The 132283-nt window shown below is 37.9% G+C and overlaps 1 protein-coding gene and 1 pseudogene across 3 annotated transcripts; one reads left to right on the forward strand and one right to left on the reverse strand.

Moving 5' to 3' along the window:
- Positions 1 to 427: 427 nt before the first annotated feature.
- smarca2 (SWI/SNF related BAF chromatin remodeling complex subunit ATPase 2) lies at positions 428 to 63429 on the reverse strand. 3 transcript variants are annotated; one of them, XM_028456806.1, is made up of 34 exons: positions 63302 to 63429; positions 61683 to 61946; positions 61367 to 61499; positions 59646 to 60023; positions 59153 to 59254; positions 57897 to 58149; positions 56588 to 56714; positions 56277 to 56450; positions 55993 to 56166; positions 53951 to 54121; positions 52038 to 52088; positions 51580 to 51710; positions 47332 to 47389; positions 47081 to 47172; positions 46666 to 46813; positions 41583 to 41746; positions 40697 to 40763; positions 40514 to 40624; positions 39881 to 40123; positions 39576 to 39689; positions 38438 to 38542; positions 30642 to 30728; positions 29470 to 29516; positions 27135 to 27301; positions 23732 to 23895; positions 23401 to 23628; positions 22939 to 23016; positions 19868 to 20086; positions 18651 to 18874; positions 14829 to 14934; positions 13731 to 13832; positions 10609 to 10753; positions 9079 to 9212; positions 2196 to 2231 (listed from the first exon to the last, which is right to left on the reverse strand). In XM_028456806.1, the coding sequence occupies exons 2-34, from the start codon at positions 61914 to 61916 to the stop codon at positions 2196 to 2198; spliced, it is 4767 nt and encodes a 1588-aa protein (XP_028312607.1). In that variant the 5' UTR covers positions 61917 to 61946; positions 63302 to 63429. The 3 variants fall into 3 exon arrangements, with proteins under 3 accessions (XP_028312605.1, XP_028312607.1, XP_028312606.1); XM_028456805.1 differs by having other exon boundaries at positions 61683 to 61949; positions 63302 to 63419; XM_028456804.1 differs by lacking the exon at positions 63302 to 63429 and having other exon boundaries at positions 428 to 2231; positions 61683 to 61916.
- On the forward strand, positions 2478 to 2595 carry LOC114470477 (uncharacterized; annotated as a pseudogene).
- Positions 63430 to 132283: the final 68854 nt, after the last annotated feature.

Here is a 132283-nt window from a genome sequence, read left to right on the forward strand (position 1 = left end):
TCATATTAACTGATTCATTCTTAGAGTGCTGCAAAATCACAGAAATTCTCCACCATTGATATACTGTATGCACAGCCTACATGCCTTTTTATTGACTTAATTCTCTAGATAATTAGTTCATTGAGGCTGGATAGCTATACATATTTATCTCAGAAGTTATTTGCACAAAACGCAAAGAGAGAAAAAAGTCAAATAGAAAAAGAAAGTCCTGCAAAGTATTATTGAGCACAGATATAATCTAATTGATAAATTTATAAGTTTTTCATCATAGAAAATAAAATCTAACCTGATGCTTGGGGGACTTTAGAAAAGATTACCATGACAACACACTGACCGACCACAGTCAAGCTTACTCTCCAGTCCTCGTTCACCCCTCGACACAGTTTGATTTTTAAATGCAACAAAAGGTGAAAAATGAAACTTTTTTTTGTGCGAAAAAAAATCTGTGATTTTTATTCGTCCAGGGCTATGAGATACAACCACAAAGACACTGACTGTGCAAAGAAAGCAAAGATTAAGTCACACTTCTGAAAAAGGTCGGCAAAAGCACATATTACACAAAACGAAAAATGATATGTCCGTAAAAAGCAGTCTTTGCACCGAAAAAGGCTCATGCATGAAATAACATTTGAACAAAGCAATTCATGGGACACTAACAGCTCACTCCAAACTGAATAGATGAAACATTAAAGTGAAACTAATGTTTTTTTAAAAAACAAACTTTTCTTCTTCTGTTGTTTACCAGCTATACCAACCCATATGTTCAGATGCTACTATTCCTACCATCGTTTCTCTGATAAAACATTAGTTTTAGTACATGACGAAGCCAGTACAACAAAGATCACACACATTTTTTTTTTTTTTCAAAGCATGAAAGGAGAGATTACATAAAGCACACCAAAAATAGCATTACAAAAATACCAGCTGGATATATTTTTCAGGAAAAAAAAACATTTTAAAAAAACAAAGCAGTGAACATTTCATTGTGTTCTGCTATCGACTGTTTTGTACTAGTTTTTCTTGTGACATGCACGTCAAACCATGTTTTCTGTTTCGGGATATTGAACAAATATATGCTTCACACTGTGATTCAGAGCAACGCATCTGATAATATTTCGTAGACACTTGCTCACATTAATCATCCATGGACAGATGCAAATATGGCAAAACAAAGCTCAAAGCATACATTTTGTTTTAGGCTTTCTAAAACAAACCAAAAGAATAATAAAAAAAAGGAAATATAATTACTGCATAAGCATTGCATGTAATGCAATTCAACTTTAGTATCGAATAATAATCCTGGCTTTAATCCCATGCAAATACGTATATGTGTTGTGTGGTTTATGTGTGTAGATTATTTTGGAAACAGTTTTGGTGAGTCAAAATTACGTGCAATAATGGGATTCACTTTTAGTTCTAATGCACTTTCAAATACAAATTTAGGTAAATATTCCCCTCACACAAAAAGAAAGTCCCTCCACCCCCCCAAAAAAAAAAAAAAGACGTGAGCTGATCTGCTACTAATGAGTTTTTTAACTTAACTGTAGTAATTAAAATAAAGTTCTGCTCTTTTAGATTAAGGTTCATTACTTCATTCATTGGAAGCTTTAGTTTGACTGCACTAAACAACAAGTCAATCTTCTAGTTTATATTGTTTTTAAATTTCATAAAATGAATAGTGTGAACACATTTGAACATTCCACAGAAGTAAAAACAAGTGCGGTGACTATTTGATTAGACAGATGCTGCTGATGGGCGCGGTTTCGCTACACCTCGTACTGTTAAACATGTGGCACTGCAAGAAATGAACATTTGCTTCTACCCATTGTTGACACTCTTTAGTTATATACATGTGTTGTTGTTTTGAGGTCACATTTAAAATGTTGATATTTCAATTAGTGCAAGCAAACGAGTACAAATACAGCAAAAACTAATCTATAACCAAAGTATCTGCTCCAATCAGAATTCTGTGTGCTGTTGTTTAAAGCACAAAGGTAAAAAATATACTACAAAAATTCATAAAAACAGCTGATTGCTATTGCTGTAGTTTGTTGATTATTAGTAATACATTAGAAAGCTTGTGGGGGAAACGGAACGATGCACAGAAGATGAATGAAGTGAAATTGAGCTCCACAACAAGCAATGGGTAAAAGTCTGTGTGATAAACGATGTTCTGGTCATTGGTCTCCTCTTCCTCATTCATCATCACTTTTGCTCTTGTCTGAGTCGTCCTGAAGAGAGAGGGAGAATGTTAGGAATGCACAACAGAAGAAGAACTCACAGATGTCACTGTGAACCACACAGATTATTCTTCAAGTCAGTGATAATGTTCTGATAGGAGCAGGTCTGAGGCTCTTCCCCTGTGATCTCTGCCGTAATGTTTGCAGCCCATTTTAGAGAGAGTGCAGGTTTTAAAGAAGAAAATAGTGGGGTCGGACTGAGTGAGAAAAAAACTTCTCTCTGATGATCAGAAACACATCAGTGGCCATAACAGCCTGTCATTGCCCGATCCCGTTAGATCTCGGAAGCTAAGCAGGTCTGGGCCTGGTTAGTAGTTGGATGGGAGACCACTGAGAATTCCAGGTGCCACGGTGGGGTGGCAGTCACCCAGTGGTATCTGTCATTGTACCCTTGGGCAAGGCACTTCACCTACATTGCCTAGTATGAATGTAGTGTGTGAGTGAGTGTTGGTGGTGGTCGGAGGGGCCGATGGCGCACTATGGCAGCCTCGCTTCCGTCAGTCTGCCCCAGGGCAGCTGTGGCTACAATAGTAGTTTACCACCACTAAGTGTGGAGTGAAAGAATAATGCCTTAATTCTGTAAAGCGACTTTGAGTGTCTATGATAAAGCGCTATATAAAACTGATGCATTATTATTATTATTATTATTATCAGCTGACAGGCTCAACCTTTCCTTCAACTCTGAGTGTGACAGCACGGGCAAGGAAAGCGTTTCAGCAAATACTAGCGGTGGGACGATACAATGAGTTCACGATACGATACGATAGACCAGACCAGGGTTGGGATCAATGAAACACTTCAGTTACAATTACGTTTTCAATTACAAATAAATTAGATTACAGTCACAGCATTTTTTCAAAGTACAATTCAACTCCAGTTATTTTTGTATCCTCAGAAAGTTCATTACAATTACAAAGCCAAAAATAATAATAATGATGATAATGGGGCCCTCGGATCAGATACAATCACATTTTTGTGCCCCCCCCCCCCCCACTGTGATAGTGTTGCCCATCCCTGCAATAGACGATAATGGGCTCATATTAGAGCCTGATATATAACAACGAACTGAAATATAACATGATCCGAATTGTTAAAAATATTTTTAAATAAAACCCAAAATGTAATAACTGGTAAATAATGTAACAAAAGTGCTGACCCCAAAATGTTAAAACAGGTCAATAATGTAACAAGATGTTGAGCCAAAAACAATATAAAATAATATTATTACATCATAGAGAGAGTCAATAATTTATGATTGACTGGGCTTTTTGCTTCAATGTAGAGAGCAGTAGCATACACAAATATGTATGTGTAAATATATACACAATATATATGAGGTAAAATGTTTTAACCTTTTGGGCTCAGCATCTTGACCAGTTGCAAGATTTTGGGTTTTATTACTTTAAACAATTCAGGTCTTTTTACATTTCAGGTCATTGTTACATATCGGACTCGAACAGCTCGCAATAATACGTTATTTTAAGGAAAATAAGAAAATACCCCCAAAATTGCCGTTGGAAAAATAATAAAACTGTGATTTGACTTTAACTCTTAACATACTTACTTTATTATTTTTCAACTCACTGAGAGTTAAAAAAAAAAGAAAAAAAGTAGTAGATCGAAACCACTCGTACCCTCTACGATACCTCTTGTGACGTTTTAACATCACCATATCTTTAGTAAAGAGGAAGCAGAGTTTTTAAAATATAGTCAATACTTGAAGAAGAAACGTTGGCAACGAGGCTGGTTTCCAGTTCCAAACAATAGACGCTGAAATCTTTTGGCTAAACCAGGCATCCACATTTCCAGGCAGTGCACCGTTTGCTACTGAGCTGCAAAGGAAAAATCAACACTTGTGCCAAACGGCGAGAATGGTTGAAGTTCAAGATCAATTTCATTTAAATTTACTGAAAAAAGTTGAGTTAGTTTGTTGAAGGTGAAAGCTGTAAATAAAAAAAGACAGCCTGAAGGGAAAAACAAAATTAGTTACTTTTTTCTGTGAATACTGAAATTCTTTAATAAAACAAATTTTTTTATTAGAAATAATCAATGTTTTTGACTTCTCCTTGGCTCGCTTATTGACCGTAATGTCTACCTAAAATGTGAACTACAAACTCTCCAACTTTATCTAGTAAACAAAAACTTTTAAGCTGATGTTATCAAACTAAGTGATGTGTTCCTTCACCAGTTCTGGGAGCCTTTCTATCAATGTAAGGATGATTTAGGAGCTCAGAATTAAAAGTGGCTTTTCAGCATTTCACTCACATCCTGCACAGCTGCATAAATTGAAGCGGCCACTATTTATAAGATCAGAGACAGCCGTCACGCTCCGAGACATCCAGGAGTACTCATCTACTCACCGCTCAATGACACAGCTCTCAATCATGCTTCTCAGTGCCTGGGCTCTGATGTGATCTCAATAAAGATCTCTGAGGATTCATGCAAAAAAATAACAAAAAAACTGCATGGCAAACTGTCATGTCCCCTTCATGAACTACAGGAAAGGCTGAGAATCTGATCCTTTTTTTTGTTACAGCTGGGACAAAATCCTCAACATTCCTCTTTAATCTCTCTTTCGACAAGCAAAGCACAGCCTCCTTTTTTACCACGCTGCCAAAGATTTTCCCACACAGGCCAAGAAGGGTCACACTCAGATTGGAGGCGCAGTCTCTCGTCTTCTTTTCTGAGAGATAACAGACATCAGAGTGAGTCTGTCCGCAACCTCTTGTCAGACTTGTCAGCAGCTACAGCCTCAAGTATGAATACGCTTTGGAGTTGCTAGCTGCTGGTCAGTCATAGTTTGCAGTCTTTGAAAAAGTGCTTATTTTCTCTGCTTCACATTAGCATCCTTTCACTGCTATTTGTTTCCTGCCCTCATCCTGTCAGAAAATATTAAAGTATGTAACGTAATGAAACTATCAGGAACCTGATAACGATATCGTAGGTTTTCAACCGCCTTGGTGACTCAAATCTCAAATAAGTAAAGAGAACTCCGCTGGTTTGTTGAGCAGCCCTCCAAGTTCCTTTGATTAGCCAGAGCAGCCACCCACTAACTACAGCAGCGAGTAACTGCAATCACACAGTCCCTGCACCTGCTATGTGTGGAGTGAACCATGAATGGATGCTGAACAATGAAATCCATGAGGAGCTGACATCAGCTGGTGTGACAGCGTGATCACAGCGTATTGAAGCCTGGGGCTAGTGTGTGGAGCTTAGACCGTGTTTAAACCTGCCAATGGATCTTATATATGTCACAGTAAACACACAGCATGGCAGAGCTGTCAGTGAAGGCCAGGTGTGACTTAAATATGTATAGCAGAGATTGACAACTGATTGCCTGTAGGGGGGCACCAACAGAAGTCATTGGTCACATATACAAAAAAAAAAAAAGACCCATAAAATGACATTCAAAATACATAGAATGACAATAAAAATAAGAATTGACTCCAAAACACACACAAGGACAACAAAAACACAACATGCCAACAAAGAATGGCTCCAAAAATATTGAAAGCGACAGCAAAAATACACAAAATGACTGTAAAATACACAGAAACAATAGAAAATAACGAATGACTCCAAAAACACACACAAGGACAACAAAAACACACAACATGCCACACAAACCTATCCCAAAAATATTCAAAGTGACAGCAAAAAAAAAAAAAAAAACACGCAAAATGACTTTAAAATACAGACAACAGAAACAGGAGCCCAAAACCACACAATGCGCTAACACAAAACGACCCCAAAAATGTACAAAGTGACTGAAAATACATACACAACAGAAAATAAAAAAATGACTCCAAAAACACACACAAGGAAAACAAAAACACACAACATGCCAACACAAAACTACTCCTTAAATGTACCAAGCGACAACAAAAATTACTCAAAAAAAATATAAAAACAACAGAAATGCACAAAATGTCAAAAGAACACTACAATAGACTCCAAAAAATATAATAATAAAAAAAACAACAAAAGCACACAAAATGATGTAAAAACATATACAACATAATTCCAAAAACAAAAGTGACAACAAAATGATTTGTTCTTTTCTGAATAAATGCTCACATAGGTCAGTATATTAAATGCTTACATGAAGTTGATTCATTTCATTTTTGTGGCCCTCACTGTGAGAAAAGTTGGCGTTCTTTGATCTACGTCATACATAACAGATAACCAAAGCATCACATGTCAAAGAACTGTTGGAAAACTCTTTGCTTATAGTAGAAAAAACACAACTACATCTGACCTCTTCAATCATAACGGAGGTAGACTTACTGGTGTTTTTATGTTTGGTTCATGTTGCACAATTCAAACTTGCAAGGAATCATCAGCTACTGTTTTTCTTGGAACAGGAAATAAACTTCAAAGTCACCAACATTTTTGGGAAAAATCAGTAAAATGTATGCATGATATACGCATTATAAAAACAACATTTGACCTAGGTCCCAATTATATTACCAACCTCCCACATTAACAAGAAAAGTAACAGGAGGTTTTCAGAGGGTACAGATCCTCTGACCTCTTGAATCACTTGAATGAGCTCTTGGATTTTGGCCAAAAACTCCTGGGAAGCTTCACAAGCATTTTTCCTCATTTGTGGATCTTGGCAACTTCAGCAGCAGCTCTCAACATTTCCACATGGATTGGAGAAGACTTGGCCACTAACAGAACTGATAAATGTTAAACTATTCATGTTTTCTTCTGTGCAACAATAATAAATATTTTTACATGATTTTTGTATGCTGATTTCATAAGTGAATCCCTTTGAGATACATAATCTTGAACTAAAATAATAAAGATTGATTGTTAGGTGCTTGCTGAAACGGGTGTTTACATATTGAGCTATGGTGTCAGATGCATTCGATCCCATTGAGTTTTATGGTGAATAAAACATGCGAAAGCCTAAGAAATATAGAGACTTTTTGGTTGCTTAGTGTGAAAAATCCATGACGGATCATGGTGTTATAAGGAGGGACGGATGCTGGGGAGCTGAAATATCAGAGGGGTAGCTGCAGGCATTAATCCTTGGTCTTAGACATTAGGGAATCAGAAATATCATCAAAAGAGTGTTTTTCAATGACAAAAACTCCTCCAGGGGTGTGGCTTAGATGGCAATATACTTAACAAGGAACAAGGTTTTATTTATTTGTTTAACAGATTTTGACAGAATTCTAAACAAAGAACGATCTTACTTCTGGATCACTTCTAGAAAGAAAAAATCCCATAAATTTTGACTGAGTAATGTCTGGTTGCTTAATCAATTAGCCCACCAAGTAGCATCCCGATCCGTAATGTGCATTTCATCTCCATTTCAGAAAAATAAATGGGGCTGCCCATGCATTTGAACACACTGTATTGTTATTAATGGTAAGAGAAAATTCTTCCAAGCCTTTAAAGTGTAAATAATCATAGTACCATGATCAGGATCATTGATCAAGATAAATGCCAATATCTGACAAAGAGCAGATATATGAGCTGGGTTTAGACCGTCGTGAGACAGGTTAGTTTTACCCTACTGATGATGTGTTGTTGCAATAGTAATCCTGCGCTCTCTGGATGTTTTTGTTACATATGAGTTAATTTGCATTGACATTCTCTTAATGCCCCCCTGTTGTTTGCTGCTCTCATTTTACACTAATTTGAATATAATATACACAGCATCACAATGATCCCAGACCAAATGCAATAGTTTAATCAGATGATAAACCCGATGAGTTCATAATTTTTGAAGTTTGGGTTCTGTAAGAGTTTACAACAGTAAGGGATGTAGAACTGTGATTTAATGTAGATATCAGGGTTTGGGTCATTTACATTTTTCAGTTAAAATTACATTTTCAATTATACATATTAAATTACAATTCAATTATGATTACAGTGACAAGCATTTTTCCCAATTACAATTATCTTTTATCCTCAGAAAGTCAATTACAAGTACATTCTCAATTATTTAAGTTCAACTACAATTAATCTGATTCTGAAATAAATAACCTAATAAAAGTTGACCTTCCTCTTGTGTTAGCTTCCTGTTAGCATCTCTTATGATAGCGGGTCCTAAATCAGCTGTAAAATATACTAAAAACAAATTTCTATCATCTAATTTCTTTCCAATCTATTGGTTACCTTGTTAGGCTTCCTAATCAATGAAAATATAGGTTTTTAATATTTTTGGTGTGGGTGTCTGAGCCTTTTATGTGTCAGTATAATGTTTTTTAAATGGTAAAATGTGGGAAAGCTTGATTTGGAATACTTTTTAATCATTATATATTAATTGTAATTGTATTATAATGATATATCCCCAGTTTTGCGTTAAATAATAGCTGACAATTTTTATAGAATTTTCATTGCAATTACAATTACAAGGTCAAATATCTAAAGTCAATTACAACTCAATTATGATTACAACAGCAACACATTTTTAAAATTACAATTACAATCATAATCACACCACAATTTTAATTAATTATCAATTACACAATTACAATTATAAATAACCCCAACCCTGGTAGGTGGTATGTTGTTTTTTAAAACCGTATTTAGGCCTAACTAAATTATTCCACTGCTTTCCCAACTTAAGACAAAACACAAACTCAGATACTGACGAGGAAATATCTCGATTCATCATTTTCCTCTTATAAAGAGCAAGCGGTAGATGGGGGCGTTCGATTATAAAATGTTTATGCTAATAGGACATGGCTGACTTTTTAAAATACTTACTCTGTTTTGCAGATGAGCGAACATCCATTATCATGACATTATTTTTTATTTGATGCTTATGATGACACATTTGTCCATATTAGCAATAGTAGAAGACATCAGAATGACTCACGTTGTCGTCCTGGTCATCATCGGTGTCGTCGTCGCTGACCACAGGCTTAGCCTTGCCTCGGCTTTGTCTCTTCTTGCCTTTGCTGTGACCCCGGGCCTCCCTGCTCAGTTTAATCTTCACCCGCACAGACTTGGCTGTTAAAAAAACACAAGTAGGAAATGAGACAAAGCAGAAAACAATCAGTGAATGCTCATACTTTAATGTTTTAACCTTAAATGTTTTACTACAGCTCATCTCACCATTCGTGCAAAAGGAGCTGTCAGATATGTGACAGGCTGTAATAATAATAAGGATTAAATACAGTAAATGTATACATTTAGACTGAGGCTGCAGCCAATTATTGTTTGATAATCTTATCCTTGAATGTGCCTGGCTTTTCTCTATCTCCTCTGGATTCCTTCAACAGTCTGAAAACACAAATGTTGGGTTATTCCAGCCTCTGAATTAGCTTATATAGCTTGTATGACGGATTAAATGTTAATTTTTTCTTGCAGTAAACAGTGCCTCAGATTTTCTATTGTTCCATGGTCAAACAACGATTTCACCTCCTAAAACAAAAATGGCAATTTCTTGACACACATGCATGTATTGGAATAATATCACATCATATTCTAACGGGTGGTTGAATCATAGCTATGAATTCATTCAATTTATGCTTTGAATGTGTAGCAAAAAAACAGAAATGTTAAATCTCACACAAAATGCCAGACATTACCTCCTTTCTTTATATTCTGTTTTTGCATATTATCCATATTCTGTATTTATAAATTATTTCAACCTTGTTTGCTGCATTTTTAATGCTGCTGGAAATTTAATTTCCCTGAGGCAGCCTTCTTAAGGGATCAATAAAGTTCTAGAAATGGCAACATGACACAGACTAAACTCTCACCCACATGTTTTGGGCCAATATCACTTTCCAAAATATTTTTCCACATTAAATGGGTGGCTAAATGTCTAGCCGGTGTTGCAAATACGCTACATAATCTTGCTTTTCATTTGAACTAGATGTTCTTTTTGCACATCTGATGAATAGAATTACAAGATTAATAAATATGCTTTAGTTACGGTGTTACCACAGTTAAATTATTTCTCCAAAACACTTCTCTTATAATGGATTTTGAATATCTGCAGACATGTAATACTTTTCAAGTTTTCATCGAAACTATTCCATTGGTTCACACTTTTTTGTGTGATACATTGACTTTTCATTGATATAGTTAACTCAATTACCTGTATTAAGCATGTTTAAGGATGATTTTGAGAAGTTTAACAGGGAGTAATCAGTAATGACATCTAATTATGGAAAACCGATGAAACAAAAAAAGAAGCAGAAATGGGTAAACTGAAACAGAAATGATGCAGGAATGGAAACAGAAAATTAGAATCTCATTGTAATATGTATTTGCTATTGTTAGTGACACCGTTAGCTTAGCTGAGGTTAGCTTACTCTACTCACAGTTGGGTGAATGCAAAGGTAAAACCCAAGAAGCGGTTTAATATTACACCTTTTAAGCATTTCTAATGTCGTACCTTCGGCCTCGGATTCATCGTCGTCATCATCATCGTCGTCATCATCATCATCTTCATCACTCTCATCCTCACTTTCTTCATCATTGGCAATCTTCTGTCTGGCACTCTTGAAAACTGACTGGAGCACAATTGAGTCCTCGTAAATCTGTGCGGAAAAAGTAAAAAATGTCAATGTTCTGTTGATCCACCTTTTACTGATGCAGTTAATACCAAGTACAGAATACAAACCTATTGGCCCAGGTCACATCTTCCATACACTAACTTAGGAGCTTTGATCCATATTGTTTTGCAATATTAAAGTAATACGTGCCAAAGAGGGAGAAAACAAGTGCAGTAATAAAATACAACACAAGTGATTCCATTTGGTCCTCAAATGATTGTAATCATTAGACAGCATTATTACACAATGCTGTCGCTGCTAGAAATTCATCATGAAAAAAGGAAAAAAGGCTCTCCACAATGGTGCTTCTCACATATTGTTAAAGGGGAAAACGGCTTCAGTAGGTAATATAAATTGTCAGATGACAATTAGTTATGGACAATTTTGTTGTGGTTCCAGTTACATTGTTTATCTTAACATACAATAAAAACAAAGCTGTTTTTATTTTTCTTGCTAATCAATTGCTCTTTGTTTTGGCTATGCTCCTAATCCAAAGCAGAGATTACACTGGAGTTGCATCACTGGAAAAAGTACAAGCACCACTGAGCTAGGAGATAGGACACTTTTTAAATGAGAGGTAAAATGAAGTCCAAACATCTGCAAAATTGATTAAAACATGAAGTGTTCAAGTTTGATAACCAAAGCTCATGTCCAGCCTGTGCTAGACGAATCTAAACTGGGTGTCGTCATAGAGAAGGCCAGATAACAAGATACTTTTTATAAGTGTGTACCACACTAGGGCATTACCAACATAAACACATTTATTTTTTAATATTCTGGGCACTTTTTTTTCTTTTCAACAACAGCAATGCTTGATCCTTGTCAGACTCTGATATAGACATAGTCTGTGGTGTCAGTGTTTACTAAATAGAATGAGTGGCAGGCGGTGGAAGATAATGTAGTCTAAGACAGTTTGTTCATGTTCACAGCCTGAGAGGACGGGGTGAAGCAAACATGGCAAACGTGCCAAGGCTTCTGGAAGAGCCAAGTGTATGAATATAAAGCTTTGCAGAAGCTGCAGAAAAGTATGTAAATTCACTGTACAAGACTGGTGTACAATGTGTTGTTGTTTATGTGGGTCTGTTTAGTAAAGTGACTCTAGAGAAACTGTAAGTAATTCCTCATAAAAAAAAAAATAAAAAAAAAGGTAGATAAAGTATGCAGAGTAAAAAAACAACAACACAAATCCACCTTCAGAAACTCCAAAAATATACTGGAAACTTGTGATTTAAAGGTTTGATTTGAATTAGTGATGTCTGATATTATATGCATGTTATCAGCATCAGCTTTAAAATTACGTTTCAGACATCGGCCATTCCTCAGATACATTTAACGGATAAAATAACAGGCTTTGCGCCCTTAATCAACCCACAGACGTCATATACGTAGATGCCTCATCGCCTGTGCAGAGGTGTGATTAAGCGCTGCCATTTTGTGTGTGTGATGAGCAGACTGCAGGAGTGATTGAAAATCAAAGGCAGTAATAAGCACTCAACAATCTCAGAATTATTCACTAAATTTACAGATTTTCCCAAACGGATACATTTTTTTCCTCATATATAGCTCTGACACAGAATGCTTAGATGTTGTAAAAATGACATGATGATTAACACTCAAATACAAAAATAGTAATTAAAAAAATAATTAAAGTAGGATAGGCCGCAAGTATCTTTAAGGAGCATAAAGCAAGATCAAGAAAAAAAGACTCCATAGTGATACGATATTTCGGATAAAAAGCTCATCTTTTTCTTCTTTAATGTTAACATTTCATGTAAAAGAGACTTCTTATTTCCTACCAGTAAACATCCCAAGTCTTAGCGTTTACGACACTCAGCGCTTGCTGGGCAGCAGGAGCTGAGTGTGGGCTTTTCATCACTTTTATGGAAAACATTGTCTTCACCTCAGCAGTCCCAGTGAGTCATCTCTCACATGTTGCTCAAGGGAAAGTTAAACTCACTCTACTACCTTCAGTGAATATTACACATGTTGATATTACATAATCAGCTTTCATCATGTCTTGAACACTTTTTAAAAAATAACACAGAAGGAAAACTTAATCCTCGCTGACTCCTGATTAGTCCCTCTGAAATCAGCATCATTCTGCAAGCAAGATTAAGGAAGTGATCCACAATATTGGATTTTTTAGCCAATATCCAATATGCAGATATTTTGCAGCTCATTTGGAAGATAACTGATGTCGATACCGATATTTTTCCCCTCACCCCTAATTGCAACGATCCTCTAGTTTCTGTTGCGGAATTAACATTTGGAAGTAGTTTTAACTCTTTATCATGTTGGCCCACTGACATGAGATGAAGCTGAAAATGATCATTGCTTGTGCAAAATAAGAAATAAACCTTAATTTACTTTATTATGTAAAACATGTCATATTCGTTCATGACTATTGTTTTTAAACTAAACAAAGAAGACACTAGCGGGCTATGCTACTAAAAACAGTTACTACCCACTTACCTACTTAAATGTGTGGTAAATATAGCATTTTTATAAGATCCAAGCTTTCTGTGTCAGAGCTATATTTGAGGAAATATTTATATGTACATATATGATGTCAATGGATTAATCAAGGAAGGAAGCCAGTATATCCAACCGATATACCGGCAGGATGGCTAATATCAGATAACTAATTTTAAAGCTGATATCAATAACGGGCCAATAATATCGTGCATCACTATGAGAAACAGGCTAAGATTTATGTTTGAAGGGGATTTGGCGTTTATTTCCCAAAAACCTGTGCTGTGCATTTTTACTTTTATCACATAAACTTTGTTGTTTTTTTTCTTTATTTATAATCACATTTTCAGTAACATTTGAAACAGTAGTCATTTTAAAAAAAAGTCCCTAAATGTATAAAAATAAATCTGAAGCTTTTGCTCTGCTTTGATATAATGCCTTCATCGCACAGGGCCACACACAAAAACAAAGTTGAATGACAGGTACAGACCTGAGAACCTTCCAAGTTAAAGGTCTGAGCGTTCTGACAGAGGAGCATCACATCCTTTTCCAAGTCGCCGACGCTTCTGTACTTGTGGTTTCTCACACGTTCCTGTTGACAAACAGCAGCACCAAGTCCAATTATAACCAACACGATTTAACCCCCCCCCCCCAAAAAAAACCTCACCAGATTCATACAATTCACGTAAATGACCTATTTTAAGTTAAAAATAGCAAATTTTGCCGAAAGGTGACTGATTTGCATGTATGTATTATTGACGTTTTGACTGACGTGCAACTAAAGGGCTCAGTAATTAGCAATTTGTAAAATCTAAAAATGTCTGGTATTTGTGTTAGCTGAGGGAGAACAGTCACTTCTTTCTGCTATCATAATTGCTTCTATCAGAAGTGTTCAAAGCAGAGGGGGATTGAAACACATCCACTAAAGGTTTTAGGTTAGCTATCAAAAGGATAACCCTGACAGCCATCTGCGAGTTTGGCAAACAGATGATATTTTAAAGATTATGTCATCCCAATAAAACACTTTAAAGGGCATTCTTTGAGTTTCAAGTTTTGTAAATGGGAATTTTGGATCAAATGTTAAAACAAATTCTGTTTCATCAAGATCGCTGCACAATGAAACATTACCCCTTCTTTTATACAAAGCAATGCAAATGTTACAAGCTCAAGGTTTTACATATTAATTCTTACATATTAAACATTAAGTAATGTTTCAGAGAGCTTCCTTTTTTTTTTGTTAGATTAAGACCCCGTCCACACAAAACCAAATATTCTTTAAAACTTTTCTTCTTGCTCAGAAACTTAGTCTTTCCACGTGTACTTGTTGATTCAAGTCTGGTAAACACAATAACAGGTACAGAAATATTGCAATCAATGACAAGCAAGTACATAAAGTGCTTGTTTCAATCAGACAACATTCACAAATTCAGAACAAAATATACCATTTGTCTCGATCGTTAGCAAGGCAACATTGTACCACTATACAACTTGAATATCTGACAACTAAATTGGTAATCAAGCAGCTAAATAAGACCCTGTCTGACAGTCTCAGGCAAATAAAACGCATCATGCTCTGGGAGCGACGTACCTTGATTTTTTTGAAGTCCACAGGTTTTCTGATCAGCTCATAATATTCTGGAAGTTCCTTCCTGGATGGAAGCTGCACAAAAACTTCACTCAGCTGTCTTCCAGACCTGGAATAATCACATTTAGACATCACAGGTCAAGCTATACTTTAAGTGAGCTACTGAATAGATAGATGTATTATCCTGTAATTTAAAGGATTTTCTGTAAGCCTTTCATTTTCCTCAACCAAAATGTGAAAATGTATGTTTTAGCTTAAAATATATATATATATATATATATATATATTTAGGAAAATCCAAACCTTGTATGTGATGCGAGTATGTTAATTACACATTCCGGACCGTAATGCATACCATAGCAAAATAAAAAAAAATGGCGACATAAAATTCAAAGGTGCACAAAATGAAATCAATTAAAATGGTTTCATAAAAATCACAGGGCACAATGTAATTTGACCGTCCTGCTTCTTTAAACGGTCCATGTTAAGCTAAATCATCTTTCCTGTGCTTTAAACATCATAAAAGTGCTATATGGGCTTCATACACATGCCCAAAGTGTTTTTTTCATTGATTCACTCAATCGTTAGTTAGAGGGTGATCAGCATCCTTTGCGCAATGCTATGTCTATATTTTCTACAGTCTATGTATGTATCGACAAATGCCACGCCCCCGCGCTCTGTCTCCTGTTTATAAAGCAGCATGAGCTCGGCTATGGAGTGGGTGGAAGGAGGGCTGTCCTCTTGCCCCACGTCACCATGCGGGGAGGAGGAAGTCAGTGTCCCGTCTATAGACACGCCCACTCATGAATATGCATAATTAAGCCGCAAATCAGCCTGTTTGTGTAAAATTGCTCAGAAAGTGACTTTTCAGAAGCTAAAACTCTGGAAAACAGGTGAGTTTGGGAAAATAAACCTTAAATACTATGTTTTTAGAGTTCTTAGAACAAATGGAGATGGATGAAAAATAGCATGACATGGTACCTTTAATAGCGAACTTTTGCAATCACTTTTTTTTCATCAACAAAGATCTGTAAGACATTTGTTACTCTTCATTGGCATTTTTTTAATATCATATCGTGAGCCCTATATTGTATTTCATATTGTTTCATGAGTTGCCTATTTTGTTGCACCCCTAGAATGCGTATATTGTACAGATAATAGAATTTTTTTCACACTTCCTCAAGAGGAGAAATCATGTCAACGTATACAAGTTCTTGTAAGCGTCTAATAGGCAGTAATCTGCTTGTCAAAAAACAAGAGCTTTTTATTGAGGGAATCACCCAGAAATAGACTGAAGACAAAAGCTGATTTTCAATTACATCAGTGAAGCATAACAGATAAACAGGGGTTCAGAGAATGTATTTAAGAAGGCTAAGTTAAACTCTGTGAAAAACATCAACGTTTTTAGAAGTAATTTGATGTGCTAAACTTGTAAACAGTAAAAAAGCACATTTGAAAGTGTATTGAATTCAAAAGCAACAGGTGAAAATAGAGCGGATTATTGTCCCTCATTGGTTCCAACACGACAAGATATTTCTGAGTGCCTGATGTCCCATTAATTAGAAACTGTAACACCCAGTTTGGAGTCTCTGCAAGTGAGGCTCTATTTCTTGAGTGTTAATGATAGCTCAGAGGTAGAAGTCCATCAGAAATTCATTGCAACTGGGGCTCTGAAGGGTTTGAAATAGGTGGTTTCTTTAAACAGCTCACAATGTTTTCCTCCTCATGCATCTGCCTATTTTGATTCTCATTTGTGCTGTGTCACTCTGAGTGTTAAGCAGTCACAGCGAACCTTTTACTATGTTGCAAAAAGATTCATGCATAAATCTAATATTGAATGGGCTGAACTTTGCCTGCTGTGCTGCTTAACAACTCTCAAGGGATAAACATTAAATCAGTTCCAGGAAGCTTGAATAAAACTTACATTTGCTGCACAAAACTTGGAGATAAGATGAGGAAAAAGCAGCTTTGACAAGAATGCTAAATCCAAGTCTACTATAGTCAAACACGTGCCACAAAAGTAACGAAGATGCCGAATGGAAAAGATTAATCAGCGAAATGGGGAAAGAATCTGACAGCTGGAAAATTAAGAAGCAGTTTCCCTGGAAAGAGTTTCATAACAGCAGACAGTCAATGCTGATTGGAGCAGTGGGAAAGCAAAAGCAGGTGTACGTCCATCGTGTTGTATTGGAACGAAGAAACTCGACTTGAGATCAACTTGTCAATTAGATAAGATAGAAAATTAGGGTGAACAGATATGCAATTTAAACCCAATCTAATTAACTTTTAACACCAAAAAACTCATCTCTAGCAGAAACAGCAGTGTGGCACATTCAAGTGAATTCACACTCGCTACAAATGATAAATGCTTGATAGCTCGGCAAGTCAATCGACAAGAGCCTCAGATGTCCTTCTTTACTTTGTCGTCTACGTTGAAAGTAAAAAAAACAAAAAAAAAAAAAAACAGGTTCCATAGAAGCACAAACCAGATTGAATTACAAATTTACAATTCATTGGCCTTAAGTCAAAAAAAAAGAGAAACTCGCAGATTTGTTTTCAAAGTTGCTCTGGAGCTTCAAGCCCTGCATTGTTTGTGCAGAGTTTGAATCCAAACCCATTTATGGTGGAATCGGTGAAGATTTTTAATAAGTCAATCTTAAGTTTTCTCTCTGAATGCGTGTATGTACTTTGTACATACCACACAATAGAAGTGGTATGATAAATAAATAACGCATTCATCCGCAGCTTGGATTATACAAAACAGACTCAAATGAGTCAGAGATGTACTCGAGACAGAGAGATCTGTGTATTGTTGTGAAAAAAGAAAGAGAGCACAGCCTGAGCAAAGTTAGATCATATTCACTATACCTGAAATAGCTAGATTAAAGCAAACCAGTTTATTATGACAGTCTAAATATGAAGAAAATGGTAATAGTCTCTCTTTACAAATAGATCTTTTTACAACAACTCACTATTTTATCTACACTTGCTCTGCCCATAGAAATAGAGGGATTTGGATTTAATCCTGAGTATTAGGATTTATAACACTACAATTTGGAGTTTGCCATTTACCAATTTAAACAAGGTTCTTAGGCTACGTTCTAGAGCTGAGTGAAAAAATCGATTGAATCAATCTTGAATTGATTTCATTGAAATTTTCCAAAATCAATTCATAGGTGCTGAAATCCATTTTTTTACCCTAACCCCTGCAGTAGTCTCACACTATAGTCTGGTGTTACCAAAGTTGACAACTGCGCCTGCTCACCGCGAGAGTTCATTCAATTCAGTGCAAACATGGCAGACAAAGATCTGTTGGGTGAGCCGCCCCAACTAAAGTCAAAAGTTTGGAACCATCTTATTAATATCAAAGTAAAATCAAAAAGATCGATACTGAATCAAACTTGAATCATGATTAATCGATTCAAAACCTTATTAATCAAAATCGAATTGATTCAAGAAATTGGCCATGATACCCAGCCCTACTATGTTCAGACTGCACGCAAATGCAACTCAAACCTGATTTATATAGATTTTTTACCCATATGTAACCTGAGTTACATATGGGTAAAAATTCCATAGTTTACAATGTGACTGCTGTCTGAACCGTTGAAACACGATAAACGCCACAATTCTGCATCCCATCTCTACCACAGAGAGTGACTGTGGTAGAGATGACTTTCAGTGGAAAAATAATAATTTTAATCTTAATTGTACTTGGAAAAAATGCTAGTAAATGTAATCATAATGTAGTAGTAATTTAACATTGATAAAAAAAAAGAAAGACAAAACAAAACATTTGGTGACATGGTGACACTTAGGACTTACCCATCTCTGTAGTTGATAACCGTGTCAACAATGGTGTTCATTTGTTTGGTGAGTTTTGGTGGGTTCGGGGACAGTTTCTCCGCTGGCGGTCGTCCACGTCTCTTCTTAACCCTTGGGCTGCCGTCTTCTCTGCTCGTTGAGCCTTTGTCCGGGCGCCTTTTGCGTTTACGCTTTTTCGACCGGATCTCCTCCTCCATTTCCTCCAAGTTTCCATTATCAATGGCCTACAGGATGTAACAGTAAAATTATTTGCATATTATAATTCTGATCTTATAAATGCTTATATATGTACAGTATATTTCTTCCTCCGTGCATGGTCAGAGCTCTGTTTACTCAGTGCTATGTTTTTCTTTCACAAAACGTGTCTTTTTCTCAAAGGAGATTGTCTTTCAGTGTCAAAAAATCTCAATGTTTTGCAGGTGTCCTAACTGGGAAAACAAATTCCCTTTCACTCTGTTATGTGATTAGCTAATGCAGCTTTCCTTTTTATCCTATAAGAAATCTGTGCTGTTACTGTGTGATTGCCACTTTTCTTCCTTTTTCCACGAGAAACCTCTTCATTTGCACCTTTTTGTTCACGCCAGAGCTCTGGAATAAACTCCTTCTGGTCCATTTTTTACTTTATTTTATCAGACATTTTGTGTGTGCTTGAAATTGCCATAACAAGGACACCAGAGGCACTGTAAATTCAACACCCAGGGTGATTTCTTAACAGACCAAGCATGATACTTTTGTTAATAAAATGAAAATCTAAGCTTAAGGTAACATAAACTTATTTCTTCTACCTCTGCCTCGTCATTCTATTTTTGACATTGTTTTTCCTACTAACACATGTTACATCATACTTGGAGTCGGCAACAAGGTCATATTAGTAATGCATGAAGTAAAACTAGTCAAGCCATTATGTGATGAAAGTCAATCATTATTACATTTTGCGTAAAAAGCGACTCAATGGCTATAAACTTAATATCACCCTCTTTCTTTAAAGTTTTATTTTAACATGTTTTCCTTTAGAAAGAGAAAAAAACTTTCTACTTTTTTGTCATTTAAAAACAAATTATCTAACATTATATTTTCCAATTGCTTCAAGTACAAAACACGAAGCTACAATGCAACTTATCAATTTACACTATCCCCCAATCAGATTTAACAGAAATTCAATCGATCTTGACTCAAGACTTCTACATTTTATGACCAGAATAAAGCAAATGATTTACCCGTAACCACTGTTTTTCAGTCAGCGCGTCACTGTAGTCCACGTCCTGACGACAGCGTGATCCGCGACCAAACAACTTCTCCTTTTCTTCTTCATATGTGAGCCGTTCCACCTCAGCATCATCCTTAATGATCCAAGACGGCAGCTCGTCCTCCTCCATCAAACGAGGCCGACGCTTTGGGTTTCCGGCGTCCTCACGGCGTCGGTCCAAGTCCATGCGCTAAAAAAACAAAAGAAATGACACAGATGCTTTTACACTATTCTCTTATAAGTTTAATCTCAACCAGGGCGGCAGCGATCACATATTACATCTCCTTCATTCCTCCATTTGCAAAAAAAAACCCATCAATTTACTTGCACTGGTGCTTTATCACCTACTGGCACACGGCTCTACACAAACTTTCTCAGTTGGTCGCACCAGCACAGAATTTGGTCGGACCCTTTTTTTTGTGAGGTGTACAGCATAGCCATGCATGCTAATGATTAGCTGACTGAACTGGCATACCGTAGTTTTGCATGAAGTAAAGATTGACAGTGATGTGATATTTGCTAAATATTTTAATGTTTTAATGTCAATATTACGTTTTTCTGCAACAAGCAGTGGCTGATGCATTTGTTTTATTTTTGTCCACGTGTGGCTAAGTTTTGGGTCAGTGTACAGTCATGGTTAAGGTCTATGGATATTGTTTTGCGAATCAGACCACAGAATATTTTGCTGTGTGTTTTTAAAGGTAAATGTACATACTTTTTGAACATGATTATCCTGCTGGGTAAAATGTCTATTTTTAAAGCTAAAACTAAATCAAATTTATGTATAAATCACTTTCAGAATAGAGTTTGTCGTCAGTATATGCTAGAAACAATTACAGCAACAAATAACAACAGAATACCTGAGCATGAAAAAAAATGGATTGTTTGCCAACTTAAGTTAAAGATATAGTTATTAGGTGTACTTTCTTACAGGTGTGCCATTTGTTATGTTATACATGATTTGGTAATTGTGTTTAATGATTTTTTGATTAGTGTTATTGATTTCATTTTTCATTCTGTTATGTTATAAATTTCCATTTTCCTTTTTTTTAATTTCTATTTATATCTTGCTTTCCTGTCACAACACTATGAATGTGTGGATGATTGTGGTTGTGATAGTGGTATGAAAGTAAGGGGGAGTGATTGGGGTGGGATAGTTGCTGGAAGCCTGCTTTGTTATTTTATTCTGTAAATACATGAAAAAACTAAATAAAAGAAAACACAAACAGTGGCTGAAATAACAAGTCATTTCTTTGATATAAGTTTAAAAGAAGATGTGACAAAAATGTTTTAAATAACAGTTACATGTATTCTGTTTTTTATTTTGCAGAAATGATAAACTTGAATTAACTTAACAGCAGCATAACCAACTGAACATCTGCATTGCTTAACTCAATGAAATTCAATTCAGAGGGTCCAGCTCTTATAGTGGGGTCTCCTAACCCTCTTCCTCTGGGAGAACCAAAGCTGAACATCTGGCCTGGCATCATAGTCCATCAGTTCTGGCCCCTCGATGCTGATTCTGGTGAGGTCCTACACAGTATCAGTGTGAAGACTGGCCCTCGCTGCGCATGTACACTCTATCACTCCGCTGTGCACATTCTTGTGGCTCTTATCTGGCTTTGTCAAGCACTAATACTGTGTTCAACAGGAGTGTTGGGACTTGGGTTGGGGTAAATTGTAATCGCGTAATTTTTAATGAATTTAAATTATGGCTTAATTGTAATTTTTATAAACTGTTTCTGTCGTAATTGTAATAAATCTGAACTGAGTTCACATAATTGACTTTGTAATTGCCATGAAAATTCTATAAAAACTGTCAATTATAATTTAAAGCTAAACTGGGGAACCATGTTAAAGTTATATGTACAGTTCTACACATTAATTATTAAAATATGTTTCATATCAAACTTTCCCACATTTTACCAATTAAAAAAAATCTATAAATCTAATGGTATACTGACACATGCTCTGATCCCCACACCAAAAATATTAAAACCTATATTTTTATTGATTAGGAAGCCTAACAGTGTAACCAATAGATAGCAAAGAAATAAGATAGATAAATATTTTTTAGTGTATTTTACAGCTGATTTAGGATCCATTATCATAAGAGATGCTAACAGAAAGCTAACACAAAACGAAAGTTCACTTTTATTAAGTTATTTATTTCAACTGTAATTGAACTTCAGTAATTAACTTACTAAAGGTTAAAAAAAATTGTCATTTATTTGTAATTGGGAAGAAATGCTGGTCACTGTATTCGTAGTTTAATAGTAATTGAACACGGGTAATTGAAAACGTACTTGTAACTGAAAAATGTAATTAACCTCAACCCTGGTTGGAACAGAAGCTAGCACACTGACAAATGTGCTACTGATTCTGACTTACTATCTGCTCATAAATGTGATTGAGACAATATTACAACATGTAAAATACTTGTAACTGACCTAATACAGACCAAAAAAAGGCCTGACAATGACAGATGTGTGTTGTGCATTGCATAAAAAAAGAATGAGGAGGAATGCAAAATGTAGAATAGACTACTTTTTTCCCCAGCAAAATAAAAATCTATATTACCACTTCTCACCCTTAATAGATTTGAAATGGAACAGAATGAACTGCACTTTAATCTTCTATTGTAAAAAATGAATTTTATTGTATTTATCTCAAGTTGATATGTTTACTTCCACTTGTGCTGTATGATTCAAAGTGGAGAGATTAGCCCACACAAAAAGAGGCTAAGTAGAAACACACTCCAACATTGGGATATGATTCACAGTAATGAACCATGAATGAAATTAAATGCCACTTCAACTGAAATAAGTTGGTTTCTATGTTTACTTATAAATCCTGTTTGTATCTTTTGTTAGTCTTTCTTTTCAACTTGTTATAATTTTCTACTTAATGCCACTTTCACAAAAGAAAATACATTTTACCTTGGGATTATTAAAGTAGATTCTGATTCTGACAGGGATTATTTTTCTATCAATTAAATCTGTCACATTCACTCTGTAGTGCGTATGCAAGTCATTTCCTTACCATGAAGAGTTGAAACTCATCTTCATTGCGAGCTATCATCTGGTTGAGCGTTTCCTCATCTGGTACCTCATCTTCCTCCTAAAATTGCAAGCAGACATCAAACAAGAGATTTGAAAAATGTGCAGAGATAGCAGGGACAACTTCTATTTTTACCACAGGACACATAAGTGGAATAGAGCATTATAAGACTTTATTAAATGCTAAATTTAAAGCTGAAATTGCATTACAAAGCTAGGTTATACTATAGATGACTATTTAAAGTGAAAACCACAATGTAGCTAACTCAAGATAGCAAGAGAGCAATCTCTGAGCAGGCAGTAATTTAATCAAAAATGATCATCCATAATTCATCTTCTGGGAAATGTATCTATTATGGGCCGTGTGTATGCATTCATTAAAGGCAGAGAAAACCCTAACTCAGTGTGTAAAGCTGTGATAGAACAAACCAGATACAGACCGTACCTCATTCTGCTCTTCGTGTTCTAAAATGGCCTGGAGGAAGACACGGCGCTCATGGCCAGAGGATTTCTGGTCAAACATGCCGGCCTGGATCACCTTTTGATCCACATTCAGTTTGTATTTGGCAGCAGCCAGAATTTTCTCCTCCACACTGTTCACCGTGCACAGACGGAGCACTCGCACCTCGTTCTGCTGACCAATGCGATGGGCCCGGTCCTGGGCCTGCAGGTCCTGAAATCAGCAGGGAAGGAACACAAATCTTATCTTCAGTTATCATATTACTTGATACTGCTTACCATTAAGAAGGAAGCCCATAATAGAGCGAGGGACGGACCTGGTGTGGGTTCCAGTCACTGTCAAAAATGACCACCGTGTCAGCAGCCTGGAGGTTGAGCCCCAGCCCGCCGGCCCTGGTACTGAGGAGGAAGATGAAGTACTGAGAACCCTCTTTGTTGAACTTTTTCAGCAGCTCGGCTCGATCCTCTGACTTAGTTGATCCTGACACATTCAAAACAAGAATGTTTAAAAAAAATATTAATTGAAGATCAATTTTAATGTATGATTTATTTACATTTTTCAAAGAGAAAAACACACAGACAGAAATCACATCAAATAATATACTGACCAAAAATTAAACAGGAAATAATAAGAGATATAAATAAGTCAGCCTAAAATTGAAACAAAAAAACAAAATTAAACTAATAATATCTTAAGATTAAAGTCATAATATTCTGCAAATAGAGTAGTCATTTTGAGAATAAAGCCGTATCTTAAAAGTCCCCCCTCCATAAGTGGTGGGAGTGGTGGCCTAGTGGTTAAGGACGCTGGGCAAGATGTTGAGCAAGTCCCTTAACCCCAAACTGCTCCCCAGGCACCGTAAAATGGCTGCCGACTGCTTCCCAGGGAATTCCTTAGAGAATGGGTTAAAATACCGAGGACAAATTCCATATATGTGGAACAACATACAGTATATGACCAATAAAGGCAAAAGCCCAATTTAATTAATTTAATTCAATTTAATAAACGACACATCCAAACCAGCCTGAAAAGTGGCTTTAAAGTCCTTAAACTGATAACACTGTGGTGATGATAGGCCAAAAGGCTCAATATTCAAAAATAACTAATCTCAATAAATGTCCCACGTTCTCCATAACGCACACAGACAAGATCATCGTTTGTATTTCCATTTTATTCTCATAAAAATACAATTTTATTCTCAAAATATTATGACTTTAATCTTAAAATATTATGACTTTCATCTCATAAAATTCTAATTTTATTAAGAAACAACTTTACTCTCATAAAATTACAATTTTTATCTCGGATTTTTACGACTTTAAACTTGTAAAACAGATTGTTTTTATTTTAATGTGGATTTAATACGCCCTTGTACATGGATATTGAGGTTTCTGCCTGCAAATTTGAACATACCGTAATATATTTTCTTGCATATGCTTTAAAGCCATTTAATAATACCAATAACTACATTCAGAATGCTTTGGAGGCATTGAGTGATTTTTATTCAGTGTTTTTGCACTTTGAAGAGATGCAGAAAAAAAAGCATTGTTGATAACATCCTCCCATTTTGACTTGTAAAAAAAAAGCTGAGCAGAATGTTGCATCAGTGCCTTTTGAAGGACATTTTGTGTGTTAAATAGTGAAGTAATAAAAATTAAAATAAGCTTTAATTTAGCAGTAAATTGGTTGAATGAGACAATAAACACATTCACTCCCCAAATCACTTGTCAATCAAAATTGCCATGACACAGTTAATGGTTCAAAAGTGATGCAGTTTGCTGCAATTGGGAAGAGGCTCTTACTGAGTGAGCGAGAAAATCAGAGTTTAGTTTTTGCCAAATCATATCATACAATCACATACATTTGCCTTGATTAAGTGACACACACTTGTCTGATTTACCTCTGAGTATTCATAATGTTAATGTGCAATTGGTGCATAACCAGCTTTTTTGGATTGAACAGAATTTTAAAGTGACTTTAAAAAAATAATAATAATAATAAAAAAACAAAAACATTGTGCTCAATTATCAGCCAGTTACATTTGTTTCCACCAGGTTTCAAAATCATCAAAATATAAATGGAACAGAACATCAGTGAGAGTTTCTCTGTTTAATTGTCAACTGTCTTAATTATTTTTTTTAAGGTGCAGAGGCATATTTTCTAAAAACCAAAAACAACTGCTAATGAGCAAAAAAAAAGGTGCATGTGATTAAAGGCTGGAGCCATAAGCAGTTGGTGTGCATTTCTTTGACGTGGCAGCATCGTGTTTTTCCAAAAACTAGGAGGCATTTAGGAAGTTATTATTTTAAGATTGCTGCTAGTGTGAAGTTCCTATCTCTAAATAGAAAGGAATAGAAGCTTTTATTGTCATTGTAAAACATGTAAAACAAAATGAAGGTGCTCTCTAAGAATGAGAAATGAGAAATGACACACAAATAAAATATTGAAAAAATAAATATATAATACTATAATAATACTCAGCACACTAAGTACACTATAAACATTACTATAACCCGCAATATAAAAATATAAACTGACCTGTTGATCAGATAAATAAATATGACACAAATAAAATTTCGATTTTTAATTGCTAAATTTGTCCAATTCCATTTAAGGGTTTACCCATTCCCGTGTCACAAATGCATCACGTTACACTTTTCCATTTCATCTTTCCCTGTTTAGATGACCTTACAGGCTATTAAACTTCAAGAAATCATACAAAGCACACAAACATGGGGTTAATAGAGTCCACTATGTTATTAAATTTACATTTTATATGATGATTTTTGAGTGTTATGCTGAAAATTGTGTTGCAAGAGCTACGTTAGCCACAATGCTAGACCCTCAGCCACAGGATTAAGGAAATAAATACCATGGAAAACATTATTTGTGAAACATTTAATTACAGCCAATTGGAGATCCTTCTGCTGCCAGGTAAAATGATAATATGATAACTAATACACTAACAGCGAAACCTGTTGTATCAGTGCTTTTTCCATTTGAATGGAGTCAAAATATACTGAGCTGCTAGTTCATCACAACTTTAGACACACACCTCAGATTAAGGTTTGCAGTCACAGGATAACTTGATTACTAATCCAACTGTAACACCTGGAGGCAGAATTGGACATATTCGTCCAATTGACACACTTTCTAGACATTCAATCACTCGTTCTCAAGGGAAAAATAGCGTGTAAATGTGTAATATTGTCTCATAAAAGACTGAGTCATGTTGGGTCATGTTTTTAATAAAGAGGGAGTGAAAAAAAAAAACGTGATCAGATTGCTTTTTCCATTTTAGAACATGAATTTAGTTTTTTCCTTCTATTTTCCGGAAAGGCCCAACAATTTTTACTCCTCCTACACACCAATAGACATATTTGGGCGTTACATATCTTACACAGTTATCAAACATACCTTACTTACCCCTGTGTAGTGGCACCTTTTACATTTGAAATCCAATACTGCGCACTCAGAAAGTATCCACACCTTTTTTCTTTTCTTTTATTTTATGCTACAGCTGTGTGAAAATGATTTATTCTGGTAAAAATTCTACATATAATACCCAATTATTAGTGTGTGCTTTGTGTGAGTAAATGTAGAATGAAAATGAATAATCATTGTCAAGCAAGAGGGACGAACCAACTCAATTGTGCCTTAGATGTTTTACACTTTATCGTCCATCGGTGAACCCTGAGATCTACGATCAATGCACTTACCATCAAGACGTAGGTACTGAAAGTTGCGGTAGCTGAAGTAGTCCTCCATGATTGTCATGAGAGTGGTCATCTGACAGAAAAGGAGCACTCTGTGACCAGTGCTATGCAGCTTGGGTAATATGCGATCCAGGAGCTCAAACTTTCCAGAAGCTCGATAGAGATCGGACCTGAATGGAGATGATGACACACAGAATGATACAGAGTGTGGTGAAAATGAAAACTGAAGCAGTCGTTATTAGGACAAAGTACGCTGGTGTTGGCCAATATTTCTCTGACTCAGACTATGATGATGGCTCATAACAGCAGCCCTGTGAGGCTTACAGTACAATCAATATTACATACAATACAACTACAGAGCAGAAAAATGAACTCAAACAGATATACAGTAACACATAAAAATCTGACCCCAAAATAAGACTGATACCCTAAAACCTGGAGAGATGTTTCATAAAGGTTTGCAAATTTCCCCCACAAAAACTGCAATAGATTCAGTATTTCTACCAGAATCTTCAGTTTTGCTAAATAAATGTCAACCTCATGCCTCCAACATTGCTTTGTTGAAAAGAGAAATGGAATGACATTTTGTGCTTTAAAAAACGTGGCAAGTCAAAGCCTCCTATGGGGCTTTTCACATGCCTGCTTAAAGTTATTTGTGCTGCACGACAATAATCAAGCACAGCAGAGATATATGGAAGCTCAAAAGAGTCATAATTAAATAAACTAGTACAGTTCCCATTGGAAGTATGTATTCATATAGTGGGAGCTTAAGTAGAGTTGTCAATTATTGCCAAATGAGTACCGTATTTTTCGGACTATAAGGTGCACCGGATTATAAGGCGCACTATCAATGAATGGGTCTGACCGGGTCTATTTTCATACATAAGGCGCACCAGACTATAAGGCGCACCGATTTGTTATTATTATTATTAAGACGCGTTAAGCGAAACAAAATAGTCAGATAAGTCAAACTTATTCAACTCATTAACAATAACTCTTAACATTGTTCAAGTTTAACACATAAAATACAGAACAATACACTCACTTTTTCAGTTCAGTATGTTGAAGCACAGTACAGGTACATATCACTCCGCGAGGCGCCTGACTACGGTAGCCCTAAAGTGCCAAAAATCCATCAAGCAGTGCAGCTTCATAGTTTACCAAAGTTGTACTACAGCATTTTGACATATTAATTTCATACATAAGGCGCACCTGATTATAAGGCGCACTGTCAATTTTTGAGAAAATTAAAGGATTTTAAGTGCGCCTTATAGTCCGAAAAATACGGTATGTGTTTGAAGGTTGGATGTACAAAGAGGTGTACATACTCTGTACTCTGTAGTGTTATAAAGGAGTATATTTGCAGGTGCAAAGTAACTACCTGCACTGTAAACATAAACCTAGCTACCTGTCCCGGTTGCCGTGTCGGACTGTGCTCCACTGACATGCACACGCCCGGGGACTGGCCGCGCGCATGCGCCCGCTCTCTCACTCAAAATAAATACATTCAAGCTAGACACATCTCACTGCACTTTTCTTGCTTTATTTTTTTATTATTATTAATACTTTTATTTATATTCCTTCCCATTTCTACCACTGTGCCAGTCAAAAAACGGCCATGACTGGTGTACAGGAAAACTAATCGATCTTAAAGGATTAAGCAGAGGTCCAACCCACTAGCTTTGATTGACAGACCAAAATCATTCTACTGAAAAACAACATTATGAAATAAAAAGGCCATTGTGGAAAAGGACATAATGAAATAATGTTTTTAATTTTCTAAAATCTTGGAAAATAAATAAAAAGTCATTATTTTAAAAAGTTTGACATTGTATGAATAATTATATATAAATATATAAATAATATATATATATATAATATAAATTTCATAATAATATTACCTTATTTAACAATTTAATGGCCATATTATATATTTGTATATTATTTATCAAAATAGTATTTATTTCTATTTATTTATTTTGACACTTTTGGGCTTCCCTATAGATACACCACGCCGTAATTGTAACAATGTGAAACTTGCATGAATGAAAAACTATTTATTCCTTTGTGATTAATTCTTATGGATTTCTTTTGAATAGACACTTAATTTAATGGTCATAAGACCACTAACTATAACAACAAAATATATTGTGTTTGCCTCTCCCATCACTAAATTCTAAAATACTCTACAAATAAATAAGAGGAGCCCATGGTATAATGAGCAAAAAACTAAAAAGGAAAAACTCCTCTTTTGTGTCACTGTGAATAGTGTTTTTAAGTAGATGGAAACAATAAAACGATACATCTATACAACTTAAATGTAACCTGTTTGACATACCCAGAGATGATTCCAGTAGAATAGCCCAAGTGCTCAGCAAATGACTCCTGTAAAAGAAAACAGTGATAGGCTTCAAACAAGTAAAGCAAACTAAATCTGCTATCATTAGATGAAGACAGTGTAGGTTTCATAGATCAATAAATTGAGAGATAATTTAAAGATTTAAAATGCTTGAAAAAAGTTAATTTTGTTCTTGCCCTTGTTAGAAAAGTTTTGTGCATTGCATTGTGGGATGTGGAATCCTGTAGACGAATGCACAGAGTGTTCTTACGTCATTATTAGTGTGATTTCTTGTGTTTGCCCTCAAAAACAATGCCAAAGTGATTTCCCAACACATTTATAGTGTTTCCATGTTTATTTTGGGGCTTACACAGAAAGATGTGAATGTGACTTAAGTTGAATGTCTCACAGTGCGGTGATATTACAGGTAATACTGGGAACAAACTGCATAATATGGTATCAAGTGAATCAATGTCCTGCTTGTCTGGCAAAGAAACACACGAAATCTGAGTAAAAATAAAGTAAAAACACTTCTATGTACCCGTCTAGAGGACTCCATAACCCACAATGCAATGCGCAAAACTTTTCCAACTATGTCAATAAACAGAATGTTTACAGTGGAGATCAAAACAAATTTTTGAGCAGCAATTTCAACCTTTTACATCTTTTATTTATTAATTTTTTTGGGGGGAGGTAATGTTCTTTAATTTATTGATCTAGGAGGCCTACTCTTTATCTGATTTTTTAAAAACGATGTCCCCTCGCAGCTTTGAGTTTCTATCCTGATCTTGGCTGTTATTTGGGCTTTCAAGCTACAACTAACACAAGAGCTTTGGACCCTGTGGCGACAGTGAGTCTTCCTCCATTCTACCTTCTGCCTGTAAATATTCTGTTTCACAAGTGTGTCTGCAAAACAAAACTGTTCTGTTAAAGTAAAAACTCTATTAACATTCAATAATTTATAGGCGAACTTTGCAACCTTCAATTTATTTATTCATTCAACTAACTTTTTTTTTTTAACATTTTCTCCATTGTGTCCATAATTTATAGGCAAACTTTGCAACCTCTCTTTTTTCCTGCCGTTATTATTTGACTACTTTTTTTTTTTTTTAAAAGCATTTTCTGAATTGTAAATAAAGTGTAAAAAGAACTCGGAGTCGAGGGCTGCTCACCTCAATGTGCTGAAACATGTATGGATGATTGCAGATCTTCTTCAGTTGCATGATGGTGTTCATCAGAGTCTTTGCTCCTCCTTTACCCTGAAATAAATCATGACATCAGAAGTATTAGAATTGAAACATTGCTCTGCGGTGAACACTAACTGTGAAGGCAGGAGCTGACTGCGAATAAGATGATGTGCAAAAAGCAACCACAGCTTTTTGTTCCTGCAGAAAACCAGCATTAGGAATAAAATATAACCGACACCACTTTTCATGAAGCTGGCTGAAACCCAAATCACAGGCTCACATTTTAGCACTGTTAACATTGACACAGCTGCTGATGGATAGTGTGATGACAAACACAGTAAACAACACTGTTCATGCTTTCACACTCATTACCCACTGTAAGTAATGGTAGCTCAAGCTTCCAATTTACATGGACAGGAAACACAATGTACACCAGGGGGTCGGACATCTACAGCTCTTTCCCCGCTGCCACATCTGTCCCTCGTTAGTCACTCTCTTTGCACAGCTCCACAAATGTGTCTATTAATTGCAACTTTCCTGAACTTTGAATTAATTACTATAAACCTCCAAGCATTAGGGATCGACCGATATGGGTTTTTTGGACCGATGCCGATTTTTTTCCCCATCAGCCTTAGCTGATGACCGATGCGGACAGCCTATTTTCTTTGGAGCTGATACTACTTTTGCTTCCTCAATTTACATTATAAAAATTGCACAACGATGATAACAATTGGTAGATGTCTCAATTTTAAGAGAAGGAACATTTATTGAAATTAACAAAAGTGAGGTAGAACGACACCAAGTAAAAAATGATTAACATGTAGTGTGCAAGGACGGGAGTCGGAGGCGGAGTGTCAAACGACGGTGCCAACGGCAGTTGTTTTAATGACATTTATAACGAGCAGCATACAACAACTGGCAGTCTCCTGTCTCCTCGGGATCCTAACACACACTGAAAAAGTAAACAGGAAATTCCCCACATGTCTCAACTGTCCCACCGGAACTCTGTAACCTTAACTTAGGTTCCGGGTGAATTATGTCAACCCACTACACAAGCCCCCCCAGAATTCACCCATAGTCAAAATCTCCGCGCCGGAAAGGGACGACGGCCCGACCACAGCGGGTGTTCGTGGCAGGGGCTGGAAGGGTGTCAGGGGTCGGGGGGGCCGCCGGACAGACCGCCGGGCTGGACGGTCGTGTTGTCGGTCGGGCAGGCGGGAGCCCAACCAGGTCGGAGGGACGAGGCGCTGGGGGGCGTCCGCGGCGTGGAGCCTGCGCCAATTCCAATGTCCGGGAAACATCCACGTGGGCAGGCTTAATCCTATCAACCGAGATAGTCTCAGGCCTACCGCCAATGTCCACGACCATGCTCTTATCCCCGTGCCGCAGGACCTTAAACGGCCCGTCGTAAGGCGGACGCAACGGTCCGCGGTGGGCGTCGTGGCGGACGAACACAAAACCTGCCGAGCGCAGATTGGTGGGCACTCGGGAAACAGGGGTGCAGTGCTGCGACGTGGGGACAGGAGCGAAAGCCCTGGCAACTTCCAGCAGGGAGGACCGCTGCCTGGCCGCCGACCGGCCGCCGACCAAGGCGTTGTGGTGTCCGGAATGAAGTCCCCAGGAACTCGCAGTACCTGGCCGTAGACGAGCTCAGCAGACGAGGACTGCAGGTCCTCCTTAGGGGCCGTCCTGAGGCCCAGCATGACCCAGGGAAGTCTGTCCACCCAGTTGCCATCCACCAGACTGGCACGCAGAGCGGTGGAACCGCTCGCACAGCCCGTTAGCCTGGGGGTGATATGCGGTGGTGCGGTGCAGCTTGACCCCTAAGTCCCTAGCAACCACATTCCAGATCTCGGAAGTAAACTGTGCACCCCGGTCCGAGGAGAGGTCTGAAGGTGTTCCAAAGCGTGCGACCCATGTGCCGATAAACGCCCGGGCCACGTCAGCAGCTGAGGTTGAGGAGAGGGGAACGGCTTCAGGCCAACGGGTCGTCCTGTCCACCATGGTGAGGAGGTAGGTGAAACCATGGGAAGGGGGGAGCGGGCCCACAAGGTCGATGTTGACGTGGTCGAACCTCCTCTCGGGGACAGTAAACGGCTCCAATGGGGCCTTGGTGTGGCGGTGCACCTTTGCACACTGACAAGCCACACATGAGTCGACCCAGGCCCGCACGTCTCTCTTCAGCCCTTTCCAGACGAACTTCTGAGCCACCAGCCTCACGGACGCCTTCCTGCCAGGATGGGACAGGCCGTGTATCGCCTCAAAGACAGCCCGCTGCCAGCCGACAGGGACCAGTGGTCTAGGCTGGCCGATGGAGAGGTCGCACCACAGCCTGACTCCTGAGTCGCCAACCGCGACCTCCTCCAGACGCAACCCAGTGTCCGAGTCTTTGAGCGACCGGATCCCAGGGTCCAAGGCTTGTTCAGCACTCATACTCGAGTAGTCGAGACCCAGCTGTACCGTGTGGATGACTGCTCTGGAGAGGCAATCGGCGACCACGTTGGACTTGCCAGCGATGTGTTGGATATCTGTGGTGTACTCGGAGATGAAAGACAGCTGACGCTGCTGGCGGGCGGACCACGGCTGAGCTACCTTGGACATGGAGAACGTGAGGGGTTTGTGGTCGACAAAAACCGTAAACTCACGGCCTTCCAGGATGGAGCGGAAATGGCGGATCGCCAGCCAGACGCCGAGTAGCTCCCTGTCGAAAGTGCTGTATTTGCGCTCCCTAGGGACCAGCTGGCGGCTGAAAAAGGCGAGCGGTTGCCAGGTGCCACCAACCCACTGCTCAAACACAGCACCAACTGCGTAGTCAGATGCGTCGGTTGTGAGGGCGACCGGGGCTCCGGGCGACGGGTGGACCAACATGGTGGCCTGGCACAGCGCAGCCTTTGTATCCTCGAAAGCTTTGGCCCTCTCGGTGGTCCAGTCGATGTCCTGGTTGGGGGCCCTACCCTTAAGGGCCTCGTAAAGTGGGCGCATGATGTGGGCCGCCTGGCGGATGAATCGGTGGTAGAATGTAACCATCCCAAGGAACTCCCGTAGCCCCCGGGCCGAATATGGGCGGGGAAAAGCGGAGACAGCTTCCACCTTCGACGGGATGGGGGTGGCCCCATTACTGCTGATGAGGTGCCCGAGAAACTGGATGGACGGTACTCCGAAGACACACTTCGCCGGGTTAATGATCAGGCCATGCTGGTTGAGCCTCGTGAAAAAGGCCCGGAGGTGCGCCGCATGCTCCTCCTCCGAGGAGCTGGCGACGAGGACATCGTCCAAGTAGACGAAGATGAAAGGCATGTCCCTAAGCGCAGAGTCCATCAGCCGCTGGAAGGACTGGGCTGCATTTTTCAGGCCGAAGGGCATCCTGAGAAACTCGAAAAGCCCGAACGGAGTCACCACTGCTGTCTTCGGGATGTCTGCAGGGTGCACCGGGACTTGGTGATAACCCCGCACCAGGTCCACTTTGGAGAACAGGTGCTTCCCTGCTAAATGTACAGAAAAGTCCTGAACATGGGGGACGGGGTAGCGGTCGGGCGTGGTGGCATCATTGAGGCGGCGGTAGTCGCCACACGGGCGCCAACCACCGTCCGGCTTAGGCACCATGTGGAGTGGCGAGGCCCACGGGCTGTCAGAACGGCGAATGATGCCAAGGCATTCCATGTTGGCGAACTCGGCCCGAGCAATTGTCAGTCTCTCCGGGTTGAGCCGTCGGGCCCTAGCATGGATGGGGGGGCCTTTGGTCTCGATGTGGTGCTCGACTCCATGTTTAGCTGTGGTGGCCGCAAAGGTGGGCTGTGTAAGGCTGGGGAACTCTCCGAGGAGTTTCTGGTACATGTCGCCCTCGGAGAGCGAACTGGAAAGACCGTCATATGTCCCCTCATCGCGGACACATGCGAAGGAGGAAAAGGTTAACGCGTCCACCAGGCGGCCATTCTTGACATCCACGAGCAGTCCGTGGGCGCACAAAAAATCTGCGCCGAGCAGGGGGAAGGAGATGTCAGCAGTGACAAAGTCCCATGTGAAATGCTGACCCCCGAAACATAAGTCCACAGTCTTTGTGCCGTACGTCCTGATGGGGGTGTCGTTGGCGGATGTTAAGGGCGGGCCGTGCATCCCTCCAGCCGCGTCGTCCACTGTAGCCGGCAGGACGCTCCTCTGGGCGCCGGTGTCACGGAGGAATCTGCGACCAGAGAGGGAGTCCTCAATGAACAGCAGCCGGTTCTTTTTGCCTGTGCTCGCGGCCACTACCGAGCGCAGGCTTTGGCGTTTCCCGTCGTGTTGAAGTTGCAAGGGGAGCGGCACCTTTTAGCCTTGGCGCCAAAACGTGCATGGAAGTAGCACAAGCCTGTGCTGGTGCGGCTGTCGGTTGTAGCGTGTCCTCCGCCAGGGGAAACGCCAGCGCTTGGGGACGTGTAGCTGCGTGTGGGGACCAGCACATCAGGGGCGAAACGCTGGGTGGCCAGGTAGAACCGGTCTTCTTCCTCCGCCAGAGCACACGGCTCCGTAATAGTCGTATTTGCGAGCGCCGTTTGGACGTGTGGCGGCATATGTCGCAGAAACAGTTCAATGAAAAGAAAATTCGGCTCTTCCCCACCCAGCAGGTTTAACATCATTTCCATGTGTTCAGAGGGCTTGCTGTCCCCTATGCCTTGAATAGCAAGCAGGCGCCGGGCTCGTTCGGATCGTGACAGTTCAAAAATCCTGAGAAGATAAGCCTTGAGGCCTGCATATTTATCCTGGGCAAGAGGGGATGTGATGAGACTTACGGCTCTGGCTGCGGTGGAGCTTCCGAGTGCTGAGACGACGTGGTAGTAGCGTGTGGCGTCATCTGCAATTCCCCGGAGGGCGAACTGAGCCTCCGCCTGTGCGAACCACGTTGCCGCAGACGTCTCCCAAAACTCAGGCAGTCTGAGGACGGCGGAATGCGCCATGTCGTTTCGCTCGGTATTCTGTTCAGACCCGGAATCTTCAGCGGGACTGACGTCGGGGTCACCAGTGTAGTGTGCAAGGACGGGAGTCGGAGGCGGAGTGTCAAACGACGGTGCCAACGGCAGTTGTTTTAATGACATTTATAACGAGCAGCATACAACAACTGGCAGTCTCCTGTCTCCTTGGGATCCTAACACACACTGAAAAAGTAAACAGGAAATTCCCACATGTCTCAACTGTCCCACCGGAACTCTGTAACCTTAACTTAGGTTCCGGGTGAATTATGTCAACCCACTACAAACAAATAATAAAAACAGGGGATGTAGAACAAGAACAAGTAAAAAATAAAATGAGACATCTCATGATATATTATGAAAGAGAACTGTTCGTCCTTGTCCTGAAAATAGCTTTGACTAAAGTTGGCCTGACTGAAGATATATTTTATATAAATACATATAATAGTATTAAACACAAAAAGAAACCATGAATAATAGTCCATTCTAACACAACCATAAACATAAATTATCAGAGGTAAATAACGTGATGTCAGATGCATTAAGCAACAAACTGTTCAAGTTTCTGTTCTAAATTGCATCAACATTAACAAGAATAAATATTCAAAAAGTAGTAAACTGCTTCTCAAAGTTAAAAACTTCTCAGCACAGCACTGAGTGAGAAGCAGAGAGAGAGGGAAAGAAACACACGCGCCAGCTGCTCGTTAACTACAAGTGCGACACAACGGAACAACCGCTAAGTTAAACAGCTAAAAGATGCCTTGAAAGTTTAAAACCTGCCGTTGGGATTGAAGAGCTTCTTTCACGCTCTGCTAGTGGTGGGAGGGGCTCTCCAGCCTCTGTCTCCAGCAACACAGAGTAGCCTGAGGCAGCCGCTCTGTTAATGAAGTGGATCGGCGAATGCAGCAGTGTACATCGGCCGATGCTGGTACACGTAAAACACGCAAAAATCGGCTGGCTGATGAATCGGTCGATCACTACTAAGTATATAGGCAGGCTCACTCCTTTTCATGCAACACCAGTGTTCCACAATTATTACGAAGTCTCCTTTATATAAAAAGCAGAGAAAATCTTTTCTGTCACTGTGTCAAAGATGTAAAAGAGCAGGGGAGTTTGTTCTGAATATTGAGCTTATTCTAAGTCAGAGTTAACCGTTTTACCAAAACACCAGTTAAGATCTGACCAGCTTCTTCAATTTCACCGAGAAATTGTCCACAATGCAAAGGATGATCTCTCTTTTCATGAAACATTACAACAACTTGACCTCTTGAGCAGTAATATTGTTTAGTTCAGTATTTCTCGAATGGAGGTACAAATGGCACTGGAGGGGGTACTTGAGAGAGTGTAAAATTAACAAATAGTTTCAGTCTTGGTCCCACCCCAGGCGTGAAATGACCAGAAATGATAAAAACTAGAAAAACTATAAATTTCAGAAAAATTAAAGTAGGTTTTTAAAATTATTTAATTATTCTTTTTTTTTTTTTTATTAAAACAACACACAATCTTAAACAACTGTATTTCTATAGTTTCACTTTGTTAAATATAAATCTAGTTCAGCTAAAATGCAGTACAAAAATATGTCTGAGCTCAAACATGATCAAAAACTAATTTTAATAAAATGTCTTTGGGGTCGCAATTCATTCTTGATATCAAAATGGGGTCACAATCCAAAAAAGGTTGGGAACTACTGCACTAAATATGGTTTATTTCTACTTATTAACAAAATGAAATTCTTTAAAATGTGTGTTATGACTTGTTCATTCCATCATTATATAGTTTTCTAAGCAAAATGTTGTCGTCAGACAAAGGGGGTACCTGGATTCAGAAAAAAGTTTGAGAACCACTGATTCAGTTAATATGTCAGTATGAAAGTTAGTGCTATGATGTGTGCATTGACAAGTACAAGAAAGCTTCAGTGATTTGTTTCCACTGAAAATTATTCTTGATTAGGAACTTAGAGATTCCTTATGAGCCTTAAAAAGACAATGAATTCCATATTTGGTGATAATATACAAATGGATGTATACACGTGCCTGTAATAAACCTGCACTGTTGGGTGCACCCAGTCTCAGCTGCTGGAGACTATCTTTTTTTTTTTACCAGATAAATATAACATCTAATGCTACATTTTTAAAATGTGGTTTTATTGTTAATTTATATTTATTCTTAACCTCAGTTTAACATTTTCAGTTGCACTTTTAAATCATGTAAAGCACACCGAATTAAACTGTTACTCGCAATGTTCACTCCTGCCATGGATGTGTTTATTAAAAGCAAGTGTATTTGTTTCGCAGCAATTAATTATTATTAACTCCTTCTTTCTGCCACAGGTTATCAAAATCGTAAATTTTCTTTAATGAAAAAAGCCTAATTTGATCATATCGTGGTTACCTCCAGAGCTGATATGTGATTTATATTGTGACGTCTGGCCAACTAACCTCAGATCACCTCTTTGAAAAATGGTCATGCCCACAAAATAAGAACCTGCCAGAAGTTGTAGGACTTGGAGGACTATTGCTGTCTAGTAGGAATTATTCAGTTAGTTTAATGGACAGGACACTAGCAACCCTCTTAGCAGCTGTTTCACCCCTCCTCCCTTGCCAGCATTTTAAATTAGAGTAACCTGAAATGACACATCAGTGATTTGCCAAACTGCATGTCCATTTCAGTTTCAAAAGAAACATACCAATGCACGAGTGGAATAAGGTTTCTTTCATGTAAAAAAAAATGCAGGATTATGAAAAACAGCAGTGGGATCTGTCACAGTGTGACAGTCTGACACATGCAGAGAACATTGCACACAGATAGTCGTGCCACAGGGGTCCTGGAGACACTTACCTTCTTGTCTTTCTCTGAGCCGTCCGTAAGGAGGATGCCTTTCTGCATGTGGCGGTACAGGACCTTCTGAATGGCTGACATGTCACACTTAATGACGTACTCCACCTGTGAAAAATAAACACTGAATTTCAATAGCAGTATGGGGCTCCATTACTGATGGGATTGGTTCAGTTAGGAGCACATCTGCAGTACCACAATTAGGATGAAAAAAGGGAAATGTGAGGGGAAGTTTACTTTTTAAAAAGCGTCTTTATTGATTAATTAAGGGGATATACTGTAAAGCCTTACAGGAGTGTTATGCATGCACTGAGGTGAGATATCTGGTGAGTGCCCTATAATACACCTTAATTTACACCTCATCCCTAGATTCCAGACACATCTGTACAGTTCTGCAAATGCTAATTAACAAGGAAGATATGCTGTAATAAGCATTTACTTTTTAATCTTAGATCTTTTATAGCAGTCTCCCCAAGTTATAAATAAAATATATATTTACTCAATTACTTTATTACTTATTATCGTTTAAGCAGAAGTCCCACTCTGAAATAAACTGTTGTGGTAAATAGCATAAATTGCCATGTGCTACAAGACACAATCTTTTATGGGGCGCTGAATGTAAAGCTGTGCATGCTAAAATAAACAACAACTTTTCGCAACATTTAGCAACAAACCACGTTTAAAAAATGTATGTGAGTTTTTTGTTTTTACGTTACTTTTGATCAAATTTTATTTGTGAAATTTGTTATTTTCAATTTCAAATGTTAAATTGTAATCTAACTGCTAAATGTGAAATCTAAATGTTAAATGTTATATCTAAATGTTAAATGCTAACTAAATGGTAAATTTGCATATTAATTAAATATTTAGCTTCACCTGTGACATTTAGATTTAACATTTAAGATTTGAATTTAACATTTAGATTTCATTTTTAACATTCAACATAGAGATAATATTTTTACGAGAAAAAAAATATCACAAATTTCACAAACATTGCTGTTAATCTGGTCAAAAGTAACCTAAAACATATTTATATGTTTTTCTAACTTGATTTGTTGCTAAATGTTGCAAAAAGTTGCTGTTTATTTTAGAATTTGCAACTTTACAATTAGCGCCCCATAATCTTTACATTTATTCTTACCTTCTCGGGCAGCTGAGACTCCACCTCTTTCTTAAGTCTGCGTAGCAGGAAGGGCCGGAGGACTTTATGTAAACGTCGAATGATCAGGATGGTCTCCTCCTCGTTTAGGTCCACCTAAGAATGAATTGTATTTGAAATGTGTATAAATTTAAAGTTCAAGGACAAAAGAATGAATAGTCGATCTTCCTTGTTGGCCAAAATAATACAGATTAATAAACGCAGTTGCTACCGGTGCCTAGCTCTTTATAAACTGCCTGATAAAACACTTTAAAGAAGCTATGGAGGGTAGTTCTGCTGATAGTTACCCTCTCTCCGGTCATAGCGAATGGTGCGTTGAACCACTGCTCGAAGGTGCTGCAGCTCTTAAAAATGGTGGGAAGGAGGAAGTTGAGCAGTGCCCAGAGCTCGGGCAGCTTGTTCTGCAACGGCGTCCCAGTGAGGAGGAGACGACGCGGAGCCACGTAGTGGGTGTTTAACACCTGAGTCAGCTTACAGTGGTGGTTCTTCATGCGGTGACCCTCATCCACAATCATGTACTTCCAACGAATCTATAGGTCAAAGCAAAGGGACTTCAATGTGTAGATAATGTTAGAGTGAAACTCCAAATGATTTAAAGTATATGAACACACAAAACTGTGTAAGGTTTTAGAGTGGTGTAAAAAAGAAAAACATATTTAAACAGCACAGCTTGTTCTAGGTAGGGATGTATTTTTTTTTTTTTTTAGATTGTCCTTTCTCTATATGCCACTCCAGATTTAAAATCTATGAACATTTCCAAAGAGAAGCAGACAAACCAGCATTTAGTACTAATTCATCATGTTTAACCGTTGTTGTTATTCAAGAAACATAACATCAATTGTTTTGCATTAACTGCATTTTATGTTCATGACAATAATTGAGTCTAAAACATTCCCGTCACTCCTTATTTGGACTCCCACCTTAGCCAGTATATGCTTGTCCTTAATTATATACTCGTAGGTGGTCAGCAAGACATTGAACTTCCCACTGCGGAGCTGAGGGACAAGCCCACGACGCAAACCAGGGGTGCCCTGAAACAAGAGAAAGAGAGAGAGTAATGTAACATAGTACGAACAAGTTTTTATTGTCTAACTTTTTCTCACCTTGTAAGAGATTTTAACAATTGCAGGTGCCCATTTGTCAAGCTCGTAGACCCAGTTTGACAAAGTCCTGCAAACAATAATAAAAAAAATAAAATAAATTGGTATCACCAACAATTACCTCACATGCAAAAATGCATCATGTCATTATCAGTTTTTGTCATTGTAAAACTAGGAAGATCAATACTATAAAACTGAATAATAGAACACTCTGATTTACTTTACCCCCTCAATAAACCTGTAATACCTGTATTATTACTTACACACACACAACATTTTTTGCCGATTCACAGGTTAGGACTTAGTACTTTGCATGTTCTTCTAAGACCACATGATATTTCCAAGCCAGGTTCATTTAAAAAAAATAAATAAATAAATAAAATAAGCCTTGCACTTGTAAAAATAGACAATATTGACATTGAAGGAAAATTTGACCTCAGGTGGATTGTGTTTACATTCTTTTTTTAAAGTTTGCCAAACTTCTGCCCTAAAACACAGTCAATGTCCACAGTCAACATGGTATGCACATGTTATGGATACATAACAGTTTTATTTATATAAATAGTGTTCAATATATGCAAAACAATGGACACAATATTTCTGTAGCAAATTGTCAAAAAACCACCATGAAGCTGAAATAACCTTTGGGTAATTATGACATTTAATCTGTGAATAAAAGTAGATTTAAAAAGAAAAACCAATTGTAATTATCAAAATGAATCAATGCATTATTCAATCTGCAGTTGTTGAAGGTGGGGAAAAGACTACAAATTAAAATTCCATCTATAATCCACACTTAAAAATTCTACACACAGGATACAAGCTGAATGGATTTATTGGCGTTTGGGCACACGTGGAGTCGGAGCGAAGATAAAAGTCCAGTACTTACGAGAGGGGGACAATGATGAGATAAGGGCCATTGATCCTCTTGTGCTCCATCAGGTAGGTGATTAGGGCAATGGTTTGAATGGTTTTACCCAGCCCCATTTCATCAGCCAAGATGCCATTTAGATTGTTGTTATACAGTGACACCATCCACTCTAAACCCTGGATCTGAAAAACAGGGATGCCAGGAGTCAAGAATGCAGAACTTTGATGTGTAACCACAAAATCTTAGAATATGGCACTAAAAAGGCGGTAAAGGACAAGCTTTAAAGATAGACAAAATGGTGGGTAATGGCTTTTGTTGTCATCTTTTTATTCAACTTGAATACAGGTTTATTCCTCTTCTGCATTAATGTGTTTCCCTCCACTTCAATTAATTAAAGCAACAAAATGCTAAGAAACACAAACTAGTATCTTAGCCATGTCTGATTGTACAAGCGCAATCTAGCCTTTGGGATTATATTAGCTGAGCCAATATCTGCTGAAAGGAAAGCTTCTCTCTTTCAGCAACTGTGGAAATTAGTTTGCTGACACAAAGGGTTTATAAATGATGTTAATATAAACCAGGCCCTTCCATGCTGCTGCTGATGACAATGTTTAATCAAGCGAGAATAAAGGCTATGTTCGGCATTCATACATTTGAAAGGAAAATGATAAAAATGCATGTGAAAAAAACAATTTTTTGTGTTATGACGTGAGCATTTGGAGGGGACTTTGATCTTATTGTCACTTTGGTATTTTACATTTGCACTGATTTCTAACCCTGTTGAAACGCACCTATTACAGAGCACATGTCACCCTGTAAAATCAATCATCAACAGACTGCTTGAAACATGGCCCTGGGGCAGGAGGCCACCAGCAGCAAGAAGAGGAGAGCCAATTACAACCTGTATGTCAGATAGAATAGATAATTGCAGGAAAGAAAAGCCTAGCAGTGGCAACGGAGAACTGTAACTCTTATAGAAATGTGTGAGAATCTTGTTAAGTCATAGTGATATCTCAGGATGGTTCCACAGCTTGATTCAATTATCTTGACACTGAAATCCCTCCAACTTCCTGAAGCAGCAGCCACCATATCTCATTTAAAGTCTACTACACGTCTGAAGTTTGCCACGACTGCAAACTAATTGGAAGTAAACACTATAGTTTCACCAAGCTTCAGGATCACACCCCGAGCAGCAAGTTATCTCTAGCAGTAATCAATTCAGCAGAGAGGAAATGATAGCGATGATAGATAAACGTCGACAGTTTGTCTTTAGAATTAAAGAGAAATGAACAAAGATAATTAGTAAATTAAATGTGTTTCTTCATTTACTGGTCAGTCAATAAGCTGTTATAACCTGTCAGCACACGTGCAGAAAGTGTACAATGAGTCTTGGAAATCCCAAGAAAAATCAACATACATTAAATTTAACATTTAAAGCTAAAAGTTGATCGAAGATCATTGCTCGAAGAAAAGCAGTAAAAGGTAGAAATTGACGCTTGAAAGTTCCAACAATGTTTACCGATATTGTTGGAAAGGTTTCGCTCATTGCATTGTGTGATGCTGAGTCATGTATTTGAATGCATAAAAGTGTTTTTAATTCACACCATTTTTATTTTAGTTTGTTACCAGTATTTCCTGTGAAATCACCTCACTCTGCGAAATATGCAGAGTGAGGTGCAGTGTATTTGAGGGCCTAAACAAGCAATAACAATAAGACATTGTTTAGCTTGATATCACACCATCTATCGTAGTTTGTTCCAGGTATTCCCCGTAGTTTCACCTCACTATGAGACATTCAATTTTAGTTGTATTCAGAACTTTCCATCTAAGTCCCAAAACTAACATCCACCATTGTTTTGCCGCAACTTTGAGTGCGTGAAAACACCAGACGTGTTGGGAAGTCACTTTGGCAGCATTTTTGAGGGAAAACACAAGAAATCATGGTAAGAATGAAGTCTTAACACTTCTATGGAAATCAAAATAAACTTTCAAGCAGCAATTTCATCCTTTTTGTTCCCTGAGAAAACAATCTTAAAATCATTGATCTATGACGCCTACACTATGTCTTGATCTGATAAGAAGCAAATTCCAGTAGCAAATTCACAATATCCCAAATGAGCTGATGGCAAAAACATAGAATGGTCACAGAAGAACAAATGCAATGAACAACATTGAAAAAGTGATTTGAAAATATAGTATAAATGATGAGTGCCTTCCTTAGATCATTGGTAGTCACATAATCATAAGGGAATATAACAGAAGCTAACATACAGATACCATACAGCCTCACAAAGCGAGAGTTATTGTATTAAATTAAGGATATTACCAGTAGCAGTTTGCTTTTTGTTAGGGATAAGCAACCATTTTAAGACACTGTGCTACACACGGTGTGTGCTGACTGCAGGGAGGGATTGGGCCCACTACAACAAGCGCATTGTTAAAGGTCGTAACAAAATTTTACAAGCAGCCACAATCATATAAGCATTGTTTGGTTTGTTATGTATTATTCCTAAAGGGGGTTTACAATAAAAATAGTAAAGTGTGAATCCTATTACTAAACATTGCTCCCAATAAGTTACTTCAGAAGACAGTGAAGAAAATGAAAAGAGAAGAACAGTAAGACTACCTATAATTGTCAATGGCGCTACCTCAAAAGCTCAGGGATGGGAAAGTGGCTTTTCAGAGAAGACTTTTCTCTTTAAGAAGAAAAGTCGATTTTACTCTTCAGGGTTTCTCTATTTTTTTTATTGTTCGCACAGTGTGATGAGCTGCAGGTCAGTAAAAAATTGGTGGAATCTTTGAAACACTATGGGGAAACTATGGTTAAGTTGAAGCAAGATTTTCTAGAGTGACTATCATCTGTGAATATGTTTTCCTGCTTAACAATGCATCTCACAGTTTGATATACAGTGTGAGTAGTTTGATTTAAAGAAGTGATGAAGTGTTTGAGATAGCTGGTGTGTTTCTGATTTCTGTGAGGTTTCCCACAGCGAGTTTATCCGTCTCCTCTTAACCTGCAAAACTCACGTGAATGTTTACCTCGTCTGCGAGAGTCCAAATGAAAGCACGAATGCTCGTTCTTAACGTATATTTGGCAGCTGCTGCATGCGCTGGTTGGCTTGTACCTGAGAATAGACACCCATATTCTACCGTGTGTGACAGACACAAGCCTCATGGCAGACAGTTTTATGGTCCTTGATGGAGCAGAGCTGCCAAATGTTTGTGGAGCCTCTTGTTTTTAGTCATTTTCCAATGGTGAAATCACCACAGCAACCTAATTGCACATTGACTATTCATTAAAATAAAGTGGCTTACATCCCTTTCTCTCTCCAAAACTACACTATGCAGCCCCAAAGTCTCAGAGACTGTCTACACTCTGTGTTTTTGCTACAGGGCACATTAATGAAGAAAACAAAATTTCTATTTAAGGCTGGATGTTTCAACCTTGTAAATCTGGGAACACTCTCAGTTCCATTTTTTTTTAACTTCTTACGTTGCTTTTATAATAATGGATTTCATGAACAAATTCTAAGGACATTGCTGCTTAAGCAGAAATCAAAGGTTTAAATGAGTTATTTGATGGTCCACAGGCGAGAAACTTGTTAAAACAAAACTTTGTTTAATCCAGAAAGCCTACTCATTCTCAGGCATCCAGCCTGAAACTAGCGTGAAAGCATTAAACTATCATTGTTTAAAAAAATAAAACTCTCGAGAACACTGCACAACAAAGTCAGACAGCATTTTATCAAGCAATGACAAAACAGATAAATGTGTGACAAAATTTTTTGTTAAATTACAAGTCTTGGCAAAAGGTTTCTACCTGAATGTGGAATTGCAGCGAGCTCATGTGAGTTAGCTTGTATAAGCATATTTAACATTTCTTGTGGTTCATTAAACATTTCAAAATTTAAGACATATTTGTATTAGTAATCTTCTCAGTTTACAAAGTAACTAAACCCCAAAAACACTTTTTTCTGCTGAACATATATATATTTGGGTATGAAGTAGTGCTGTTAATTGATCCTGGTCCAACTCTTAACATTTTAGTCCATTTATTATTTCAAAAAGAACCAATCAGAGCCAGGATTGTGTTTGATGGGCTGTCTGACAGTTTTTGCTCACAGGCCCCACCCCTTTATAGGAGCTGTAGAGCCATCTTTTTTACAGTGTATGGTCTGGAGGAGTAAAAGATGGAATTAGCGACTTTTCTGCTTGAAAGGTAATTACTGCTGCTTGATTTACATTATGTTTGATTTGTAATTGTTACACTAGAACTCTGTAGAGCATGTGTTGTTCATGTGCATGCAGCAGCCTCCGTGTGGCTGCTGTAAGTGACATTAAGTTGTTGCTGCTGGGGTGTGTGCACACAGGAGAGAAGCGCTGCAGTAATGTGCTTTTAACAAAGCATGTTATATTACTGTGATGTTGCTGTTGGACTAACATGAGCTTGCGAGCTCGTCAGAGGAAAGGACTTTGGAAAGTTTGGAGGCAGGGCAAGAGAGCAGAGGGGAGAAAGGGGGAGAGAGGGATCTGAGAGTCGCAGACAGCACTTTTAACTTCACCAGGAGCCCTGCCCATAATCAAGGCCTTCTTTAATTTCCCTCTTAGTGGCAGGTCAGCAGGGGTTTAGTTACTCTTTAATGGTCTTTGTTTTTTCTCCAAATGACTGCTTTAGAGGTCAGTGTATGTTTTGATATTTGGATTTTATGTTCAGAAAAGAATATCATAATAATAATAGCTAAAAGTTGTATGGCACTTTTTGAACACTCAAAGCCACTTTACAATCTGGAATAAAACAAAACCCCATAAAAATGAGTGGTTTTTTTAAATTTAAAATTCAAAAACCATTCAGGTTTGATATGACTACTGTATAATGGCTGCTTTTGTGCTTGATTCCTCTTAAAATTCACTGACTGACTGTGACAGCAAATCTTTTCAGTCTTGTATAATTGACACTGAGCAAAAACAATAACCCTGTGGCCACGGCCTTTGTTCCCATTGGATATAAACCTGACTCTTTCAGCTCTGTAATACTGTATCTTGAAGGTTTCACTAAAATAGGTTTTATTAGATAACAAAATAAATGTATCTTTGTGTTTACCTGGTAATGCTTGAGTAAGCCATTAATCAGCAGAGACGACTGCTTCTCCACCCTTTCGATGACAGCATGGGCCACGCCATAGTAGGACTGGAGGCTGGTCTCACCAGTGGGAACGCTGTACTCATCATCCACGTCCTGCTTGGCTGACCTGCGTGTGTGTGAGTGTGAAAGGAGACAGATCATTTTAAAGTATCTCAACTAGAAATTAACTGTAGTCTCACAAATGTGTTTTCATGATATTTGAAGCCTTGGACGCCTCAGACAACAAGAGCTCAGGTTCATTAATTTTACAGTGTTTGTTTGTTTTTTTTGTGAGGCTCCTGCTGGTGAGATCTACAGCCTCTCTCTTTTTGCCTCCCAGTTAGAATCCACAAACGTTTAAAATGAATGTGAGATAGGAAGAGTGTAACATTACTCAATGACGTGCTTGGAAGCTGTCACTTCTTCTCCATTGGGGTTGATTTTCTTCTTTTCTTCTGTTTCAGCCTTGGTTCCCTCTTCTTCCTCCTTATGAAATACATTTGGAGGGGAGAAAACATGAAAGATTGAAGCTGCACGTTTAAACAATTAAAAAGAAAATATTTGAAAAAGTAGTCTTTGTAGCTACTGCCCCCTGGTGGATTCAAGGGTGTGTGGCTGCATTAAAATCATTCTCAAACCACTTACCTCCTCCTCAAACTCTGAGCCGCTCGCCTCGCTGTCTGACCGGGGCGCCACTTCATACCTGGTTGTAACAAACAGAGGGAAAAGGTGAGATAAATAACAATGACCGACATAAACAAACTTGAAACGTCATTGTAGAATCCTTGAGCTAAAATATTGTTTCTCAGTCTGATAACATGTTAAATATTTCAAACATTTGGCCACCTTAATACAGCCTTCACAGATGTACGAGTAACTCAAGCCATGTGTAATTAACAAATTATTATAAATAGTTGTGAAACGATAACAAAGAAAAATGCCAAACAACATTCATGCTCCGTTGGAGCTCAGTCTCTCGTAGACAAACTAAACACCAAACCTCTGCTGAATACATACGTATTTGGGCATTAAGTAGTGCTGATGATTGATCCTCGTTCCACTCTTCACATTTTAGTTAAAGTATTTTAATGTTCCGTATTTAGCTGTAAAATGTCCATCATATTGGCCACTAAGGGTTCAACGCCGGCTATTACAAGTGAATTTTGCTATTGACTGAAAGGGATTCTTCCCGATTCCCCTCCATCACTTTTACCATTGGCCCACCTCTCCTATAAAACCTGAGAGGCGGGAGAGGGTTTCCTCCAATCACAGCCCTCAGTGAGCATTGATTGACAGGCAATGAGGAAGTCCACAGTGTTCCGTGTATGGTGATGTTTTTGACCCTGTGCTTCTATAAAGAGCAGATTCTGCGCTAATCAAAGCTATGTGTGTAAGTACAGACACATCATGCTATGAGTGTTTTCCCATCGGTCTTGCGTAGGGATGTAACGATTAATCGTAAGGCAGTTAAAAATCGATTCATAGGTATCACGGTTCACATCGATGCTCTGAAAATTGAATCGCAGTACTTTTTTTAACCAGCAGAGGGCGCTATATATTAATCCTTCCAGAAGCGGACGTGATGGGCGGAATCTGCTACTATTTTCTTTCTGGCCGCCATTTACTGTTAAACATGCTCATAAATGATTCTTTACTCCTTTAGCACCGAAAGAATATCTGTCATATTACGTGAATAACTGTAAAAGTCAGGTTTTTCTATTAACTCTGTCTGCTAGCATAGCTTCTCTTCTTCACTGGTGGAATAACTGCATGCCAACCGACCACTGGGTTACCAGCGCCCTCTGCTGGTCTAAACAAATATCTGACATAAATACAGTAAAATGACTGTTTTTTTTTTTGTTTGTTTTTTTAAAGTCCAATTGTTAATGCACAAAATACATTTTCAGTTGCACTTTTAAAAAGAAAAAGAACTATTACTCAGTTTTGAATTGTTTATTATAGAACCAGAATTTAAATTAATAGGCTTTTTCATTTGTATTATTCCTTTATTTCATTCAAGATTTATTTTTAGTTAAATTGCATCATTTTGAATAGTTTATCAAGGGATTCTTTTGACAATGAAAAATAAAAGGAAAATAGTATAGTATTTTCCCCCAAAAAATAAAGGAATATTTTTCAGTCATTTGTCAACATTCCCATTTTGTAAAATAAATCGTGAGAAAATCGTATCGTGAACCCAGTATCGTGAATCGAATCGTATCGGGAGTTGAGTGAATCGTTACATCCCTAGTCTTGCGTGTGCACGAAAGTGTGTGTCCATCTTATCACTATGTGCGCAAGAGCAGGGTTGTTTAAGCCTGAGTGGTGTCTGTAAGGCAGTGTGTGAGGTTCACGTTGTGATTGTCTGTGCCTGCGGTAGTAGTGACATACTGTATTTCAGCCTATGAACTCAGGATGTGTGTGTGTACAGACACATCATTGTGTGTATTGCCAGATGCCAGGCAATACACGCCCAGAGGCCCAGATTCTGAGCATTAACTTCTAGCTTTGTCTGCTCCTGTTAATCAGGGATTTGTAAGCTACAATAAATAATTGCCTCTCAACTTTCTCTCAGTAAAGAGATAGTCCATTGGTTACATGCAATCCCTTGTTATTTCATTAGTACTTGACCACAAAATGGGTCAGTGAAGTGCCTACCTTTAAAAAAGTAATTTTGCTATTACTTTGTTCATTCACAGCTTAATGTTTGTTTTATTCAAAGAATAATGACTAAATGTAACTAAAATAATTACCAAATAAGGTTTTTGAGCAAATTTGACAGGAAATGTTTAAACTGGAAAGATAAGAATTAAACTGAATAAGGTTTCTGAAACTGAAAAATGTCCTTTTCACATATTTTGTGGCTTTTTTGACCACCTGTGCAGCTGCTATTTCATATTTCTTTATATTTTGTAGCTTCTGACTTGACAGATCATACAATTTGTTGAGCTTTTTTCCTCCACATATAATCTTTGCATTGCATGTATTAAAGAAAATTCTCTATCATTATCTAGGACAGCAAAGGAACTACTCAGCAGCAGCAACAACATGTTTAGCTTAAGTTAGCATAGCACATAGCAGTGTTGGCTAAGCAGGGTGAGGACTGTTGGGTCGGGTAGACCTATTAGATTGTCTTAATAGACCAACATTCATAAATTTGGTATTTGTGTGCATCCCTGCTTTCCACATTAGATTAGAATCACTTTTCCTGATGTTGAATCATCAACTTTCTTCCTAACATTTAAAGTTTTCATTCATTTTTATCCACTTTGTAAGCCAGAACGATGTGTTCCAGGCATGAGTAACAGTATGTCCTCGCATACGGAACAATGTGCAACAACTCCTAATTGCAAAAGTACTTCCAGAATAGTAAAATGTACCTATAACCCTAATCACATCTCTTTAAAGTGCTGACAAGAAATCTTACACGACTCTTCCAATTCACTTTTTTTGCTGCATCCATCAGGATGATGGTTCAATTAGTTTGCCTGTATTCTTTTGCACATAGGTTACATCACAGAAACAATTAGTTTGGTTAGTAATGGAGCAGCCTTTTCTCAAAGTTCTCATGTTAGTTATATATCTATTGCAGCTGACCTCTGCTCTATATCTATTTATTAGCCAATTATTCTTAATAGATTTCATGTAATTTACTTCATCACAGTTAATTTTTTTAAATTAACTTCTTTCATTCACTCATTCAGTTCGTGTATGTCCATCTTCTCTCGTTCTGTGTCACCGTGTTCTATCTGATTATGTGCTGTGTTCATTATGTGAAGCAAATTTACCGACAGGTGCACACCCCGTGACACTGAACCTCAAATTGGCTCTGTCAACAAAGTGCCTCTCTATCGTGGACCAATAGTCTCATATCACTTCACAATATGGCATTAAGTCATACGGTTTGCCAAAATTCGAAATATTCATATTTATTCTCTTTTATGTGAAAAAAGCCAATCTTTTTTTCCAAAATGGAGAAATAAAGGAGTCTGTGTCCTCAAAGACATTATAGGGAGAGGATGACTTCGTGAATTCCATGACTTGGATATATCCTATAACCTACTGGGCACACTTTATTTTTATTTACAACTACATACTAAGGTTGTGAACGATAAACCGATGCAACCTGATATCTGGTTCAACAAGTGAGAGATACAGTTGGATCGGTAGCAGCCTCCTCAATCAATAAGAATTAGCCGTAAATACCTAAATTAATCGGTTATAGAGGCATGGATTGGGTATCGCGAGACTTGGAATCGGTTGGCGGCATCACACACATGCCAGCGTCTCTAAGCTACACTTAAAAACAACGCAAGTGTTGAAGCTGCCGGCGAAACCAAGGCTGCATCCAAATAGTCCCTTCTATCTCCTTTACTATTCACTGTTCTCTCACCCTCTGAAGTGTTTAAGTGATGGCCGTGATAGAGAACGTCTGAGTTCTCTTTAAGCTCAGTAAAAGAGGCTCATTTTTTTACCTCCTTTAGCCTAGGAAACACTGATGCATCCTTTACCAAAGGAGACGAGATAATGCTGACCCACAAATTATTTATTTTATACATATGTATGTTATGTATTTATTTTCTCTAAATAGTTTTTGTCACTGTGTTAAGCATTGTTGAGATAAAATGTTAAGATAATGACCACCAAGGGTCATCATTATAAAGTTATTGTTACATGGTTTGTTTATAGGTGTGTAACTTGTTTACATTGAAACGTCGCATCTTTGTTACCTTCCTCTCGTGCTCAGGTTGGAATTGTGCACTTAGTTACCTATTCTAGTGTTGAAAACACTGCTCAGGCTGAAATGTTGCACTTTGTTGTTATTATTCTGGGATGGGATGATATGTCCAGAAACAATGGCTACTCAATGTGACCGACGATACATGCTCTTACCCAGGATTCATCTCCAGCCAAGCCTCCAGCTGGCTGGATTTGGGGGCGTCCGTCCCCTGCAAGACCTTCCCAGTCTCTGTCTGGATGACTTTGACTGGCAGCTCGCTCATTTGGCTGCTTTCATCCATGGGCTGTGGAACAAAAAAACCACAAGTAGTCATGTGTCTCCACCTCAAACCAACAATACAGACTTTGAATCAAGTTTATGACTATAATCAGTGAAACAAGTGGATATTCAAAGCTTGAAAATGTAGAACTTGCATAACTCAATTATTTGCATGTATATTATATGTGCTGCCACCCTTTCTTGAATAAAAAGAGTTTGGCTGAAACACACTAACTGGACACTAGATATGGTAAAGGGCTGCATTTCCGCAGGTTTATCAAGTAGCTGAGTTTGAAGCATTTAGAAAAGCCGTGTGTGTGTTCGTAGAAAAACAGTTTTAATCTCAGCTCACCTCCCCGTCAGGCCCAATGGTACTGGTGCCTTCACCATCCACATCCACCTTCTGCACAAAGACAAACACAAGGCTTCAGTGTGAGAGCCTCATAAAGTATCACAGCAATAAGTATTTCACAGAACGACTGTCTTATATTGACAATAATTACAGCAAGTTAATATTGTATTAATTTTTTGATATATGTTAAGGATTCATTTATTTCGACAAGTTTTTTTCTTAACTTACAATATATTACTAATGCTATCTCTATTTTTTCAGGAAAACTTCACTTTTTATATGATTTGAAATACTTATGACCTTGTGATATTTCAGTTTTTTCTTTTTAAATAAATTTGCAAAAAAATTCTAAATTTCTGGTTTTTTCTGTCAAGATGGGGTGCCGAGTGTACATTAATGAGAAATAAAATGAACTTTTTTGATTTTAGCAAAGAGCTGCAATAAAACAAATAGTGAAAAATTTAAAGGGATCTGAATACTTTCTGTACCCACTGTATAAACGATAAAAACAAACCATAACAATGGTTGGTAGATTTTGCCCCTTATTGCAATTTTGTGACTCCAACGCTCAAAGGGTTAACAGTAGCTCCTTTATGTGTGTCCAGGAACAGCAGCCACTTGCTTTTTGGTTAAATATGTTTCACACAGTTCCATCAAACGTCTATTTACAGCACTCCCCTTTATCTTTTGATTGATTTCTGACCCGAGCTCCGTTTCCATTATCATCCTCTGGCAGCAGAACAATCCGAGTGAAACACGGAGCCCCAGTGCCCCATTAAATGTGTCTGCTATGGTGACAAATGACACCAGGCATTTAACTCATTAGTTCAGCCTGTGTGACAGAAGGTGTGAGCGTGTGGTCTCGGTCCACACTGCCACTTAGCCCGAAGCCATTCAAACAAGTCTGATTGCTGCGAGACGCATTGGCTAGCATCCATTGTGAATTGAGACGAAATGAGGAGGATTATTATGGTCACATCTCATCCCTCTACAATGTGCTCCCTGCTTGGAGAGAAATATATATATATATATACACACACACACAGAGTTCACAGTATGATACGTGATAATAGGCTCACGATAACAGAACAATATTTTAGAAAAAGGGGTATAAAGACAAAAAAACTGCAGTTCAGAAAATAACCATGCCTTTCTTTGACTTTAGCTTTGGAAATACTTTGAGTGTGACCTTCTCAACTCAATAGGAATATCAAAAATAAACAATAACATAAATATGGGGATATTAAAATGTATCCTTAATCGGCAAAAAATCGATGCAAATAAGAGGGGATTAAAATCGATACAGCATAATATGTGACACACACGTGCGCACGCAGGCACGCCTCAAGAAAAATAGGTTATAAAAGAGAAAGTATATTAGTTAAAAAAACTTCTCAACAATTTAAATAAAATATTAAGAATCTGTATTTTTTTCCCCTCCAAAATGAGATCATCTATTTAAATTGAAAGGAGTTATGTGCATCTTTACATCCCAATCTTTGATTTGAGGATTTGTTTGTTTTTTCTAATCGGGATTCGATGGGTGAGTGTATCCTTACACCCCTACAGAAATAAGACCAATTCTTTCTATTTGAAGTGCAAAAAGAGCCACTCGGCAAATATAACTCAGAAACAGAGACTGACAATTCATGCTAGTCCACTCTGTACATGAACTTTGTAAAACAAGTTTTTTTAAAAAACATCAAACTAGAACAAACTAGCACAGATTTAAGATACGGACATGTTCTTTTTCAACACTATTAGCATGTCTACATTTCCTGGCAGCGATTGATTGATTGAACCTTTAGACATTGACTATGTCCCCTACAGTTGAAAACACACTCACTTGGGACATATGTAGCAGGGATGCTTCACAAGATCTATATATCACTGCTTGGTGTTTCTTGTCCTACCTTCTTTTTCTTCTTTCTCTTCTTCTTATCCTTGGCTGCTTGAGCTGCTTTGTGCTCGTACACCAGGGTGGTGAGATTAGCCACGTATTCATCCGTCTGCTGCAGCAGGTAGGCCAGACGCTTGTCTTTCTTCTGGTCAATGAGTTTTCGGTAGCCTTCCTCATCCTCTGCCTGAAAAGACACAATAGAAGGGAGTGACTCAAATTAATATCATATCATATTAGAAATAATAAAAACAAGTGTTGCTGAAATTGAGAATGAACGGCAGACAATCATAGTAAAGAAAATAAGAAACGAGGTGCTTAGTGAAATTATTTTAGCTAGGACATGTCTTTTACATTAATGAATGGATTTTATTTATATCAAGATCAATAATTAATTTCTAACAGTATTTTAATATTTGTGTGATTTGTTTTGGCGCTGACCTAATGTAGCACTTTTTTGTTCTCCCACTCAGACACTAAATATGAACTATGAAGCATTTCCTTGCTTTTATGTTTCATTATATGCACATCAGGGGAGTAGGTGCAACTCATAGCTCATTGCTTAAGAGTAAAATTATAGATTCAGTGTCTGGGAAAAAAAAAAGACAGATTTTTTTATAAGAGTTAGAACTGCTTTATATTTGGTTTTAATTGCAGTTCCAAATGCACATTCCCTGAAACACGATAAATCAGCCGTCTGAAGGACCCCTGCAGGAGTCAATTTTTTAAGACTGAGTCAGAGACTTAATATTTGTTTTTTTCGACAGCTTTTAAAGAATCACACAACTACTAATTATGAGGATGTTTTGACTTTCTGTGACTGAATGGCAGTTAGCTGCACCTGCTGTTTTGTCAGACACTCCTGCTTAAGCTGCAGAAGCCTTAATGTGACGCTGTTATGTTGCTTTAACAATAGCTTGACTTAATTTGGTGAATGGACATGTGATTGTATGATTATTTGTGTCAAATGTGTTGTAGCACTAGGCACTGTAGTTGCCTCACCTCAGGGAAACAATTGAGGACTATTGTGTTATGTGCTCAATCAAAAAAATCAACTAATTCCTCCTCTGGTTTGTAATACATCCAGTTCATCATGCCTTGATTTGGTTTTAATTGATGCAGCAACACTTGTTTTTTAAACTTTATGTCTGAAGATGTCAATGATAAATTTCATTTTGTCATTATCAGCTATTGTGAGCATAATTTGAGAAGGAATAAAAATATTTTCTTAGAGCAGGGCATTATTATAAAAAAAAAAAAGGAATACAGCAAAGCTCTGTAAATGCAGTGTGAATGGTATTTAATCTATGAAAGTAGATGCAGTTAAACAGAATTAACTGGGCATAAAAACTGACAGTCAGAACTTTTCTGTGTGGTTGTCTTTGGAGTGTCTGTTTGCTGTATTTCCAATTTCTGTGTTCCAGATTTAATGAGCTGGTGAGAAATCATTAACATAAACCCATCCCGGCTGCTGAAGCCCACCAAACTTCCACGGCCTCCAGCGGGCGCAATTCGGCCCCTAGCCTAAAACAAAACCACATATTCAGACTCAGGGAATAAAATGCGTCCGCTGGTGCCAAATTTTCCATGAAATTAGCATGTTTACACCTCAATTTTGTTTTTCGCCTTTAGTGGGTGCAGCTTTGACTCCACTCGGAAGGGATGCACATATTCGAACTCGGGCAGAGCAGACCTTTCCGCTGAAATCTCGTTTTACCGATCCGAGCACTTTTGGAAGTACCATCGACGCTGGAGCTGCTTTCACACTGCTCTCTCCCATAGACAGTACAAGGAGGCAGTGCCCTTCCCGCGCGTGGGCGTGGTTCCAGCCCATCTAACTGACTCGCCCTCAGCATTTCAGAGCAGAGCGAAGTAATTGTTTTTCCATGATTTTGAGACCTAATTTCATATACTTAACGATTTTTTTCATCTTTCAAATTTGGCTCAGTGGTTAATGACATGTTTCTGTAGTCTAACAAACTCATAACATAAATGTATTTCTGCTTTACACAGACTTTCATTTATTAATTAGGAAGAAAAGTTCCTCTGAATCCTCACCATCAGTCTCCTCATCCTCTCTTTCTCAATCCTCTCCGTCTCCTTCTTTTGCTCCCGCTCTGTGTTAGTATGCCAGGTGGCAATGGCTCGGGTGAGTTTCTGCATTTTTCCCGACACGGAGCGGTGGTACTCTTTAAAATCCTTAGCATGCTGGAGGATGCTGTTGAGGTATTCCTACAAAAACAAAAAGGAGCAATGTTAGTGAAGGTACTACTAAAGCTACATATCTTTTGATCCAAGCATTTTCAAACTCTATCTAAACTTAGTCATGATGCTGAAGTCACCTGATGCTTCTGTCTGCGCTTCTTCTCCTGCTCGAGCTTCTGCTGCTTCTCCAGCTTCTCCGTCATGCGAGCCTCCCTCAGCGTCTGCCGCTTGCTGCGCCTGTAGGCCTTGGAGTTGAGGGCTGTCTCCAGGGTGGTGTCTCGCCTCATGCAGGCTACCACATCCTGTCTCAGCTGGAAATGCACAAACATTATGTGTCATGGGGAGTTTTCCATGTATACAGTGTAGTGATGCATTTACTAGTAATATTCCCTCCAACAGGACAGTGATCATTCCGCTGTAAAGTTTATTACTCTATTTTAGACATTACCTGCCGCTGGAAGTTGAGCAGACGCAGCGCCTTGAGTTCCACCGTGGCTTTAGTTCTCAGGTCGGGAGGCAGGGAGCCAGGCAAACTCTCCAGCTCATGGATTCGATGTGCAATCCGTGCCTGCAACCTATAGGACATCATAAAGTCATTTAGTCAGACATTTACATGTTACATTGACAATAACTGATGATGAATAGGGCTGGGCAATATGTTGAGATTATTATTTTTGGTGAACATGCTGTTCCTTATAAGAGAAAAAGTCAAAAGTGGCACATCTGTTCAGCTGTCTGTTAATTAATGCGTCTGTGCGGCATTCTGCATCAGCAAATTAAACCCAGAATTGTCTTTCTGGTAAGAATCTGTAAAGTTAAAATTTTTGAGATTTATATCATAAGTCGACATTAAAAGAAAAAATATCGAGGGTCCTATCACCCAGCACTACTCATAAATTAAACAACTGAAATCCCGATTATGTTTCTTATTAACCAAAAAAAAAAAAAAAACAACGATGACAGTGAACTACTAATGGATGCCAACATCTGCCAGCAAATATTTTTGAGGTTTTAGACAATTTGCTTTAAGCCATGAAAAATTTAACAGAGGATCAAAGGAAAAGAACGCTTGCTGCTGCCTAGTCCCATAAGAATCATTAATGAAGAAAAAACATAATGAAATCATGAGACAAACAAGCCTTGAGAAAAGATCACCTTTGTCCTGAGGAAACAAGACAGCAGATGTTCAGAAATGAAACAGATTCAGTCCATATAGTTCAGGTCACATACTAATGTGTTATTCTTTTTGTTTGATGATTACACCATTTCATTTTTGTAATTGATTTGATTTAAAAAAACAATCTGACTTTTTCATACAGTAAAACAACAAAATCATCACACAAGTTTCGATATGTTTTAAGTCTTAATTTTTGGTTTTGTTTGTGGAAACCAAGTAAGGATTATGATGATAATTCTGATGATGCCTCGGTTTCAAATGTGCTTGAATTTACCTTAGTGTCTCAATCTTTGCTTTTATTTAGTCAGTTGAATATTGTGTTCTTGTGAAATGGATCAATGAAAACAAATTAAATCAATTGGTTATTTATGATGACACTGAATTCTGTCCTTGGATGAAATGGGATGCCAAGTAATTCTGAGCTATGCCGATAAGTTGCAGCAAGACACAGACTTTTATTTTTAGCTATTCCCTGAGTTTTAGGATCACTTCTCCACTGATGACTGACGTTATAAATACGTACCAGATATAATGAGCTTAAAATGAATGAATAGTAAATGAGGGGCAGTGTGACTCCTACCTGTATTCTCTCTCCTGCAGGATTCCCACTGGATCCAAGCCCTGGGGCTTCTGAATGGGTGTGATGCGGTTCTGCTTCTGCTGCATCTGGAGCATAGGGGAGACCTGCTGCCCTGGAGGCTGAGGAGTCACTGCAATGCTTGGTATGGGCCCTGCTTGCACTGCAGGGGTCGGAGGTGGGGCAGGAGAAGGGCGGCCACTGGCAACAGGTGTGAGATGCTTCTGCATGTTGGGCTGATTGTCAACAGCTGGACCTGAAGACAAAGCGTGGTTTGGGCAGGAAATCGATGAACCATGTCTAACAATGATCATTACTTTTTATTTACATATTTTTAACTTCTGGTAATCCTATGTGTACCATGTTGAAAATAGACATCGACCAAGAGAACATCTAGACATTGTTTTGCCAAGGCTTTGTTTTTGGAGTGCCTGTAACAGCTGTACTGACGCTCAGAAATAATAAGTTTTTCCGGTATTCGACTTGATTCAAAAGTGTTGATTTCACTGCTGCTAAAGTTGTTGTTTTGTTTGGTAGAATCTTTCACATTCTAGACAGTTTGCACTCTTTGCACATATGCTAATCTGCTATTAATGTCACATTTACCATCAAGTGTGATTTAACATGAGGCACATCTGGGTAAGAGCAGATTTGGAGGTTCAGAATGTTTGATGCATGCTGAGTTAATTTCTCTTAAGAGAATACTGCTGAATGAGGCCCATTGTCTGTTCCAAGTTTTGATTGTTTCCAAGCTCTTCCTAAGTGTCCTTAGGGTTTTCTCAGGGAACTTAAATCTCTGTGCGTTAGAAGTCAAGTCCAGCACATGTGATGGATGTCCAACTACATCAACTAAAACTCTGTCTTATAAAAGAGAAGTAATTCAGCTTTAGTGAGCACTCTCCTAAATAGCAATGTTTCAATATAATTCTTAACTTAAAATCAATTTCTTTAACTTTTGATTTACAACAACGTTTCATTTTTGTTTTTTCAATCTATTTATTTTTAATAAATGCTAAAATACAAAAAACAAAAAAGCAAATGACAATAAAAAAATTCCCTAAAATGTTATGGCTTCATTATAATTTCAGTGCTTTTAGTTCATAATTAACAATAATAATTGGTGAACAAATGTATTAAATCATGATGTTTAATACAATTCTGAACAAAAAAAGGAAGATATGCCAAGTCGTATATGGCGCTGACGTTTGTCATATGTGTACTGCAAATTATACGTAATCTTGCAATATTATTGATCTTACCATCACCCCACGGCTTCGGTCCTGTGCTTTGGCCGGGTCCTTGCAGGGGCGGTGCTGGACAGGAGCTTGACTGTGGTCCACCCATGGGTGCCATTGGCATACCTTTGAGACCAACACATTTTGGATTTTGTTCATTTCAAGCCTTAATTATGAAAAGCCTGCAATGTATCTTGTGTTGTCTTTATATTCCTTAAACTCTTACATGAGCCTAATTTACAATGTAACATTACATAAATTGGTAAACATACACATTACTACCATCTGACCAGAACTAATGTTCAAATATATATCATCTTTAGTGTAACTTCTCTCCAAAAGTGTTATATTCTTATTTCTAAGAACACAACACAATAAAAAAAAGTAATGTTTAACTCAGTAAAACATACACATTCAACCCATTCAAAAGGTTTGAATAGATGTAACAAGTTAAACAGGCCTGTTTCAGTTTAGTATTTTTTTTTTTTCGTGAACTCTAAAAAGACATTTCTCCCACCTGAAGACCTACTGTAAGGACCTGCACTTGGTGCCGGCTGTTGCTGCTGTTGTTGCTGCTGCTGCTGCATTGTGGGAAGGCTTCTTTTGCCCTGAACCGCCAGTTGGAGGTTTTCAGTCAGTGGCTGCCCACGGGTCAAAATCTTATAGGCTAGGATTTGTGCCCTCAGCTGCTGCAGCTGAACCGGACTGAAGGCCGAGGGTCCCCGTGCCTGCTGGCTCATACTGGGCATGCTGGACATGCCTCCTTGGTGATCGATTGACATCATGGGGCCGGCTTGAGAGGGAGGCATGTGTGGTGGTGTCGGCCCACCTCCAGACATGGGACTGGAAGCATGTTCATGGACTCCCATTGGGGATGGGTGGGGGGACAGATATCCTACGTCAAAACAGAACAAAAGCTGTCAATGATGATAAATAGTAAAAAAAAAAAAATGATTGGTTTGCAAAATCAAAGCAAATGTGATTTTATATCTATTATTATTATTGACAGCAATAGGTACATTAACCTGATTAACTCAGCACACTTTCTTTTGACAGCTGCCAAAAGCTGAATACTGTTAAAACTAGACAGATAACAATCATGTAGCAGTATTAGCTGCTGAAATCAGAGAGAATGCAGACAGACACTATTTGACACTGCTAATGTCGTACAAAGATTCAGTGATCCCGATCATGGTACCATGATCACTTTAAAAGTAAGAAAGCACTGTAGAGGAAATGTATGTAATGGAGAAACCCACACACAGACTGAGACTACAAGAACCCCAATTTAATAACAAATGGGAAAAATGGACAAATTACAGAAAAAAGGAAGAGGACGCAGCCACCACCACTTCTACTATCGGACAATAAGAACATGTTGATTCACAGCCATGTTCATTACTAGATAATGTATGTGTTAATGCACAGTTTGGATCTAATCTGGATGAAATTCTTGGGGATAGTTGAGGAACCAACCAGACATAACTCAGTCCAGTTACATAAAGATCTGTCAATTCTGAACCGAGTTATGACCTCTTGAAATTTCATGATGAAATCACTCCGTGATATGTTAGTCAACCACAGGAACTGATCCCACCACAGGAAATCATTCCTGCCTGTTCATCACTGTAACCTGACAGCTTTGATCATTGTATATAGCTGTATTCTATTTGTATATTTGTATTATTATTATTATTATCTTCCTTTATTGTATTTCTTACTACTGTAATGTGTGCACTTATATGTATTCCTTATTTAATAAACAGTCTTTTACTTAAATTATGTTATGTTTTTCTTTCTCTTTTTTTCTTTCTTTGTTCAGTGTTTATTCTTTTTACTTGTAATATTTTTTCTGAGCAGCTGTAACACAAGTAATTTCCCCCTGGGATAAATAAAGTACCTCTGATTCTGATTATTGCAAGATTATAGATTTAAAGATATTCTAGGTTTTTTTCTACTAATTCTCTGGTTTGTAAACTGGTCTAAAATAAAACACCAACTGCTTCCTTGATATGAATAACAATGCAAACTAACTCCACATTAGACTAGATAATTAAGTGTCTCTGCCCCACAAACAACACAGCTGAAGTTATTCTTCGTAAATCAATGCAGGTGTGGACAAACACACCCAGCATTGCCTGTTTTTAATGAAATTCATCTTTTATATACAAGAGAACATGAGCAAGATATATCAAACAAACACTTCTATATCCTTTTAAAATGAAGAGAATGCCGTACCTTGGCTGTGTTGGTCCATCATAGGACTCTGGGGTGGGCCCATGCCACTATGAAGAGATCTCATCCCCACACCTTTTATGTGACCGTAATGCATTGCCTCCGCCATAGCCTTGTCATTCATCCCCTCCATTGGCTGGAAACGGTACAAAGTGGGAGAAATTCAGCAGGTTTGGATGATATGCGGAGCTAATTTTTCATTTTTGGCAATTCATTGAACATAGAAATTCCACTTGTTAGATACAGTGTTAGAAAGTGTTAGTGTTTTTTGTACAGCAGTGACATCCATTGGCACAAACTAGTAGCTTGAACACACTACCTTGTGCATAGGATACATGCTGTCCTGAGAAAAATCACCGGCGCCCTGGCCCGGCATGCCATGGGGCGCGTTCGGTGTTCCAGGTCCAGAACTAGGTCCCATCATACTGTGGACAGAGCTCGGTGAAGGATCCGGTCCAGGGCTGGGGCCTAAGATGGGCCCTGGGGACATACCTGCCCCAGGAGAAGGGCCGGGATGGGACATTCCACCAGACGTGTCTGAAGGGGTGGACATCTACTAAATGCCTGGTGGGACACCAGACCGCTACTGCATAAAAACAGGAAAAAGAGGATGTTAGTGCCAATATATATCAAATTCAACAATATCTAATTTCATAAAATGCGGTTTGTAAAATACATTGTTTTTAATTTTGTCTGCCAATTGTATTGAAGCACAAACTTATTTATCTTTAAAGATGGTATGTTGCGTTGCTAGTTAAACTTCAACAAAATTTAAACCAGTGTCAATAAGATAATGAATTCATAGGTGATCTTTTTAGTTTTCTTCATTTGTGCTGTTAGAAATGTGGAATTACATCCTTACAAAAGTAAAAGTTATGTCAAAGGCTCAGATTGCATATTTTCTAATCAACAATAGGACTTAATATGTGTACAATAAATGTACTTCTGCAGATTCTTTTGTGTTTTGAAATAATGCCAGCAATATGTTATTGCAGTTAACGCAAGCTAAATGTTTGTACATTTGAATCTATTACTAATATAAACTTGCAAATAGATCATATTGGTTTTCCCATAAATCCCAGTGTAATGTTTTGATAAAATTGGATTGGAATTTGCTTTCTGTCAATATAAATAAATAAATGAAAAATTCAGTATATTTAAGTGAAACCCGACATCCTTGTTTGTTAGTTGATTACTGTATTTATTATTAAATGTAGTGTGTATGTATGTTTTATAGCATTGCAAATGATGGAGATGGTAGCGTTTGATGATAACGAATCTGGTTTAAGCTGATTCCTCAGGGATAACACACTGAATTCAATGTTGATTTACATCTCAGATGAATTGCAGCTTTTGTCATATGTTAATTTTCTGTAACGAGTTGTTATTGCTATAAAATATTAATCTGTATGATATAAGATTCAGCCCAACAAAAGCGACCTTCCTAAATATGCACATATTGACAAGTCCTATTGTACCACATTGAAGCAAACTATCCTGACAATTGCCGTATGATTAGAAATGTATTAAAAACGTTTCGATGGTTATAATAACTCTGTGTTTGTGACGGCGCTATATTAGCTCCCACACTGTCGCTTCACTCTGATTGGATCATGGCTACCAAAAAAAAAAATAGTGGCCATCACGAATACACACGTACAAAATCAAAGTTAAGAGCTAAGTCACGCGTGTCTCGTGATATGAACGAGAATAAAAGGGCTTCAATACATTTTATAATCCCGTAAACCAACGTACATTAGTCCTAAACAGAAGAATCTGGCCATTACGGGAACTTTGCTAACCGCTAACTAGCTGACGGAAGCTAGCACAGGCTAATAGCTGGTCTGGGCGGTACGACTCCGTCTAAAGAAAGTTTGGCACGTAGCAGGACGTACAACTGTTATGTATCAAATAGAAAGCATAGCTAGTCTCTTTTACCTTCTGTGTACTCAATTAGATGAAATATACGCTGTGTCTCCAAAATATGACGGCTGTCTACAAGTTCACTCCCCCTCAGTCTTGTTTTGCTGACATATTTAACTTTCTCTTGTGTCGCTATTACTGATTTGTCACTGTCACCGGAAGTCCCGCCTTTTCCTTATAGTGATTGGGTAAGAATACCGTCAATCATTTGAATAACTCAGAGAATTGCGACAACGGAAGTCCAAAATGCCTGACCGTCACGTGATTCATGTAGACGAATTCGTTCCCCAGAAGTTAGTGGCGGGCAATTCAAACCCATTGATTCCGTGTGACATAACTGGGATTTTCGGTAATTTGCCATCAAAATGGTTTTTTTTTCCTAACGTAAATATATATGCACAAATTGTGCAAAATGGGAGCAAAAACATCCAAAATGAGATGTAATATACAAAACAAAAGCAAAAATACACAAAATGACTTGAGAAAACACACAGAATAAGGAACACACACAAAATGAGATACAATATACAAAACAACCACAAAAAACATAAAAAAGCTTGAAAAATACATGAAACAAAAACAAAAATGCCCAAAGCAACAAATTAAAAATTGTATGCTTTTAAACAACACATCTGATATACTTTTTCTAGTTGATTGTTATGATTTAATGTTTACATTGTTAGAGAGAGCACATTTCACCAAATCAAATTCCTCGTGTGTATAACATACATCGCATGGCCACTAAAGATGATTCGGATTCTGATGGCGATTCAAGTCCCTTAATGTGTTGCTAGGTGCATTTTCCAAAGAAAACACAAGGTGGCGGCAGTGAGCAGCATTATTCTCATTAAACCTTCACCAACCTCGATACACATCGATACAAAAGTAGCCCTAAAAGAAATTCCCGGCCTTTATTTACACATACTAACTCCACAATGTTCACTAATAGTGCTGTAGACTTTTAAAAGCCATGCAAATGCGAAGCTGCATTTGCATCCTGCTGATATGATAAACTGCGTTTTGTTTTCATTACAAGAGATAGACCAGGTTTTTTTTTTTTTTTACTGAGCTGGTGTTTGTTTTAAGTCTGCAGAGATATTTTTCTTCTTCCACTGTTATCATTTGTCTGCATTTACATCAAGCGTTATTTTATCCAAATACATTGAGCTAACGTAGTGACAGCAGTCAGTTTTAGCAAATTACTACCTTGATATAGATCTTGTTTGAATATGAATGCTGGCAGACTGTAGGAAATCATAGACATCTGTACAATAGACTTCGTCCTTTGCTGATTCATTGATGGATTGACTCTAATAAGTGCTGTGGTATCTGGCACAAATAGCAATATTCAGCCTTTATCAAAACAATTTCAACAGGGAACCATTATCGGGATAGTTCGCCTTGAATAGTATTTCACCTGACTGATACTATACTACAGAGCCCCAGACATGATATGGTAATAAAAAAAACAAAAAAAAAAAATTATGGCTATGATTCAGGTATGACAATAACATGTACACGTAACACCAGTGTGTGGCCACGAAATAAGTATAATTCTAGAAACCGTGCCAAGGAGCAAATAAAGCCAAGTCACTCTCTCAATAATGTAGAGCTGATGAACGGGAGTCGGAGGCGGCGTGTTCAACGAGGAAGTCCAAACTTTATTCTCCATTCAACCACACTTCTCTATATCCCTCTAACATCACAGTGCACACACTGAGTCACACCAAAATACATCAGAGTGGAAACACCGCCTTCTCAACACAATAATTAATGTTCCCCACCATTTCATAGACACTGGGTGAATTATGAAAGTAACTGATCGCCACAATATCATCCATTGTATGAACACCACCGGCAACAGAGAAGCCCCTCCCCTCAACGCGCATCCCGATCATCTTTGACGCTGGTGACAAGCGTACTGATTCAATAAGCACAGGGGTCCAACTACGTGCGTGAGGCACAATTTTGACGCCCGAAACGCGTCCGGTGTGAACGCAGCATAAGGCTGATGGGAAAAAAATCGGTATCGGCCCTAAAAAATCCATATCGGTCAATCCTTTCAATGTGTAGCAAGTATATATTGTAGTGCATGCAATCATAGGTTTTTACAACATTTTGTCTTATCTTTCACTAGCCATTATTTAATCTCATTGTGTTTTAAAGTTCAGTTGTTAATGTTATTTTAATTGTTGCATTGCATAGGTTTTATCTTTTCTTGGCAGGACCTCAGTTCGTGCATGTTATCATTTTATATCATAATGTCAATAACACTGCATAGCATATGATTACAGCCTAATAAATACTACTAATACCTAAGTCTATTTTACTTAAGAAGTGGTCAAAGTGCAATAGTTTGACTCTGTGGGGAGATGGAATAGTGAAGCTAATAATGCTCTGTGATCTGTGAGCAATGACACTGTGATGACCTTGGGAGACATTCAAAGTCGTGACCAGCGATCATTTGAATGCTCCATAGCGTACAAACCAAACAAACAAAGCTTCTCAGATCAGAGCTTCCCCTCCTTAACAATTCAGCCCTTTCTTACAAGTCTTCATAAAGGATGTTCACAGGTTTCCTGGATGTAAATTTACCCAAATAAACAAATCTAATTAAGTTTGTGGTAGAAGCCGCTGTCCTCTGCTGGTTCACTCAGCCAGGAAAGGGTTTGGCCGCAGTCATTTGTCAGTGAAAGGACTTAGTGGTTGTGGCTTCCATTCACCTTGAAACGCTCCGTAAAAAAAAGGCTTGGGTGAATCCTCGCCATTACATATTTATTCAAAGTCCACAGAGTTTTTAAATGAATGGGCGCAACAAAAGGCCAGCCATTTTCATTTACAAAGAAGCTTTTTGGGGATTTATATGAACCTCTATATCCCCTCAATGGAACGCGTCTTTAACAAACACATTAACTCGAAAACTTTACTATTCTCATCGCGATCATTTCAGCCAATAATTTCAACCTCTTACACCTTTTATATTGAAATTATAATCAATAAACAAACATCATGTTATATTATTGATCAAATATGTAATCCACTGTTTCAGTGTTAGTGAAAGCTAAAACAAAAGGGGATCTTGCTTCGTGTAAAACTGAAAAATAATAAATCGTACGATCACTAAAATAAAATAAATGTGTAATGTTATACAAGTGACGCAAACGTATTAACAAAATCCAACATATTAACAGCAACTTCGTTTTTAAAAGATCAGTTCTTTTTTGTACTTTTTATTAAACAAAAAGATCAAAAGGAAAACTCTATACAATTTTTTTTTTTATTCTGTTCACCTGGTATTTGGGTTTTTCATGGCAACATTTAAATTACGTTTCCTATGTTAACTTTGCTTTTTTTAGGGTGCATGGGACTGGTAATTAAGTATCAGAAAAAGCCTATCGCTTCTAAATATAGAGTTGCTAATGTCACTAAATTGGCAAATTGTGGTTTTATAATATTAAAATAATATTATATTTCCTGTCCCTTTATACATTCACTGTGGTTTTGTTTTCATGAAACTGATAAAGAAAAACATTTAATTCAATGTATTTTAAAAAAGACATCTCAATTATACACAACAGAAAGAGATAATTCATTATGCTGTATGTAATAAATTGTTGTGTTGACTGCAAAAAATTTATATGAAGATGTTAAGATGAATCTAATGAAGTATTGTTAGTAATGTAATAGATTATTTTCATTAATGAAATAAATAATCATGCTCTATTTATGGATTTATTGTGATTAACGTGTATTATTGTATCCTAAAAAAATGATGTGCCTTATACTGATTATAATGACTTATTGTGATTAATGTGATGTATTATTGTGACCTATGTACTAAAGTGTTGTGCTTTATTGAATTATTTGCTGTAAATTAACACAGTGAACTGCTGAGATCTGCAAAAACAAACTATTATGCGTTAATAATTCTGATCATGCATTTGATTTTATATAGCACTTTTTCATAGACACTCAAAGTGCTTTACATTGCATTATTCTTTCACTCCACACACAGTGGTGGTAAGCTACTATTGTAGCCACAGCTGTCCTAGGGCAGACTGGGGCAGACATGGTAATTCATTTATTAATGATTCTATAGTAGCTCAAAGACTCATAGTAAATGAGGTGCAGTCGTGTGTTTGTGTGCATATTATACATTTAAACGTTTTATTTTTGAACAAAATAAAGTAAATTAAAATGTTGAAATTTGTCGAGGAACAAAATTTACAAAGTAAATCGTGTGAAAAGCACAACAGGCATTTCCTGTGTTAATGAATACAAGTGCAGTGCCCGTAGGAAGTATGTATATATTTAGCACTGTAATTTGTAGTGGTTTTTAAAAGCTTTTTGTGCAGTCACTCCTGTAGATTCTACGCAGCTTTCAACTTATCCTGAGTAATCATGACTACCTGTCAACATTGAGCTGTTCTGCAAAGCTCCCGGTGGCCAATTTTATGAAGTATTTTATGAACAGTATCATTGCAGTCCAAGCAAATCCAACGTTGCACACCTTTGAACCAAGCAGCAGCCATGTTGAAAGTCTCAGGTCAATCGGAGCCTGATTCACAGAGATATTTGAGGAACACATAGACAGACAGACAGACAGACAGATACAGACAGACAGAGATTCCTTGCTTTATAGACAGATAGATATAAATATAAAAGCAAACTTTACTATGCTAAAATGTTATCATATGAAAGCAAATTTAGTGTATAAAAACAAATAAATGACAGATAGAAAAACAAAGGTAAAAGCTAGACATATTTGCTGTATCTATTACTGTCTAGCTACTGTTTGCACAGCACTGATGACAAATGAAAAACTAACCGTGACACGTTAAACAAGCACATTTGTTGGGACCTAATAAATATGGCTGCTTTATTGTTTCAGCGCAGACTGTCACTGCTCTTCAAACCGACATTCCATCATCTGACTGGGAAATAAAGTAAGAGCACCACAATGTAAGCATTGGTTATTCAAATAGGAAGCTCAAATAACTCTGAGCAAAAGCAAACAGCTCACTGTGCCAAGTGTGGCTCATGTAAAACCAATTATATCCCCGTCTCAGTGTCCGTGCACACCTGTGGATGACAAGTTGTGTGTGTGTGTGTGTGTGTGTGTGTGTGTGTGCGTTACAAACAAAATGTTGAACTTTGTACATTAACACATGCATGCAAACGTCATTTTTGCTGAATGGGTGCAGAAAACCGTGCTCTGTACGTTACATTACTATTTAGTTTAGAATATTTCACCCATGACTTTCATTTGCATTTAAATTCTGTCATAATTCATAAAAAATGGTGTTCGATAGAGTATAGGCTATTATCCACTGTATACCAGACATAGTCCGGATTTGGTTTTCACAGTTTTCCTAGTCAGGTTGAAGTAACCATACATCTTAAATTGGTGCTTGTCAAAGCTGCTGGAGACAAAAGATGTTTTTATCAGATAATAACATAATGTAAACCTCACTGATGCTAAAAAAAAAAACATTGCCGCTTGAACGTTTGTTTTCATCTTCACTGTAACTACTCTGTTTATTGACATTGTCGGAATGGTTTCACGCATTGCATTGTGGGATGGGGAGTCTCATAGATGAATGCATAGAAGTGTTTTTACTTCTTCTTTCTTGTTTGCAACACAAAATACTTGCAAAATGACTTTCAACACTAGTCATGTTTTTTTTCCAAGACTATGGTAATAATTATAGAAAGAATGAAAATGAAAAGAAAATTTCAAGCAATTTCAAGCTTTTGGATTTTTATGTTTAAAAATAGATTTTGTGAATCTGAAACACAACTGCGAAACAAAGCATGTGCATTCGTGAAAAACCCTGCAAGAGTTCATTCATTATGATACTGTTCATTATGATACTGTGTGATTCCATATTTTTTTTGTCCTTGTATATTCAGACGAGGTTAGATTAATTATTCTGTACACGGATTAAGTCCTGATTGTGTCCGTTTGGCCTCCTTTGTGACACAAAACTTTGGTCTTCATCTAATTCTTTCCTATTCACGCGTTTTCCCTTTGAAACTGCCGACCACAGTTTGCTATTTCCCGTGTTTCATGAAAGAAAACCTTCAGTGAGATTTACGGGCAGGTGCACTGTTCACTCCTCCATCACTCTGCCCTCAGTCTATCTCTGCTGGTGCTCAATTTGTGAGAGCCGCGTTATGGGCACTCTCAGGGGACCGGGATCTGCTCGTCTGCTACGGCACTAAGATCTTTTTCCAAGATGGTGGAGGGGCCGTGTAGGAGGTTGAGAAGAGAGGAAATGCTGTCAGTGGAAGATTCTTTGTAGTTGCCTTTGTTGCAGGTGTTCTGCCGTTCACTGTTAAAGAGTGCTGTTTAATATTACAGCCTGCCTCACATCTGGTTGGCCTGGCCAGAGCAAAGCGGCAGCGTCAAGATAATGAAAGTGACAGAAAGCTGAAAGGTTGGTTATCAGTGGAAAATGGTTAGTAATTTCAAATACCAACAAGTCTGTTTCGACTAATTCTATGATATTAAACCACATTATAACTGAGTGTTTGTCCGTCCTAAAGGACATACTCTATAATGTCTCATTTAAAGAAGCCAATTTCATCTCAAGATTTGGATTTAGTAGAGCCATTGGTAGCTTGGTTGGGAGGTCAATACAAAATAATGTTTGGGGGTCCCCCATTTGAACAAACTACCTGAGACATTCTTATTCCATCAAACGGTCCATGCACTGCTGCAGTGTATTACAATTTACAAGCTTAGTCATGACACCGTCTTTTTAAAACTGAAAATGTTAATCACAGCCCTCAAGCCAGATAAGTGATAAAAAAATAAAAATAAAAAACAATACAAGGGAAACAAGAATTATCCATATGGCAGAAAAGAAAACACATAGTGAGTGTTTTAATGTTTATTTAAAAGTTTTGAGGGCAAGAACACAAAAAAAAAAATAGCCCACAGTTAATTGACCTTTCGCAAAACCCCGCCCACACACAGTCATTGTCCAATCATACATCAGAGCAATCGTTACTGTGTAAACAAGGTCCGACATGCTCAGAGCAGGCACAATGGGGAAGCGGTGTACTTATGGCTTGTGCAAGTCGGATATCAGGTACCCCAAGAGTGTGGCTTGCTAAGTCGTGTTCTTTCAGTTCCTAAAGCCGAAAATACAACTGGAGCGATGTCTACAATGAACTATAAAACTGTACGACAACGGTGAAAACTGGGGTATACAGTTATTAGCAACAATCATATTACTATCAATATTTAAGTTGACATCCTCCTGAAGCATACACGTCACCCAATCTATATTAACAGGCTTTGTTACCACTTAGCATTGTTAATAGCTGCTATCTTATTAGCCTTGGGTCACCTGTAGGTTCAGCTAGCTATAGCTAATCTAACAGTTTGTTTTAGTAAGATCCCCATTAGCTAATGGGAATCTTATTAAAATAATCTTAATGATTCATCGCCCCCCCTCGTGGTCAAAAGTTTTCATTACAGTTTTCCCAAATTCATTCAAAAAAATATATAAAATAGTTTTCTGCTGCTTTGATTCTCGCATATTATTGTTAGTTTCATGTCACAGATGTTAGTTCTACCTCAGGTGTGTATAGGTTTTCAGTGAAATGGTCCCAAACTTTTGAGACTTTAGGTTGGTTCTTCTTCTGTTTTGTGTTATTTTTCACTATGTAAATGGTGAAGCGACACTGCACCCAGCAAAAAGCAGTCACCTGCATGATTTTATCATGAGTTTACAACATTAAACGACTTGTCAACAATATCGTTCATGCGTAAAAGGGAGACGTAACAGAAAAACTTTAAAACAAATATAAAACTAAGTCTAAAACTAAGCATTTTCAAAAAATTACAACAAGTAAATCTGCTCTAAAAGCAAATAAAAACGATCAGAATTTTAAAAAACAAAGCTAAAACTAATGGAAAAACCACTATGAACCTGGTTTTCTCTGGGAATGCTGTGCGGTAATGTTTTTTCTGGCCAACTGTATGGGACATAATAGTTCATCAGTGTTGGTTTAACATTTACAGGCCTTGCATGTTGGTGCTTGCCAACAAATAAACATACACAGTTGACTATAATTGGTGTATAAGGCTGGTTTTTATATCAATCTTTATTTAGTTTTTTTTTGATAAGTCTGCAAAATTAAACATCAAAAAGCACATTGTTACAGTTTTCGAACCTGGAACATTATGGAGATCGCATGACACCAAAAAACAAGCTTGATAGTTTCTGCAAAAAAAATTAAAAAAATCTGCTTTTTACCGGTAAATGATAAAGAAAATACCCGGAAAACGTGTTTATTGCTTTCATCTGTAATTGAGTTGTGGGTGGCTTCGTTTTACACTGCAGGTTAAAGCTGGATGAAATAGACCAGAAGGTGTTAGTTTAGCTCTATTTGCTTCATTGTCTTTCCATTCCTTTCAACTTGTATCATCCGAGCGGCTGGAAGTGTAAAGCCGCCATATGTTTTGAAATTGTCACAGTGAATCCCGGCAGCTCAACAGGGGGAGATGAAGTCAGCCATGAATACCTGCCCACCATCAGTGCCATCTGTGAGCTGTTAAGACCACTTCATTGTAACCACATGCATAGGAGCGAGGTTCGCAGTGTTAACGTGTCGAGAAAAGTACAACATGTCTTTCCACATTTGTACAGGAATGCGTCCACTGGTGTTTGGTTCCTCATTGCAGAAGAAGAAGATGAAAGTGTATGCTGTAGGTCCTCTAAAGAGAGATATGATTTTCTAACTAGAGTGTGCAAATATTGTTAGATTTTCTTTAATTTTGTTATGATGGCCACTGAATATTTTTGTGTTGCTCCCAAAATAAATCCCCAAAAAAGTTGTGATTGAAAAAATTCATTTGACATGCAACAGTTCATACTGTGTGTGTGTGTGTGTGTGTGTGTGTGTGTGTGTGTGTGTGTGTGTGTGTGTGTGTGTGTGTGTGTGTGTGTGTGTGTGTGTGTGTGTGTATGTGTGTGTTGCCCTGTGATGGACTGGCGCCCTATTCATGGTGTACCCTCGCTTAGTGCCCAATGACAGCTGAGAGACGCACCATTAGACCCCATGGAAATGAGAAAGTGGATTGGAAAATGGATGGATGGATTTAAGACATCCCATACATCCATCCATCTCTTTTCTGACCCACTTGTTTCTTTTTTGGGGTCACGGGGGTCTGCTGGTGCCTCACATTCATTCCTACAGCCAATTTAGAGAATCCAATCAACCTAACAGTCGTGTTTTTAGACTGTGGGAGAACCCAGAGAAAACAGAATACAAAACACGATACACAAAATCCCCCAAAAAACACAAGAGATGACCAATAAAAACTCAAAATGACAACAAAATGCCTCTAAAAACACACAAAACCACAACCAAAATAGACAAAATCATTTGGTCTTTCCTATGTTAATGGTCAGAATGGTCATTCTCAATGCAAATGTGAATTTTAATAATGTAGCCCTCAGAGTGGACAATCATTATGATGGGAAAAACAAGAAAGAAATGACACAAAATGACTTTAAAATCAGACAAAATAACTGAAAAGAAATTACACAAAATTTCTTGAAAAACACAAAAAAAGTGACCCAAAAACATCCAACGCAGCAAAAAAAAAAAATCCTACATTAATGTTCATATTGGTCGTTTTTCTAAATGCTGACATACATTTTGATAACTTATCCTTCAGGTTAGACAATCACATTTTTGTGACCCTCACTGTGTTGGTAAAGAATCATTTACATCCCTGAAGCAAAAACATTCAAGATGTTTTGAAGTGTATCACCTAACATTTTCCACCACATTGTTGCCTTACTGTATTATTTACTGCCTCCTACTGACATGAATGCGTATTCAAATAATCAGCTCTTGAATGTCAGTGGCATTGACGGGATTAGCAGTAAAATAATTGCAGCAATGCTATTCCTCCCAGTAGGGAAATTAGCTTTTCAATGTGATGCCAAAACGTTGAACCCTTCGATACAAATTAGTAAGACATGAGATAATAAAGATTCACCCTCCACCCCCACACTCGTTTGTAACCTTTGTCACAAGACATTTAGTATTTGAATTAGCAGGAAATGGTTACAATTGCAACTACGCATCATCAGCAGGAGAAAACCAACTCATCAGGGCCGGCCTTCCTGACAGGCAACACAGGCGGTCGCCATCTGCTGGAGGGGTTCCAAATTGCAACCAGCCCCAAAAAACAATAAAATAATAATAAAAATTTAAAAAGGTATAATAAACGTGAAAAACACCCTTTAAAATCACTATAAATGTTTTCTCTTAATTAAATATTAATGTTAAAAATCTGTAACTACAGCTGCTGATCTTCTGCCCATATGTATATTTATTTTAATTATTGTTCTATATTCTATGTATTTCTATTGTTTTGTTTGCACATTGTGTTTTTTGGTTTGAAGATTTTTCTTACTGACTCATAAAACCAAACAGGAAAGTAGAAATTTTTTTGCACTGAAACTTTTATATTTTATTTTAACTTTTGATTGCACGGTTTTGCATTTGTTTGATTTTGCACAATTGTTGTTGTTGTTCCTTTTGGACATTTTACTATACCTGTAGGTGTTATATTGTTTTATAGTGTATTATTCTAATTTTTAAAATAGGTTGTATTTTTTTTTTTTTGATGGTTTGTTGTGTCGCAGAATTGCATTGTTTTGTCTTTATATTAAAAATAAATGTTTACACAGTGTATAGACTTTTTTTAAAAAAAAACTTCATCTAATTTTATTTATTTATTTGGGGGGACGCGTTAAAGTCCACTCTTGCCTAGGGCACCGAATGACCTAAACCCAGCACATGTTTCTTACAAAGTTTACAGTGTGAATGCTTCTATTATGAGCCACAGAATAAGCAGTAAGGATGGATGGATTTGCTAGGAATTATAAGACACTTTGATTTGTTGCATTTGCCATTATTATTTGACTGGAATCTGCCACATTTGTTAAAGCAAATTTTAATCAAACATGATACCATTGTGTCTGGCTGGTCCTCTTTGTTAAGCTGAATACATAAATATTTCACTTTTCTTACAGTTTTTTCCTCTGCAAATGTTCTTTAATTACAGCATTTTTACACTTTTTCATTTTTTTTATTTTAAATTCTTTATTTATGAAAGGTTCAAGGGCATTTCACACATTAACAGTCATGTTTTCACACATTAGAAGAAAAAAAAAAAAACACAGTAAAATAAGACATCTCTGACATCATTTACTTGAAACACTTTTCTCTCTCAATATAGCCCTTTCCCTTGTTTTTCCATGTTGGAGTTTTTACTTTAATGACTATTTACAACCGTAACCGAGGAGTGTATACACATGTAATACAAATACAAATAGATACAGAGACAATTCAGCAACAAATAATTTTCAATTTATATCCAAAAAATCTTTTGTCCAATTTGACCAAATCTGTGAAAATAAAGGGAGAATTTGAATTTTTCCATAATGTAAATGTCATTAACTATGTTTTGTATTGTGGAGAAGTCAGGATGCAGCCAGTGTCTGGTTATGGTCTTTTTACCTGCTGATATCAGAATGTTCAATAGATACTTGTTGAAGTTCCCTGAGTAGAAGTCCACCTTTCCAAAGAATAATGTTTGAAAATTGAAAGGTATCTTCACATTAAATTAATTGGTGGGCATTCCCAAAAAATGTGGTAATGATTAGCATCTGGACTCCCACACTGTCCCCAACATTTTGAGTCTGTCCCTGAGATTTCTGTTTTGGAGTAATAAAATATCTAACTGAGCCTTTCCAAGCAAATTCTCTCCATGTGAATGAGTTGGTACATTTCCATAGAGATCCACAATACTTCTCCCATTCTTCCATTGAAATAACAACATTGCATAATATTTCCACTTTTCAAAAGAATTAAAGACATGATCATTTGTTGAATGTATTTTTATAATTACGCATTTGATTGATGGAGTTTTTGGCTTGTACCTCCTCGCTGATAATGTCCTGTATGCTTGGCTCAGTATTTATACAGGTCATCACTTGCTGTAACACACACCATTCTTATGGGAGTGTGTAAACATAATGTGTGTCAGTATGTTTTGTCAGCCCTGTGCTTTTTGACAGGTTTCAAGGCCTACCCCATTACGGAGGTAATGACAGACACACTTCTGACAAACGGGATCAGACGCAGCCTTTGGATACATCAGCCTTCATCTTTTCTCTGAGGACTCAGCACTCTCTTTCACAGAACAATAGCACAGATAAGTATTTAGCTCAAGAGTTCAGGCCGCTGGTATTTCACCCGGCTTTGCAGATGAAAGCTGCCTGACAGCAGCGGCAGCCGCCCTGCGCTGCGATTAATATGTGACTTCTGTGCTAACAAAGAGCTTGTCAAGGAGCCCCACCTCTCTGCTCTCAGGCCTTTCAGAATTCAACCCCCACATTCACTGTTCCCCATTCAAGAAGGAGAGTTACAACTTTCTAACCTGGACAGGAATCTTGTGACAACTTGCTCTCACACAACCTAGGCCTGTCATGTTTGTCAGACCCACGCTTTGGAAAGGTATTAAAGCAAAGAGAACATTCACAGGATGATCTGAGGTAATAACATCCAAAACTATAGACCCCGACTATACGGTTGAGAAAGGTGAGCTCATTGTTTACACAACTCATGACCTTTTCTATGGAGACATTGTCCTCAGCATAGTCAAAGTTATAATGTCATTTAGAGGTGTCAGTTTTAGATGTACAGTGGAATTTTAATTGAAGATTATCCAAGCTGAATAGAAATAACATCAGGAACATTAAATACAGCTGCACACTTTTACATGAGTGAACTTGAAATTTCCTACTTGAGGTCACCTTTTCTTTCTAATAAGGTCTCAAATGCATTTAGAACCAGAACTGTTTCTACGTTTGTAGGGGGCATTTGATTTATGCAAGAAGGTGTTTGGAGGCTCCAGGGTTAAAAAACTACATGGAAAGATCCCTAAGTGGTTTACAAACTGCTGCAATCTAATAGACTTCGAATTTGACAACCTCTCACTGTACTCAAACATCTTATCTCGTAGTAGATCTCTATCTACAACTCTGCTAGGACTATTCTTTGAGGCCCCCTGGTTGTTCTTGGGGCCCTAATCATTTGCATAGTCTGCATATAGCCAGAAAGGGCGTTTAGAACAGGCGGTTCAATTTTGGACCCATTAACTTATCAGTCAGGCAGATTAAAGAGTAATGGAAACAAACATTTTCAGGCAAAAAGAGTATTAAAGTAATTATGGTAATTGTATTAATTATTAAAGCTACAATATGTAACTTTGTTTTTTGGCATAATTTGGTCAAAAATCCATAATGACCTTTGAGCATATATTGTAATCAAAGTGTCCTGAGTGGACAATGAATCTATTCTCCTTCTCCTGGCTCTGTAAAATGACATTTATTAATCCAGAAGCGTGACGCCCCTAGAATCTGGATGTCAGCCAATCAGAGATCTTTCTACAAACAAGTGTGCTCCATGAGCTGCTTTGGGCATTTCTATTGGCTGCTCGACTGAAGTCAGGCGTAATCAGGTGCCATCGGTAGTAAATGTGTAATGATGGAAGTCCCGGCAGAAGTCTCCATAACAGCGTTAGACACAACAGTTACACAGCAAATCAAGCGGAAAAAGGCAGACCGAGGTGGAGAAGCAACAGTTTAACGGCACAAACGTACTGAGGAGTAATGGACTGCTTTGAGTCCTCATGGACACACACACACACACACACACACACACACACACACACACACACACACACACACACACACACACACACACACACACACACACACACACACACACACACACACACACACACACACACACACACACACACACACACGATGAAAAAATATAGAATTTAGGGAATTTTTCAACACTGTTAAACACTGTCGCTTTGTCCTGAGGACCACTCAAGGGTTAATATGACTATTCTGATGCATAGCAATCGCAGAAAGATTGCACTACACTATAGTGTTGACTTCCAATAGCATATGCAGGCAAGAGAAAAAAATAAATTAAATTAAATTAAATAGTGTGACCTTTAGGCACCTGCTTATGAAATCAGCTTCCAGTTTGATTGTTAGGAGTGGTTCAGTTAATCCTTAGCCTTTTTCTAGTTCTGCTGCTGTGGGTTTATAGTTGTCGGGGAACATTTTTCTGTTGCACCAAGCATATCTTTCTTTGGCTGATGTTGGTTCCTGAAACCAGAGAGGTAGAGAATCACTGCTTCGAGTAATGTACATGAAATTTAAAGATAAAAAATAAAAGTCAGTCTAAAAGTTCATCTCACAATTTACAGTTTTTTTAGGGATAGAAGCCAAACTATTAAAAAGAAAACTGATCTCAGTAGTGAACTGGCAATATGTGTTTTTAATGCCTGTTTTGATAAAAGTTTCTATTTTCAAAATAAAAATCAGTAATTGACAGCATCACTTGCTGTACCTTTGAAACCTGTGTTACATCTACTGACAGGTTTACAATGAACTCAAGGACGCTTGTCTGTATTTCTTCTTTCAAACCAACATGCTGACATAAATCAGCTCATTTCTATTTTTTTTTTTTTTCTTTTCTTTTCTTTGCTCAAATAACACATGTTTCAGGAAGGAACTTCTCTGAAAATCCATTCCAATAGCCAAACATGCCTGAAACAGCCTCAGTGATGTGTTTTCCAGAGGTTGACTTGTACAGCTGGGATAAGTTTGTTCAGGCAAATTGCTGCACAAGTCCATCAGTGAAATGTAGACAGAGTTGGCCCGCTGCCAGAGCAAAGCCGGCCCGCTGCAGTCATCCTGGGGAATTTGATTTGCTGTCAGAGCAGCGGGGAGAAAATATTGACGGGGCCGACAGAGACCAAGAGGGTGAAGTGTGTGAACACTGACAACACAATCATTGATTTACCAGAAATAAGGAAAATCAGAAACTTCAAAGTCACTTATTACAGTTAAATGAAGTGTTTGTGTATCGCTGGATAGTTGCTCACATTGTGTCCTAAAATGTCCCAATGGTTCATGCATTTGCAAGTTCTTAAATAAAGAGCAATCCGTCCCTTTGGGTCTGGTTCAAGAACCTGTTTGTTTATTCAGCTCAGCTACAGATCAATCCTGATTCTGGATTTGTAACATCATCTGTCTACCGGGATTGAGGGTAAGAACAATTATACCAGTAATCAGATTACATTTAAAGTCCCTCTGACAGAACCCTCTTGGACAGTGGTTCTCAAACTTTTTTGGCTCAAGTACCCCATTTCTCTTATTTCTGAATCTAACTTTGTCTGACTACAACATTTTGCTCAGAATATTAAACTGACCCTTGTATTTTGAGTTCATGATCATTTCTGATTATAATTTTTAAACTAAAAAATAAACATTATAAATATTACGATAACATATTTTCAATGCTTAAGGTGCTCCAACATATACAGAATGCCAGATTTATTAAATATTGGACATCCAATCGAAGAAAAAAAACAAAGAGAGACTGGAAACTTGGGACAAACTTAACAAAACGAGGGAAGACACTGAGCCAACCCTACAAAGGTTCGTCACACCCAGCGTTCAACCACTAAACTGCAAAACGGAAACATTTTAAAAGCTATATCAAAAATAAAAAAAACAGCATTTCCAGTAATCTCCAGGCCAAAATAAAACCACAGACTTAATGGGTCGCGCAGGGCATGGCAAGCACTTTCCTGACATGTCGCCTTTGACTATTGCCAATCTGACTCAGGTGTTCATCTGAGAGAGAAAAGAGGAAATAAATAACATAGAAATGTATGTTGTTGCTTCATAATCAGCATTTTTGTCAACTATACTTTCTCCCCTGACTGGTTGAGAGGATGCATTGCTGCCACACCACTGAGCGTATGCAAGTACCCTATAGGTAGGTCGTGAATATGCTAAACAAAACAAGCTACAGATACAATACTGTAATAGCCCCACAATGGGGAAACTGTAAAGCCAAAGAATTGGATGAGGGCAATGATAACTGGCTCCTATCACATGCTAATCCAGCGCTCTGCCATTCAAGCTAATCTCTCTTGTGACACATGGCCTTGTTTCCGTTCACAGTTCCTTATTCACTTTGATTGACAGTCTCAAAAACAGGAAGTCAAAGCCTATTGGTTGGGCACAGTCAGCGATAGTTTCCATTTGTATAGGGGTCTATAGGATGAAGGAGGGACTTATATACATTAATGTATATGAATGACCACTGGCAGTAGACCATAGTAAAAGACTAGGTATTTTTTCACATTTCAAAAGAATCATACATAAACATAGATTTCTCAGAAACTCCGGATATCAGCTTTAATGTAATATTTGTTAGGATGTCAACTCTGGCCTATGACGTCCATTTTTTAACCTTTCTGAGATACATGCAAAAGCCAAATGTCTCCAATCTCTCTTTTTTTTTTATATCTACGGCTCCTATAATTGTGAAAATTAATCACTAATGTCTAAAAAATAATATTTATGTGTTCAGTCAAAGCTTGTTCGCTCCTTCATGCAGTTTCACAAATATTCCACGTTGACAGTAACACAGTGCGACATAAGAGAGAACAGGTGGACCTTCTTAAACTGGAAGAAAACAGCAAAAGCATAACAAGGCCCCTGTGGTTTCCTAAGTGTGCCCTCATTTACAATATAAACCCACATATATCAGGGTTATAATCATTAACAAGCAGTTCAGCAGAAGTTCATGGTGCACAGTGAGCATGTAGGTGCCTGTTCTGAAGGGGATATTTTGGTTTCCCATTGAACCCACCACAAGAGAGACTGACCAAATGTTATGGTTTCCTCATTTCACAGAGCTCAACGGGAGCGATTTCCTTTCACTGCAGTGAGAAATCAAACGGGATTGAGTTGCAAATAATGGCCAATTTCACTCCAGTTATTCTTTGGCTAAAGCTGGGTGCTGAAAATGTCTCTCACTTACAAAGACTCAACATGCATAATGCATTATTTTTTAAGCAAAAAAAAAAGTGAGAGAAATTTAATCTGGCAATACTCCTGCAGGCGCCATTGTCCTGCTCAGCCCCCAAATAGCGATTAGTGCCTGTACGGAATATCAACAGCGATCTTAAGTGGCTCCGGGGCGTCGTATTGTCTTCTTCTTCTCTAACGCCTCACTTGATAGGGAAATCTGATCGCGTCTGCCTCGTACCAAAAAAAGCACAAGCGTACATGTGACAAGTGCACGTTTTTAAAAAGGTAACCATTAGACTTAAGAAGTTGCACTCTGATCTGACATCACTCCTGATAAAAAATAAATGTGTTAAGTGTACTAAAATGTAGTGTACTAGCCCCACTAATCATCAATATACTTGTACGTGTGTCTATGATTAGTTAACTTAAAGAATGCTATTTTGGAACAACTAATTTTATACTAAATATATTTTAATTGTATTTAAATTATTAAAAAGTTCAAATGGAAGTGTATTTAATTTTAGTGGAACAACTTAAAGTATATGACTTTAAATGTACTCATTTATGCTAAATTACTAAATTAATAAATGGGTTGAAGTGAATGTTCACAGTAATGCTATTGGACACTTTCCAAATATATGTTTTAAATAAATATGGTACAAGATAACTTCATATTTAGACTTAAATGTAACTTAAAACATGTTCAGAGCTTATAATATATATAAATATATATTATTGTATAACTATGTATGCATATATGTTGTTTTGCTTACACTGTATACATATTTAAAAATGTGGGACTGTAAGTTGTAATGCCATGTTATATTTGTATTATAAATTACAAAAAAAAAAGACCTAAAATCAGAGTATTGATATTAAAATGTGTACTTCTGAAATATGCTCTCAGCGTATGGTAAAATGAATATGTAAAAAATGTGAGATTATTCCAACTCCGCAGATTTTCTGTGACTTTATCCAACAGTGGATCAAGGTTTAGTTTAATTAGTTCATTTAAGATTGAAAATATACTTAAGTCTAGGTATTTATAATGGCATTTGTGTTGGAAGGATATTTTGGGTTTTGGCCTGCAGGATTCCATGATTGATGGGAGGATTGATGATTTTGACCAGTTAATAGAATAGTCAGATAAATTTGAGAATCTGTTTATTAGATTAAATACTTCTTCTAATGAGGCTTAGGGTTCTTCCAAATAAAGTAAAATAATCATCCGCATAAAGATTAATTATGTGTTGAGTGGATTCCTTTAAGTTAGTATACTTTTTATATATTTACAAAAAGTGCAATTTGTGTGAGCGCATTTTCAATAAACTAGTGAACATTTTAATACTTTTCAATACAATTAAAGTACATTTTTCTTTCACCAGGGACTCATTAGTGCTCAGGGTGAGATCACGCAAAGAATCAAAAGGCAACTGGAATTCTACAGCAAAGAAAGAAAAATCCTCATTCCTAAAGAAACACTTCAAGAGCGAGGCACACATAAGTGCAGTCAGACTTTGAGAGCTACTCTATTGTGCAACAATTACCCTCTTTTAAGGATTGACTAATCCTGAAATATGGGCCTGTGACTAATGGTGGAATTTAGCAAGAAATCAGCTCCAGTTTCACCCAGCTTTATTGACTCAAATACACACTGCAGATACCTTTGTCTATGATGAATGAGCAGAGTGACATAGTCAGGTTATAACACCCCCACCCCCCACCCCCCATCTTAGTCTTTTCCTCTTCTTAGTCTGTCACTGTTGCTTTTTTCGCAGGTGATAATGAAAAGTGTCAGAAAAACATGCTACAGGTCCTTTTCACTCGCTTGACAAGAGAATAAGCTGCAATATCAACAAAACTGTTGAATAACTTGTTTTGGTTTGGTTGGTTTTTTGTTGTTTTACAGGGTGAGGTTGCGCATTAGTGCTGCTCTCTGTTTTTCTTCTTTAAAATTCCTCCTGCTTTTATAAAACTACCATGGTGTATCTGATATTAAAGCATGTGCAAGCATGCTCTGATATTTTCGCTACAGGGGGATTGAGCAGCAAATGTGCGAGGGTGCAGATTTTAGTGTACTTTACTGTACAAACAAGGTTACGGTCATGCTCAGAGTGTGGATTTGTGGAGCATCAGCAATATCACGGATATTTGAAACGCTTTAATTTGACAGTGACAGATGTTGCACTGCCAAAGTGAATAAAGCAGAAGCTAAGAATCACAGTTAGCGTGTTTATTCTTTGAAAAAGGTTGAAGTCTCTATTTGTTCGGTTGCAACTTTGGAATAATCGTCTATTTAAAGAATAAAATTGGCAAGTACGTTATATATCAGCTTTTATGATTTCGGCAGCTGGCTCTGATGTGAGTGCACCCTTGACATTAATCAGAAAGTGGAAAGTGAATGGTGTCAAAAGCTAAGCTGATCAAGGTTTAACTGGAATGAAGTGAACTCTGAAGTAAAATGTGGAATAAAGCTAAGGTCAACATGTGCGGGATTGCCTATTTCCTGAGTGGAGTGGAAGTCATGAGAGAGGAAGAGATTCACATATCAAAGAAAGGAGAAAGTATAGATTAAGTTAAAAAGGTAAAAAGCACAAGAGTCAAGGAGTTTTACTCTGAAAAACTGGTTAACAACATTTCCTCTATGAGATGAAACTATTGACATCTTTCTTAAATCCAAATGTATTTACTGTATAATACTGCTCAAATTTTTAATTTGTGCCCTTTAACATTTCAAATTTGATTCAAACTGGAAGATGAATATGATGTTATCTTGTGATCAAGTGGTAACACTTTACTGGAAGTTTTGTACATAAGGGTGACATTACACTGTTATTATCTGTCATTAGCATGAATAAGGTGTCTCGAAGGCTGTCATTGAAGGTCCCATGTCATGCAATTTTTCACCCATCTCCATTTGTTCTAAGAACCCCAAAAACATAGTATTTGAGGTTTATTTTCCCAAACTCGCCTGTTTTCCTGAGTTTTAGCCTCTGAAAAGTTTCTAAACAACTCTGACTTCCTCCTCCCCGCACGGTGACGCAGGGCCAGAGGACGGCCCGCCCTCCTCCAACCCACTCCGTAGCCGAGCTCATGCTGCTTATAAACACGAGAGAGCGTGTGGGCGGGAAGTTCGCCGGTACATACATAGACTGTAGAATATACATACATAGCACTGCGCGAAGGAGGCTGAAATGCTCACCTTTGTGGGCGTGTCTGTTTACATGTCAATCACGGCAGAGAGCTTCCTGGAGTCGCGGCTTCTCCAGCTCAGTGCCGCGTCAAATTCGTCATCAAAGCGGGAACGCGTCATCAAATTGGAGCGAAGTGTTTGGGCTCACCCTGCAGTAAGAAAGGAGCAAATCACCCTCTAACAAACGATTGAGGGAAAACACTGGGCATTTAAGCCCAAATAGAACTTTATGATGTTTAAAGTACAGAAAAGTCCATTTAGCTTAACATGGGCTCTTTAAGTGTTGTTTGCTAGATTATGACACCTTTCACTAAATGATGACACTTTTGGAGCTATGTTGGCATTTTTTGGGTTAGGTGGAGGAATCTAGTGGGGCTAGGGTTAGGGTTAGACAAGTTTAAAGGAATTAAACTAGGAATTAAAAGAACAAAATGAAAATAACCTCCAATAAAACAGGTCTAGGACACAATAAAAAAGGAAAGGTATTGCAGCTTCCTGTGAGAATAAAAACCAGATTATCACCCAGTCCAATTTGAAAATATCATTAAAAAAAAAAAAAAAAAAAAAAAAAGATTCAAATATGGATATAAAAAATAAAGTGCTTATACCGGGATGTGAAGGAGGGGGTTGTAGAAGAAAAGAGTTCGGGGGTATCTGTGATTCGGGTTCGGTGTGGGGAGGGGGAAGGTTAGGGTTCGGGGAACAAAGGTTTAGGGTTAGAGTTACGAACGACACTTAATGACACCCTTCATGACACCTTATTCACGCTAATGACAGGTGTCATGTCATAATAATGAAAGTGTAATGTCAGCCTTTATGTATAAAACTTCAAGTAAAGTGTTACCGAATAAGCTCTATGTGGATTTTTGTATCAGATTTGATCAAATAAATGTGTTGCGCGCAGCCATTCTACTGTTCCTTCCTGATGGTGCTCATCAGAGAGTGGCTCACACATATTCCTGATAGGCTTACTGTATATACATATTTACACAACAGACAGGCCAATTTAGACCACAACATCCACTGCTGCCTTTGTTTGATGTCAAATATGAATTTATGATGAAAGAAACAGTCCCCTCTAAGAACTGCTATTGTATAAATACATGTATAACCTGTGCTCAGTCCATTTTATTGTAAGGGTAAACACATGTATATTTCATTTCAACAAAAAATATTAAGAGGCTGGAAAAATGACAGAGTGTTTTGAAGATTCTCAGAGGACACAAATAAAGTTACGATCAAATTGTAAGAATACCAAAATAGGAAAATTGATGGTCAGTTTATTTAGCGCTGCCAAACACTTTTGTGTTTTTCTCATTGATTTCTTGCCCGCAGAGAGGAGCACAAAGTGAGATCGTATCTTGGCAGTTGCAAAATCCAACTGACAGACTGACATGAAATACGTCATTAGAGAAAAAGGCAACATCAACAAGTCACGCTCTGATGTAATGATGCAAATTAAGCCAAAGTGATACAAGTGGAAAGGCAAGAAGCTCTCAGGCATGTTTTACTGGACCCATCTGTTTTGATTAGTGATAATGTAAAATGTAGAGAAGCCCATGCAACCTAAAATACATTATGATCTGGGTGTGTTCAAATGATGAAGGGAGGATGCGAGGATATGGGGTACTGTTTCCCTCATATGGAAAAGAATTTTTTTTTTTTTTTTTTTAACATTTCTTTGTATGACAGGCCATTAAGAGGCGATGGTGAGCTGGTATGGGGTTTGGCATCCTTCAATAAAAGCTATAAAAGAACAAGCAGAACTTGTATTTATTCATTTCCATTTTTTTCATTTTTATTAAGTACTGAGTTGAATTTCAAATACTTTCAAAAGTAATACGCTTCAGGGCTAAACAGTCATACATATAAAAAAAAAATTTGCATATACAGTTACATACATGGAAAACTTGGCTTTGCCTATAATATCAGAATACATGTCTGCATAATAATCTAACTCCAGGATGACTGAGAACTGGTCTTACATGATCCACTAACTGGACTTGGATCAGAAAGATATCCAGAAAGCAAAAAAGCCCAAAGAGAGGCAAACTATTCTCTGTAGAGGGTTTTCACGGTGCGTCGTCAACCCCAAAGTTGCCATTTTGGAGGTAAGCAGCAGGTTTACAAACAGCACAAAAACAAGCAAATTCCAAATTTTCAGAGGAAATGGTGAACTATTGCCATGTTTTTGGCAGTACTAATCGGTCAAACCGTGAAAAACGTGGAGTTTTTATAGACTGCAAAAAGTTCTAACAGATCAGGGAAGAATCATGTCTGCAGTTTATAGTCAGTAGTTCTACATCAGGAGAGCAGTGACATGAGACCAGTTGTTACTGATGTATATGTAAACACAGCCGCCATCCAAGATGATCAATGGATCAATGACAACCCGGAGATTATTCAGTCTATTATGTATCCTGATATTGTCAACTACCTGGATTTCACCAAGCCCACACACAGCGGAAGACCTTAAATCTTAGAAGTTTGGAGGTCGGCTGCGGCTGCAGAGGCTCGCGTTAGCAACGGATATATCGGCAGATAACTCAGACAGTTCTAATAATTTCACAGTGAACCTGCAGCGTAGTTTCTCTAAAATAGTATACAACCACCAGGAAGTCCTAGATTCAGGCAAATCAAACAGTTATAGTCCGTTGGATTGCTACGTCGGCTACATCCAGCGACCTGTGGAGCAGCGGAGCTTCGTGCCAGCGGTGTCCGCCAGCGGAGGAGACGTGAGTGGTGTGATCAGAAGCAGGAGCGGGGCTTGCAACCAAGCTTAAAGCTAATCCTCAGAGAACGCCGCTTCCTTCCATCCTGCGTTCTAATGTCCGCTCCCCGGGAAACAAACCGGCATACCTGAAGCTGGATTTAAATGTAAGACGGGAGATGAGGATGGCGGTGTTTGCATATACACCAATAACAGTCTCATTTCACTGCTCTCCTGATGTAGAACTACTGACTATAAACTGCAGATATTGTTCTTCCCTGATCTGTTGTAATTTTTGGCAATCTGTAAAACTCCACGTTTTTCACGGTCTGACCAATTAGCACAGCCAAAAACACAGCAATAGTTCACCATTTCCTCTCAAAATTCTGCATTTGCTCGTTTGTGTGCTGTTTGTAAACCTGCTGCTTACCTCAAAAATGGCGACTTCCGGGTTGACGACGTGGTTGATGACGCGCCGTGAAAACCCTCTACACGTCAAATTTCTCAAGCTCTGCCCCGATCACACCTACTTGCAGATGGAAGATTCTGTGCATTTGTTGCTAATTGCTTTAAAAAAAATTTAAAAAGTAACTACATGGATGTGAAAAGACATTCACTGTAGCTACAAGAAAGAAAAAATTCAAAGCTGCTGACCAAGAAGTCTGTCGTCATGCATCCCAAATCCATATATGGTCATTCTCCAAATGTCCAAATAATTTTTCATTACAATGCAAATATTAATAGAGCTTGTAAATCAATTTAGCCTCAACATGAACATTTAATCAGGGTCTTCTTCAGGAGATTTTGCTCGTTGTGACCCTTGTCGTGATGCAGTTATGAGTTCTGATAGTGCAAAGATTGTGGGTTACAGTCCTCATGGTGACCCTAAGCCGGTTTGTCTCTCTTCATCCTCTCCCCTTCCTCCTTGCTTATTCTCTGCACTTCCCTATTAAGTAGTTTATGTCCATTGGTCCTCTCCTCTTGCTTCTTTTCTAATTCAGGCTATATTTTTTCTTTAGGAGGATTTAAATTTTGAGAAGAGAGGAATCTCCAACAATGCTTTCAGTATCTAAATTCTGCAACAGGTCAGGCATCTGGATTATCATGGAGGGGGAAGAGCTTAAGCCACTTCCTTCGCTTCCTACACAACAGTTCAGAGTTTTCATTTATTTAAAAAAAATCTTTTCTTTGTCAACATATAATAAGGGGACAGTCTAAGTTACAGTAATAAAGTAATGTCTATTTCTAAACGAATGCCACCCTTAAACATCACTCAAAGACAGTTTTCTCAGATTTCCTTATGTGTCTCCCACGAGTGGTTTTTCCCACGGGTTGGTTGATTATTTCATTTAAAAGCAAACCCTCCCGGCACCAGCAATATATAGAGTGCCAATGGAGCATGACCAAACAAAATGGACGCAGGTGTAGGATGTGTATATCTGACACCTAAAAGTCCATATTTTTCATGATCAAAGTGATGAATCTGAGAGATGAGCGATCAGGAAAATTTTCCCACAAATTGCAAATCAACGAGCCAGTTCATTGGTCACGCCAAACTAGATAGGATCATGGCGCTTGGGTAGTTTGTTTGTCAGATAAGGATCACAGTCATCCATCAAAGTGTTAACATGCCTCGGATCACAAATGCCTGTAAAATAAAGCATCTTATTTCTTCTTCCTCTAGAAAACATATTCACCTTCTTTATCTCGGTGATCAGTTATGTCGTCCTTGGTGGTGGGTCTTTATGATCGTTTGTCATGCAGTTTTCAAATACCTGCATCCCCCCCATGGAGGGTATACAGTAGCACAACGGGGCCTTCTGTTGCAAATACTTCTCAATGTTTTATATTCACCCTGAATTGTTCAAACTGGTTCTTGTTATGCCAACCAATGAGCTACTATGGTGTTTTTTTTAAAGGAACACAATAGGCAGACATAGCCTCGGTGATGGGTGTTAAAAATGATAATAAATCCAGTGATTACTCGATTATTTTGATATCTGATGCTCTTTTCATGAATAAAAAGGAAAAATATTTTGAAACCATCTGCAGGACAAGAAGTCACAGCCATCTGGATGCTGTACTGAGTGATTTAGTTGGACCTCGTTGTGCATCAGAGCACATCAGAGCATCTTACACAGATTGTTTCGGTTCAAAATGAACCAATGCTTGCTAGGGTTGATTTTTACAAAAAAAATAAAAAAAATTCTGCCAGACTTAGAACAAGAAAAATCCTGTTAAAATGCTTATCTTTGTAATATTAAAATCACAGATCTTTAGTGCAAAGTTCCCTTTGTGGATGTAGGGTCTGATGCTCCAGGACAGTGTGACACGTGTGAGGAGTTCAAACAGCTGGAAGGAAAAAGTAAAGTTATCAAACGTATTCCATCCCTGGATGAAAACACCTGGCAGTCATATCTTCAATCTGACCTCGGACAGACGGTGCATACACTGGAACAGGGGTCACCAACCTTTCTGAAACTGTGAGCTACTAACGGTTGGATATAAAATGTTCACGTTTTCATTTTAATTAAAGAGTAAGGTAATAAAGAAAACTAGCAGTAACCTAAAAAGGTAAGAAGTGTTCCAACAAATGCATGCAATTGTTTCATTTCTATTACATTTCATAGGAAAACTTTGTTCCTATTAACTTGCCAGAAACTAACAACTTTTTAACTAATCGTAAAACACGTAAAATTTGTACAAATTAACAATTTTGTAATATTTTAGAAAAATCCACTTTGCATTCTTTAAAAAACATCTTATCACTATCTGCAGCTTCTTTAACAACATCCTATCTGTAACACTTACATTTCCCTCAGTGTTTCAGTAAAAAACTATGCATTTAATGATGGTTAATACAAAAACGTATCAAGTGCAGCATGTAGTCTATTAAAGCTCTGACTACATCTGTCACCTGTATTTATCGCTGAATTTGAAGTCTGGCAAGTACATGAGACTTTAGACAAAGCTGATAAGTTAATGGTGCTCTTGTTAAAAGAGGCCTGAGGGCACCTCTTATGGTCCATGCGGGCTACCTGGTGTCCACCATGTTGGTAACCCCTGCACTAGAACGTGCTCAAAAAGAATGCAGGCAATGCAAGTCTCGCTCTGACTTCTGAAAGATTTTAAATAACAGACTAAATAAAAAGTGCACGGATAGACTGATGCACATTAAAAACTAAAGTCAATTCAAGTTCACTGTTAGCCTCCGTGAAACAACATTATCAACGAACAAAAAAACTTTGCCGAGCTGATGTCAGAAAATGAGCATGTGTTTCAGACATTTGTCAGTTGTCTGTATTATGCGTGGAAAAGGGCGCATATATGCATGCTTATAGTGTAGACTTCCCCAACAAGTGCTTGTTCTTGATGACATTACTTTGGCAGGAGGCAAAGCAAACATGGCAGAACATTCTGCAACTGCTGAAAGAGTAGATCTGAACACTGAAATAATTGAGCCAAACTGCAGGAATAAGGCAGCTGTGCAGACAGCTGGAGCTCTATTTGCCGTCACAGTGTTTCTTTTTCCTGCTCCTTGGCCTGATTTTAAACAGATTTTGTCTCATAACCACATTAAAGATGCTCTGATATGGAGTGTGAGCCCAGAGAAGCTTTGGTGATTCGACCACTATCTGGTTTACACTCCAGCCCATTGAATAATGTTAAATAGCAAATAAGACCGAGACTAACTAAATGTTAAGTATTATGGGGCGGCCCAAATTAGTGCCAAATAGTGAAACATTGTTTGGGCTAAGGATTCCGAAAGTAAAGTTGTATTTATGCTTTGTTTTGTTTGGTTGGCCAAAAGCTACCATGGTAATATGATTATTCTTTAGCTCCACTTACTACTCAAATGTGTTACAACATGTTATAGAAGTGTTACTTTCCAACCAGATCTTTCACATCTAAACATTTTGTGCTGGCAAATCCCATCATCTTTTCTCAATGAACGGTTCCAGTTAAGAACAGCTGCAGGGTTGGAGCAGGAAAAAAAAACCATCTACAGATGGATTAGATACTAAGAAATCAGTTAAATGTAATTTATAGTCTGTACAAATAGGAGGTCTAATCAGGGGTGAGAACGAGAGAAGGGTGGCACGCATTTTAAGCCCACATGTTCTGAGAAGATGTAAGGAGTGTGTGGACTTGGCCTGGCTGCCCGCTGTGTGACGGATAGTTTGGTATTTCTACATGAGAAAGACGGACGCGAGCTTTATTGATGTGATGGGTTCTTTTCCTGCTCAGATCTGCACACGGTTAACATATGTGGCCACCCGTCTGTTAAGTAAAGCTTTCTGTGCTCATTTCACACAAACGCCGATCGTAAAGAAGATGTCCATAAACATTACAAACTGACACAAGATCAGCATCTTTACAGGAGCGAACAGGAATGAATGAATGGGGCTTTGTTTCAAACGTGATGTGTAGATCAAATGCTTAGGTTACACTGGAAATGGTCCTGAGGCCATTTTCACTGGTTATTGTTTTGTACACAAGATTCCAACACAGTTTAATCTGAACCTTAGGCTCTTACTGAAAAGCTGTTCCTTCATCTGAATCTGTCACTCAATATGTTGTTTGCACAGCAACTGTTTCCATTTATTCAAATGAAATGTACATGACAAAGACCTTGAGCCTTGATATGGGGTTTACCTGCTAATAATTTAGGGAAGAATCTACACTGTTCAAACAATGAATAAAAAGAACACTGAAACAACACAAGAGCACTGGATTATCTCCAAAATCAAACTTGTTCTTTATTTTGATATAGTCTGTCAGCTCACCAAATTTAACTTAAATCCATTAAGAACTTTTTGATATATCCTGCTGAAAAAACATTCACATTAAAGGACGGACAGACAGACAAATGCCGGTGGAAACGTTACCTCCTTGACAAAGGTAACAAGGTAACCCCAAGTCAATGGGTGCATCCAAATAGTCCCACCTATCTCCCTTCCTATCCACTTTTCCTTAACCCCCAAAAGTGTTAAAGTGGCGGCCATGATAAAGACCGTTCAAATTCTCTTAAAGCTAAGGAAAGGAGGCTCAACGCTTCCTTTATGACCTCCTTAAGCCTAGAAAACACTGATGCAACCTTTACCAAAGGAGACAGGATAATGCTGACGCATTAATGCGACAACATTTAAAGGGACACGCTCATCCGTGTGTTCACGGAAACTAACAAAGACTGAAAAGGGAAGCATATCATGTAAGTAATCAATGCAATAATATGCTTTGAACAACTTTAAATAATCTAAAACCCATATCTTATGATATGTAAGCCATATTATCAGATTATAACTGACTAGTTCTTTCACCACGGCAGACGTCACTAACCTTCAACACCGCTGGATTATTACATCACATAGCGGAAGTGGATCGGATTGTCAAAAAAACATGATGGTTTTTCCCTAACTCCTTTAGGAAGTCTTTTAACACCTTTCTTCAACCTCTGTGATGTCATTCGCAAGGTTAAGTAAAAGAGGATAGTAAAGGAGATAGGAGGGACTATTCGGAAGCAGCAAATCACTCTTCTGGGAGGTCAACCTGTCCAGTTAGGAAACAACATGGATTGTTAATCAATTTTACCTGCTGTTGTGCAAATAGAACACACAAAAGGTGGAAATGTGAGGCAATTAGCAAGACAACCCCTAAAAAGGAATGGTTCTACAAGTGGTGACCACAGATCATTTCTCTGTCCCCATCCTTTCTGGCTGATTTTTGGTCACTTTTACATTTTTGCCAGTTCCGTCACCACTAGAGGTAGAATGAAGAAGTGTTTATAATCCACAGAAGTTGCTGAGGTAGTGCCGCTAATCCAGAATAGCACATCAATTTACGCTGTGGAAAGAAGGTTTGCTTTGTCTGTCAGCACTGTGTCAGGAGCATGGAGGAGTTACCAGGAGACAGACCAGTACTTCCAGGAGACACGGAGGGGCTGTAGGAAGACAAGAACCCAGCAGCAGGACCACTAGCTGCTCCTTTATGCCGGAGGCCTAGAAAATAACCTCCAGCAGGCCAATAATCACTCATTTTATTTCTATTGATCAGTTGTGTGTTATTTTGTTCTCAACACATTCTACTATGTAATGATTTACATAGATTTTCAACAGCAATATTTCCTTAATTGAGATCTAGGATGAGTTTGAATACAAATACTATTATCTTAAAGACAACTGTTTTGAAGATGACCCTCAGGGGTTGGTGGGGAAAACTTTTTTGTGTTTTAATTTATTCATCTAAGACATAAAAAATCCACATACACTACAGTTTTATACCTTTAAACATCCTTTAAAGATGACCGTTTTTCTTTGAGGGGGTAATCTTGTCATAGGAGTGAAAGTAAAAGTAGTCTCAAGGTGTACATGTGTTTACTTTATTAGGTTACATGACCAGGCTTTGAGGTGAGAGGAGCAAAAAGTGGGGGAGAAACACCTGCCCCAACCTTCGGCCCAACAAAGTTCTGTTTCGGAGTTGAGCGACCATAAACCTGGACACGGGCACGCAAGCCCTAATCGCGCTGATCCCAAGGTGTCCTGTTTTTCTCTGAAGTTGCTGCCAAAAACTCCGCCTCCCTTCAGATCCTACGCTATAGCCTCGCTCCCCCGCTGAGCACAGGCCTGCTGATGTCTCAGCCCATCATCCTCAGAGTCCAAAGAAGAAGAAGAGAGAGTGTTTTATGAGCCTGCTGCCTGCTTTGTTGCTCGTGCATTCTGCAGATTATGTGAGATTCCTTCAGATCGGCTCTCCGCTTACCAGAAGTATCTTTGACAGTTAGATGACAAGATGAGAGGCTGTCAAAGCATGTTGCCAGCGAAAAAAAGTAGCTTCTAGAGGGGGAAAGAGGAGCAAAGCTTTCTCTAGGGACCAATCCATCTTCGACTGGAACTCTTGTGAAGTGCTTTTTAGTATCAGGTGCATCATCTTGAGAACACATCTGACATTCCTGGCTGAATTTGTCTAAAATTCCCACTCCAAGCCAGGCCAGGTGGCTGACCATTAAGTGCTCATGCAGTGTAGAACTAACATGTTTTGCATGTCTCTGTCAGAGGAATGTTTGGTCAACATTAAGGCAAAGCTACACACAGATTCTATGAGGTTATCAGTAAAGGTGATTTTTCATGGGCTTGTTCATGGTCACACAGGTGGAGTCATTGGTTCTCTTCATAATCTACTTGACTGATGCATTTTCTCCCCACGAGGGTTTTTTCCCGGTGTCATCCGGTTTCACCCACCATGGTCTAAGAAAACCTATGGTGGGTTAGCAGATTCTTTAAAGGTTAATGGACAAAGTTAAAGTTGAAGTAATGGGAATGCCGTATACATAGCCTGTATAAATGGGATACATAGAAATAGACCCTTTGGCTTACAAGCAAATACATTTGATGTTATGTGTATGGGGGGGGCTATCTTTTGATTATTACCTCTGCCAGGGGAGGTAATATTCATTATAACTTATTATTTATTTGTTTGTTTGTCTGCTAGTAGGATTATGTCAAAAGTACTTAGACTTTGGCAGAATTTTAGCCCAAGAACGATCTTTCTTCATTAGAAAATTACATAAAATTTTGGAGGGAACCAGGTCCAATATACTGACTCTGTATCAGTTTCAAAAATCCCTATCTCTCTCACTAATCATTGGCAAAAATGAAAAAAATCATATCTTGGTTCTTAATTGACTGATCTTTATGAAAGATTGCTCAGTTATGTCAAGTTGGCTCCTCAGTTAGCCTGCAGAGTCTCACCAGGATTAGATCCGGATTGCACATTTCATCACATTTTTTCTAAAAAATGAGATGTCCATACATTTGGACAGTTACTAATGAGCATAGACATTTCTTACAAGTCTGTAATGTGTGAATAATCATGGTACCATAATCAGGATCACTGAGCCAGGTAACTGCCAATGTATTTGGCACTTGGCAGGGGTTGTTAATAGAAGACAAATATAATTTGTCCAAGTCAAGTTATCAAAGCATCTAAATCGATGTTTTGCTTTTTGTTAAAATATGTTTATCTCTCAAAAACTTACAATATTCGGCATGGTCGTGGATACAGGAGTGTGTGAGATATTACTTATTGTAGTTGGAATGAGTTAGTTTATCATCTGCTGTTGACCAATTCATAAAACGCTCAATGGTTGTGAAGATTCTTCATATCAAACAAAATACAAAAAACTAAAAAAAAAGGGGAAGATCTTATCATATCAGTGCTACGTGATTCTAATTGACAGCTTTGTGTTTTCTAATAAAGTAACAAGTTGTTATCTCTTAGTTAGTTTAATCTGTTGCTTGTTTTCCACAGGTTGTTGGTTTCTCAGATGGTTTACATGAGTTATGGCTTGTTCCTGAGTTGTGATGATGCTGTTGGAACCCTTCCCATTCACAGAACCCCCACCCACTGTTTTTATTCCATATGGATCAACTTGGTTACAAGGCGAGTTTTGTGGAATACTCGCTCATGCGGTTTGAGCCTACTGCACTTGCTTTGCATCCTTGTAAGCCTCTTGATGTTTTATTCTTCTCTTTTGGGGACTATGATCAAATTCTAATGGAAGTTTTTGCTACAGTACAGTCAAGTGTTTTGAAATATTAGGGTAAAAAAAAATATATGGATAACATCAAGTTTTGTTATGGTAACAGATGTGGAAATCACACATTCCTTCACTTCAGCTAGGATTAAAAAGTCATCCTCAATGTTGGGCAAGAACAAGAACAATTGCGAGTCACAATGAAGCTGTAAATTTTACTTTGAAAGGGAAGATTTTTGGCTCAAATGAGGAGAGGCTTAGGTGGATTGACAGCCTAGGGTGATGAATGTACCCCCTTACGCACATATCCAAGTCAAAGGTTTAACATAATACATTATACTCAATTTTCATCAGTGTATCAAAACTTTGCAACATAAAAATGTGCCGTTGTGAAATGATCAAGGCCTGTTGGCCAGCTTCAATTTTCAAAAGTCAGAAACTCTCCTATAGCAATACAATGATTCTACTACATTACTCTAATGTTTGCTATGAAGGTCACTAGAAACATTTGAAAAGTTACACCCAACCGTAGCTTAGCTAACTGTGCTTGTTTCATCTTCAGTAATCACAAGAAATCACAGTCCTAAGTATATCTGAACCTTTTGGTTGATAATGAAATTAAACCACAGCTACACAACAGTTTTAACTATCTAAGGCAACAGTTTCTAACTTCTGATGTACTGCACCTCTTCCATTGCTTGGTTCTCAACCATCTTGAAAGAAGCCACTTGCTCCGATCAGTTAAGAAAAGCTGACATCCAAATCAAATTGCGTTGTTCCATAAAAAAAGTGTAATTTATGATGCATTACCAGTGTTTTATTTCCTTCCCATCACATCGCATCCGCTCATGATATCCTAACAAAGTCATTCTTTGATGGTGGTGTTTCTCATGAGTCCCGTAAAGTGGATTCGTGAAGAGTAAGGGAAAGAAAGCGTGAAGGCCAAATGCAAAGAGGCTGTGATGGAAACTGAGGAGCTCATCAAGCTCATTCATCATGTCGGATCTAAGGGCCAAGAACGCCAAGCGGAAGAAATTTCATATCCATTCTTCTTTTTCAACACACTCCGAGAATCATATCAAATATCAAGTCAAAGTTCTAGGCCACTGAAGATTTGAAAATTTAATATTTATCAATAATTACACTCCTTCTTTATGGACTCCTCATAAAGTGTAATCAGGGTTAATTGGGAGCACTTTCCTTCCTTTGTTTGGCAGCGGCAGGCTTTTGGATGGCGATCAAATGGGTTGTTGGAGAAACTCATGCCACTTTGTGACAATCTCTGCACAGCGGATGGGAAGGAAACTAAAACCGAGCCATTACTCACTCAAGCCACTCAGGTCTTGCCGGCAACTCGCTGAAACACGTCAAAGAACCTTGGCAAACTCAATCAGCATATTTTGCAATCTTGAATTATGAAGTATGATCAGAAGTCCTTTGCTTTTCACACTGAACTTGTTTCGAAGATATTCAGAAGTGTGTTTTACTGTTTGGTTTTCCTTGACATGCAGTTTTAATCTGTGTTCATATGAGACGTATCTGCTTCAGTCCAAAATTCATCTTATTTCATGTGTATTAGTGCAATAAGAAGTCTACAATAATCATAGATCTCGATACTTCGGCTACTGATGAAATAAGGATGACGGATTAAAAAGGTTTACAGGTAAATTTAAGACTTTCCAAGTTGGCACAATGACTGTTAACATGAGACAAAGTTTCTCTCATTGTTAAAGTCGTACATTAAAGGTCAGTCGCAAAAATTCAAACTATCATGGGTACATTAAAAAAAAAAAAGCGTTTGATTTGAATTTCTAGCTTGGTTAAGATAGTGGAACTGTAACAGGAGGGCCACTGGTTTGAGTCCAATTAGGGCATTCACTGTGGGCCCTTGAGCAAGGCGCTTAACCCTAACGACTTCATGAGGGCTATACTGTGGCTGCTCACTGCAAGCAGAGAACTAATGTTTATGTACCTGTACATAAATGACAGTAAAAGTGAACTACTATTGAACTAATATCTAATAAACCTAGACTTTAATATGTTTTTTCAAGTTAAAAGCACTCATTAACCAAGTTTCAATAGTATATAATACATATAATAATGTAAAATAGGAGGCAATATTTGAGTATTGTGTCAGTGACCAGTATCAGTCTCTACTTGTAAGACTAACCATGAGACTTTAATATTCCAGAAGGCGTACAGCTAGGACGAGTTAAGATTATGTATGATTCGATATATGAGGACTACTTCTTCTTTTTGCTCATGAATCTGTTGAATATTTCACTTTAGGTTTTCATATATCTGTATTAAGTACCATGAGTGCACACTAAAAAACACAATGGTGCATTTTACACCCTATTTTCATGTCTTTAGTGAACAAACATTTAACAAATCAGAATACCTGGCATCGTAATACACAATATCATGTTCCTAACCTTTTAGGGAGAGTCAGGATACAAGATTAAGTGGTCTAAATGCATCACAGGTGCTTTCTCCATGGTGTGTGCTCTGGACTTCTTCCCTGTTATCTCATGGGGCTCATAGTAGCAGTCAATCTATTACATGGAGGGGCAAATCAATCCGCTGCTGTCATTTGGAGGATTCCTGAGTGGACAGCAGATAGGCGGTGTGGAATGACACATTGGGCTGAGAGGGCAAAGCGGGAAAAAAGCTCCCTGGCTCGACCTCTCTGAAGTGTTTTCACCTCACTCTCAGCAGTTGTTCAGATGTTTCAACACACACACACACACTCAGAGGCCTATCGTTCCCCCAACCATGACCACATAATGACCTCATTCCAGTCACCTGCTGCTGAGACCGTGGCTAACCTGCTCTCCTAAGCGGAAAATCAGCCGCCTTTTTGTTTTGTTGTTGTTTTACAAATGCTCCCCAAAAAGCCACACGGGTCACTGCGTTTAACATATGGACACATACTTCTGGGGTTGGAGAAAATTATTGACGGGAATGTGAAGTGAGATAGTTGTAAAGAGAGCAATGGGAGTGAATAAAAACCAGCTTGCAAAGATACATCCCATCCAGAGTACAGAGTCGTACTAAACGAGCCCCCGGAGACGTACCGAGCACTCTTAAACATCCTACTGACTACAATAAACTTCTCCTGCATGTTTGGAATGGTTTTTGTTTGCCAGGAGAAAAAAAAATGTTTCTTTAAGGAACATATGGAGATTTGGTATTAGTGCTATTAAATTTCTTAGTGCAGTTTGTTCCAGTTTCTTAGTTGACATGGGAAATGGGGAGGTGTAATCGCTGTGATAGAGGCGTTCCATCACCAGTGTGACAATGAAAATCCACACGAGGAAACAGATGAAGAGCTTTGATTGACCAACACCTCGATCATTAGCGCTGTCTGAAAGAGGAAGTCTTTCTCTTCCATGCTTTCATTGGTTAGTTTAACGGCTAATAGCAGAGCTGGCCAGTTTGGGCTATAGTGCCAATTCCCATGAAATCTCTTATATTTCTTTCATTTGTTCTCCGTCCACAATTAGTTACGGTCAGGCTGATCAAAGGCAGCAGGCGGGCGGTTGCATGTGAACAGACGTCCTCTTGCAATGACATCTACAAACCAGAATGAAATATGAAATATCAAGTTTCCACGGATGCAGGGACTTGTAAAAAAGAATCTGAGAAGTCGGCGGCTTTTCACACCGGGTAATGTGAAACATTTGGTGCGGATTGTAGGCTTCAGCCGAGGGAGGGCGAGAGCCAAAATCTGTCTGGCAGTAAAAGCAGAAGCAGGCAAGAGTTAAAGGAACTACAGTTGCCCGGTGCAATTGATATAGATGTCATTATGTCTTTTGGATCCCAGTGCAATTTGTGCAAAAGGATTTTACGATTAGCAACGGAAACCTGGAGCCAAATAGTTTATCATAGCCAATGATGGCAAAATTGAACATAAACGACTTACTTTTCACAACATGTCACATTTCTTTTGTTTGAAAGGCCATTTCTACCACTAAAAAATAAAATAAAAAATCACAACAGCAAGTCATAATTATGAGTCAGTAAAGTCATAATTATGACATAATAACTGAGCATTTGCTGCAGTCTACTGATACTGTTACTTTTCTTAATTACACTTTAAATAAAAGTTCATTCAAAACATATTTTGGCTTTTTATTCAGTTATTAGAAATCAACACATGGTACATAGTGTAGAAATAAATACGTCTTTATTGCAAAATGATTCTGATTCTTAACATGAAAATAATTTTCTCGTAATTATGTCTTTCTATTTCATAAATATGAATTTACTTACTCATAAATATGACTTGCCATAGTTAATTTTTTTTTATTATTGTTTTTGTGACAGAAACGGACTTCCAAACTTTAGATGCTGAAAACACAACTGTAGTTTTTATTTTCAGCTATTGCCATTGTATTATCATCTAAAATGCATGTGATTAGATAAATACATAAAGATTTTTTTTGCTCTTTGTGTGGATCTAAAAAAAAAAAACGTAGTTCATCATCTTTAGGTAAATGTGTGGCACAGACCCCGATGGGTCAACAGGGCTGATCTGCTCCACTTTTAAAAATTAGATTACATTTCCAAAGTCCAATGCAAGGAATTAAAGCCACTTTTGTAGATAGTTTGGTTATTTTCAGTTTAGTCCTCTAAGGGGGCAGACGTTGCAAAATCAAAATGTCCAATTTCATTCGAGTGCTGGTGGTTTTTAAGTGTTTATTTTTTCCAATAATAGGATTTGAGACAAACCTGTGACTGCTGTGCATCATGAATCCACAGCCTACAGAACAAAGGCTGCCATGAAGGAGAAACAGTGAATCTGAACCAAATGGGCCGCTTCATCACTGCACAGCAATTGGCTGTAAATCTGGTGTCAGGTTTCCTTGTGTCTGTCTGCCCACTTCATCTCACCATAAACACTGAGCTATAGCGGACAGGCTGTGCACAATGCGTGTGTGAGCGTCTAAATGAAGGAGATCTCGGCACAGCATTGTCGAGTCATCGTCTTCCTGTTGTCCTTAAAAACAAAGAAGCAGACTTTGTTCCACTTAGTGTTGCCTGAGACAGGTGTGCGTGGGGTTGTTGACCTTAGCAGGCTGAACTGAGCCACTGGAAAGCTGTGTAAGCAAACAAGTAACCAACCGTTAAGCAGGGGCCCCTGCCGAGGTCCCTTTGTAACACAAGTTGTGAAAAAAGCAGCTTTATCTGTTTAGCAGGCATCTCTTAATGCAAACCTCTAATGGGCCACCTTAAGCTTTTCATTGCTTCCTATGTGTTTCCCATCTGCACGCTCGCATCACATGACATGTTTTAAGATGCCATTAATCTTCTCTGCTGATCATGACAAATATTTTTCCGTCAAAGAGCAGATAGTTAGCGATACCATTTTCTCAAATTAAAAAAACGCACATGTAGTCATGGGATTATGGATGAGAGACACTATGGTTCAATTAGACAGCAAACAAAAAGAGCCAAAAAAAAAAAAAAAGTATACTTCTAATAAAATGTCCAAACAATAGCACTGAGAGTGTGGAAGCCTCCGCCAAGTGCCAAATTTCCTCTTTGCCAGGTATTAGGAGTAATCTGATCAATGATCCTGATCATAGTACCATCATCATTCACACTTTAAAGAAGACATTTCTATTTCGATCACCATTAATTATGATACAATAGGTCCAAATGTACAGACACCTCATGTTATCAAAAAATTGCATTGAAATGTCCATTCTGGATCTGATCTGAAAACTACAACTTGGTGGGATAATAGAGGAACTAACTCAACATAACTGATTCATATTTCATAGAGATCGGTCCATTACAATCTGAAATATCATTTTATTTATTTATTTAGTTTGCAGATGATGAGAGGTATGGATTTTTCGATTTTCTTTTAGTCAGTATTTTGATAAGGATTTCCTCCGAAATTTAATGGAATCTTGCATGGCGTACGATCTATCTTTGGTTAAAAGTGTTGCCAAAATCCATGAAGTACTTTTGAAGTAACCCTGCAAACAGACAATCAAAAAAAATCTAAATAAACTCTGGTGAAAAGTGAAATAAAATCAAACAAATATATAATGATGGCCAAATACTGCCAACAAGCATGCCTGCCTCACTGAAATAAAATTGCAGTATGAAGATTGACGCAATGATGTAAATCATGCTCATTGTAGCAACTAATCCTGTTCAAAATTGTTTTGTTTTTTTTTTTGTTTTTTTTAAAACAGCCAAACTTATTTTATTATTTTTTGTTTTGTGTATAAACGTGTTTATTTATTGTGCTCCCAATTTAATGGTGCTGGCCATATTTAATTTCCATTCTTTAGTCATTTATTATTCTTAATTTGCAAGTGTTTGTGTTTTAACATATTTCCTCACGTAATATTGCATATTGGTAAAAATGGGTTTAAGGTTTCCAAGTTTAGCTTTGAAGTTTATTCAAAACATTTCTATTTTTTCTAATATTTAACATTTAAGTAAACTAAAAATACTCAACATGCACAATAGCAAGAGGGAGGCTTCCGCTGTTGAGAAACACCGAATTATACAAATAGAATTATTAAATCACATCACACATCTGAACCTTCTTTAGTCAACTGCCTTAAATAATTTTATACAGTATAAGATTGTAGAAAATAGACATTTTACTTTCCTTAACCAGGCTTCTTTAACAGATTATAGAAATTTAAACAATGACTCCGTTTTATCACCTTTATCACTTTTAATCATGTCTCACTGTCTATTGTATTTTATGATATAATTGAATTTAATTAAATGCAGTATTATTTTCCACATTTTCTAACATTGGTAACATTCCAGTTTTAGCTCCTTCTGATGCATTTATGTTTTAAGTAAAAGCAGTATTAGTAGTAGTTTCCTGGCATTCAAGAATAATGACTATTTCCTAATATATCTACTGGTTTTTGTGTTGTTCGCAGATATTGCAGGTGTATCTGGAGGCATTTACCTTCCTTTTCTTTCAAAACAAAGAACCTGCTTTCATGAAAACCGGACACATTACCCTGCGTAAACTCCACTAATGTGACACTTTGTGAATGAAACAAACACCAGCTCAACATGTAACAAGAAAGGCTCTTTCATGGCCACAAGCCTCAATGTAACCAAACCCGTGGAAAGTCCCCACCTCCTCAGGGTCGTCATTACTCAGCAGCAGCTTCTGTTTCCCCCCCAAAAACACCAAGTCATCAGCTGCAAAACATGAGGTAGCGCATGAAAGCCAACGGACTGGCTACGCTCACGCCATAAGGATTGACCACATCATTTTTGTCGTCAATAAAGTCAGAGGTGAAGCCTCCTCGAGGGAGCAATGCTCTGCTGTACGGACCAATCACGGCTCAAGTTCACCCGCTGCACACTCAAGCCAGAAGGGAAGCTGGGAATACTGGGAGCACTGGGGAGCAGAAGGTTCCGCTGGGGTCAGAAATATGAGAAGTGCTCGGCTTTAGTCTTTTAAATGTTGGGTAACAAAAACCGCTGGGGGGACCTTTGAAATATTGGAGTGCAAATTGTTTGAATTATAATGTGTTTTATGCTTACAATCAGATTTTTGTAATAAATTCAACCCCTAATGCCTAATTTAAGAATAAAAATTATTGCACTATGCATATACACCAATGGCTGCAGAGATCTGATAACATTAGGAGGCATTTTTTATCCTAAATGAAAGTGATGGGACACATTACACATTCATCACATTTTCTACTACAAAAAAGTAAACTCAGTAGTAATGCTTTCTGGTGCCGAATGGTGTCTAGAAGTACTGAGATGAATTGAAAGGGAAAAGAAAGTACTGTAGGCCAGGAATAATTTAACATCTGCACACCTGCAATTAGATGAAGGGTAGACGCACACAAAGCACAGACGCTGCACTCACCTATAATTTACCTTCTGCAACTTTTTAGTGTGTACGGAAAAGGATTAAGGCCAATTTTGATAGAGAAAATAATTTTAATGTAGTCGGAATTTCGAGATTCAAGTCAAAATTTAGATATTAAAATCAAAATTTAAAACTCAACATTTGATTTCCTCTTTATTCTCGAAATTTCGATTTTAATCTTGAAATTTCTACTTAATTCTCAAAATTTTAACTTTATTCTCGAAATGTTTACTTCATTCTTGATCTGCCCAAAAATTATTTTCTCAGTCAAAACTAGCCCTAATCCTCTTGCGTACACACTAAAAAGTTGCAGAAGGTAAATTATAGGTATAAAAGTCTGCAACAATCTAATAACATTGATTTAATAACTTATAGTGATCTTTTCTGTTTGTGTTCAAATGTTCACAAGTTCATTTTGTCGTTTCAGCTTTCTATAACACAAATAAGCTTAATTCCTAAACTATTGCAATGTGATATTCTAATGTTACCAGATTTATGAATACTTGTAAAACTCAATTTCAAATGTTGCTCTATCTACTGACAACACTTTGTTTTCCTTTTCTTTTATCCTCTCCTACTATATAATAGATAATTTTGAAATCTCTGCATATTTTTGACAGTGTGTGATGTGCAGTAAGGCCTACTCCACTGAGAGGACATTAGCTGTTTCTCCTATTACAGATTTTTGCAAAATAAAAGTGATATTTCGAAATGTCGACAAAGTATAATTGCGTTTGAATGTGTTTCCATTGAAGGTTCTTTTGAGCAGGAGCCTTGTAAATCCTGTGACATTTGAGCCTGTGAGACTTCGCTGCAGAAAGATGGACGCTTCAAAACTCCTTATAACACTTAATATTCCTTTGTTGTTTCACTTCTAATGTGGCACTAATATTTATAAGTATAATGCTAAGAAATGACGACCATGACATTTCTTAGCATTATACTTATAAATACCAGTTTTTATTGCGCATTTCCAAGAGTTATGGAAACGCAGCTACTGTCAGACCCAGAGATATTTACAGCATCATGACTCCACACTATATTAGTTATTCGTCAAAAATAAAACCTAGTTCTCATGAAATGATCAAGTATGCAATGATCTACCCTTGTCCACCAACAACGTCAAGGGAAACCCCTTTCTGTTACAGGAGAATCTCTTCAAAACCTTCCACAAGCCTTTTATTCTTATAGTTTCTACATATACATCAAACGCAACAACAAAGTGTTTTTTATTCTCAAAAATCACATAAAGTTAAGCCAACATTGTACGGCACGCTTTCTTATCTATGATTGTTGCACATGCCGATGTTTGAAGTTGTATTTTTTGTTCCGGCTTCTGGACGAGATGGAAGCTACGGCACATCTGTATAGGTCAGCGGAAATACCGAAACCTTGCATGCCTGTTTCATTGTTACATTGAAGATATCATGTGTGCTACCAGCTTGGCTTCTGCAAACCATTAGGCCCAGTAACTGGTGGCTTGTAAAATATTTTTTGGAAAACCTGGACACAAGGCAGAGGATATGAGATAGAGATTCCACATGGCCATCCAAAAAAAAAAAAAAAAAAAAAAGATGATAAACAAACCAAGGAGGTGATCTATTGGTCACATGTGGGGATTTTGGAACAAAAAAAGAGAAGATAAAGGAAGGACTTTGGAGGAGGGAGGGGGTGGGTGGGGGGGTAAGAGGGCAAATGGGAGCCTCCTCTGATTTATTCTCTGAAGTTTTCAGACTTGTGTATCAAAGAACAAGCGGCGTTCAGCAGATCACATCATCGTACTTCCTTTATAGACTTTCATCTGTCTCCTTTTTACTCCTCTCTGCTACATCTGTCTTTGAACCTTGGACCAAATTAAAAGGGAAATATTACCATAAGCAGTAAATGTGACTAAGACTTGATGCAAATGCTTCATGACTAAAACTACGGCTAGATAGATTTGCTTTTATATCACAACATAAAAGCGAGGTAAAAATGCTGGTTTAATTCAACGTATTGTATTTTCATGAGTGTGGCGGGTCTTTTATTTTGGGAAAAACTCAATTTCCACTTGAATACACGTCACACCTAATTGACAAAACCTTCAATAAAACATGTCAGTAATCTAACCAACAGTCATTCAAATGAAACAAATGAAAAAAAGATTCTGATGATGAAATTAAAAAAAAAAACATTTTCAGACAAAAAACTATTTAATTCTGGCGTCCAAAGCAACAGTCTTTGTATCAGAACGGTATATTTTTTAAAGTTATTTTGATTGCTCCTTTTACTGGATTTAGAGATGACTATTACTAATGTTTTGAAGTACTGTACTATTGCAAAAGCACACATTACTCAGGTAAAGAGTGATTTGTCTCATGTCAGTATGAATCAGCTCATGTTCCACATTAGTGGGTGGACAATCCAAAGCTCTAGAGTTAGAAAGGATCAAATAGTGACACTTCTCTAAAGGCTTGATCACCACAAGCCAAATAACCTTATGGTATTTATTCTGACACCTCCTGCTTGAAACCACAAAAGTCAGAAGGATGTAATAAAAACTCAGATTGATGTTTCTCTTCTGTCACATGTTCTTAATAATTATAATGTATTGGTTCTTCCTCCTGCAAAGGCTTGAAAATTCTCCTCCCAACGACAGAAGTCGAGGCAGATGGCAGATCATTAAAGTTTGCAGTGGACTTCATCATGTCATTCATCCTAGGAGAAAGTAGACTTCCAGAGGCCAAAAGAAAAACCTTCAGCTGAGATTAATGCACCACTTCATACGCTTCAATGTAGTTTCCAGATCCTGTTGCTCCGTCTTTACTGCCTCGTGAGCGTTCCTGTTCCTATTGTAACCCCTGCTTGAACGGAAATAGCTGCATCATCTTTGCCGTGGCTGATGATTTGAAGTAGCTGCAGGAGCAGCTGGTCTTTTCCAGTACGACCAGATCTGGGCAGGTCATCAGCGGATCCACATCAAGGCACCGACGCACTTCAAATCCTCTGTGTTAAATTTTATGGCAAGTGTTTATGCAAGGTCATGCACATTGACTTACATCTCCTTTTATGTAGCTTTGAGGGGACACATGTGTCAGATGGAAATGTATCTATATGGTTACGTTCTTCACACCTAACAGATTTGAGCTTTTTTTTCCCTAAAATTGGAACAGAGTTCATTTTGACATCAAATTCTGATTTAGTTTTGGTCACAGTCTTTTGACTAATATGCAACTTATTTTAGTCGAAATGTAGTCAACAGGACCATTTCATTTATAGACTAGTTTTAGTCAACTAAATGACATTGCATGACAATTTTGAAAGTGTGTATAGTGTTTTTTTGTGTGTGTTTTTTGTAATTAAAATGATCTAAAAATATGACAAACAGAGATGGCTGGAAAACAGGATGGTGAAAATTGAATATTTAGCAAAATGGGTGGAACTAATACGTTTATACATCCACCCACACCCTTCGAACACAAAAATGTATGCATTAATATATGCAATTGTTTTGTTTTGTTTTTTTCTGGACGATAGCCATTTGAATCAAATCTTTTGTTTATTGTAATATTTGTTGGCATTATTGCATTTGTTCGAAATAAAATAAAAAAAATAAAAATGTGTCGACTAAATTTGTTTCAGGTATAGTTGACTAAAATATAAAACCCAAGACTTTATGCAATTTTTAATGCTTCTATTACCATGTATTAACCTGATATGAGACGCAATGAGGCCTGTCCCACTTTCCATGCAACAAAAGCAGTTTTGATTGGATACTTTCCAAAAAAGAAACCTAGTTTTAATGTAAATATTAGTATTTACTTTTTTATTACTCAATGAAAAAAAATCAAAATATAAAGATTTTGCTCACAAGTATCTTTTTTTATTTGAATTAGTTATAGTCTAGTTATTGTCACTGAAAATGATATAGTGGATGAAAATTATGTCTAAAATTTTAGTCAAAATTACTACAGCAAAAATGCAAACATACAGACCACATTTACACAACCTTCCTGGTTTACGGATATCATTTTTATCACTGTGGTAGCAGCATGGTTCTTCCCAATCCAACCTCATGTATGTTATATGCACTTTATATCAGTCATCAGGATCCTCTCAACTATATCCTGTATTTAGAGATAGAGCAAGAAGGAAATCATTGGCTCTACAATATCGAGAGAGTGGCTTGGCTTCATTCGATAAATAAAGCCAGACAACGTCGTCGAAGGCGCCTCAGCGCCATTTCTGGATTCACGAGAGTCGCTTTCAGTGCTACGTCCATCTCTCCCGTCTCCTGGGCCCAGTTTGATGACCTGCTGACCTGCATCGGCGCTCGCATCCCTACCGGGACACCAACCACAGGCGCTCTATGCCAGCAGAAGAGCGCCTGTCCATCTGCCTCCAGTTAGTGTTTTTTTCATTATTCTGAATACGTCACGGTTGGGGAAAGCTCTTGAATGGTCGGTGCACCGCGATATGCCCCAAAAGTTCAACAATCCCAACTCTAGCATCGGCCGCGTTGGAGGCGCCGGACGCACATCAAAAGCTTGAAATCTCAAAACACGCAGCGTCCGCCACACGTAAAGCTTCAAAACACACCGCACAGGAGGCGCGGGATGCGCAGCAAGACCTCTCGACGCTCCAAGAAGCGCGTCCACCATATATTGTGTATGTACACCTGACGCTTTTGATGCGTTTGGTGTGAACGCGCCATTAGACACTTCAAATTCCCCATCCAGGGAACAACCAGAGCCTTGAGTTTTGATGCTAAAGTAGTAACCACCACATTCACTGCCATCGTAATGTCATGACAAGTGTACATTTGGCAAAGTCGGTGAGGAATTATCTGGTGTTTTACAGGTTCCTCTAATTTAAATCTGAAACACACTTGTAAATCAGAATATGCTCATTGATCCATCTTTAACAAATATACATGTACTATTTCTTTGCCAGACTCATTTACAGTCCATAAATAATCAGACCCATGTGCTCACCTGAGACACAGGACATACAGTGAAAGTGAATATTCACTCCCTGAGAGTTCAGAGTGTGAGCTCCAGATGGGCGGGTCATCAGGCTGACAAAGCTGACCCGTGGTCGAGTGCAGCACGCAGATGGGGAGGTCCTTGTCTTTACAAGGGCCCGGCCCTCCAGAGACCACCCGCTCTTTGCACTATCGAGTCATCTCACTAACACTCTTTATGGGAGGTGAAGCTCATCATCTAGCTCATTAAACTATTACATTCCTGTGGGGGAAAAAGCCAGAGAGGGAATACTAGAGCTGCTCAGCAGACAGTGAGGGATGTCAGGTTAAAATACGCTACTTTGTTTCTTGTCATTTTAACTCAACCATAAGAATTGATTTTAATTGGAAGGAAACAATACACAATTGATTCACAAGTTCAAAGATATTCAAACAAATATTTGTGTCTTGAAATTATAACGGACTGCATCTGGAAAATCGAAACAGTGAAGCGACATTTTCCTGCTACTTCCTAATATGGCAGTTTGACATTTAAAAAGGTAGGTTTGACTCAATATTTTAAGCACACAGTGTAAAAGCATCTAAAGCCAGTGGTAGAAACCAGCATGATTTAGCTTTACCATACCTTCACTGTAAACCCAAACGTTCAAAGTAATTAAATAGATTAAGTAGTTTATACTCACAGTTATAGGAAAAGTTCTACTAACTTAATTATGTCAAGTTGGTGTAATATTCTTTCTTTTTGAGTAACGTTATCTAATCATTTTTGAGTAAATGGAACTATATTTGTTTATAAGTAAGCATAAATTAAAAACACAACTTAAGTACAACTCAATAGAATTAAATAATGAAAAGCTTAGAATGAAAGAGTGCTGTTATTTATGTTGTTTCAAATAGAAATTTTAAAAATAAACTTAATTCATCTAGCACTTGAATTTAACTGTTATCAAAAAGTACAAGTAGCCAGTCATCCAACCTTTTAAATTCTGGTCAAATTTAACTTTTAAGTTAATCAACTTGAAAAAAAATTGAGGCAATCGATTGCCTGAAGCATCGTGCATGTTTAAAAACAGCCTGTTTTTAGGAGCGCTCTGAAACTAGTCTGGGACACTCGGATGGACTATCCTTCTATCCTATTCTGTTTGCCCTTCTGTTCACTAACCCAACCAGTCGAAGCAGATAACTGCCACCTCTGAACCTGGATCCACTGGAAATTTCTTCCTATAAAATACAGGGAGTTTTTTCTTCCCACTGTCGTTAAATGCTTGTTCATGAGAATCTTAGTTGGGTTCTTACTCTATATTTTGTGAAGTGCTTTGAGATTACTTTGTTGTAATTTGCGCTATATAAATAAAGTTGAATTGAATTGAAAGTGACTTTTCAGAGGGCAAAAACTCCAGAAAACAGATGAGTTTGGGAAAATTAAACCTATAATACTATGTAGTTATGGTTCTTAGAACAATTGGAGATGGGTGAAAAATAGCTGGACCTTTAATGTTTAATCGCCTAAACTTAAACAAGTGAGATTTTTAACTCCTTGTCAGTTCTTTCCCCTCTAAAATGAATCCCAAAACAATAAATGGAGGTGAAAACTATGGGTAAACTGGGTGCATGTTGATTTTTCAGGGGTGAACATGAGCCCCGTGTCTGCTTGAAGAGATTTCCCCTTTTGTAACAAGTTCCCTGAGCCAAGTGTGATGAAGCTTGAAGCGCTTGAACCCTCGTCTGTAACCACATGGGTTCTTTTAAGGAATGATCTAGGCCATTACACACACTTTGCTTTTCTCATCAGGCGGCTCAATTTGTAGGAAGTGACTGGCTTTGTCATTCTCCCAGGCCCAGTATTATCCTTTACACTTTTTCCAAACAATACCACAACATCTCCTGATGTAATGTAAAAATGGCTCAAATTGGCTTGTTAAAAGACTCTAACCTTAGTTTAAACTTCTTGTCGCTGAGGGTAATGCTCAAGGCGGATACTTATCCGTAACTGTCAAAGAATGTGGATCGGCCCATTATAAATGAAGCCATCAGCATGGCAAAGCTGAAGGAAAAGGAGATTTTATGATTTCCTTGATTCCAATTTAAAAGCAGTCGCGCAAGGGGTGTTTTCGTCGACAGTCCGCCCTCTTTATTCTAAATCTATCAGGCAGAAGCTTTTAAAACTTCAAATGCAGTTAGATCTACTTACACGTGTCATGCTATAGCCTATATAGCTTTCTTTCCTTTTTGGTCAGGCAGATCAAGCGTGTGTTCCATGGAAGGGATTTTGTTCAGTGAGAAAACAAAGGGGCAACCCACAGTTAAAGTCAATGTACAGAATAGTGTCTGGATTTCTCATCAATCCTGTGGAAAGGAAAGGAAATGAAAGGAAGGGTGTGGCTCGGGAGGTTTTGTAGTACACTGCTTCGCGGTCGTCATCATTTCTGAATCTTCAGTGACATTTTGTCTCATTTCGAGTACATTTTACAAATCCTGCAAAGGTGTAAAAACTAAGAAACACAACTGAAAAAAATACATCAAATGGAGTCACGCGCTCTTCCAAAAGGCGTTCAAAAATACTTCTCACTACAGACCAGCAAATACACCTTAAGAGATCAATTTATGTTTATTTTACCAAGCAAGATTAGAAGTGAAATGAAGAGGTCTGTCTGTTCGAGGGGCTCATTTGTGGAATAATGTTGATAAAGAAATAAAAATGAGTGACACTATTTCTTTTCAAAAAGAAAATGTCACAATATTTTTTAGAGAGTTATGTGAAGCAGTAGGAATATGTTTGTGTTCTTTGTTAAATGATATAAAAGAAAGTACATGTGTATATATTAGGGGTGGGAACCTCTGGGTACCTCACAATACGATACACAATACAAAGCTTGTGATAATGATTATCTCACGATATGACAACACTGCGATTATCGATATATTGGTCAGAAATTAATCTACAATAATCTGACATAACGAGAAAAAAAATAGATCAAGTGAAAAAATACAATTTTTATTTCATATCTCTAAAAGACAATAAATTGAAAAAGTGTCCTATGAACAGTGACACTATTTTAGTGAAACATTTTTGTAAATAAGTGTCAACATACCAATTTAAATAAATAAGTATCTCCAACAGTGTTTTCTGTAAACAAAAAATAGGGTCTTTCTCACCAGTGACACCAGTATAGTGTAATATTCCAGTAAAATGATTTATTTTATTTATTTATTTATTCAGTTTATTTCTGACACGGTTACATTCACTTTTTTTTTTTTTTTTTTTGTACATGCCGAAAAAGGAGACGAGAGAAGCAGTTTGCTTATCTAAGTCCCAATATATTGGTTCCTTCAAACAACAGTGACAAAATTAATGTGAAGACCTACCTGCACATTTTAGTGAAAAAGCAGAAAAGGTTTAAAAAAAAAAAAAACCGATACGAGTATATCGATAATCAATCGTGCAAAAAAATATTGCGATATATTGCCGTATTGAGATATCGTCACACTCCTAGTATATGTATATATATATATATATATATATATGCATTATTTGAAAAAAGGCAACTCAAATGTACTCGTTGAATGCTTGCATTTCTTTTGTATGTATTATTGGAAAAAGTATCTTGAATGTTATGATTTATTATAATTCACGTTGGGCATGTAAGCATTTTTGCTTCTGCCTGTTTCAGTCTTGTTATATATTTTTAAAATGTGATTTATTTTTGAATATTTTTTTGTTAGACTGAAACAAACTGAAATGTGAGATTTCAATTTTCTTTATTTTTTGGTTATTTTACTTTTAAAATGTCTTATTTTCAAATAGTAAACACTGTCGACTCCAGGGTTAAACCTGGGCCTTTTCTGTTGATTTTCCAACTCAGGCAAAGTGACTTGAAGCCTTTATCAACATAGTAATCAGGTTAAGCAATGAGGGGGATTTTGAAATAAAAGACATCCATATCACCTGAACCCACATGGTATTTGCTACTGTGGACAAACACTATAACTAGCGCAGCCTTTTCCTAATCCACAAAAATCTTTGAGGTTTTACATTGGTAGTCATTATTGCTCTAATGGGGATTTTGTTGCCAATGATTAAATCAGATTTCTTCATTTTCCATATCAAGTGTTCATGTATAAAAGCTGCAGCTGTTATGAGTCTGCAACAGAAGCAGGATGTAGATGTGGAGCTGAGCTCAGCTCACCTGTGGGAAAGTGGGCAGTAAAGTAAAAGTTACACAGAAGGAAATCAGAGCTCCTGCGTCTTTAGGCAAGCAACGCGCCATCAGAACTATGATGCTAACTTATATTAAATATTTCTCGTCTTAAGTGGCTTTAGATAACGGAGCAGGTGCAGATACACTATGATAAGGAAACGGTGCACAAACCAGGCGTAGGACAATTACACGAGTAATTTAAGTCGGAAGAATTAGTCATTAGAAACTGCAGGCCTAGCTTCAGTTGGAGACATGGAACAGGACTGAAACAGGAGTGGGTCCTGTGCATTTGATGACCTGTGTGAATGTAAAGGGGTGATTTTAGTGAAGGGGTGGAGGACTTTCACCTTTGTCTATCTTGAAAAAACAGCTTGTTATGCCTGAGAGCTCCATTTGTGTCATAAAGAACAAATGCAAAAAAGACTTCAGAGTTCACTTTATAGACAACACAGAGACGAAACCCTTTAAGCAAAACAAGACAGGCCTCTATTGCTGATACAGTTACAAACATACAGTGTAAATAAACTCATTTTACAGTGATTTATGGACAAGAGTCATAAATCTGGGTCAAAAACCAAGGCAATTCAGACAAAATCTTGGTAATTATTTTTGAAAAAATTAATAAATAGTTCCCATTAGAACCAACTGTAGCTATCACCGATTACACAACAAAGGTCATTGTTTACAGTTACATTTTGCCTTTTTCTTCATTTATTCATGTTAACTGTTTGAGATTTCAGCAAATTTTTAGAACTAGCAGTGCCCGTAGGAAGTATGTCTTGCTATAGAAAAGTGAGAGGTGGTATCGCTTTTTCATAGATGGTTTACATGGGAGCTTTAATTCAGAATAAAAGTTAAATTATCTTTAAACAAACCTTGTAAACACTTAATTCCTAATGCAAATTTTATTCAGACAGACAGACACAGACAGACAGACAGACACACAGACACACAGACACACGACCCTTAGCCCAGGACAAGCTGCCCCCGGCCGGACACGTCCACCCTCTGCCCCGCTGCCCACAGAGTAATTGGCTCTGGTGCGCCCACAGGCTGCCTTTAACCCAGGCAACTGTTCCGCTTGATCATTTCAGCGAAGGCTTAATCCACAGTAATGATGTCATCAGTTCTAAAATGTCATTAAATTGTCCGCTCCTGACGTCGCACACCCTTGAGCCAAGCAGCAGCCATGTTGAAAGTCTCAGTTCTGTCTGTCCCTGAACCGCAGAGATATTTGAGCCACACACACACACGCACGCACGCACGCACGCACGCACGCAGTATTCTTGCTTTATAGATAGATATTGGTTTACATTGTATTCCAGAAATATAGTTTTAATTCTGTCTATATCAATGTTCTTACATCATATATCTGTAGATATATCGGCCGAAACATTTGATATCAAATTTATAAAAAAGAAGAAAGAAAATGTAAACCCTCCATATTAAACCCAATATCGGCATCAGCCCCAGAAATCCTACATCAGTTGCGCTCTAGTTCCAATATTTGTTTTGTACTTTTGCTCATTTTTAGATGTTTCCCCTTTCAATTTAAAATGTGTTGCTTATTGATCTTTCGAGACTTTAATGTATTATTTCAATACACACCAATAACAAACACGTACATTTCACAGTTGTTTTTTTTTTTCTTAATATGGGTATAGTTTCTGGTACCTCACTTTGATTTGATTTTAAAGCACTGAACAAAGAAATTAGAGAAATGATTTATCAACATTATAAACTCTACGATTGTACAGAAGCAAGAATGGAATCAGCAATGATGAAAATGCCTTTTTCAAAGAAAAAATAAGCTCCAGCAGTAGCAGATTTACAGATGGGCACCATCTGCCCTGAGCTGAAGGAGCTCTTGGATAGTGGAAAAAGAAAATAACAGAATAGAAAGTTATAAAAACCATCTGTCAACATACAACAAGCTGCCCAAACTAGGAACAGAGAGGAAGAACAGGATAAAAAAAACAAAAAAAAACAAATAACTACGAGAAAGACAAACCAAAGCGTGCTGTTCCTTCTTCTCTCAGGAATTTATAAAAGTACAAATCCACAGTGGAGTGTCAAGGTACATTTTTCTGGGCTGACATAGGTGGGCTTTGATTAACCCTGTTCCCGAACCGCATTAACTGGCTACAAATGAGAGCTGGATCTGGGCCAAAGCCACTGCAAACCCAAACCAGACATCAGACAAGATTAGAAAATCCATTATAGGCTTACACATTCTTTAAAAGTAAGGGGCTGAATGTGTACATTATGTAAACCTGATTAAAGGTATATAAATCAAAGAAAACATACATTTTGGTTGGTTTCAGTCATTCAACCAGTCCCACTGGTTGAGAAAAGCGATTGTTCAGGATAAAAAGTCGGTAGCACTAAGCTACTAATCTGTGGAAATGCAGCAAAGCTACAAGTTAAAGCCGACCTGTTGGACACATCCAGTGATTCAAGCCAATCCAACTACAGTTGGCATTGGAACCAAGAGACTTAACCAGGAATATTTTTGACAGAGAAACTTCACCGGCTCATTTCTAGAGGTGTAAAAAAACACTGGTTTATCCTACCAAAGTAAAAGTATTGTTTCTTGATTGAAATTGTACTGAAGCACAAGTAAAAAAGTAGCTCCATTAAATAAATCTCAAAGTATGGCTGGCCAAAAAAAATCAACGTAATCGATTTATCAAATTTGTAGATGAAAACAATTTTTATTTTGCAAATTCGAGTTTAAAAAAAAAAAATAAATACATTTAAAAAAAAAAAAAAAAAATTCCCACTAGTTTTTTTGGACTTTTGCGCATTCCGTCCTTGTGGGTTACCGTAGCGCGATGTGAGCCTTTGTTTACATTTGTTTACCCTTTGAGTAGGCTATATGTGTGCCACAGGCATGTTTCATTTTTTATTCGCACTATGCTGAGATGCTATGGGAGAGTTTATTATTTTTTTAATTGTAATGTTATATGTTATAATATATGTAGTTATTTCTGAATCAGAAAATTTAAGCTACTGTGAAGTTGCTGTTGCGCTGTTGTTTAAACTTGGGTTAAACCCTGAAATTGTTGAATGACAGAGCCTCATATACTTTTTATTTTGGGATTGTTCTAACTCTTCAGGACAATCACAGCAATAAAGATGCACCTTTGACAATATATCTGATGTCTGCACTAATTTTTAAGTGCATTAAAAAAAAAAAAAAAATCAAAAATCGAATCAAAACTCAAATTTTTCTTTAGGCAAAATCGCCCAGCCCTAACTCAAAGTAAAAGTTACTAGTTACTTTCACCACCGTGAAATGTATTAATAATCACGTGTTGTCAATTTCAGCAAAAATGTTTCACTTCTATTAGCTTTAGATGTTGCAGCTTATGGGAGAACACTGTGTAAAAAGTTCAAATAAATCCTTACATGATACTTAGAGGCGACAAGCTGTCAAAACTGCGCCCACGGGCTCAGAGAAAGTGAATAGTCTACCCAGGGTCAGCCTTTACATATATTACAGTACATTATATTACATGCAGTACTTCACCTTGAGGAAAGCTTACAGCAGAATAGATTAGACGACCTGAGGAGATCAACAGTTTGGGAACTTGTTACTTTTCCAAAACCAGAGGAGTCGAATGCGTAACATCTTTCAATTCATAACACTCTTCTAATAAGGAATCATTACTTTTAAAGAGTTTCAGCCTGGGAAGGATTGTTTTTATTAAAGCCGTGGCTATTAGGGATGTAAGGATTCACTCAACTCCCAATACAATTCGATTCATGATACTGGGTTAACGATACGATTCTCTCAGGATTTATTTTACAAAATGGGACTATAAACAAATGATGACTGAAAAATATTCCTTTATTTTTTTGGGGAAAAAACTAGAAAATACTGTATTTTTCATTGTCAAAAGAATCCCTTGATAAACTATTCAAAACAATGCAATTTAACTAAAAATAAATCTTAAATGAAATAAATAAAGAAATAATACAAATGAAGAAGAAGCCTATTAATTTAAATTCTGGTTCTATAGTAAACAATGCAAAACTGCATAGTAGTTATTTTTCTTTTTAAAAGTGCAACTGAAAATGTATTTTGTGCCTTAACAATTGAACTTTTAAAAAAAAAAAAAAACAGTCATTTCACTGTCTTTACAGCAGATATTTGTTTGGACCAGCAGAGGGCGCTGGTAACCCAATGGTCGGTTGGCATGCATATATTCATGCTATGCGAGCAGACAGAACTAATAGAAAAACGTGACTTTTACAGATATTCACGTAATATTACAGATATTCTTTCGGTGCTAAAGGGGTACGGAATCATTTATGAACATGTTTAAGAGTAGAAGGCGGTCAGAAAGAAAGTAGTAGGAGATTCCGCCCGCCGTCTCAGCATTTGGACAAGAGAAGGATAAATATATAGCGCCCTCTGCTGTTTAAAAAAAGTACTGTGATTCAATTTTCAGAGCATCGATATGAACCGTGATACCTATGAATCAATTTTTAACTGCCTTACGATTAATCGTTACATCCCTAGTGGCTATGGATACGTTAAACATATCCATTGACTGTTACTATGCATACGCAGCGCCTCTCATTGGCCAGTTTAGGTCACGTGATAGGTGCACCACGTGACTTAAAGTTCCGTCAGTTGTATTTAGCTCATTTATTTTTATCTACCCCGCTAACCCTTTTATTTTAGCCCTATCCCTAACCCAGGAAATACCCTAAAATGTACATTTTTGTTGGATATGTATTTTTAAAGGTGGAATTCGCCGTGTTAAATATGTTAAAATGAAAAAATGTCAAAAGTGGGATTCGAATCCACATTAGCGAAAAGAAGAATCCTTGAGTACGACGCCTTAGACCACTCGGCTACGTTTAACGTATCTCTAGACATTTCTTTCTTGTTATAAAGCAGAGGTGTAAATCTCTCCCTCCATCGTCCCACATGCAGCTTTAGCTCTGTAGAGCACAGCTAGCAGTCAAACACGTACTGCCATCTCTCAAACCTTTTTGGAAAATTTTGACCTGATGTTTAAGTCAAGCTTTTTTTTCCTAGAATAGCATCTTTCTTAGAGTAGCAATAACATTGTGTCTTTACGAAATTAAATCTGCAATTTTATTTTCCCAGTCAATTTTCTTTCAAATGTCTGAGCGAGCAATCTTTATTATTTGTTTGAGAAGATCATTTGATTTTTCTTGAATCTAACCCCTCTGTAACCTTTTAAAACTTGCCATTGTATCTCAGAAGGGCTGAAATGTCTCACGATATCTAATAGATGTGTTTTCATTTCATCATTCACATTCCCTCCATCTGTTCTGAACTGATAGGCAGGAATATGCTCAGCAAAGCGTTGAATAGTGAAAATAAAAGATTTTCTACGTTTTTCTTCCGTCACTTTAGATGCTGGTCTGAAACATGTAGTAATGAGAGAAACGCTGGAGTCTGTTTTTTATATTTTCAAGTTATAAAAGAATCAACGTCACTTGATCACCAAGTTCATGGTGACTTTTAACACCTGCTCCATCAAATACAGGCTCGCTGTGCATTTTTTACAACCAGTTCTTTACTAAACCATGGTCATTGATGGAAATGCGACTGATACGGCCACAAAGGAAACTAACCCAGCTTGTTACTTTGGAACCGAACTGAAAAACACAACATCCAGTTACTCTCTGTTTCAAGCAACATTATTTTTAGGACCAAACACCATATATCTCATAAAAATAACAAAAGAGAATGACAGCCAGGCCAAACATAATAAAAGAAAGGGGAACATATGGCCAACTGTGATGTAGCAAACCAAAAGGTGTTAGAAAGACAACCAGGCACAACAACAAACCCAGGTCTAGTGTGCATGTACAAGGGTCTCCAAAAAACACAATGTCACTTTCATTTTCCTTGTTCAATATCAGTTCATTTTTGTCGTTTAGTTTTCTCTTAAAACGGAAAATGTGGTCAAAAATGTCAAAGACTGTTCAGGCCTCAATGTTTCCTAATAATGAGTTTTGCAGTATGAAACCTAATAAATGCCCCAAACTCAAGCTGTACAGGAAACTGAAGCTCTTGTTTCATTGTTAATATATTCTGTACTGTAGTGATTATTTAATACAGTGGTCAGATGGTATGACTGTGTGCGACGGGGTCAGACAGAGACTTTTACAGGGTGTTATAGTAGAGTCGTTGTCAGAAAAGGCAAAATAACATATTTTATGGTATTGTGCTGCACAGGATTTAAAAGTATGATCATTGATTGTTTTCTTAAAAGTAAAAACTTTTCACACAGATTTGCCCAAACTTGAGAAATGGCTCGCTTCTAAACATGAAGGCAAAGGGACAACTGGGATTTTTTGCTGCCTTTTTTTCTCTTTTATTTTCGGAGGGGGCGTTTCCGCAAAGCACGTATCAAGGCTTGCTTCATTTGGTGGGAGGAGCCAATATGATGACGAGCGAGGCCTTGCAGCCCGGCTGTACCATGTGACTAGGGCTGCAACAAACAATTATTTTAGTAACCGATTAATCTGACTTTTTATAATCGATTAATCGATTTATTAGATTAACGGGGAACATTTTTAAAAATGGGAATAAAGGGAAACATGTTTTTTTTCTTCCATCTCTTTATTTAACATCACAGTTAAAAAAGACAACAGTACAAAAAGTGCACAACATGTTCTCATTTGAAATGTCCCAGAGCTGATGAGATATCAAATCATAAATAAAACATTTTTTTTAAACAAGTGCATAAAAAAAGAGGTATTTTTGTTGCATAAAGGGACCTGAGATTTAAGAGCAATAACAAATGAACATTAAATCCAAATCAAAAACTGTTACAAAGACTTATTTTATATAACATCTCTAAACTTAAGATGTGTAAAATATGTAATGGTAATTGCACAACACAATGACACACAGACTCGTCCCACACATCATCAATTACAGGTGAAGGTTCTCCTGCTTGACATCTCTGCCTGCCAAGCCTCCTCCAGCGCACTTTGGGGCAGCTGGAACCACCTTTCACACTTAAAACCTAACAAAGTTTCATCACTTACCCGGGCACTGATCTCTCCTTTCCGCTTTCCACTCCGACATGCCTACGTCTCAGGTGCTGCATCATTGCAGTCGTACTCCCGTACATACCAGGTCCGACTTGCAAATGTTGCAATTTACCTGCGTCTTTTTATTGTTTAACGTAAAGTGCTCCCACACCTTCGACACTGTTTTTATTCCTTTTCTCTGCTTCTGCGACGAATCGATGACGCAATTCTTTGGGTCGTTTTTAATCGATTATCATCGATTCGTTGTTGCAGCATTACGTGACTGCTTTGGGAAGCGGTTCAGAGTTTCATTAACATGTGATATTTATGCAGAGAAATATATTATTTAGTTATATATATTTTTTGTCATTCATAGCCATTACCAAGAGCCATAACTATTTTTTTAATGAATCATACACTGTGGAATAGAGCTGGCTGTAATTACACATGTGGCCAGTAGGGGGTTGTTGAGGATATGAAGCATCAAGAAATGAACCATTACTCAAACCTATTGGCTAAAGTGTTATGATGCCTCATGAGGCTTAATCTGACCATCCCTAGTGCAAACATTATTCCCACTGGCAGCGATGAAATACGTTTCTAAGTTGTTTTTTACAATTCAAACTAAATGCATAAACAAAAGCATTTTTTAAACTGAACTTCCAATTTCTTCTTCTTCAAAAAAATTTCATTCACAATGGGATTCCTACCAGTTGTGTCTTCATGCCAAGCACGATGTATGTGTTTGTGCCTTCTCAGATGGTCAAAAGGTCAAACAGACAGACAGACAAACACTTTAAGCCATGCTTTGGAGGAAGCTGCAACTTTAATATGGTTCCTGAAGGAAACACTGGTGGATGTATTTTTAAGTTCCACTTCCAGGAATTGCTGTTGCCCCTTCAGGCCTGGAGTGCACTTTACACTTTAAAATAGTTTGTGCTCAAACTCAACAATGATCATTTTCAACTCTGCCTTGAACGTAGCATTACCTGTTTCTCAGTCATCTCGCTTCTTTATCGCTTCTGTTCTACGTCATAAATCACAGGATCAAGAGTTGTCAATTATGAACAGTTAAGGAACACAAAAGCAGATCCCGTATTCTATTATAACCCAAATTAACTACATGTTTCCCTCTATGAACACGATGGACATCGTTTACCAACTGCTCCTCTACTGTCTTAATGATCCTCAGTGTCGAACATTTTAAATGACATTAACTCTGATGAACCATTTTAACCTTGAAAGTAAATAAAATGTATATAAAGCCACTCTAATGGAAGATAAATAAAAACGACAAGCCTGATTTTAAATGTATTTATAAATGATCATTTCCAATAAGCCAATAATCATTGATCCGAATAAGGGATTCCTTCAAATACAAATCTTTAAAACAAAAAATAAGTGAAGTTAAACATGAATACAAATGTAAATAGAAAAAATAAAAACTAAAAATAAATCTGAATAGTATTTATAAAGTGGTAAATGTATTTTATTGTTTAAAAAAAAAGAGCCTCAAAAGAAATGTTGAAAAGGTTTAAACGTCCAAGTGAAAAAAATAATTGAAATATTGTTTAGAACTTAAAAGAAAAACATTAAAGCTTATTGTCTTCAACCACTTTTTTTTTCTTGCTAATGACAACATGTTTGTTTTGAGAAGCAAAGTCTTTTATCACTGATGACTGCCAGTCCACTAAGCCTTTCTTCATGCCATGGATGATAGATGCTAATTCAACGTCATAGTGACGTGGACAATGTTTTTTGAAGGATGGAGGGTGTTAACAAGTAGGTAGCAGTTTGCTGTTAATAACAGGTTAAATAAGTGTGATGGACAGCCATCGTGTGGGGCCCGCCTGGTGGCCGTAGGGCCCTAAACAGCCGTTTAATCCGCTTAGTGGTAGGACCGGCTCTGGTTGTGAGTTTTGGTCAAAATTGGAACAAAAACAACCCAATTGTCTTCATGTGCGTACCCAGCTTAAGCCATTTATTTGTTTTTTTTCAAGCACCGTGCAAATTGTTAAAATAGCATTCTAATCTCTTTTCATCAGGTGTCAGATGGGAAACAATGCAATAAAAAAAAGCAGATACGATGCTCTTCAATCTGTGTCTCGCAGCTAAACCTATGTGTGACTAAACGTAAATGTGTGACTGAGCTTCTCAGGCACTCGGGCAGATAAGAAATGGAAACCAGTTTCTTTACACTGTATTGTACAAGAAACAAAATGTGTTGATGGCAAAACAGACAGAATAGCACAGGCAGTGTTGACCATACAGAGTCAAAGTGTCACAGTGGCAACAGGTTCTGTCAAATCAACTCCAAGGTTAAAGTGTCGCCCTACTGCACCTTTAAGGTTTCCACTGACATGGGATCCTTCCAACAGATTAACGTCAGTAAGGCTGTTTCAAAAATAACTGGCCGAACAATAGCGTTAATGTTGACCAAGGGAGGATGACTTCTTGAATGAATATTATGTTATAATGACTTTACCTTTGTAGATTTTGCCTTCAGTCTTTTCAGTGAGACGCAATAGGACAGGACTTGGTCAGGTACTCAGCGCTGATTTTATTTGTGTTTACACTGACTCATTGTTCTGAGTTCAACTTTGGCTTTGCTCGAAGGCCAAGTCACTAAAAGAAAAACAACCAAGTCATTATAAATTTCTGAAGTCAGTTCTATGCTTTCATGACTTTGCCAGTGTGCTTTGTAGTTACACTTTTTCCACAGAGATACATCACAAAGCGTGACGTACATGGTCACATGACGTGACATACCTGATGACATGACTACTTCTCTCTGAGAAACCATGGCGCAGTACGTGTAAACAGAAGAGGAGATCAGGACATTTCTTAGCATTATACTTAAAAATCATTACTGGCAAGTTAGACGTTAAACAACAAATGAATACAGAGTTTTATTAGGAGTTTCTGAGCTTCCGTCTTCCAACAGCGAAGTCTCACAGAAGGAGGTTTCACAGGAGTTACGAGGCGCCTGCCCAAAACAACGTTCAATGGAAACACATTCAGAGTGCAATTATACTTTGTCGACATTTAGAAACATTGCTTTTATTTTGCAAAAATGTGGAATGAAACCCAGCTAAACTTTGCATCAATGCATTTAAATGAGAAGTTTTGATTCCATAATAGAGTCTTTTCCTCGCCTCCTTGTAGTCTGGGCTGTTTTTTTTTTTTTTTTTTTTTTTTTAAATGTGCTGGCTGGAAATGGCGTGTCATTTTCTGTTCAAGGATCTTTTGAATTTATGCTTGATGTAATGTCTCTGAATCCTCTTCTTTCTTTCCTTCATTTCCACTAGCCCTAAGCAGTTGAGGTAGAGCGGTCCAAATCTTGTTGTGGTGATGAACAACACTGCTAGGAACATAGAACCAACAGGAGAATGCCGTAAAACAACAAGAGCACTCGGAGAACGCTAATTAGCCTCTTTGCCAGATATTGGCAGCTATCTGCATCAGTGATCGTGATCATGGTTCCACGACACTTTAAAGGCTTCCAAGAAATGTCTATCTCCATTAATGACGATACAGGAGGTCAAAATGTATGAGCACAATCGAAAATCCGATCTGGATGAAACTCAGTGAGGTAATAGAGGAACCAACCCGACATGAGTCAAATTTCATAAAGATCAATCAATTCCAAGCCAATGATAAGAGATAGGGATTTTTTGATTTTTCAAACTCATCTAGAATCATTATAGTGTTCCAAATCCCCTTCATTTAATGATTTTTTTCCAATGACATGAGGTCTATTTTTGTTAATATTTTGTCAAACACCGTTAAGTACTTTTGATGTAATCCTGCTAACAGACAAAACGAACAATTAGATACATGACGGCGAAAATATTACCTCTCATGGCGGAGGTAATGAACACCCAACTTTCAAAAACATGAAATACAAACCTAAAAACCACGCATTGGCCTTAGAACATGATGATGTATTGGTGGTCTATAAATAATAAAAAATGCTTGCAGACAGTTTTAGAAATCTGAACTGTTCAGGAAAGTTATTTCCTTCTTGCTATAGCTCAATGTCTTATGTAGAAATATGCTATAGCAGGGATGTTACATTTATTTTAGTTAAGGGGTCAAATATGGACCAGTCTGATCTTAAGTAAGCCACAGATCTGGAGAAAATTTGAAATTTCAACATTAATGTGCTGAATAGTTTGCACTTCCACCAAGAGCTCTTTCTTTGACGTGCCAGTCTTTTTTTCTTTTTTGACTGTTGACTAGTTTGAAAAAATTGCTGGATTTTGGAGAAATTTCTAGTTCTTGAGATTACTTTGAGTTAAAAATGGCTGCCAGACATATAGCATGGGAAAACTGTGAGCCCTGACAAATATGTCTAGTTTAACTGATGTTGTGTATTTGGAGGGGCTGAGATATCTACAACTGAATTAGTTGATATGATGATGATACTCTGTCAGTTTTCGCTTTCTCCTACGGGCCACATTGGATGCTCTAAAGGGCCGGATTTTGGCTCCCAGATCTTAGTTTGACACTATAGTATTTATGGGTTGGACAATGGACATCACCAACAATCTATCCATCATTTACAGGAGAAAAAAAAAAATGTTTGTATGATTTATATCATAGAAACTGGCCTCTTTAAAGTGCTTCATTTCTTCCTCAACTTTTCACAAGTACTTCTGAACACTGTCACAAGCTGGTGCTTCTCAAAACCCAACAACGCAAAACAACTGAGTGTATGAACACAATAAATATTTATAGCTTTTGTGGCATTTTTCTAAAATAGCAAATTAGATGATCGACTTGCACTAAACGTGGACATTTTGCCTGTGGGAAGCCTTCTATTGTTGAACTGTATTTGAATACACTCGTATAGCCCTATGCAAATTTCAGCTTCTAAGTGTTAACCTTGGCAATTGCTGTGTTTACTCTAGTTAGCCTGTGAGCCAGGTGCGGTGGTCATTTATCGCCGTAGAGTTACAGCTGCTCCATCTGCACCGTGCTCTGCATGCAGGGCTGCGAGCGGCAACAGTCGTAACTGATACGTGTTTTCTCCACACGTCGCAGCTGCACAGCGCCAGGAAAGAAAATCAGAGGTTGTGCTGCAAAGTCAGCAAAGACAACAATCCGAACAGAAAAAACATTTGTAATACAAGTGTACAAGGCCCACTGGGACAACACACAGCAAAGGATCGCAAAGTTTTCTTTGGGTGACAGAGTAACACAAAGAGCTTTTCCATAGCATTTACATGAATGTTTAGACTGGCAAATGTTCTGCAGAAGCCAAGCAGGTGGAGAAGATGTGACTTAATGTCTTAAAGTTCTCACGAAATGTTGAATTGATTTTTAAAAGAGCCACAGCTTTCTAGAAAAATTAAGAAAAAAAAATGTCAACAAGAAAATGACACATGAAGACATTAAGATAAACCTATGAAACAGGTGACTGAATATGAGATGGAAGGAGTTTGCCTTCCTAAATATTCGACTGCTCAAAGATTTACAACTATTTGCATACACTTGCAAATGTGGCTATCATCTGGATTTTGAAGTGGCTGAATTTGCCTTTCTCCTTGATTCTTGCGTGAATGTTTCAAAATGACTCCAGGGGAAAACGAGACAAACCCTCAAGTAGCTTCAACTTGCAAATGACCTGAAGAGCAAATACTTTCTGCTAATGATGAACACAATGCACGGTACCTTGCATTTAACCCACCGTTTACATAGATCTTCCTTTACAGCCGTTGACCTAATTAGCCTTTGGATTGCTTATGTTTTGCTATCATCAAATATTATTTTAAACTTTATTAAACTTGAGCAAAACTTGTTTGTATTGGTTTCCAGTAAAGACTTGTGGTAAAGGGATGAACGAGAGGCTTCATCTCTTCAGTCATCTTGACTAAATTGATCAAACTAAATACACATTTTATTCATGCCATATACCACTGTGACTCAGGTGGTGAAGTGAAGTTGTCGTGGTCAGCAACCTGTGGCTCTGGAGCCTCATGTGGCTCTTTGACTCTTTTGCAAGGGCTCCCCATAGCTTTAAAAAAATATTGAAATAAAGAGTTATTATTTTCTTACAGAGGCTATTAATGATGAATGACAATGTGCTGATTGAATATGCATGCTTTATGTGTGGCAAGAAATGAGCAATTAGCGTGTGTGTTTTTGTAGCCCTTCAAATACATTAACTAAACAAATAAATCTTCTCTATATAACATTGTGTTCATGTAAACTGAAATGCGTAACAATTTGAAGATGCAAGATACTGTTTTGTTATTTCTTGTTATTTTTATATTTTAGGGGTTTGACTTCATTGTGTTGAAGTAAGATTCTGAACCCTAACAATATAAGTTACTCGTATGATTAGTGCCTTGCACAGCAGCTCCGTCACCACTGGTGTGTGAATGCTTGCTCATATGGAATTGTTGGGCTTTTTTCCGAACAATGTAAAATTTTGTGATGAGCACTTTGAGATGACTTATCGTTGTAATTGACAATATATGAATAAAGTTGAGTTGAATATACAGGTGAATGCAGCTAAAGTAAAGCTCTTTGGTATTACTTTGGTGGTAATTAAAGTGCTATATTACTTATCTACTTGGACCCATCAAGGGGCATATGGCTTTGAAAAAAATGCTACCTTAGTGTGGTGTTAGCGTGTGTGTGACTCAATAACCTTCAAGTGTTTTGGGATAGAGACAAAAGCAGCACCTCCTTCTCCAGGTTGGTAGGTTGGGCGGCATGGTGCTAAAAACTATTTCCTGTAAAAATAAATAAATAAATCATCATCTGTGTACAAGTCAACTGTTATTTTTTCTAAAAAAGTAACCAAAGAAATCACCATGTGGTATCATCAGGTTATCTTACTTTCAAGTGTATAGATGTAAGATGAAATTTAGTGAGCTTATCATCCTCGTTAACTTGTAAATTTTTTATGTTTCAATCTGTTTTTTTTTTATTATCATCATTTCTATTTATGTGTAGAGATTAGAACTACGTCATAAGACCACAGCAGTCTGTTTCTGAGAGCTGGAGCCACCAGCCTCTTCCCCTTATGCACAACCCCTACATCCAACACACCAAACTGGAGGGATACACATTCTGTATTGGATTTCAAGTTGGTTGGAAGATACAGTAACCATCCAGTCATAATTGCCTCATTGCTGGTCGATGCTGAGGGATCAATGTAGGATCAACCATCATACCTTCTGATCAGTAATGAAAAACACTGAATATGACATTCTTTGTTGAGACAAAATAAACCACTGTGTGTGGGTTTGGGTTTACGGTACTTAATAGACTTAATGTGCAAAGAGATTGTAGCATATCTGATGGGCTGAGAGCTTCTGGCGTGACAATGGCAACAGTGAAACGGACGGCTTGTTTCACACCTGGAGAAGGGCTTGAAAGCACGTGTTTGTGTGTGCGTGGCTGATTATTAAGCCCAGTATTCTTTATACCATGTGGGAATGGAGATGCTAGATCGTTTCATGTATTAGGGTTAAGCACAGTTTAAGGCTTTGGGGTGTGTTGAGCAAATATTAATATGATCATGTTGTGAGGCTGAGTGCAAAACAGTGTGTGTGTGTGTGTGTGTGTGTGTGTGTGTGTGTGTGGGGGTGTGTGTGTGTGTGTGTGTGTGTGTGTGTGTGTGTGTGTGTGTGTGTGTGATGCAGGTTGAAGTGATAAGGCAGTAAAACAACCATACAATCACCAGCGGTTATATGGGCACTAGGACAGGAAAAGAATAGAGCTGTTGTATGATGGCTGATAAATCTGAGTAACGCCGTCTCACACAGACTATGAATTGAATCACACTTTGGCAAAAGCGCCCATGGTGCAGAGGGGTATCAAACTTGTCAGAGCGACACAAACGGGATGCAAGGGAAAGCTTGGCATTCATTTGGAAAATGTCGTTCTGTATGCGCCTATGGTGTATGTGTATGACTGTCAAGAAACTATATTTATCTATAAACCAGTGTTGACTTGAAGTTAGATATGTAAATGGCCTGAGGCAGAAAACAAGTGTTACAAAGAAGCCAGTAAGGAATAGTAAAGGGTAACAAAATCATTTGCATTTCTTAAAGAAAATGCAAGTGAGGATGCTGGCCTGGGTCGCACTACATTAGCTTAGCATAAGCATTGACTAGCATTAATGTTAGCATTAACTAGCATTAACAGCTACATTAGCATTAACAAACATTAGCAGTAGCATTAACATTAACTCACTCAGTGCCATTGACGAGATAACTCATCATTTGCGTTTTTTCACGGGGATTACTAGAAAACACCCTGGCGGAGGTCCCTCATCAATATCTAAGCTGTGGGGTGTTGTAGTGACCAACTGTGCCCTGAAGATGGCAGCAGTACACCTTTAGATTAGCCACTGATGCTACCCAGCAAAGTAGGAAAAGGCAGGAACGAGTTAGATTATGGCGCTACGGAGTGATATTGTGACGTATCCAGCAGCTCACAGCACCACATACTAACACAGAACATGTATGGACATGAATAGATTATTGATAATGTTGCGATGGTGAGATAAAACCATCATCTAACCGGGCCAAACGGGTCATCGCTGCATGTCGGGAGGAGGGGGGAGGGGGGGTACAAAATACCCCCAGCCTGTGAGCCAGATAGCAAAATAATAGGTGACATGTAGGAGGTAGCGCACACCTTTGGATGAGAGATCATCCATGCTCAGCAGAGCTAAGAGGGAGAGGAGGAAAGGCGTTTTACGAGACAGAAAATGGCGCTACGTACGAGAGTTGACGTTCCCAGCAACGCACACTCGACCAGAGCATGTGTGGAACTCGTGGATATTGTGGCGATGGTGAGATAAAACGATGTAAAAAAACGGGGAACGCAGTGACACTCTGCATGTCCGGGAGGAAGAGGAAGTTGCGTGTGTACAGACTGACAGGAGAGAAACTTGGAGGAACACCAAAATACAGTCAGAAATCCATTCAACTCTGGCCCAGATAGCAAAATAATAATTTTCTCATCAAAAGCCCTGTCTCAGTGCTTTTTTTTTTGTTTTATATAAGGAAACAATGTTCAGATGTTAGTTGTCACTAAAGCAAAAAAATAGCTTTAAAGTCAATGACAGGGTTTTTTAGAAAAAGGCTGTTTTCTCAGCTTTTTGCTCTGAAACTGAATATTTGTATAAAACTTGCTGTATTCAATGGCTGACTACGAAAGAACGAAACGAGCCAGAAGCCCTGCCCACTTAGGGCTGTATTTATAGTGGATGCAATGATTGGTTGAACTGAAGGATGAAGGAAAAGCACTGGTTGCTCACTGCAGTCGCCCAACCAGGTGGAGCGGAGGGAAAAATAAGTTTTGTAGTTTTTAACACTGACCGATATAGCATTTACATTGAAGACATTTATGTTTGTGTGATAACACGTATGTTCATGTCGTTCAACACACGCTAATTGCTAATTTCTTGCAACATATTAAGCAGGCACGTTGGCAGTTAATTAAATATTTTCCCGCACCAAGTATTTTTGTTGGTCTAGTTATCTTACCAGGTAATTAAAACTTAAGGTTAGCAACAGGTGCAAGGAAAGTTTATGTTCTCTGGAGGTTTTAGGAGGTGAAGTAGAGAGGTGGCAAAGTTATTGCACAATGCGATTTATTTTTAGGTTGACAAATTGTTTTATCATGATTTTATTTGGCACCATTGTCATTTATCATTGATACCATCTGTAATAAATAACAATTCCTTAATTTAATGTTTTTTATAGTGATAGAGAGCCATTGCAAACGTGTCAAAGCGCCACATGAGGCTCCAGAGCCGCAAGTTGCAGACTCCTGCTTTAGATAATGGCATCTATTTTCCAAGTGCTGCACTATTCTTTCAAGCACCTCATAGTTACTGAAGTGCTCTGTCTTTGCATCCTTATCAAACCGTATGTTCTCAACTCCCAACTCCATAATCCATGAGGTAGCTTGCTTGAGCTCGTCATTGATGTCAACATCAGGTTCTATCTTATCTAGTGATGCGTGAGATGTCTACTTGTAATTCCTTTAGTATGTTGCTCACAGAAGCCAAAAAGTCTTTGAAATACATATATTATTTAGTTTTTTTCTCTATAGGCTACTACCAACTCTTATCTCTACATGTCATGCTACATGTCAGCATGACTCAGCACCCACACGCCCATAATTTGTTTATTTCCCATAAAAGCTAAAAAATCACAGTTGCAGGGGTTGGCCTGCAGTCTAGCTGATAACTGGACCAAACTTCTTTTACCACCCCAAGGCACACCCAGTCTAAGAAGATAAAATGTATGCAGGGGCTCTTTCTGCTGAGACCAGCGCTCCATGTTGCTGAGAAATAGATCTGCAATGGACTTTCAGATCTGTTCAATTAAAAGTTCCAGTAGATGTAAGCTAATAGTAGATAACTACAGAAAAGACAGCTTACACCTTCTCCAGAGTCTCTTGCAGTATAGTTAGCATGTTCATGGCAACAGGAGGTTCTCTCCTTGTTAGCTACTTGGTGCTGCTGCTGGTGTTAGCATTAGCATTGGCTCGCTTTGCCATTAGTTTGGTAGTTTTCCCCATGTCAACTAAAGGAAAGTCTTTATCGAGCTACCGTGACGCAGTAGATAAATAGGTCAGTGGGGAAATGAGGGATTCTGCGGCTAGCCTTGAACAACCATCTCGGGCCAACGTGAGTCATTCTACAATTTTAAATTACATCTTATTGATTTATTACAACAAATATTTACATATTACTAGAAGAGTGAGAGAAGACTAGGGAGATATAGTCTGTAAATTTCGGTAAATTTCAAGCTCTATCAAAAGTTTTATGTATAACCACATAAAAACTGTTTAATTTCAATAAGAGGGTGTTTTCCTAAAGCAACAGAATAAAATCACATTTAGCCACTTTAATTTGTCTTCTTAATGTTAAGTAATCCCAAGGCTTGTTCAAGACAATTCAAAGACATAATAAAACCATCCCTAAGTAATCCATCCAGGTTTTAATTAGGACTAGTCTCACCATTAGATCTGTTTATAGCTTTTCAAATGAAGTCATTTCAATGAAATAGTTGTTTGCTGACTAAATACATCCAGGTTGACATTTAACAACAATGCATCGGCCTGTGTACGAAACAAACACGGTTGATCCACCTCTGAGCTGATGTCTTTAAAAGTCCTGAAACTAGAGCTGCCAAAGGCTAAATTCCCAAGCTGTGAGTGCGAGTAGTTGTACTTTTCCAGTGTCACAGCAGGAAGACAATTAAGTCCCTGAAGTTTCGACGACAACTGACACCTGCGCACTCTAAACAAAATGCTACTGTGTGAACTCCATCTGATGATAAGGAGGCCCACTCACTCTGCTGACATGTTAAATCTCACACTTTGGGAATGAGGCTGGAGAAAGGATTTCAGCAGATACTTATCAGTGACGGTTGGTGCAGACAAACACGCTGTCACCTTCTGCTCTGCAGCCAACTGCTGTCAGAGTATTAAACACACCCTTAAACACACACATACACTTGGTTACATGGGTTTTTTGTTGAGATACAGGCAAACCATTGTCGTCATTGGGTAGGATTATCTCAGGAATAGATACTTTGAGGCAATAAAAGTTCTGTCTCCTTTTGTAAATGACCTTTCTCATTTGTTATTCAAAGTGAATCACTGTTGAGCACGCCAAGGTTGCTTGGTGAAGCTGCAATATACTTGCTCCTGCTTTGAAAGAAATCTTTAATGTTGGCTGGATAGATGGATCATAGAGTGAAGTCAACATAGAAATTCTTCACTGGCACACACACTCACACACAATAACAAGTGAAATAACAGCGTTTGCAAATGAAATGGTCAACAAATCTCCAAATCTGACTAAAGCAACAAGAGAACAAACAACCAAAGCCTTCCTGACATGACTTTTCACTAGGGATACTCAACCAAAATGACAACGATAGCTAAACGAAACCTGTACAGTATATATGTAACCTTTACTAGTAGGACTGAGAGGTGCTATAGAAACTGCATATGCAATAAAAAGCATTTAAAAACACACTTGCAGAGGTCGACATGTTGGACAAATTGTGATGTAGCAATTACTCAAGGAAGTGCACGATTCACGTAACTCCAACTAACCTCAAAATAATATTGCCGGGGGTACATCACTCACCGTTGAGTCAAGTTATAAGCCTTAAAGCGCTTCCTAGCAGTAGATGGCAACATAAATGCTATTAGTTTACCCATGCAGTTAGCAAAAGGCATAGCAAACCGGTATCAGGAAGATGGTGAACCGGAAGTCCGTGGCAAAACAGGAAGTGCGCAAACAAACAGGAAGTTCCAACCCAAGACGGGTTGGAAGTTCACTGATTGGCTCTTCAAAATGTCATTCAACATAAAATTCAATTTGTAAGACACTTATTTATAAAATACAAATAATTTGGAAACAATGTATTTATAAGTTCTTAACCAACATTCAGCATGGTTATTAGTGCCCCCACCTTAATGTTCCTGGTTTTTTTAGGAAAAAAAAATAATAATAAAATGTCCAAGGAACTGGATGACCCGTAACTTAGCTCTAAAAAGTCAAATTGAGCAGATTGCAACATGATACATGAAGCTGATTGGCTGAAATCTCCTAAAAGGGTGGGAATGTTTTTTTTTTTTTACATAGACATAGTGTAGGCCTCATAAATCAATAAATCTAAAATTGTCTGCTCAAATAAAAGATGTAAATGGTTGGAATTGCCGCTCAAAAGTCTGCTTTAATCTCCACTGTAAACACTCCCTTATTGACGTTGTTGGAAAACTTTTTATTTAATATGTACTATTTTGTGAAACCAATGTTTTTGGCCTTCTTTCAGCACACACACACACACACACACACACACACACACACACACACACACACACACACACACACACACACACACACGCACACACACAAAGAGACTGTAACTGGAAAGGAATGAGTCCAGGAACACATCTTGAACGGATGAGATGATGCAGATCAAAGATTTATGCTTTGATTTTACGTTTCAATGCTCAGAAGATGTTTCACATTAGTTAGCTGTCAGCTCTGTGTGTATTTAATGTGTGTTGTTTTTGTGGTTTTAAACCAATATCTTTGTGTGCATCTGCCACTAGTTTTCTGATGAACTTTGCAAAGAAGCTCTCTCAAGTGCATTTGACAGCGTACCTTACTGGTACATATATGATGAAATGCATAAATCACTAAATACAATTATTTCAACTTATACAAATTAATTTTTACTGTGTTTTAAAAAAAAATAAAGCTAGGAGGATCATGGTTATTAATATTAATAATTATTAGTGATGTTATTTGGTTCCACAAATGAATTAAAATTGTACTATTCACTGGCATTTTTATTCATTTTAAAAAGACGAAAAAGCGTGATCTCAAATGACATTAAGGAATTTCTTTTGACTCACTTTAGTATTCTGTTAATTGACAAAAAAATTTGTGCGTTCTTTGTAAAGTTGTGGTGCTCTTTGCTATAGTTTTAGGTTTATTTAGATGAAAATAAATATTTCATGAAGGCTATGACACTCGAT

This window comes from Gouania willdenowi, chromosome 9 (assembly GCF_900634775.1).
Source record: "Gouania willdenowi chromosome 9, fGouWil2.1, whole genome shotgun sequence".
Classification (NCBI taxonomy): Eukaryota; Metazoa; Chordata; class Actinopteri; order Blenniiformes; family Gobiesocidae; genus Gouania; species Gouania willdenowi.

Coding starts and splice junctions, on each gene's coding strand:
- smarca2 (XM_028456804.1), bottom strand. CDS start 61,916: ATGTCCACCCCTTCAGACACGTCTGGTGGAATGTCCCATCCCGGCCCT. Junction 54,122..55,992: donor AGAGGATGAGGAGACTGATG/GTGAGGATTCAG, acceptor GTGTCTTTTCAG/GCAGAGGATGAGGAAGGCTA. Junction 46,814..47,080: donor GCTTCCAAGCACGTCATTGA/GTAATGTTACAC, acceptor ACACACACGCAG/GTCAGCCAAGCAGGACGTGG.